The sequence below is a fragment of the Pecten maximus genome, chromosome 9 (genome assembly GCF_902652985.1).
Source record: "Pecten maximus chromosome 9, xPecMax1.1, whole genome shotgun sequence".
NCBI lineage: Eukaryota > Metazoa > Mollusca > Bivalvia > Pectinida > Pectinidae > Pecten > Pecten maximus.
Genome location: NC_047023.1, coordinates 34,927,261 through 35,049,156, shown reverse-complemented (window position 1 = coordinate 35,049,156; position 121,896 = coordinate 34,927,261). Strand labels below are relative to the sequence as shown.

The window sequence follows — 121,896 nt, the reverse complement described above, 5'->3', positions numbered from 1 at the left end:
TGTAGGATTATAGAAATACGAAACAGCTGTATGATGTCCTAACATCACTGTAGGATTCTAGAAAGACGAAACAGCTGTAAGATGTCCCTAACATCACTTTAGGGGTCTAGAAAGACGAAACAGCTGTATGCTGTCCCTAACATCACTGTAGGATTATAGAAATACGAAACAGCTGTATGCTGTCCCTAACATCACTGTAGGGTTCTAGAAATACGAAACAGCTGTATGCTGTCCCTAACATCACTGTAGGCTTCTAGAAATACGAAACAGCTGTATGCTGTCCCTAACATCACTGTAGGGTTCTAGAAAGACGAAACAGCTGTATGATGTCCTTAACATCACTGTAGGGTTCTAGAAAGACGAAACAGCTGTATGATGTCCTTAACATCACTGTAGGGTTCTAGAAGGACCAAACAACTGTTTGGTGTAGTTTAATTCATTTTGGCTCTAGTGTATGGAACTCTCAATTTGTTTTGATATGTGCTAAAAGCTATTCATCATTGATGACATCTTATTCATTTACAGGTGAATTATTTTCATTGATTATGAGAACAAATCATAGCTTGGTTACAACCGATTTCCTTTCATTTATTTATTTTTTATTTCAATACCTTTTTAATTACAATACGTTATTGATGTTTTATAATAGTTCTCGTTTAAACAGTATCCGTGACTTTTAGAAGAACGTATGAAAACTTGTACTGTATCATTTGGAGGAAATAAAAGGAACATTGGTATTCTACTTTAACACATTTTATTTCAACACAGATAAAAGAACATATAATATCACAGACCGCGCGATCATCAGCAATGTCAGTATATAATACCGACCCCTATAGGTTAACTTAGCAATACCTCGAAACAATGCCACTTGATTTGTATTTATGCACTGCTAGTATCTAAAATTAATTTGAACCAATTAGTAACTTCCAATCGTTACTTCTTTTCCGAATTTCTATAATTTTGTCCTTTTCATTGAGAATTCCTTGACGGACTATATATATAACTCTGATGTAATTTATTTAGTTTACTGTAACTTTTCCTTCTTACGCACGTTGCATGTGTCACCCACGAAATCATTTTATCTTTTCCTAGGTATTTTGTTGAACCGTTTGTAAAACCAAAATATTTGGCAAATTGTGGCAGCATAACGAGATTTTACTGTCGACCATATAGCGAAATATATATTGTTGTATACCATCAGTACAATCTGTATACCGTATAGCGCGACATTTTTTAAGATTTAACAATTGATTGGAAATGTTTTAAAAGTCTAAAAAGGCCTGGTAAAATAGATCTAAATCTCGTGTATCAATTTGTAGTCGCAAAAAATATAGATAAATAAATAAATGAAATATGTATATAAATGAGAGATACACAAGTTAGAAAAAAAGTTTATTGAGATCAAATTAATTCGGAAATCCTGATATAGACATATTTGTTAAAACATAAAGACTACTCTTTCGATAAATTTGATAACTTTACATCCTCAACTGAATGAGAGTTAATCATAATCATTTGAAGTGTTTCCAATATGTCGCCGCTATAGGGAATACGGATTGTGGTAAACATGCTTGCTGTGGAATGCTCTCTTAATATTACTTTTCTTGGACGGATAACATATAACGATTGGTAATCCGAAAATTAATATTAATATAATTTGAAAAATGTTTTTAACAAGACATTTTTACTTTTTGACGAAGTACTATATAAAATAATAATGTGATTATTTTGTTGTTGCCATTCCAAATATTCTTTGACATATAAAACAATCATTAAATGACGTATTTTGGAATATGAAATTAAGATTTTTCCTTTATCAATCCGGTTTTTTTTGTCATTTAAAGATAAACAAAAAGCACTATCCTGAAACCGTGCTACACGAAGGGCTTCTAGGTCTTAACATTGAATTGAATTATTGCACCAAAAATGGTAAGTTAACACATATCTCCATTGACATCTAATGTGTTAATAAATCTCTCGTTTGTTTAATCTTCCCCTTCCTTTAAAGAGGATAAAATTGCCAAGCTATGCTAGTTAGGTGTATTAGTTCATATTATTTCATCAATGGTGACGGGATAGCAAAACAATGTTTTTCCTTTTATGTTACGCAATGTACTTTGGATATTTAGGATTTATATTGTTAATGCGACCTAAATCAATAAACTATTTTGTTCGATATATACACATAAAAAGACAAAGGATTGAAATTAGATATCAAATAGATTGACATAAATAGGTTATTTTGGTTTTCAGTGTTAATAGAAAGAAGAGATTTCAGGTGAAAAAATTAAAACATTTTCAAAAGTTTCTTATATAACAAAAGCATTATTATTACCTTCATTTTGAGTTTCATTTGAAGATTTTTTTCAAACTTTTAAATATGACATTGAATACTTTCTCATAAAGATGAAATAAAACAACATTTAACTTAAAATGAGAAAAAATGTACAATATTGAAAAATGCCGAAAATATTGAGCACAAAACAAAACTAACATTGGAAATCTATGTAAACAACTCTTAACACCAGTCATCATTGGTACATCGTCACTCTCTCTATATAAATCACTGTACAGTATCTACATACGTATGAAATATTTACACGAGTAGACTTTAACATGTATAGTCATTAAGCTGTATTTTATAATATTCCTTTTAGTTTTTGTCTTTAAAGAATAGACATTTTCTTGGTTCTTAATAATACACTAAAATAAGATGATCCTATTTAGTAAAATATAACAATCTTGATTTAATTCACTAGAATGCATGCAAATATTTTTTAAAAACAATTTACCCAATACTTTCAAATAAAAATGGAAAAGAATAAAGATTATACATTAAACCAATTGTCACAAACAAATTACTAGATTTGATGAAATAATTAATTAGTTATCAGTTTCACCAAATGCCCTTGTTGCAATGCCAATCAAGCTTCTGTCGAAACACAGTATACTAATACAATGAGAAAACATTTCAACACGTATATACAAAATACTTAATTGATTAAAACTCCGTCGAACTAACGTAATTCCAAAACATATAATATGCAACAAATATACATATTGTCAAAAACTATCTGAGTTTTCAATTAGGAACAAGGGAACATTGCAAAAATATACTTTTAGAGGCCATTGACGAGTAACCAAAAGAGAAAAATTCTCCAGTAAACATTTAAGGCTATATAATGAATTATATGAAGACAACTTTTCTATGATGCTATCTAAGGTCAGCAGAAATAGAAAGACAATCTATTGCAGCAAAATATTATATATGAAACACTCAGGCTTGATTATAACAAGTAAAACAAATGTACGTGTATTTATAAAAGTAACCAAATAACAATACCTTTTCAGCAGATAAAACCGTCTATTTCATAACACCAAGGACAAAACATACAAATTGTGGATACCAGATTCAGTCATTTCACTTCCGCTGACTTAAACGGAAGATGGATACCTCATGAATGCACATATCTAGAACACCAAAGTTGTATTTATTACCATTTGTAATAATACATTCGAAAACATGTCCAGCGGATCAAAATAAGCTCAAAGATTTATATTAAAGGTTTACATTTTAACGTTTTGTCGAAAAGCCAAAGTTGAATAATCCAAAATGCATATTTTCTCTGTAGCGCTGAAAATACGTTCGGTGTGGGGTGTTCGTCGATGAAAGATTGCTGTATCTCTTTTTGCATTCATTGGTGAAGGATACATTTCCGGTTTTGAGCGGTTTTTCAGTGGTAACACACTTGCCTTTCACCTAGTCTGCTGGTATACATGTATTCCAGTTTACTTCCTCGTGCGCTTTTATCCGGGTCAACAATAGCGATTGATATAAGTTGATATAACTTGTTTCGAAAATGTTGTAAAACAAGTTTACATTTCTCATTTCCGATTGAATTTGAGGAAAACAAGTTAAAAGCGTTTTTGTTGCAATGTCATCGATCTGAATTCCATTACGTTCGGATGCGAAAAACTCGATACTAAATATTTAATGGACGGATCAACTTCACTACATCGATAGTGTTACTCTCCAACTAATAGATACGCTGATTTCATTTACTCCAAAAAGTATTATTATATGAGAAGAATTATTCATAATAGTGACATGGTGTCTTCATTTAGGCAATACTCCTTCGTATTTAATTTTCTTAAGAATAACAAGTTTTAAGGCTTAAATAAAATTAAAAATATTTGTATAGGAACGACGAATGGCACTTTTTTGTTAAATAGAGGGACACAAGGTCACACACTTGTTCGCTGTACGATAGCTGGTATTCTGTCTCAGTCGGAATCATCATCTTTATCAACCAAGCCAAGTTTTTGTCCAATCCACTTGCATTTGGAGATAATCTCGTCCTGCATAAGTGTGAAACACATGGACAGAATAGCCATTCCAAACATGACGTATATAGCGCCCAGGACAAGTTGAGCATGCGCTCTTGGATTGTCGAAATCCGTTCCCGGAACTACGTCACCGAAGCCGATTGTGCTGAGGGTAATGAAGCAGAAGTATGAAGATTGGAGCGTATCCCAGCCTTCCCATAGCCCAAACAACACTGCACCACCAAAGATGTAGGTTCCTATGACAACCATGGTCACTGTTAACGGAATTGTGATGCTGCTGTCGATGTCATCGTCGTCATCGTCGTCGTCGTCAGAATCGCTGTCATAATCGACCTGCTTTGGTGGCGGGCTCCTTTGCTGAACTCTCGAACTGGTATTCTTCATGTTCACTGGAACAATCTTCACGCCGTTGTCATTTTGTTCGTCAACCTTATCAAGTTTATCTTTGATACTCGGGGGTTCTGAGCGGACGTTTTGTGGGTTCCTGACTATGCGTGACTTCTCGCTCCAGTTTGGTGGCTCGCTTTCCGTCGGTTTGATCTTGACCACTTTACTGGTTTTTTCCTTCTTCCTGCACCAACCGCAGCAGAATATCTTAGCATAAATAAAACGGAACACATCCGCCAAAGCGTCGCCAATGTTAGCAAGACAAAGCAACATCAACGGTATACCGAGTACAGCGTACGCTATGCATACCAGTCTTCCCCAAAACGTCTTCGGAGCTATATGACCGTATCCTGTAAAATAAAAGGAAAAAAAGATTTAGATATGAAATATGTTGATTTAAACAAACATTACACTTGTCTCTTATTTTATTATTATTATTATTATTACAAGCTAACCGGTAATAAGTATTTATATATTAAAGTATTTAAAGGGTAAAAATTGTAGTAATCAAGACGATTCTGCCGTTGATACATTTATTATGAGGTGTTTACAAAAGGATACGATAGTAATTTAACGTGGCCCTATGGTCAGGGTCAGCTGAGGAAGTCAGGTCATACCTGCAGACCAGTCAATTAAAAAAAAAAAGATGCACTGTACATGAGAAGTACAAATATTCTTAATAGAAAAATATCGCGGATAAGTAATTAGATCGACTATGGTTGAGAAGATGAATTATTTAATATGACCTTAGCTGTAAACTGGAAAACGAAAGTAGGTCTAACCCACTAGGTGAAGCAAATACTAGCTGCTGTTTTCGCAATAACTGTTCGTTTTACTTGATATGATAGCAATGAACAATATCCATGTTACTTTCCGTTGTATTTAAGCACATTGGTGTCTCAAAAAATGAGAAAATAATCCGGTAATGTTCAAGATCTTCAGTTTTTATTATCGTCACGTTTTCCGGGTCACGTTCTAATAACATGTGAGCTTCCGGTTACGTCATCAAATTCATTTCCCGCGAATTTATTGGGAAATCTAAAGCATAACTTAAAATGAAATGAAGTGAATGAAATAAAAAAAAGTCTAAATATAAATATTGTGATCAGTATTGAGTGCAACATTAAAGTTTCATCGTAAATAATTGCTACGATTTGCTAACCTAAAGCATAAGTCATTGAAATCAACTTATTTTGAAATTCATATTTCGTTTCTATTATAATCTTAAAATTTGCATCACAAGATCGTTTAGAAGCTTTGCAGTACTGACTCTTTCAAACGCACTGATGCTTTGATTTGAGCAAAGATGGCGACCAGAAGCTGTGAGGCGGTTTGGATTGGAATTAAATTGCGTATATTTCGGCAAGTAAACATCGTACAATGTTCCCGTGTGGTCAGATCGTCTAATTGTGTGCTTATGTATTCAGAACAGTTGTTGTTTAGTCGCTACGGTCATTAACATAAAAATTCGGATTATTATATAAATACTTATTTAATTATTTATTTATTTTTGAACATTATTTTATTGTTTGGATGCAGGTGCATGTAGTACTTCAATGTTATGAATGTCATATATTGATATATATATAGGATGACAACATTATCATTTTGCTTGTTGTTGTGGAAAAAGGTATTCTTAAAGTGAACCTCAAACCTATATAACGCATATTTTAATCTTTAATTTAAAAATATCCAGAACATAACTATATATGTGCTTTAATTAATTTTGAAATACGACATCCATGGTGCTAGCTTACTAGTATATACTCGCTTATTGTTGATCATCTATGAAGATAATTATCAATCTTTCTTGACATGAATCATGCATGATTGAATTGCTTTACTTTTTACATGTATAAAGCATGTTGTAACTACTGATTTTTGAGGAAAATAGGACTGCAGGATTAGTTGGCAAATCTAAAATACGCGATAACACAAATGTTGTCACAGTATACATAAACAGTTTAAGATACTATTTCATTAAGTGACGTCACTTACGCTGACATGCGCAGGAGAGATATTTAAATTCCATTGAAATATAAGATCTATGGAGAAGCTTGGACATACATTCATATTTGAATAACCCAAATAAGATACCAGTTCAGTGTTTTAATATAAAATGTCGATAACATACTGTATATATATACAAACACAATGACTCCTTTATTAACTGAGCTTTTTCCTGATAAAAGTCTAAATTAATTTGTGGTTTTAGATATGAACACTGGTCCTGGTGATCAATATCCCAACAACCAAGGTATAATATATCTACGTTTTACCCCACGTTACAACTTATCAATTATTCGAGATATATCAGTGAAGCCTGAAACACTATGAATTATTGATTTCTGTATTTCAATACCCATGTCGTCATTTTCTCTTTTTTTTCCAATAACGAGTGACTTTGTTATAGACGCCGCCATGTTGAAATTTGTATTATATCTACTGATTCCTGAGAATGTTCTGAGCTATCTGCATACAATATGTTATCCGGATAAAGTAGACAATGGTATGAATATCATGAATATAAATTGGTATCAATGTAGGAAAGAGTGGTAATGATACATGAAGATCAATATCTAGGAAATCTACCTCCATGTTGGGCTATCTAAACCTGACATTTGTCTTAAAGCCCTAGGGCCATACATTTTCGTATTCATCTCTACCAATACACCGTTGTAGTATTACATCATATTAACGCGGTATGCCCAGTAAATATCTGTAGTTTTATTTCAATGTATAAGTCTTCGTGAAGATAGGAACTGAATGTCTCACTAAGCTTACAAACTCATCATAAGGTCGTGTCTGCAGGAAATGGTACCTCAGCCCGAAACAAATTACAGCTAAAGCAAACTATGGCAAAGGATACTTGCATGATATTTACATATACAAATATTTCTATATTGGCTCATCTATCTTCGCTCTGATTTATTGTTTTAATTGAGATGACTATGACTCAAAATGACCGTGTTCTATGTTCTTTATTCAAACTTACCAGCATGGAATTTGACCTAATACGACCGATAGGATAGTATAAGAGATACAAAGTATGTTAACGATCACTCTAACACTATGCGGAGTCAGACCAACTGATATTTGACCTTAGAGTCTAAAACTACTGTCATAGCATGATGTTTCTTATATACCAACATTAAAAAAAACTGCCATCTTTCTATCTAGGCCGAATGGAGATATCATGAACAGTTTAGCAATCCTTAGACCAAGACGATCGAGTTGCTAGCCATGACTATATATAGGTATATTGACAGTACCTGAGAATCTGTGGCGTCAACTTCTTAAACTTTCGTCAGATCACATTGTATCATACTACGCAGGTTGAAAATTTACTGATGTGGATAATACTCATGGTTAACTGTATTATTATAGATAATGTTATTGGTGTTATATTGTGTCTGTAACTCTGTTGTTCTCCGCTGATGTATTATTAATAAAGTTATGATTTCAATATTACAATATGCAAATGAGTCAGACCGAGATTGGGCCTGCGGTATATTAATGGTAAATTTATTGGTCACATTAAACAATGCATAATTCATCCAAATCTCGCTTGTTTGTTTGAAATACATTTTTCTCGGTTTTGTAATTACCAGGGATGTGGCTGGGGTATGTTTTGCCATTTCACATGATAAGAACAAACATAATTTACAAAGTATCAATGCTTGTTTCCTTCATTGTTTGCTTTAAAAAAGCTTCAAAAATAAACTGCAAAATGTCAAGTTCTAATTAATGTTAATTAATCTTAGATATATTTTGTATTTACCAAGATGTCCTATCGAGGTTGTTTACGAAACGTGATTGACTGCCCGATATGGTGCAATTACATTTACTCTAAAGGTTAAGGCAACACCTAACGTCATACGAAAGCAGATCAACGTTTTTCTACCGCGAAGCAGTGAACTTATTTGTAATATTTATTTTCCTGATCAAAGAAGCTTCCGTTTGAATATTCATCGATTCCATAAAATACCACAGATCGTGTGTAGTATGCTAAAGAATAACCATTAAAAATCAATTATATCCACGCTGATGTCACAAGTCTACTTGGTACATTTGTATGTACATGACATGTTCAATTAAATGTATGTCTTATTTTTTTCGATGAGAAAACTTTTATGGTTTCGTCCAAATATTCGCAGACATTGTGAAACGGTCCTCTGCTTTTCTCGATCTAATCTCAAAAATTAAGTAAATGGACCTTTCGAATATCAAAACCTTTTTAAAACAAAAAATGTAGCAACTTGATGATTTTTTGTTTTTGTTTATTGTTTTGTTTTACTTTTTCAGGTAATTGAATAGCGGTGTCAATTTTCCGCGCAATTATGAGACGATATAAATAGGTACATATACAGTATTAAATAGTTGGTGAAAATCGTGGGGGTTTAATTTCACGAAATTCGCGGTCATTTTATATAGCAGGAGTATGAATATCCAACGAGTATTGATATCTAGAAACAACTGTACAGAAGTATTTACCGCAGAATAGTTACATGATGTGCTTACATGAATTTAATATTCGAGAACTAGGTCCGACTGAGGCAACCGCGAATTTTTAATATATCCCAGAACTAGGTCCGACTGAAGCAACCGCGAAAATTGATATTCGAGAACTAGGCTGATTGAGGCAACCACACAATTTATCAAATATATAGTATGTCATTTCTAAAAAATCTCACTGTAATCAAGACTAACACATTTTAGGATTATAGCTCATAAAACTATTTAACGTTACAATTGTATGAAGATAAGGTTGGGTTTTGACACTCTGTAATTGTCGCTAGCCATTTGTCTGATCTACGCCTACATACCGGCTATTTTTTGTACTCAAAACAGACTTTCGTTGGTAAAGGTTATCAATTAGTTGTTTGTTTTATGGCGATAAATCGATTCGAAACAAATACAAGTCGTAAAGACAAAATGCTTTCATGATGTGGAAAAAGTAGACTATCACGCAAACAAAAGGGATAGCAGTTAAACTGATGCTTGTGATACGGATATTTTGGTTTTTAAATCTAAAAAGTTTGAAACATGTACACATCTATCATACGTTCTCATGAATGTACAACAGTAAAAATAAACATATTAGTGCCTCAATGTGTTCTCTCTTGTTTTGATTACAAATTGAGCGTACAATGTAAACAGTGTTATCAAATTAAGATCAATCATGGAAGGACACTGCCATCAGTCTAGTCGACATGGACACAAACGTCAATTAGTAAGTGTTAGAAAGTGTTAAAAAGTGCTATTGAAAGTGCCACGTCAGCAATTAAATCCACAGATGAAATCCCAAGCACAATACAAATATGACGTACATGTGTATGTATTATGATTGAATTCTGTCGATATTCATTTACTTAATGTATTTTCTGATAAACAAACAAACAAACAACTAGAGATTTTAAAATTATAAATAAGATATCATGTTGTACACGGTAAAATGTACACCGATTCATCATTAATGACTTTTATAAAGCATAAGACTTCTATGATACAACAACGATATCACATCCAAATCACACCATCGAAGAGTAAATATACGCCACACAATGAAAGCCTGGTCAAAAGGTCTTTTTATTGACCTGAAAAGCATTCAGCTATTGTAACCATTATTTGGGAGAACGGAAAGAGAAATAAGGCGTAATGGAAATGATGCAATATCTGTAATTCCAAAGTACGAACATATCGATTGATTTCTCCGTGAATTAACTCAGCTTGATGACGATGTCGATTCCATGTTATCTGTTACCACCTGATGTGAACTACACGATTAACCCAATTAATTTATATAAAAATGATTAAATTTACATGTACAATAATAGCACATATAGACGTATACCAGATGACTTAAATGTTGAAGCCATGGTAACTAGTGACGTTTGTGTCAAGGTGACTTTGATTACGTGTTATCAGACAGATACCAGGATTGATATACAATTTATTGTCATCATATAAATTAATTGATATACGATCCCTGAAGTTTGTAGTTGTCTTGTGTTCCATACTTTTTTCTGATATCATTGACTTTTCAATCTTACCTACGAACCATGTTTGCATATACACCTTCATTCCATATGTAGAGAAATGCTCTCCATGGTGACTTTACACAGTAGTAAAATGATACCCGTGGAAAAAGTCAAATTTATAAAGGAATATGTATTGGCGTTGACATTTTTACTTTCAATTTCCTATAGAAAGCCATGAAAATAGGATACCATATAAAGGTGGAGAACTTCAAGGCACATGAAAAAGCAATGCAGTTTGGAATATTTCGTAGATAGACTCTTTCTAACAGCCCACACATAGATATAACTTGGAAAATACATTTACAAAGTAAAATGATATGTAGAGGAACATAAAGCCCGATGAAAGGTCGTAGAAAGTGGATGATACCACTGAAAAGGACGAGAAGATTCCTTATGAAAGTATTGAACAAAGTGAGCAGATATTTTACTAGTGATACAAACTAAGTATGTTGAATTCAGATTCAATTCTCACAAAAATGTTGAAACTCGAAGAAAATAATCATCTCATCTGTAAAAGTGTGTTAAAACAGGAAATCATAAGATAACTAAACATATGCTATTTTAAAAGTAAAAAGTAGAAAACGTGAATATTGTAGAAACAGAAAAAATCAACAAACTGTAAGATTTGCATTAAACCATGACGAAATTGATAGAGACCGCCATTTTGATTGACTCACCAATGGTTGAGATAACAGTGACGGAGAAGAAGAAGGCTCCTGACCAAGACCATTTGTATTTGGGTCCGTCCTCCAGTCCGTACGCAGAGCAGTTACCACCGTCATAACCAATGTTTATACTGTTATCACGGTAGATTTGGAGAATCCCCTGCAGTTGAAACTTCAGTGTGGACTTGTCCGGGTTTCCTTCGTAGTCTTCTACTAATTGTTCTATCTTTGAGAGCGATTCACTTTCCATGGCGTTGTATTCCTTGTATGTGTCATAACAAATCTGTTCTTCGTTGGATTTCTCAAGGTGTTCGAAGATGAATCCTCCCGCGGCACAATAAAGGGCTACCAGACCACATAGCCCAATGTGTGAGAACATAATCTTCATTATGGTCCGGCACCATCCTCCCTTTTCTTGTTTACCCATAATGGCAGAATGTATTCAATCTAACGTTTAGTTTTCTGTTTGTAATCTTGACTTAAATTAAACAACAATTGGTTGTGGTCTCTTGTTCCCGGATAGGTTTTACATCCTGATTGTGGTAGTCTACGGCTGGAGACAGTGGAAACCCGCACCGCAATTCAATATACCTGGCTGTCACCTGCGCGTGCTATTCCCGCCACCCAGCTACGTATGTATCTACGTCTGCTGCGCCTCTCACCAGCGATTCGGTTGACATGGGGCACCCTGGAAAACATTGATCGGGCATTGGTAGTTCTATACAGGTTAATAAATTATTAAATAATACATTGGAAAACATCTCAAAATTACTATCGATTTCAGTATCTACCCTAGAACAATACCATATTTTATTATAATACGTTTGGTCTCTGAAGCATTCATCATGACGCTTTGGGATGTCATAGATATTTCAACGACCAATACTGCTGTGTTGAGCGATGTTAAAATACCTATGGAAACCACCATCCACGAATCAATAATCAAACTATCCGGAAACATAGGACGTGTCAGCACGACTCCATCGGCACAGTTTTGGTCCAGTGGATACGGTTCTGCTTTTCACGACAGTTGTAATAGAGCAGTGAAAATGAACCTCATTGTTGATTAAGTAGCAGTGTAAAGCTGTAGTAAACACGTCGTATTAAATGTATTCCCGTGTGTCTGTTGACCAATAATCCGTTTTGGACCGAGAGAATAAATACAGTCGGCATGCACTAAATAAAGACAATTCTAGGTATAGCGGGCGACCTGATCAATTGAACTACCGCTATGACATTTCATGAATTTTCTATCAGTTTTAGTTTTATTCAGGATTTAATCAACCACTCCCTCCCGTATCTTTGCAGCGTCTAACGCCACAGACAAATGCGTTGGCAAAACAAGTGAGTCCAGTGTGATAGGGGTACATTGTAGTAGTGTCTCGTTCCCTGAGCAGAATGAGTAGGATTCTCTTAGGGTCGATGTTCGTAACCTATGACGATGTTATACAGCGGAATTCGGGAGGGTTATTTGTTTGTACTATAATTAATCTGAATTTCATTTACTTAAAAATTGATATCGAATAACGCAGTTGGTATATATGTGTCTGTTAAACCTCCTCCAGAGTTAGTACATCGCTGTATGATTTTGCTCTCTCGTCTTACCGAATCTTGTTGTTGTCTTTTGCTTGTTGCTCTCTCCATTCTAATTGTGTAATTTATGTTTTCAGCTCCATGGATCCCGATGATGGACACTATATGTCTTTCCGAATTCAGTTACTGACCTCTTCACGCATCTCTCTCATCGACTCCAAATTTAATGTTTAAACAAACTGTCTTCTCGATTCAATAGTCTTTTCTTCGTTATTTCGTTTCCAGTTCAAGGACATTTTGTCTTCCTCACGTCAAATCTTGACTTACTTGCTCCATTCTAGATGATTTTCTTGTCTAATTATTTTCAGTTTTTTTTTGTCTTCTCGATTCTAGTTGATGTCTTCACTCTTCTAGACCTTAGTCTTTCATTTGATTTTTCGATCCCAGTCCTTGTTTCTACTTGTATTCTGCACACAGTTACAAAGAAAAGTACAAACAAACAAAAACAAAAACAAAAAAACAACCAAAAAATTACTACATTTTAAAAATTATCTTTGACTAGATAAAGAAAGTCGTGAAAGGAACTCTCCAAACAGACTAACAGACGGAGAAATACGTGCAGTTCCCAGAACAAAAGAAAATATATATGATCGATCTCTAAATACATGTAGATTGAATAGAGGATATCGAACGGCCAATTACCTCAAAACGATTGTCTCTGAACTAAACCAACTAATCTACCTGGCAAATCCTACGATAAATAATATTATTGATTCTAATTAAAACTATATCAATGAAATAACGGGTTAGACTTCTTTGATTGACAATACTCGCAAAAATACATATATAGATATTCTTTTTGAAGACATGTATATATGACAGTCTTTATGTTAACATCTATATATATATATATGTAATATCGATATCCTTTTTGTATGCATATATATATAACGATATTATTTTTGAAACGTATATATTTAATATATATATATATTTATATCGATGCTATTTTTGTAAGCTTATATACATGTATATATCGATATTCTTTTTGTAGACAAGCAGATATCGATATACGTTTAATAGGCCTATATCATATCGATATTTGTTTAATAGGCCTACAAAATATCATATCGATATTTGTTTAATAGACATATATCATAACGATATTTGTTTAATAGACATATATATATATCGATATTCTTTTCGAAGATGAATACCAATTATCGGTTTCTTTTTGTAAAACATTTGAAAATTTCCTTTGTTCTTGTATTTACAGTGAAATGGATTAGCTCTAGCTCACAGATTATAAATGCCAAACCCTGGCTGTTAATAGAACGTTAAACAAAATAAACTGAAATAAACCAACAAAACTTGGACTGATGCTAGGTGGTTAGCCCTAGTTCACCGACGTATGAATGCCATGATTGGACTGAATTGCGGTGATAAGCTTTAGTTCACAGATTGTGAGTGTCACGCTCGTAGTGGCTGGAAAAAATAGTTTCATTTCACAGACAATTCACAGTCATGTACTTCACCGACAGATGACGCACATTCACATACCAGTAGAAATGTCTATTGTTATAAATATTATTGTGTTTGTGTTTTATTGATTCCCTGGGTTATTTTGCAGATTTGCTAATGAATGCGTTGTCGTCGGAAAGTAAATATAGTATATTAAACAATGACAAACCTATATGGCTTTTCTGTCCTTGGTTCATCTTTTAAAGCTTTTATCAAATTCTATCGGTCGGTCAGATCAATAAACTTCCGGTCACGTGATTTAATCTGGTAACAACTAGTCGGTGTCTTCCTTTTTTGACGGTTAACAACTTCATTTTGGTTTCCAGTCACCGGAACAAAACTTGTCGAGCGCATCCGGATTCGTGTTATGCCTTGATTGAAATATATTGTATCCGATTCGACAGAATTAGCCTTTTATTGGATATAACCGAATCGATTATAAGCGGTGTCAGTGTTTGGTGTCAGAGTTTATAACATTTTATATACACATGTATATTGCTTTTGAATGGTATGTTTTGATTATGTTGTTGTTGTTTATCTGTGGCTGTTTTCGTTGTTGTTGTTTTCGTTGTTGTTGTTGCGACATTTTTGTCGTTGGTTTTATGGTATGTCATGTTTCTAAGCAACATTTTAATTCTTTCAAACGCTAACGTAGTAAAAGAAGGCAAAGCGCTCTTTGATGAAAGATATCGACCTGTTTATGGTGATCAAATACATTGTAGCTAGCTGCATTTGATTTAAGTCAATGACACAAATCATTTAATCAGTAATACAATATGAAGGCTGTTTGACACTTTCAAAAAGTTCAACAAACTATACTACAGGGGAAAACATCATGAACAAAATCCTTTATTAAAAATCTTTGTGAGATTATCATACTCACCATAGTCTTTATTAAGTGAGTTTAAGAAACAGGTATGGTTTTTTGGTAATGTATTCTGCAAGAACATTTTCATACCATTGTTAGATAGCAGAAAATAAGGCCATAAAGTTGTTAATGATTATCGAACCAACAACACAATAAATTATGAATGTAGTTTCAAACCGAAAATCGGTCCATAGTACGGTGTTTTTGAAGAAGGCAAGATGTCAAGATAATTCAATTTATGTGTAAAAAATAAATACGGATTTCATTTTACCCCTTTAAATTCAAAATTTTCATTACGTTATTTTAAAAACAACAAATCATGGTACGCGCCAATTTAGAAATGCTAAATTGGAAAACTGTTACAGTATCGTGTGAACTGTGATCCCTTTGATTAGAGATGAAAGGGACACACAGCAACCTAAACATTAAATTGATCGACGTAGCGTGCACAGCTCCTTTTATTTGTAACCTTCAAGGGAAGTTACATATAGGCTTCTCTACTCAGCGAGGTGACCGACCGGTTATATATATGTGCAACCCATCAAATGAATTTCGATTTTGTCCGTGACATATTCCAGGGGTACAGAAACGATAATATTACTTCAAAAATAAAGATATTCTGACGCTCAACAGAATAGTTGTAAAAAAAGACGTCCCCAATATCTAACTGAAATCGGTGCAATATCATATAGAAATAAGAACATGATGTGCGTAGTGGATTCATAACCCGAAAAAAATGGAATGAAAATTAATGGGATCGTGATGGTAGAAACAATATACAAAAAAAGTAAATCATGATAATAATGAAGGCAAAATGTGTTCTATTATTCCTATATTCTATTGATTTGTAACAAATTATCAGATGGCCTCCATCACGACTTTAAAACGAAGCAAGCTCCAAATTATGACGGTTCCTCTTTCGACGTAAAGAATAGATGGGGTGTTAAAAATAGTCCCTATCGAAGTTCCGAAATTTAACGTGACCTGAATTATAAGTCTGTTTCATTATCTTCCAAGGCGATAAATCGACTTAGATAACAGTCTGACGTAACAGAGTTCGAATTATAGCACTATCCACCTGTAACCCGATTGGTTCGATCTTTCCATGTGACGCGATGATGTAAGATTTGATGTGGAATAAGTGATCAAGCTGTATTAATTGAAAATGAGCTCATGCTTTCTCCGAGACGCACACTTTACCCATCAATGATGACAATGACGTTTTGCCTTACTATTTTTGGTAATAGGACAAATAAGGAATGACATCTAATGAATATTCATATATGTTAATTATATACTTCAGCTATGGAGAACTGTTGGAAGTACATATATCTATCCTTTGTATCTAGCGTTGCTTTCCTGTTACAGCGGAAATCGATACCAGTACGTATTTGACACGCCTTCCACCATTACCAATAACCAATGTCTATATTTCCAGATAGATATGTATTAGTCATCGCATGAACGATTGTTCGCTACGGTTTTTCGATTTTTTTTACGATTTGAAGGCGACTTATTATAGATTTCCCGGGTCCGGGTATGCGTCTCCAAGCAGAGCACAAACTAAAATACCGGCTTTTCCTTAGATATGATGACCGGAACAAACTGTAATCATATTGGGCTACCTCATAAAACGATTTCTGTATACTGAAACGTCGTACATATATATTTTCTAAATCTCAATTTACACTTTCTACAATTATCATCCGTGGGTCAACTCAGTCAAAAATCCTCGTATCAATGGCGTCAGTTTATAAATAGAAACCAATCAACATACGAGTCGTAACCCTTTCAGAAAAGAACTCTTCAGTTTTGAGGGAAATTTATTAAAAAGTACATGTACCAATATGGCTGCGCTCATTAAGACGTGCAGATTCTGTGATCATCATATAGTGGGTAGGAAGTCCAATACATATAGGTCTTTATGTTTTAAGCAAGTATTATCTAATACGGCAATATGTCGGGGATGTCAGAAACAGCCTAGATGTGCGTAGTAGCATGTAATTTGTGCGTCAAAAAGATAAATATAATATCAGAATTGAACAACGATTTGGCGGTGTTCACATAGGCTGAATTTCACGAAAGCCAGCTTTTCAATCACCTAGTAGTATAGGTCTGTTTCAGTTGATCGGAAGACATCTCTGTCAGACAAAAGGGTATCAAGAAAATTCTGCTGAAATGGTCGAAACCCGTTGACTATCAAATTTCTGGAACACGTTTTCGAGATCAATCGCCGCCACTGTTGTTAATAGGCAGCTTCTATAAAGCGTATGTTACCTTCAATCAGATTGGCTGAAATTTCAATAGAAAAATATGACGGAGCCTCTAATTGAAACGAGGAATTTTTCACCGAGTTGACTCAAGGGTGATACGTGTAGAGTAGTGTAGCGCAATCCACCGTGGATATCAGACGATGGATAAAATGTAGCGTTTTTGTACCTTGTATTATACTTACCTGTGAATATCTTTTATCATTGGCTCCAATAGTCACATGACAAGATATAATCCACCAATCCGTGTCAATCTTTACCAGGTGTCCTTTGCCTTCATCAAGCCATCACGAGTGGGGAAAAGCATGCAAGCAAGCACCAGGATTCCATAAACGTTTCTATCGGTCTCCAAATCTTTACTTTATGTTAACATCGTTGGTAAGTCTATGTTGGCTAATGCAGCAGATATAACAATGTCTTCAGCATTAACAAAACCATCGTGTTCCGTTCTGATATTACGGTGTTCCGTTCTGATATTACGGTGTTCCGTTCTGATATTACGGTGTTCCGTTCTGATATTACGGTGTTCCGTTCTGATATTAGGGTTTCCAGTATTTTGTGAAAATTTGTTACAAGTTCACTGAACTATATCTCCTGTACAGTCGTTGTTCACTTTGTAACTTTAAACTGTTTTTAATTACGTCACTATGTCGTTTATAAATCTGTCCAATGATCTTCGCCATTTTATCATTATCCACATGTACAGCCAGATAGATTTCCCGTTTCTCCGTTTTTCGCTTGTATTTTTTGTCCTTTTTTAAACCTCCCTCTTATCAACTTTCAATCGAAAAGAAAATAAAGTAAATAGCGAAGCTTTCTTTATTTTAATTTCGGATTTAGAATAGATTCTATTCTTTTTCGAAATCGTAAAAAGATATTTTGATGTACCTTTAACATGGTAGTACTACAGTGTATTTAGTATGTGTGCACTACGTGTACACAAAAAGTATGGACGGATGTGCGTACATTTTTGTAAAAATAAACCTACGCGTTCACATGACAACGTACATCAGTCAAATTGGACACGCTATTCTAAAAAGAGTGGAAATGTATGTGTTAACACTGACAGAGTTTTATGTCAAATATCTTGACAATATTTGTTAATTTTCCACATGTTCGTGAGAACAAAATGGGTATTGCTTTCCGATTTATATATATATATTCCTAGTGCCAATAATGGTGATTATTATTTAAACACTGAAATGCAGGAAATTTCTTTAATAGGCATGGACGAACACTTCTTTAGACTTATTTTATGTTGTTTATTTATTTATCAACTGGTTTATTTATTTGATAAGAAGCATCACAAAAACCTGACTGATACACATTTTTTCATTATTTTTTTTATCAAATTATCTAGATTTATATTTGATGTAAATGAAGTAGTGATGGTCAGGGATAAAAATGAGCAAATCTTAAACGATTTCGTGTTTGTATTTGCGTGCATTGGGTTACAAAATGTCACGCGATAGCATAGATTTATGGCGTTTTTTACAAAACATTGTTAGAGAAGTACAATACAGGTTAAATGTTATATTTGAATTAGTATCGAATAAACAAATACAAAAGGTTTTTTTTGACAATAATGGCTTTGTAATTTAAAATATTTTGACATAATTGATGACGTTATAAATGAATGACGTGTTCACTAGAAATATGAGAACAGATTGGTGAAATCCATTTCGATAGTATTTTCCACTTACTGGCACATATCTATTGATAATTTTAATAATTCTACCTTTCCTAGGAGTCTAGTTTTGTTTCTCTTTTATTTTTATCTTCCGTGAATCTTTATTCGGCTATGAAAGTTTATAACAAATGGATGTGAAACCTATTCTACCACACGACAACATGTTAAAGCTATCAACTATCACGAGACGGATTTTTTTTATGAAAATATAATAATTTATAATGAATATTAATATTGCCAGCACTTTTGTATATTTTAAGCTCCTATTCGTCATCATTTTTATCTAAGATCCCCAATTTCTGTCCAACCCATTTACATTTGGCGATAATCTCATCTTGCATGAGGGAGAAACACATGGATAGAATCGCCATCCCGAACAGGACATAGATGGCGCCAAGAACGAGCTGCGCCTGCGCTTGGGGATTGTCGAAATCCGTTCCTGGAACTACGTCACCGAAGCCGATGGTACTGAGCGTTATAAAACAGAAGTAAGCAGATTGCAGCCAATCCCAGCTCTCCCACAGCCCGAACAGGACGGCTCCGCCGAAGATATATCCAGCAATTACTACCATGGTGACAGTAAGGGGTACAGTGATCTTTTTGTCGTCGAAATCATCATCTTCATCGTCGCTGTCGTCGTCTAGCGCGGGGTCATTGCGTACAGGCACGGGTCTGTGTGGCTCGTGTTGGGTCTTGTAGGACTTAACATCCATTGGAATGATTCGCACGGGTTTGACGTCATCCGGCCGGCCGTTGGTCATTCCCTTCATGCTGTCGGGTGTTTTGGGAGGTATCTTGCTGAATTCGTGCTGCATTGGTGGTGCCTTCGGGATAACCATGTTGGTTTTGTCGCTTCGCCATGCGCCTTCTGGTTCCTTAGCAACCGGTTTGATCTGCACGACCTTGGTCTTGTCCTTGCGCCTGCAGCATCCGCAACAACAAATCTTTGCGTATATGAACCGGAAAATATCAGCTAAAACGTCTCCAATGTTGGCCAGACATAATAACATGAGTGGGATACCCAATACAGCATACGCGATACACACCAGTCGTCCCCAGAACGTCTTCGGCGCTATGTGTCCGTACCCTGAAACACAAACAAGTACCATCAGACAGTATCAAACCGTATGCAATTCTTAAACCGTTTTAGTAATTTTCTCAGAAATCCATAGGATGAATTGTTCGAAACAATATGCCATTTTTTTCGCATGGGAAAGCGACAATGTAGTCGACATTAAGACAAGACACACAAGATATTAGCAACTGTCAGTACATAATCGAAAAGTAGATCCAAGCACGAATTAAACTGGGTCCTTTAGCGGTTTCGCCCTTCTAGGACTCGTCAGTGATGCCTTTAGTGTTGATACCTAAGAGACGTCGGAATCAACTCACATGAGGTAGATAGTGATGTACAAATCTAGATGGGCAGGTGAAATAGCCTTATAATTTAATACCTATTATAATGTTTTATATATTTTAATGAGAGAAAACGACTCGTCAAATATAGATAGCATTTTGTTTCACATTAGGTGATGTAGGAGGGACTGATGGCGACGGCTGTGTTGTTAAATGGTTATAAGATAGAAACAGAAGAGATATCTTTTAGTGGCAACAGTTACATTAGTAATATTTCTCTCCGCTAGGCAGCGCTCATGAATAATATTTCCGAAGCGAAGCCAAAAGAGCCATTGGTCGTCATATAATATGTATAGTTGATTGCCTGACGAAGGAAGGAAGATAACTCTTACAACTATATGTACGAATTTTGACTGCATACTGTTTATAGGTGAACAAATGTCATATCATTGTATAAAACAGCCAGATATAATACAAAAAAATATTAATTATTTAGTATGGTTAAATGAAAAGTTAACAACTATGCAAATCAATATTTTTGAATTGATTGAGACACAGCTTCATGCATGTGTTGGTTTTTCGTTCACGATATTGCTTTTTGCCGGCATTATTAGGTTTTGGTAACGGAATGGACTGGTCGCCAATAAACAGCTGTAAATGGCACTACTCCCACGATCACGCTTTGTACATATAAAACAGGCATTATTTTAGAGACAGAATCAATTTTCGTATTACAATTGTAGTATTTAATGGAAATGGCAATGGTATTTGAAACCCATTGAAGTTCCTTTGATGCTGTTCATTCCAGAATTATTTTTAATTAAATTTTACGTATTTTTGAGAGATGATTGATTTGTAAAACTTTCAGACAATATAAATCTTGGTAAAACAGATAGTTATAAAAAATCTGCGTGCAGTGGGACTTTATCTAAAAAAACCCACTAAAAACAAATGTTTTGTGATGTTAGAGTAACGTCCCTTGGACTGTCATTAAAACTCGTGCTGGTCTGTATGTCTTCTGTACGTTTATCTTTATTTTACTACAACATGTGAAAAGTTAATATTTAGTCATCGTTGCTCTCTACAGATATTGTAATTCAACAAGCGTTCTTATTTTAACTATTTTTGTTAATTTGTTATATACCCAGGATGGCTTATTGAGTGTGTTACGCTGTCAACCTAATTAGGACCCAGCATCCACGTAAACACATTTTGTAACTGCTAAGAGATCTTGTTTTTCGGCATAGCCGTATAATATTCTTTTGGCCCCGGATATGACGCGACAGGTGGCGTTACTGGTCAAGATGAAGTATGTGATTGGTCAATGTAGCGGTAAATGCAAAATGCAGATATGCAGTTAAAAACGAAACAAAGTTAAGAATGTAAGCTGAATAAGTGGATGTATCTTTTCAAATAACACATTAATAAATTGTATTCCTGATTGAAATGCAGTCTTATTATCACCAAAAATGATTCAAACTGATCTAATTTTGTTATCCGTACTGAAACACATTAGTTCGTTGATTTATTTCACCAGCAGTTTTACATTATAACCACCAGCATTAAAACTATACCGTTTATCTTTTTTTAAAGATATTTCTTGTTTTTCTGTTGTCTTTTGTAAAAAAAGACCTCAAAGCAGATTTTTTTTTTAAATATCAAAACTAAAAACTTATGTGTTTCTTATGTATATCCTTTCCAAAATATATGTTACATATACACGTAACTTAACTGGGGCTTAAAAACTTTCCGGAAATACATCTGTTTTTGGTATGTGAATTCGTCACCAGTTATCCTTGGTTTTGACCTTTTGGTAGAGAATAGATGGAAACAATTAGATCATTTTATATGATTGTGAACAGCATTGGAGCTAAACATTTATCGGGTGACTTCAGTACCCGGTTCGCTTTGTCTCCATGTTACGTCCTTCGACAAACTCGCCTAATGGTAATTTACATACCTTTAGTCACACTCAGAATTACACAGCTCTATTGTGGTAATGAAAATTCATGTTTGAAAATCAATTCATTGGGACGTGTTTATGGATTTACTGGCCAATTAAAAACAAACTGGGCGCTTTGAAGCTTGAGTTATTGTACAGTTAGCACTTGAGCTATTATTTGTCGTTGCCATTCTCATCGTCAGTAAACATCATTATTTCAGGCGATGAAAAGAAAAAAATCCTAGAATAAATTCTTGGTGAATATTTAATCATAAAATCACACTTTTTTGACATCATAAAAGGATGGCTATTGGATAGTTTTCTGTGTAAAGGTTTTGCATAAATTACACACCGTGGTTCATCGGGTGGACATAGAATAATAACAACAATCAGGTTAATGAAATTAAGTGTCTGCCTCATGAGAACATGTACAATATCGCAATTAACTCTTTAGATTTCGATGCTTGTTTAACATTGTCACTACCCTGACGTAGAATAGTAGGCGAGTGTCGTCATAGAAACACAAGCGCTTATTCTTCGGTGGCACATGGTCTTATTTTCCATATTTCCCCCTTTTTTTGTGTAAAATGCATTCCCTTATATTTTCGTCAGTTTAAACGACTTCGAGTTAGCGTACGATCTCATTTATCTATCAAAGGTCAAAATGAGTAAAACAATGTTTTGATAAATTAAAGGTCAAGGTCAGAATGGAGTGAAACAAATGTCAAAATCACAACAAAGTGTTTAACTGTATTGATACTGCAAATATGTATCATGATCAAGATGGCATTTTACGGTATGTTGCGTTTTTCAAATGTTTTTTCCCAGAGGAATGGCCATTTTAGTATGATTATGATAATAATAATTACAATAGGAAAACAATTACAATGTACTGTTCTAGTCCTGCTTTAATGTCACTTTGAACTCGTGTTATTTTAGATCTAAATATCGCTGGGTAAGTTGAACTTTTTTCTTTCTTCTGTGTTACCTTTATAATTATCATGTAATGTTTCAGATTTTCTACTACAGATTCTGCAGTTAGGCAGAACTTCAGTTTTATTCCAGATTCTTTACCAGAGATTCCACAGTTAGGCAGAACTTCAGTTTTATTCCAGATTCTTTACCAGAGATTCCACAGTTAGGCAGAACTTCAGTTTTATTCCAGATTCTTTACCAGAGATTCTACTGATAGACAGAACTTCAGTTTAATTCCAGATTTCTTTACCAAATATTCTACAGATAGACAGAACTTCAGTTTAATTCCAGATTCTTTACCAGAGATTCTACAGATAGACAGAACTGCGGTCTAATTCCAGATTCTTTACCAGAGATTCTACAGAACTTTAATTGATTTCAAAATCTACAAAAGTATTGACAGGAGTTCACTTCAATTTCATTCAGGTTATAACATAGACCTATATATTTTTAAATAAAACACATGTTGATTGATTTTCATCCACTGTACAGTGATAATTCGTTTTATTTATGTTTTACATGGGTTTCAAAAATTGATAAAATAGTGTTGAGAATTCATAGTAATAAAAGGAAGTTTCATCCTGGTCAGTGTCTGATGTTGGGTTTGTGTCCTTATTTCCATCACTACATTATTTTCGGTAGTTTGTCCAATAATCGTATAACCATTGTCAGGGACGTATATTTCGCCTCCGTCGCCATGATGGAAGTCAATGCAGTAAACACTCCAATGTCCTCTATCATACTGTTCATTTATATTCTTCAAATTTCTCATCGTGTCAGTTATTTCATTGTGTGTTCGTGTTTCTGTGTTTCTGTCTGTCTGTCTGTCTGTCTGCCTGTCGACGTCTACAAACTACCGAATAGTAAGTCTTCAATCGCGAATAAGCGAATTTTCGTATCTCCAGAACACAGAAGAGTTACCTGTTTTGTATCTCCAGAACAGAGGAGAGTTTCACAATAACTAGACGAGGGGGAATACAAGTGATTTTGATCTTGTTTAGAATGGCGGTATGCCAAGATGACGAATTTAATATGAGGATCATATACAAGAGAAATTCGTCTGTAGTTTTATAGGCGTTTATGTCAGTGTGGTGGTAGTATTAGGGGGCGATAGTTTTGTTTGGAAGGCAGGTGTGCAATACATCCATGTAGGGTATGTGTGTATATGTAGGCTGCCCTATGTTCGTGTTTGTCTCCTTGTGATAACGCGGAACTGATGTCTATTTTATAGTACTACCTCACTGAAACAAACTTCCGGCGACACCTAGCAGGGCACACCACCTGGTCACATTATACTGACATAGTTCCCCCTAAAAAGCTGCACGTTAAGAAGAGGAAGAAAACTACCATTTGTATAGACTATGGTATGTCTTGGCCAGGGGAGAGCGCCTTAAGCCTTCCTCACAGGGGCGAACGCTCAACTAAAGGCCAGGGGACGGAACCCAAAGCCTTCCTCACAGGGGCGAACGCTCGACTAAAAGCCAAAAGCGAGGCAGTGCCAATAGAGGCATACGGAGAAAGAAAGTTGTTTAGAATTTTGTAGCCTCTTACGATCATACAATGGGGCAGCAGATACGATTCTTACGCCCTATTTACATGACTTTTCGGGTGGCGATAGATCGAGGAAGAAATGTTGTCAATGAGGATATCTGGGATGTAACTTCATTGGACAACCTACCTCTTAACAAAGCTAGTGACGCTAACGTTACCAGAGGGGACATTCGGGTCACTCAAGCACACCTTGTTTGCTTGAATTTGCCATTTGCCACATACTCACGAAGAAACATATATCAATGTTTACATTTTGAGCTTTTTACAGTTTTCCGACTTGATACATACCTAACAAACTATCGTGAATCAGAAACTGAAAGAAAATGTGTATTGATGAAAATATACGGGGAATTCCCAAAAATAATAACTGTAGCTGCCGGACCAAGTTTCTCTGAAAATTAGCCCCACAATGCAACGGCGGGTTTTACAGTCCATCCAAAATGGCGGAACGCCGCAAGCGAGGAACTGCGAAAACACAGACAGATTCTGCCAAAAAAAAGACACAAAAGTGTGTGGAATCGGCAAAACCCGAGTATTTCCTTAGAAAAGGAAATGATTCGTTGGAACTTAACGAGAGAAGAAAATTCCGGACGTCTATTGGATTGCTGGTTAACTTTTGAACATTGTCAACTTCAACGATCTAAGATTTTATCGATGTTTTGTTGTATGCATATTGCTACATTTTAAAATTAAGTATTTAAATGTAAACTATATGTTTGTTTATTTTGTTCAGTTACCTGGGTATAACGCGAATATTCTGTTAATATGTTTAAATGAAAGCATTATTAGGCAAAGTTCACGTATGCTCGATATGTAAACACCGGCCTTGCGTGTAGTTATAGCCTCGTTCTCGGCTCCGTGACAAATCTCCCTATAAATATAAATGCGGCGAGTTATTTTTATACACTAATGTCTCAAGGACTCCCCTGGTCAAGCGTCCAGGCCAGTGGTCATTTTAATGTTGGGAGAGCGTGAATGAGCATTTTGGATTGCCATTAATACACGTACAAAATGTATGCAACTAGAATTTTAGGTTGTTGGGGAGTATGTGGCTTTAATCGATATTGAGTTCTGTTGTTTATTTTTATTTATTTATTTATTTATTTATTTATTTATTGTAATTTTGACCAAGCGTGATGAGCATATGAACAATACAGAATAACAATATTGTTTTGCATTTTTCAGCTGTGACACTTCGATTTCCTTACACAGTAAGAATGTACATAAACAAGGACTTAATGACGAACCCATCTAAAACTTGATCAGCATATTTTCGACCATTTTAAGGTAGTCCCTAGCATGATGGGTTCTCTTTCAATTCAGCTGAAAGCTTTATTTATTGTGTAAAAATTCATTTGAACAGTTTCGAGAATTTTTTGTGATGTAGACGGAAGCGAAAACAACGGGAGGCAGATTACAGCAACATACATTGTTTTAACGTCGTAATAGCATTGTTAATGTTGTAATGGGATTATAAGTTTACCTGTAATATCATTGTTAATGTTTTAATGGGATTATAAGTTTACCTGTAATATCATTGTTAATGTTTTAATGGGATTATAAGTTTAGCCATTGTTTAATGTCCTGGTGGAGTACGTTATCATAGTAACAACTCGAACAGTTAACGTGGTATGTGGGCTGCCTTCAATAACGTGTAAATGGTAAATCGATGTCACAAGTCAGCGTCCCTTTTAGAACACGTGGATTTATATTATACAATCCCCAATGTTTGCCCATCATGAAAGTTAAGATAAATTGTTCTTCCTGTTGCTAATATCGATTGCTTGTAACATCGAAAAAAATCGATTTGCCGGATAAAAATATCATATTTATATGTTAATTTTTAGAATTGGTTAGGTTCTTTCTGTTGAAATAAATCACAAAATCATTATCTTAAACGATATCGAGATCATAAATCCAGTCTGCACAATAAAAAAAATGAACAGATATTTCATTATTTAAAGTTTTATCTCATTTTCATGTTAAATGGGAAAATGTTTTGAATTTTTTCCTTTACAATTGTGTTAAGCTTGCCATGCTTTTAACTTTGTTACATCTCTAATCTATCCAGGCCCGCCTTCATTACCTCAACATATGGGGCCTCGCCTGAAATAACCACGGCATGACAATTACCAATAGCGGCAAGGTAAAGGCCCGCATGGGTTTGTTTTGCTTTTTTTGTTGTTTTTTTCTCTTTGTTTTATCGATACTTCGGATACTCTTTCAGGTGTATTCACTCTGTCTTATTCAACTTCATTTTGACTGTGCATACTCTAATTCGGATCGCTTCACAATTCCATTCCGCCCAAAGTATTCATATATAGTATACTCCAGTACCCGTTCGCTCGCAAAATGACAGTCATTGAGAGCTTTGTTAACGATAAAAACAGACATTGTAATACTTCGACTTTCGATATCTTTTATCACTTCTGGGGGTACAATGGGACAAATTATATATTAACATTTACCGTGTTTTACAGCCAAGTTTATCGTCCAAATAAGAGTTACTTCGGCTTTATCTTTTTTCCATTTTCTCGCGATTTGGTTTATATCCCTATAGCCCAAAACGGGGCGTTTCTCAGCTTCCTAACACACACATGCTGACAAGAGCAGGGAACGTCGAACCACGCAGCTAGACTATCCCGACCCTTACCGGGATTTGCCTGGTTTTCAAAGTGTTACAGCATTGTAAAGATACGTTAAAAACCAGTAACCGGAAGTGTGAATGAATACCTATCATGGATTACATACCTTAATCGTTTGAACGACGGTAAATAGGGGTACCTGTAAAGTGCGAAACGAAAGCAAAACGAAACGAAACGAAACGAAATCAAACGAAACGAAACGAAACGAAATCAAACGAAATGAAAAATGAAAACATTGCAAAAATAGATAAATAGACTATTTTAGACTTTGCAAACGCCTTAGTGTCCCATACCCATCGGTGTTAAAACAACACACAGGAGTAAATTTATCGCAATAGGAAGAAAGAAGCATGGCGAATGCTAGCCCCTAAGTATGATGACATTCTTGTATCTGTATCTCTTTGAAAATAAAACAAAATTATTGAACCTAAAAAAGATTATCGCAATATTCGTTCTGTTCTTTAAATATGAAATAACCTTATTCAGAATATGTTTACTTATCTATTTAACTTTTTTTTCAGTTCGCTATTACGGACTATTATGGTCTTTCAGCGGACGAGAATAGATAGGAAATTGAGTGAATGGGAACAGTATAGAATGAAAAAGGAAAGTGGGGTGAAAGAGAGTCGCCTGTCTAATTGATGGTGTGATTATTTTTTGAAAGCGACTCCCAGATTCGAATGGGTCCTAACCTAGCACTGTTTAGTAGCAGTTATGCTTACCCTAGTGCCGCGGTGGCCGAGTGGTTAAGGTGTCCCGACACTTTAACACTAGCCCCCCACCTCTGGGTTGCGAGTTCGAAACCTACGTGAGGCAGTTGCCAGGTACTGACCGTAGGCCGGTGGTTTTTCTCCGGGTACTCCGGCTTTCCTCCACCTCCAAAACCTGGCACGTCCTTAAATGACCCTGGCTGTTAATAGGACGTTAAACAAAAACAAACCAAACCCTAGTGAAGATGAAGGGAGAAGAGAGACCCTACCCTGTGAATTTGGTTTATCGTTTTTGACGCCCTATCCTCTATGCCGGCGTTATCACACCAAAAGACCGCCGGTGAATCTTTATCTTGCAAGTTAGACATTCTCACATGGGACACCAATTTAAGTCCTATCAGACGGACTTGATGTCAGTCGTAACCGGTTAATTTAAGTACTAGTGCTTTATTTTTGTGTCCGCACTTGTAAAACTTCCTTCGATGTCTGATTCAGAATATACGATTAGTCCATTATTTATAGGCATGCAAATCGCGTAGTGTATTGTGTGTATATTAAATATGTGATTCTACCAAAAATAATCAGAAATACTGGTAAAATATCTTCTTACCGATAAATTTATAATCATAAACTATATACACTATTTCTTACCCACCTGCTAATTTTACTTTCAAAATGAATGGGCGTTACTCTTACAAGTCAACGTTGTTCAACTTGCTATCAGCGTTATTTCAAGCACGCACGTTCAGCTACAGTACGTTATTTAATGCATGTCTGACATGGGGTTTAGATGAAAAGAAAATCTCCGAGCAAAGCTGAAATAAAATATATTCCTTTTTCAACCATAGGAAATCCGCCTAACTAACCCAGTACTTAAATATTTTCTAAAACGTATCCAGAATTATTTACAGTTCATCAAAGTTACAGAAATATAGTCGTACTCTGATGCTTCCATTCTGTCTACACTCCCGACACCAGCAATACGGGAACAGCGCGTTTTTATACGAATCGCGCCTTTCAAGTCCAGCGATTTTCCCGGAACTCTAACTTTTTGCGATCAGATACACACCTCGCTTCCTACTATAAAGGATTTGCCTACAATCACCTCTGTCACGTGATTTTAGATCGAGCGTGCACCAATACACTACGCGATTTATACGCCTATAAATTGTGGACTAAGCATATCATCGAATTAGAGTAAATATTTTATATTTAAAAAACTGAGTGAATATTGCGATAAATTCATTCTTTCCTGTGTGTTGTTTTAACACCGATGAGAATGGGACAATAAGGCGTTTGCAAAGTCTAAAATTGTCTATTTATCTATTTTTTTTCAATGTTTTCATTTTTCATTTCGTTTGATTTCGTTTCGTTTCGTTTGATTTCGTTTTGTTTCGTTTCGTTTCGTTTCGTTTTACTTTCGTTTCGCACTTTACAGGTACCCGGTAAATAGCGCCTTCTCTAAATATTTGCATCGCTTCCAACTTCCATGTTTATCAAATTACATTTAAAACAGAAATGAAATAGCATATATCAACTTTTTATAGATCAGCGCCATCAAAACGGAAACCAGCTCTCAGTAAAAAGAAAAGAGGAAAGCGTTAAGTGTCACTTGGCTCAAACGACAGTAACTGGAAAAAACCTGTCGTTCCTACGTTCGATATTATCAGCATTACTCTGTGTTTTCAATGAATTTCTGGTCGACATGTTATTAGTGAGCATTTCACTGACCATCGTGGCAATTATAATAAAGATCAATTATATCATGGCAAGTATATTAATGGTAAATTACCATAATGGTAAATATCGTAATCAATTACAATAATGGTAAATATCGTAATCAATTACAATAATGGTAAATATCGTGATCATTTATACTAACAAGCCAATATCTTTGTGGTATATTATATATAATTATATGGTGGCAAAAGATTATATATTTTTTATTCAATCGTAAGTTTACCACAGTAAAAAGAAGGATTACAATTTATAATTTTATCTATAGAATGCGTTTACTTCGTTAGCGGTTCGTGCTATTTACATTAAATGGAACCATACAATAAATGACACATGAATTGTCTAATGTCTTCATGATGGGCTATGATGTACAATGTACAGATGACGGTTACACCAATCAAGTCTTACCTATAGTTGAGATGACCGTTACAGAGAAGAACAGAGCTCCCGGCCAGGACCATTTGTACGTCGGGCCGTCCGCCTTTCCGAAGTCGGCACACACACTTCCGTCATATCCGATCGCGATACTGTTGTCCCGGAAGGTCTCTAGTAAAACACGGAGCTGAATCGTCATGACGGATTTATCCGGATTCCCGTCGTTTTCGGTGATGACATTTAACATATTCGTAAGGGTTTTGTTCTCCATTGGTTCATACTCTTCCTTCGAGTCATAACATATCTGTTGTTCGTTGTTTTTTTCCAGGTGTTCAAAGATGAATCCTCCCGCGACACAGTATAAAACTACCATCCCACAAAGCCCGACATGGGAGAACAGGAATTTCATCACATTTTTGCAGCATCCTTCACGAGCCTTTAAACCCATCTTGTGGATATGTTTGCTCAAAGTGAACCACTGAAGATAAAATGTAGCCTTAAATGTTAAAATCCGGATATTTTGATCAGCTTCTGGGTCCTTTTTGAGCTACATTACTGTATCGAAGTTGGTGAACCAGGTCAATGAGTGGTCAGGTATGGTGTTGGTCCAACGTGTCCCACCTGGAATGATAGATTTTAAACCTCGTTACTTACATAGATATTGACTTAGTAAAATAAAGCTACAGTGAACAGCTATAGATCACAGGTATCCAGTTATCGACTCATTATAAAGGAAACCAAATACATCCGTAACATTTACCGCCGAACTACAAACATAAGTATTGGTCTCCAAACAAAATCTGTCGCTTTGTCGTGACAGTATTGCACTAATGAAATCAATACAGTTCTAAGTGAACCATTTACCTGTTTTTATCATATTTTAAAAGAAAAAAACGAAGTAAACTCTTAGTGCACCGCAAATTTCAAAGTTGAATTTTTTTTTTTTTTTTTGTGTGTGTGTGTGTGTTTTGTTTGTGTGTTTTATATTGCCTTGTACCACATATTAAATCGATTGTTATGTTTGTACATGTAACATACTGGTCTATGAGATATCTATCATTTATGGTCTAAGGGCATGTAATCTCGTTCCGGATATTTAGTTGTTTATTTTATTCGTTTAGACATAAGACCGGATAAGTTTACCGGCAACTGTTTTATAATTGTTTTTGAAAAGAAGGATGGCGATGCCCTAGCATGTCGTGTCGTATAAGAGTCGTGTGATCTTTCAACCATTCCCCAAACCTCGACATTACACAATATTCACATAAATATGTTCAAATGTATCTAAAACATGTGCTAAATCGCTTTTCACATCTTACGGTTTAATCTTTAGAACATTTATGGGGGAAATCCGTTAATTGTAAACAAAAAAACACATACTACTCGTTTAGCATTGTGCCCTGAAGGCCAGAGCTGTTAGGCGGACCGTATATACTAGATTGTATGTGCCGAGTAAGCCCGCCGTATGTATGCTTTCCATTAACTTCGTTTCGCAATGTTTTTCTTACGAAGGTTTAAATGATGAAGACATTCCTCTTTTATACTAATCGCCCAAAGTTTTCAAAATTAAGATTGATATTAGAAATTCATTAAGTGTACTAATAACTTAAAAAGGAATGCAAAAGTGTCGGTGACTTTAGATTTGTGTTAATGACCATATCAGTACTCGCGGAGACTTAAACCCAAATGAGTAGTCATTATATTTCTGTATGACTCCAAATCATTGACACATATTTCTCATCAGTCGTGATATTTAAAGAAATGTATCTATTTATAAAAACGATCAAAACTGAAATATACTAGTTACGCGTTTTTGTCTACTTTGTGTCGCTGAAACAACTGACATCATGCAAAGATGGTATCCATTGATGCCGGGGCTAATCAAAACTCATCTATAGTGTTATCACACCGAATTGCCATACATGAACGCTTTAGAATGACACTCCGCCCGATGATATAATAACTTACAAGAAGCTGACCAGTTACACACACCAACTGATTAAACACTGTAAGATAACTGACGTTACCCAACTGAAAGAATTCGTTTTGCCTTTTGACACATTTCAAGAACAACACCAACTGAAATGTTGACGAAAACGGTCCCCTTCAGGGGCGACATTTAATCTAGTTAAGGATAAAGCCATCATGTGGCTTCTAACGAGACATTAATCATCACCAATTGAAGAAGCAAAACATCAATAACAGTTGTTGCAATCCTACATTAGCGACTACAAACAAAATATGATTTTTTAAAACTGCTGGCCTAAGTGAGGTTGAGAAGAAACTGTTGTATATACGATAGTTTAAGAGGACAATTATTGTAAGGTTTGAGCTGTGGTTAACCAACGATTATCAATTTATTTGATAATAAAACATACACAAATAGACAAGGATACATAATGTAGTGCTGAGTGCTTTCATTAAATTGAATGCATCTATTTCTGTGGATGAATAGGGTTGTTTTTTTCACAGTGCTGAAAAATTAAAACATTATTTATCACCATCGAAATCATGAATTGTACATCATGTTGCATTTTGTTCGTTTAAATCTACTACATGAAAACGGAATCAAATGTTAACCCTGCAAAATGTAGGGATTATAAACTAGTATTGCTTCCTAGATATCTAGAATGGGACATTTAATGTCGTGGTACTGAACTCTCTGGCATTGATTTCTACAATGTGCTATTGTTTATTCCTTTGTTTCAAAATCAATGGAAACTAAACACAAACCTTACTTCAGAGCATTTCTGAGCGCAAGCGTCATAGGCTATGAATGCTGTACCACTATCATTTAAAAGGCAATTAAAGTCCAAACCAAACATTAAATTAAGTTTTAACAAAAACTGAAATGCTCTATGCTGTGATTATCGACGGTTTGTTGCTTACAAGTACCTAAAAGGACAAAAACTGATCTAATTGATCTCGATTTCAACAATAGAAGGGATCTTGTATAAATATTTCGTTATTTACAATCGATTTCAACTATAGTCAGAAGATTGAGTTAACATCTACTTGTGTCCTCAATTCCAACTATTTTTATAAACACTTTTTCATGAGTATAAAAATCAGTTTTTTTCATAATCAGCTCAAAAAATTGAATTACTGATTTTTTTCTTTTGTTTTGTTTTATCGTCAGTTCTACATAGAAACTCGTCGCATCTACTTACAACTCTATCTGTAAACTTATTGTCCATGAGAAGCAATTGAAATTTGAATCTACCCCTTTTTTTACGAGTTTGATATTTAGAAATAAATGAATACAAAACACATACTGGTATGCATTTTACCCATCGACTGCTTTCGATAAACGTTTAGATGATAAGTATGCAAGAGGAAGAAGACTAATTAATCACTGATTCGTCCTGTTTTTTAAGTTTATACAAACCCAAGTGATTTCCATATTTCCCTCGATGATGTCAGTAAACCCTGGGAAGGGTGTGTCGATCAATTTCAATCTCTCCTGTAGTTGCCGGAAGCAAAGCGCTGCCACGATATGCCAGCTTGTTTGATCATTAGGGATACTATTATATAATCATATCAAACCTTGTGTTCGGTAGCCCTGTGTGTCCAGTATCAGTTTATGATTTGCAATTCAATCTGTCCAATCCCAACATGCCTTGATTCCCGACGCCATTTCTTTGTATATGTAGATGTGTCTGTGTCGGAGTAACAACAGAGAATTCCTGTAATTTGACACCGAGAGGAATGTAAAAAAATTATATCAGGTTTCAGCTAAGTTCTGAATGATATATGTACTCCGGCTTCCTTTACGCAAGACCTATGATTTATTTTCTTGAAATGTTTTTAAAAATGTTTTGCTCATATTTTTTTTTCTTTCTTTTATTCCCTCGGAAAGGAATAATGCATTGTTTCATGAAGGTGAGGGCACATTCCTCCCGTAGTTCTAGCATATCTTCAGTTTCTAGGAAGGCGAGGGAATGTTAACAAAGTATAATTGAAAAGCCTTGTACTGTTTTGTCATCTGATACATTGAGTCATTGTCCTACAGTTAGGTTTCGATTTTTGAACCGATCGCTTGATATACAAGTATAACTTTATTTTTATTCCCTCAATTTTGAATATCACATTCCCTCAATTTTAAATATCACATTCCCTCAATTTTAAATATCACATTCCCTCAATTTTAAAAATCACATTCCCTCAATTTTAAATATCACGTTCCCTCCATTTTAAAAATCACGTTCCCTCCATTTTAAAAATCACGTTCCCTCAATTTTAAAAATCACGTTCCCTCAATTTTAAAAATCACATTCCCTCAATTTTAAATATCACAGTTCTGTTTCTAGCCAAACTGAAATAGAACCCTGAAATATCTTGTGATATACATATGATGATACATTAATATTACGAACTGTTTCCTTGACAGATGTCGACTACTGTCTGACAAAGTAACAAGGTTTGTAGATAGCTGATGTAAAGGTAACATGTAATGGTCGACATGATGCTCTCATATATCCTCTGTGGGATGTAGAGACATGTTCGATATTTATTGATATCCCTAGTGGTTGTCACCACACTTGTTCTACTTTTGAGGATATGACTTAACCTGAATTTAGCCTTCATTTGTATGGCAGGTGTCGTGACCTACATTTTTATGACAGGTGTCGTGACCTAGGTTTGTATGGAAGGTGTAGTGACCTAGGTTTGTATGGCAGGTGTAGTGACCTAGTTTTGTATGACAGGTGTAGTGACCTAGGTTTGTATGGCAGGTGTCGTGACCTAGTTTTGTATGGCAGGTGTAGTGACCTAGGTTTGTATGGCAGGTGTCGTGACCTACATTTGTGTGACAGGTGTCGTGACCTACATTTGTGTGACAGGTGTCGTGACCTACATTTGTATGGCAGGTGTCGTGACCTAGTTTTGTATGGCAGGTGTCGTGACTTAGTTTTGTGTGACAGGTGTCGTGACCTACATTTGTATAGCAGGTGTCGTGACCTACATTTGTATGGCAGGTGTCGTGACCTAAATTTGTGTGACAGGTGTCGTGACCTAGGTTTGTATGGAAGGTGTTGTCAATGAAACAGAAGACACTTGCTCTTACGGAACACCTGGTCATATCATCCTTGTACTTTTTTCATGGTATCCATGCATACCTTTATATTTTGGTCATATTTTGCTCTTGTGCTACCAAGTTTTAGTTAGAATAAAGGGTTTTATATTGGTATATTCGACTGTTTCTGTTAGAAGACACTACCATTCCATTGCCATTGTTCGTTCCTATGATCCGTTGCCATGATTCATTGCCATAATCCGTTGCCATTGTTCATTGCTATGATCCGTTGCCATGGTTCGTTGCCATAATCCGTTGCCATTGTTTGTTGCTATGATCCGTTGCCATGGTTCGTTGCCATAATCCGTTGCCATTGTTCGTTGCTATGATCCTTTGTCATGGTTCGTTGCCATAGTCCGTTGCCATTGTACGTTGCTATGATCCGTTGTCATGGTTCGTTGCTATTGTTCGTTGATATGATCCGTTGCCATGGTTCGTTGCCATAATCCGTTGCCATGGTTTGTTGCCATGATCCGCTGCCATGGTCTGTCTGCTAAGTCCTTAAGGTCCTGTTGAGCTTTTCCGATGACTTATCGGAGGCACATTTTAAGAAATCAACACGGGTTTATTGATATCATAGACAATTGTTGTTTAAAGCTGGCCTTTCGACCAACCCATAATACATAATTATATTGCTAATACACATCCTGTTTGTACCCGTGACATGTTTATGTTATGTCGAGAATACAATGACTTTAGTATACATACGCCAGACGTCAGAACCTTGTCTCTGTTCAACTTTAAAATCATGGAATAACGAGTCATTGTTATCGTTTTATTGTTGTTGTTATTGTTGTTGTTATTGTTGTTGTTATTGTTGTTGCTGTCGTTGTTGTTTTGTATTCTGTAATTTTACGTCATTGTATCTGTAGCAAGCCTAAAACACATTGTCCATTTTTATTCAGTGCTTTGCAATTTAAAAAAAATAAAATACCTGATTATATAAATCTTGAAGTTAACTTTTTATAAATTGTCAGAAACACTAATCGATAACAATATGAATGACATCAATAACATGGCGGATAGGAATTAACAACCTCACGTACGGATTATCCGACATCACCGGAAGGGTAGAGCATTGAAAGTTTGTGGCGAATTGTTTAATTGTTGCCCTTGGCGACGATAACTGTAATACAGTGATGTCATTAATTAATGCTGGAGGAACTATCCACGCCGATGTTCGATCTACATTGTAGTAACCCCTCGCTCTCAGTTTAACCAGCTTAAGACACCCTAGCCCTAACCCTAACTTTTACACTACAACCTCTTTCACATTTTAGTTTTTAATAATAACGATGATATAACTCAAACCAATATTGTTGAGCTCCAGTGAAGTCTCTCTTAACTTCTGTAGGTTACACTCGGGTGTGGCTGCAAGTGCCAATATTTAAAGGGAAGAAAAATTATCCAAACGCTGCTGGGGCTGGAGCCACCACCATCCAGCTCTCTAACGCGTGCGCCATACCAATCAGACTAAATATTACCAGCTGGTAAGCATTCTCAAAAATAAACAAATACCATTTGCCACGGAACGGCCGTCAGATTTGATTTCGGTGTAGTGTATTTATTGGTACAGTGTATTCATTGGTGCAGTGTAACTATTTGTACAGTGTATCTATTGGTACAGTGTAACTATTTGTACAGTGTAACTACATGTATTTGTACAGTGTAAATATTGTTACATTGTAACTTTTTGTACAGTGTAACTATTGGTACAATATAACTATTGTTTCACTGTATTTATTGGTACACAGTTCCTACACTGTATTTTTTGGTATACTGTATTTATAGGTACATTGCATTTTTTTAAATTTGTGGTACACTGCATGCATGCAATATTAACACCGTTATTACGTAGTGTGTCATCAAAAGGCATCTTATTTTTGGCCATATATTCGAAACGTTTCGCTCCAATGACTTTTCTCCGAAATAAACATGATTTCCTATTTCACTGAAATGTGTTTAGTATTTATTAGTGTTTTGCTACAACTATCAAGTAACGCATGTCAAATTTAATGATAAAACTATCCATCATTTCAGCAATATCACATAAACTACAATTTTCTCAAATCATAAGATAATACCGTAACAGGGAGACATAGTCAGGCGTTCCATACATTTCTCGTCCCATACAAATATGTAGAACAGTAGCTGCCAATGTACCGCTGAATTATCATTCTGATATTAAAGCATTTCTGGCGATAATGTAAGCATACCAGAGGTGGTTGTCTAATAAGGTTCCGTTATATGCAAATGGAATTGCCTGTCCAAAGATGTTCCACGAGCAAGTTACGTGTCAATGTCAAGGGACACAAGATGACACGGCCAGGGGACAATATGTATCAGCATTAATTAATGACCGGAACAAGGACGTTACACTCCAGCACTCGATTTGTGATAGGGCACGAGTACTTATGTCATCACGTGACAGTTACGATATCATAGATCAATGCTTTCTGGAAAATTGAATCTCCAATTTTACTGATCAATATCACTCTACGGTATACGCTTTCTGTGTTTATTCTACCACCGCGTTTGATGTATAACGTGCATACATTGTATATAGATTTATGTTAATGAAGCGAACTTTGCCATGCACATTGGTAAGAATATGAATTAATTAATAGTCGTTGCAATACTTATTTATTTACAGCAATTTTGAAATGAATTATTTCATGGTATCATACAGTCTTCATATGACAGAAATCCTGAGGAAATCCATGCCGTCTAAATGTTGGCGTTCGATTGGGAAACGGAATCCCGGATGTCTTTGTGAAATCTGAGTCCGCTATCCAGCACGCTCCACGATCAACCGAGATAATTAAAGTTGATGCGATAGAAAAGCCAGCAAATGTTGCTTTTATGTTATTATATTGTTATGTAAAATCTAATTGATTAATTATATATAACGTGTTTTTATTGATAAATAAAGTCTCTACAGAGAAGATTTATTTCTTTTTGCTTTATAATTCTGACAGTATGTATGTTTTGTGTTTTTTTCTTACGCACTTTCTCTCTGACACTCCATTTCACACCTCAGAATTAAACAAGAAAACGGATGTTATATGATAGCGATGGCATTGAAAACTGATACCAGAGTTTTCCTTTCTTATCAAACGATGATAAAAGCCAAGTGATTACGTCATTGTACTACCTAATAATCAATCTCTCCAGCTAGACAGGTCGTACTGTGTAAGATACATAGTTATGTTTTTGTTTATAGATATAAAACTTAATCAAACCAAACTCTATAATCTCCAATGGGTTTATCTTCGTTTAATTGCCTTCAAAACTGCTCAGTGCCGTCAACAATTCGTAAGTACAGTATGTTATGAACATCTAAAAATAAAACATGAATCAACTCTGCGCGCGCCGAGTTACATCCCCGGATGATAAACAGAAAAGTATGGGTTTGTTATCCAATGCCGGCAAGTCTCACTTTTCATTTACATATAGAGAGTGGAGCACTGCATTATAAATTCCCCGTATTCAGTGAGTAGTTTTCCGGTTGTAATTTCATTGTGATGAACTACGATACAGGCTCTAACATGATGCCATCATTAGGGTATATATTCTACAATTAACACATTTTTGTAACTTTGTCAAAATATATTATTTACGAAAACATAGAGAGGCTTCAACATCAATTTTTAACAAGACTTTCGATTCTTGTCTCAATTTTGTGATAGCAAACCATCACCAATGTGGAAGTCTCACAATATTGTCAACAAATGCTATATATTTATAAATGTTAGAAAACGTACAGCTCGGGAAAAAAACAACTATGAACCATTCATGGATATCATGTCCTTATTCAAACCTCAGAAAAAACGTTTCTCACAAATGAATAGCTTCAAATTTGGACATTTCGTAACGGAGTGCTGTATAACATCATCAGATAACTGTATACTAAGTTGTTCAATGAACAGTACTTGAAACACATATGACAATGAATTTCGCTAAGCCATATCGTAACATGGCCGGTTGGTAATGATCTATGGGTCCCATTCCAAACAAAACATATCCCGTTAACTTCGTCACGTGACTACTTGCACTGTCGAATGCTGCGATCATATTCAGGAAGTAATACCTTGGTTTTAGTCAACATTTTCTTTGACGTAAACAATGGACATTGTTCCGATTTTAATGAGATATATCTCGCCTCTGGTTTAATGAGATATACATGTATCTAGCCCCTGGTTTAATGAGATATATCTCGCCCCTGGTTACCAGAAAACAACGACTTGTATGGGATGACCAGAGAACACCTCATGGTACATTTTATTCTGTATGTTGTCTATAAAAGCTTACCTAGTCCGATTTCCATAAAATCCCAAACAACCGGGTTGTTTCAGAGTAATTGTGTTCGATCATGCTGTCTCCCTTGACAATGCCTCACTTTTGGCCTTTAGCTGAGCGTTCGCCGCTGTGAGGAAGGCTTTGGGTTCTGTCCCCTAGCCGAGACATACCAGAGTCTTTAAAAATGGTAGTTGCTGCTCCTGCTTAGCGCTCAGCATATTTGGAGTGGGACGACTGTTTCGCCCGTTGTCAGTATAATGTGACCAAGACGGGTGTGCTGCTGGGTGTCTTCGGCAGTATGCTTCAGTGAGGTAGCACTATAAATCGGCAAAAGTTCCGGCCTATCACAAGGAGACTTAACACGAACATACCGCAGCCTCCCAAAACACACATACGCACTCGCCACACGCATGCATGTCGCACGCACGGGAGGCCGTCCTTTAATGACATTAGCTGTTAATAGGACGTTAAACAAAAAAACCAAACCAAACCAAAACCTGGGTTTGGTGCAAACTACATTTAACGCAGCCAACCACCATACACACTACAAACACGGATTATCTGTTATGTAGAATTAACCATTCATGACAAAGTTTATATACTACATTAACCATTCACAACAAGGTTTATATAATACAATAACCACTCACAACAAGGTTCATATAATACATTAACCATTCACGACAAGGTTTATATAATACATTAACCACTCACGACAAGGTTTATATAATACATTAACCATTCACGGCAAGGTTTATATAATACATTAACCATTCACGAAAAGGTTTATATAATAAATTAACCATTCACGACAAGGGTTATATAATACATTAACCACTCAAGGCAAGGTTTATATAATACATTAACCATTCACGAAAAGGTTTATATAATAAATTAACCATTCACGGCAAGGGTTATATAATACATTAACCATTCACGGCAAGGTTTATATAATACATTAACCATTCACGACAAGGGTTATATAATACATTAACCACTCACGACAAGGTTTATATAATACATTAACCACCCACGACAAGGGTTATATAATACATTAACCATTCACGACAAGGTTTATATAATACATTAACCACTCACGACAAGGTTTATATAATACATTAACCACTCACGACAAGGTTTATATAATAAATTAACCATTCACGAAAAGGTTTATATAATAAATTAACCATTCACGGCAAGGGTTATATAATACATTAACCACTCAAAACAAGGGTTATATAATACATTAACCATTCACGACAAGGTTTATATAATACATTAACCATTCACGACAAGGGTTATATAATACATTAACCATTCACGGCAAGGGTTATATAATACATTAACCATTCACGACAAGGGTTATATAATACATTAACCATTCACGACAAGGTTTATATAATACATTAACCACTCACGGCAAGGTTTATATAATACATTAACCATTCACGGCAAGGTTTATATAATACATTAACCACTCACGACAAGGTTTATATAATACATTAACCACTCACGACAAGGGTTATATAATACATTAACCATTCACGACAAGGTTTATATAATACATTAACCATTCACGACAAAGTTTATATAATACATTAACCATTCACAACAAGGGTTATATAATACATTAACCATTCACGACAAGGTTTATATAATACATTAACCACTCACAACAAGGGTTATATAATACATTAACCATTCACGACAAGGTTTATATAATACATTAACCACTCACAAGGTTTATATAATACATTAACCATTCACGACAAGGTTTATATAATACATTAACCACTCACAACAAGGGTTATATAATACATTAACCACTCACGACAAGGGTTATATAATACATTAACCATTCACGACAAGGTTTATATAATACATTAACCACTCACAAGGTTTATATAATACATTAACCATTCACGACAAAGTTTATATAATACATTAACCACTCACGACAAGGGTTATATAATACATTAACCACTCACGGCAAGGTTTATATAATACATTAACCATTCACGACAAGGTTTATATAATACATTAACCACTCACAAGGTTTATATAATACATTAACCATTCATGACAAGGTTTATATAATACATTAACCACTCACGGCAAGGTTTATATAATACACTAACCATTCACGACAAGGTTTATATAATACATTCAGTGACAGAGTTTAGAACTCTATATGCAGTTCTAGAATATTACATCGTCTCGAGTAAAAATGCAAACGTTGAAACTAAAGGCCACGTGATATATCTACAAGTGTATCTAGCGTTAGCAACTAAAAATTAAAGGTATCAAAATATTGAAATAATTCTGAGACATTGATTCGAATGCCGAAGTTATGTATAAATTAACAAATTCCTAATGTGTTGTAATGTGTGGATGTAAAGCCACCATATCAGGCCCTGGATGGTACACGTGTTGGTGACTGTTGTTACTTCATAGCCTGCGACTATTGGAGAATACATCATAATTCCTTAAATGCAGGGTGTTTCTGTCCTTCGTTTGTATACCGGATTTTAGAATTTAAATTGAAGTTAACACCATATAACATTACAATGATGCTGCAGATGAAAGATACAAATGTTTCTTCTCGAAATGCATTTTCAACATGGATGCATGAGCATTCTAACACTAGCGACATTATTATGTTATCTGATGAAGTGCACTTTATGCTAGATGGACAAGTTAACAAGCTATGGGATTCTTGGGAACAGAAAAGTCAGACTTAAATGCAGGGAAACTATTTCATAGCCAGAAAGTTTGTTTTGGCAGTAATGAGTAGTTCAGAATCATTGGACCATTTGTTTTATGAAGAGGATTGCGAAACTGCAACTGTTACATCAGAGCGTTATTTGACTGTTGAAAAAGGCATTATTCCTAAATTAAAATGAAGATTAATACAGGAGAAATGTGGTTTCAACAAGATAGGCCAACTCCTCATACATCTAACAAAGTATTAACCTGACTGTCCGATACATTTGGAGACAACTTAATATCACCGCGCAGTCGCCACACTAACCGGATGTGAACATTTTAGATTTCTTCATGCGGGGTTACATTAAGGATCATGTGTATTCCACATCCCCGAAATATATTGATAACCTTAAAACAGCAATCAGAAGGGATATGAAAACGTTTCAAGCGAGACTCGCAAAAATATGACAAGAAACTTTAGAGAAATAGTATTTAGTGTTGGGACAAAAAGGTGGTCACTTGGAATCCATTCTAAATAACGTCATAATGAAGTTGGTAGTAAAATTACATTATTTTAAAAAAATATGTAAATTGGAGACTTTTTTAAAAATGTATATGAAACTTTAGTGATATTTGTGAACTAAGTGATATACAAATCAATTTGCACTGATGCCATCGTTTAAAAACTCTACTATCTATAACCTTGCGGTCCATTTTTAGCTTTATTGAGGTGTAAAGTGGGGACATGTTATCTGAACACCCTGTACGACTTCATGGCGCTGGTACTGAATCTAGAAATAGAAGTTTGGATATTTCTCCTGTTCGGACAATGATTTCCGTTTGTTCAATTTCCTTTTCGAATTCACCAAGACATTGATATTAGAGAAAAAAAATTAACAAAAAAAAAAAAAAAAAAAAAAAAAAAAAAATAATAATAATCACCATTTCAATATGTTTGAGGACCACATTTAATGTGAGACTGTGATATCATCTTTGTATGGGGACAGAATTAGTTGTTTTTATCGGATTTACAGATATTTTATAGAAAAGAAGTATGTGGGAATACTTTGAATGTTTCAGTAAATATCATGATGAATGATTGTTTTTCTTTCTACACTTCTTCATATGTTAACAAAACAAATGTCAAAACACATTCTGTAAATTACATTAACAGGACTCCAACTGTTTCATATGAAGAAGTGGGCTTAACACATCTTCCATAAAAAAAACTACCACATGTACATATAAAGGCCAATATCGATTTCACAATCGATTGCTCGGCTAAGATCTAGATATTGGAATGGATTCTTTGTAATAAACGTCACTGAAAAAACATCAGACGTACACAATCAATATCTTTATTTCAAAGTTGACAATTAGTATATGAACATGCTTGGAGGGACCTACATTGGTAAACAAAGGCAAGCTATGGTAAGAGTATTGATCAATTATGGAGCTACTGTAGCCCGCACTGTATGTAACCAGGTCGGGACATAAATAATTACTGTATTTTATCTTGTCATTTGCAATCTTAATTGTAAATAATAATAAAAAAAAATCCATGCTTTAGAAATTAAACCAACTGGTTATCTTTGCATGTAATAACAAATAAATAAATGATATTGATGTTTGACCTAGCCAATAGTTTTATTAGAAACGAAAGGTTATTTTCTATTCAAAAGCCTCATTTTCGTATTTATATTAAAATCAGATTCGTATTGAACTAGGGCCTTTCCTGTACTTAGTTTTTTTCTCATTGGTTTTTATATGTGAATCGCTCAATGTATTCTGTTATAATGTCTGGATATGGATGAATTATTATTAATGTTTAACATGTACTTCTGGTATACAGAACATGTACCTCTAGTATACAGAACATGTACCTCTTGTATACAGAACATGTACCTCTTGTATACAGAACATGTACCTCTTGTATACAGAACATGTACCTCTTGTATACAGAACATGTACCTCTTGTATACAGAACATGTACCTCTAGTATACAGAACATGTACCTCTAGTATACAGAACATGTACCTCTAGTATACAGAACATGTACCTCTTGTATACAGAACATGTACCTCTAGTATACAGAACATGTACCTCTAGTATACAGAACATGTACCTCTAGTATACAGAACATGTACCTCTAGTATACAGAACATGTACCTCTAGTATACAGAACATGCACCTCTAGTATACAGAACATGTACCTCTAGTATACAGAACATGTACCTCTAGTATACAGAACATGTACCTCTAGTATACAGAACATGTACCTCTAGTATACAGAACATGTACCTCTAGTATACAGAACATGTACCTCTAGTATAAAGAACATGTACCTCTAGTATACAGAACATGTACCTCTAGTATAGAGAACATGTACCTCTAGTATAGAGAACATGTACCTCTAGTATAGAGAACATGTTCCTCTAGTATAGAGAACATGTACCTCTAGTATACAGAACATGTACCTCTAGTATACAGAACATGTACCTCTAGTATACAGAACATGTACCTCTAGTATACAGAACATGTACCTCTAGTATACAGAACATGTACCTCTAGTATACAGAACATGTACCTCTAGTATACAGAACATGTACCTCTAGTATACAGAACATGTACCTCTAGTATACAGAACATGTACCTCTAGTATACAGAACATGTACCTCTAGTATACAGAACATGTACCTCTAGTATACAGAACATGTACCTCTAGTATACAGAACATGTACCTCTAGTATACAGAACATGTACCTCTAGTATACAGAACATGTACCTCTAGTATACAGAACATGTACCTCTAGTATACAGAACATGTACCTCTAGTATACAGAACATGTACCTCTAGTATACAGAACATGTACCTCTAGTATACAGAACATGTACCTCTAGTATACAGAACATGTACCTCTAGTATACAGAACATGTACCTCTAGTATACAGAACATGTACCTCTAGTATACAGAACATGTACCTCTAGTATACAGAACATGTACCTCTAGTATACCGAACATGTACCTCTAGTATACAGAACATGTACCTCTAGTATACAGAACATGCACCTCTAGTATACAGAACACGTACCTCTAGTATACAGAACATGCACCTCTAGTATACAGAACACGTACCTCTAGTATACAGAACATGTACCTCTAGTATACAGAACATGTACCTCTAGTATACAGAACATGTACCTCTAGTATACAGAACATGTACCTCTAGTATACAGAACATGTACCTCTAGTATACAGAACATGTACCTCTAGTATACAGAACATGTACCTCTAGTATACAGAACATGTACCTCTTGTATACCGAACATGTACCTCTAGTATACAGAACATGCACCTCTAGTATACAGAACATGTACCTCTTGTATACAGAACATGTACCTCTAGTATACAGAACATGTACCTCTAGTATACAGAACATGTACCTCTAGTATACAGAACATGTACCTCTTGTATACAGAACATGTACCTCTTGTATACAGAACATGTACCTCTAGTATACAGAACATGTACCTCTAGTATACAGAACATGTACCTCTAGTATACAGAACATGTACCTCTAGTATACAGAACATGTACCTCTTGTATACAGAACATGTACCTCTTGTATACAGAACATGTACCTCTAGTATACAGAACATGTACCTCTAGTATACAGAACATGTACCTCTAGTATACAGAACATGTACCTCTAGTATACAGAACATGTACCTCTAGTATACAGAACATGTACCTCTTGTATACAGAACATGTACCTCTAGTATACAGAACGTGTACCTCTTGTATACAGAACATTACCTCTAGTATACAGAACATGAAGATGTACCTCTAGTATACAGAACATGCACCTCTAGTATATAGAACATGTACCTCTAGTATACAAAACATGCACCTCTAGTATATAGAACATGTACCTCTAGTATACAGAACATGTACCTCTAGTATACAGAACATGTACCTCTAGTATACAGAACATGTACCTCTATTATACAGAACATGTACCTCTAGTATACAGAACATGTACCTCTAGTATACAGAACATGTACCTCTAGTATACAGAACATGTACCTGTAGTATACAAAACAACATGTACCTCTAGTACAGTATACAGAACATGTACCTCTTGTATACAGAACATGTACATCTAGTATACAGAACAGGTACCTCTAGTATACAGAACATGTACCTCTAGTATACAGAACATGTACCTCTTGTATACAGAACATGTACCTCTAGTATACAGAACATGTACCTCTAGTATACAGAACATGTACATCTAGTATACAGAACAGATACCTCTTGTATACAGAACATGTACCTCTAGTATACACTGTTTTCCTAACAAAATTGTATTTGTATATACATGTACATGCATTGTTTTTTCAGTTTATTCTATAAGAGTTTCTAGATATGGACGTTACTCTAATTCAACGCGAGTCCAGATAAATAATTGTCTCTAGATTTTCCTTAATAAAGTGATCGATTTCTATATACAAGTATACCACGACACCTGTACTTATACAAGTTAACATCTCACGTGACGGGCCCGCGTGGTCATTAGTCCACATTTGAAATTATTCCTAAGAACTCCGTCATTGATCTGCCGGGGTATACATCGATAGTTGTCGTCAAACTCGATATTGTTATGCTAACGTAATCACGTGATCGATCAGCCTTTCAGGATATATGGCCATTCGTATGTACCAAAGACAACACAAAGCTTGTCTTACTTCTACAACGTCCTGTAGATTTAATGTGAATGTCCTTTAAGTGCTTAAAACGTCGCATGCGTTCTGTATCTGCATAACGTGGAACTATGGTTAATTCCTTTCCTTAGTCCAAATATATGGCCAAAATAAAAAATATATATATAGTTGGTTTGGCGTAAGCCGCCCGACCCAGAAAAAATGCGCCTACTCAGGAAATTTTATTGTGAAAATTAAACTTGTTTTAATGACTATACCGTTGCGGATAGTTTGAAAATACGTCTCGCAAACCCAGATAAGCTTGGTCTGTGTTTCGTTTGTTTAAGACCACAGAATGAATAATGATTTACCAACAGTTTATCATGTAGACCACTGTACAATTTGCATCACTTCAAAGAGAATTTTAAGCCTCAAATAGTTATCAAAGCATAAATCGAAGATACAAATTCATATACGACTAACATTTTCTATACTTAAAGATTAACTTAAATGTTTAAATGTTAAGATGTTTTGGGAAAAAAAAACGTAGGAAGGTAGTGTATCCTAGATAAACTACGGGTACACTCCAGTATTTTGAGTTCTGGCTCCATAACATAAAAAAATGTATGAAGTTCATCTCTTTTAATTTAGTTTTCTATAAATCATCCCTGTGTATACTGTGTTTATTGACGTGGACCCTTTTCTCTTAGAAATTACGGAGCACATCTAGTATAGCGGTCCCTATTTTTTGCGCGAAATATAAGGCGTTCGATGAAAGCGTGTCTTGAGAGACCGCGTAAACGGTGGACCAAAACAAAAATAATGGCGATTTGGCAATAAAACATAAAAGTTTGAGTTGGGACGTTTTAACATAGTTTTTAACAAGGAATTGCAGTAAAATTCCTTGGTCACGGACGGGGAAAAGCCATCTAGCTCTTCAGCTGTGGTCGTTGATAAAAACAGTGAACAAATTTGGGTGTCGGAACAACAGTTGAAATTGATGAAAGTAAGTTTGGATAACGTAAATATCACAAAGGACGAAAAGTTTTTTTTTTTTTTTTTGGGGGGGGGGGGGGGGGGGGGGGGTCAAAAGGGAAACGAAAATATGTGGAAGACAGAACCAAAGACAATCTTTAGAGATCATTAAAGAAAACATTCTCTTCCGGCAGCCACTATCATGAGTGACGACAGACCCAGTGACCCAACAATAAATCATTCTGATCACTCTGTTAACCCCGATACCGGAGCCTGTACAAATACTATTGAAAGTATCTGGACGGCGTTAAAGAAATCACTCCCTGTCAGTGGAACGGTAAAACCTTTGTATGACTCCTATTTTGCTATTTCATCAGGACAAATAAGCATCTCTCCTCGACTTAATAAAAGTGTGTTTTGACATAGAAAAGACAGCGTCAGAAGTAACAGCTACTCGACCTTCAAGTCATCCTGCGCCAATTCTACCAAAACGACATGCCTTAAAAACTCTTGACCTAAACAACAGTTAGATGACTTCCAGTTGTAAAGGTAAGCTTTGTTTTCTTTTTATCGGGGATTGCACCCCGAACCCCCGCTAGGTTCCTCGTCTACCCTGCCAAGCGGTAATCCAATATGGCGTCGTGTTTACTTGCTCTATAACAACGTCTGACGTATACGTTACATGCGCAATGAGTTGCTATACTAGAAATTCGCGCAGCCAATCAAAATGACGATACAAACGGCGACGTATTTTTATACGTCATGGGCGAGCAACTTCTTAATCAATGAAAATGGTTGTTACACGCAAGTTTGAATTATAAACCATGAAAACAAAGCAGTTGAACATTTACTTCAGCCAACATGAATGAAAACTAGCACTTAGCCAAAAGGAATTCTTCAGACAAAAAAGAAAACCGGAGGGAATGTAGTAAAATATTGGTAAAACTTTAACAATATTAAATCTTAAATAAAGACGAGTCTGGCAGAACTGGAATCAAAATAAGGTTAATATTGCTAAATATTTGGAATTAAATAATTTTGCAGACAAGCTCAGAAGTATTCAAGACAAAAACAAACCCATCACATGCGAAAACAAACGGTAAGTAAATATACAGTATCGTAAAGAAAGAAAATGTCCAATAAAAAAGCAAGACATGGAAATGATGTGCCCCTTCTAATCATAATATATACCTACAGATAGAAGGAGTATCTAATGCGCAAACTCAAAAGATTTTGTAAAAAGTGAAAATATGAAAAGTTATTTATGTTTGGAGTGATCTTGATGATGCTTCGCTAAATGTTTAGCACTAATTTTCAATAATTTATAAACTTATATAGCACATCCGATTTGCTCAATGGGAATGAGATATGTAAATACATATATTAGAAAGAAGTTCTTCTTCAAAACACAATATCAAAGAAGATTGAAATCGTCAGAAAATGTACAGCGTTTTCCTTGAAGCATTATTATGTATACATGATGATATATCTCAAAGGAACAAAGGATGCTTGAAGGAATCACAAACCTTCAGAACGGAGAGGTGTTACGTGAGATGAATTAACAAGATTTATACATTGGTAACACCAAAAGAATCAAGTTTAAAATCCTGTCCGACTTTCTTATGTTAACGACCGACAAATTAAACTCGTCTTTAGTATAGCTGTTTACAAGCTAAACAACAGAAAAACACACGCATATAAACGATGGCTTACGCAATTGCTACATCAATGTTGGACTACGTACAGAGCGATTCCAGGTTAACAGACAACACTTAAGAGTCTGGTATCGATTTACTGGCCATTGTGTTACCTCACATTTAATTAGTTTCTGTCCTTGCGAGATGTATATCATTTTACTCCTCAGCACGTGGCCATGTGTGTCGAAGACATTGGAATGACGTCATACATGGTCAGTGTACCCTGAAATCGATGATAACATGGCATTCTGTCGGTTTTGAATACGTTTTTTTGTCGTTCGAAATCCATGTTAGCAAAGTGGATGGAACAAAGTCTCTTGTCCAGAAATAGTTCCTGTATAAACCATAATGGACCCATACATTTGTTTGGAACTCGATTCCATCCCGAGGGCCTGTCGGTAAAGTCTAGATTTGACGTAACAATAGTTCTAGTGTACCGCGGTTTTATAGTCTATAACGCATGTGCTGTAGTGGATTTCGACTTGGTCGATTCTGGTGACTAGATATTTCAATTGGCACAACTTCCGCTCTGCGTTTTGAGGTAATATAACATTTTTTTATTTCGACGTTTATAGAGATAAATGCAACTATTTATGTGCTTCCATGCGTGAAGAATTTTTAGGTAATTTTGTTCATAAAACAAATCGATGAATGGTCATTTCCGTTGTGGAATCCTAAAATATCGTCCTGGATATAAAATATTCACGATCACGGTACGAGACAAAAATTATATATTTGCATACCTAACACTGAGCGCGTTTTTTGTCACGTTTCAGTTGAGTTTCGTCCAATGTTGGATTCAACATCTACCATGCTCTATAAGGTATCTACTAAGACTATGGATATATGGTCAAAGGCCTCTGTATGTTTAACTGAAACTATCATCACGTGTGGTGCATGACGTCACGTCCTTTTTTTCTGAGGGCTTACAGCTTTGTTTGAAGCACATTTTAATAAAAATTGCCATTCATCGAATTCAATACTCCAAGATGTTAACGTTTTTCTTGAATGTGTGAACATAGGTGATTTCATATTTACCAATGAAATAGACTAGTGATGCTATTTTCTTTTTCAGGTTTACATGCTATTCCATTATCCTCTTTAATTACATAAACTAACCATTTAACTAACTACCATCCATTGGTTTGATAGCGTAAACAACTACACTTTTTAACCCGCTGTGGTTCTAATCAAGCAATTCTGGTTCATTGTAACATTCATCGTACCAAAGCGTCTAGACTATTCTGACCGTTTTAACCGGAAAAATGAATGCGCGCCATGTTTCAAACAAGCTACATATAACCTCTATCAATTAAATGACATCGCTTTACATCGATTTCCACTAATTGTAATGTTTTACGTCCCGGGGCGGTCCTAGCCAGGTAGGATCTAGTCGGAATAATGAAATCTATTCGGAATATTACGCAAATACCCCGTGCGAGATTTCCACCTCACCGACAACAATAATGTTTTTGTAGGAAATCACACGAACAGACCATTATATCAATATCCGAATTTCACAGGTTTCTGAACCGAACATAATACTACATGTACTATACATTTCTGTCCGTACAGGTGAACTAGGGGACAAGTAGAGCAGGGTATAAATGTACACGTGAGAAAAATACTGGGTTAGGACATACTTGTTTACGTATAAATGAACATTTTTTTCTTACTGTATAGTTATGATATCTGAAATAAAACAACTGGAATATATTTTAACATTAAATGTTGATATGTATGCATATACATACGGTAGAATATATTTCTGAACATTCACATCATGTTCTTTTTGTATTTCATTAAATTATTGGAGTTTGTAAGATTATCTAATTAGTTTAACCAAAGTACATAGAATTATCCAACGTCATGGATAAACGTCCGTAATTGTAAGAGTACGATAACGTTAAAGCGAGCCAATCTTATGTTCTATAACTTCTATAACACGTGCGTGCCACTATATCATGTACCGGTTATGTGCACTCCCTTTTTCCGGTTAAAAATAAATTAGCAAGAACAAAATATATTGTGTTTGATCAGAATAAAACATATTATGTTTGATCAGTTCTGAAGAATTCTTCGGTTTTTGCTTCACATGAAACGTGCCAAACACTTTATTTTCCTTCGGCCACAAATTCCAAGATCGAAAGGGACTGATATTGACAAAAATATGAAAGTCAAATTTCAAAGCTAGGCCCATCAGTCTTTGAATGGGAGTAATCTTCAGCCATGATTGATAAGGGGACGAGGCCATTATACAATAGGTAGGGTTAATTATTTTGCCAGACACACAAACAATCGTTATATATATATATATATCTTAACTAAAATGATCTATGGTTATTAATCCATATCGATTCAACTAAAATCTGAAATTTTCTTTGAAAATATATATTGTGATCCAATGAAGCAGATTTCAAGCATGATCCAATTCATCACCAAGGCGACCTTTGAATTGGCGCGGATTGTTATGAATCTCAATGGGCACGCGGGTGTTCTTTATGAAGGCCTACCTACACTTCCAGGTATAAGACAGGTATACTACAGGTAGGATACAGGGTAATTACAGGTAGAATACATGGTTACAACAGGTAGGATACAGGGCTATTACAGGTATGATACAGGATTATTACAGGTAGGCTACAGGGTTATTACAGGTAGGATACAGGGTTATTACAGGTAAGTTACAGGGCTATTACAGGTAAGATACAGGGCTATTACAGGTAAGATACAGGGTTATTACAGGTAGGATACGGGGTTATTACAGGTAGGATACGGGATTATTACAGGTAGGTTACAGGGTTATTACAGGTAGGATACAGGGTTATTACAGGTAGGATACAAGGTTATTACAGGTATGGTATTGTACTGTCGAACCAATACATTTAATGGAAGTGCAATGAGACGAATAGATGTAGTATCGAGGTGCTTAATGCATTCCACGTGACCTGGATTATAGCTACTTGAGTAATGCATTGGAAAATCCAGACACTTATCCATTGGGGACTTCAAGATCAGATCAGATTATTTCAATATAGATATGTAATATAACATAGTAAAAAAGTAAATAAGTTTTGATACTTAAAAGAGGCAGTTTCTTTTTTTAAATGGTGTGCTGAAACTTTGGTACATAAAACAAATAGAAAGGACTGTTTTAAAAAAAAATAAATGACGGGCGCTGATCTGTTCCCTTGTGGATAAAGAAATGTTAAAATAAATAAATCTGTTATATTGATTTTTCTTACACCTATGTATACATCAGCCTGTCACTTCGTCCCACCGTTTGGGACTCTAGCTTGGGACCTCCCTGTCAATAAAGTCAGTACCAATGTATCATATAGTCCCTTGATGCCTGTATCCTTCATTTAGTATGCAATATTAATTTCATATCATGCACATAACATTATACGACCTTGAATCACCAAACGGGAGTCAATCCGGTTCAGCGTATATGATTTCTGATTAACATAAACCGTCTCGTTAAAATCTAAAGCTATGCCCTTTCCTAAAGGAAACCCGTCTCTATTACGACATATGATAGACTTAAATGCAATCAAAGCAGAACTATTATCACTTTGTCCTTGAGCTACCCTCGATCATCCCTCTCTGCTATCTCTCACGTGACCTCTGGTACTTTCTCTGTATATTACAGCCGTATAACGATTAAGGACTCGCCTAACTGAATTAGCCAATCAGCGAGCGTTTTACCTGATTGTACTTCCTATCTTCAATGAGTTCTGGTTAATGACTGGGCCACAGAGGAATTGAGAATCTGATGACAGATTTTGTATGAATGAAATGTGCAAGTATTTGATTTTTTAAATATGTCATGTCTGTGTTTTGATTTACACGGGCAAAACGTCCAGGGTAAGTTCTCTTTTGGGTCACAGGTATTAGACTGAAATATGCCATTAAACCCGTCGAAAAGTCATTTTGCAGCCTTCACAATAGCATATACATGTAGTAAGCTGTTGCGGGAACCCTTTAAACCAGCTTATTGAACGAAAGTCAGATGTCCCTAGTTTCATTCATTAATATTCCACGAATTTCCAGATGAATTTATTACAGACTTAAAAGAAATTTGTTTTGTAAGATTTTGTCCTTAAATGTAATCGTGCTTTCCAATAGGATGTTTAAAGCGAAGGGATTTCCCTACGTTAAGGAACATTTATGAAACCAGGGCCTGATAGATTAATAAAGAGAGTTAGGTAGCTTATGTCAACACGATGACCGAAAAAATAGGTTTGTGGTCAGATTATAAGCGTCGATCATGATGACATAAAATAATAAAGTTTAAATAGATATGTTTTCTTACTATAGGCATGTTACTTGGAATGCTACAGGTTAGATGAATAAGTCGGTGAATAGGGGAAATATCTAAACTCTGTTTATTTTACAATTACGAAACAAGGTAACTGATGTTGTTCGCGCGTTTACTGTGATAGGCATCTTGTATCCGGGAAAAACCCACTGGCCGGTGATATTTTTTTTTCACGTCCGATCGGGAACAGATGTGAGAGAACTAAAGTTCCTATATGCAAACGACAATGGTGATCTGGAGTAGTTTGGGTATAACGGGGCTTGAGCTTATCAGATCATACGTGTGATAAACAAAATTCTGTCATCATGACATGAAATCGATTTGGCAGATGTAATGACATGAAATAGGTTGGTTATTGTTATATAAGATATATATAACAGTAGTTTTTGCTATAATTGATTAACTTAAATGTATAACAGAAACGACCATTTGTAACCAACTGTGGCATAGTTAAAGAGACTATAATCATAAACCGTATTCAGTAATGAGACACTACAGATACCTGTACTAATACCTGATTAGATATGAATATTTGAAGAACCACACAATAATGATACACTGTATTTGTTTATGTCTGTGCAGAAAAATACATTTGGTATGCTATCATTCGGTTGAAAATTGGAAATTTCTGTTATTCATTTCTTCCAATCTATCTTTTAATTTAATGGAGAACGTTCTAGCATTTTATGTTACCTTCAAAGGAAACAGGTGTAATTAGGTCACTGAGCATTAATACATTAACTATTTGTTCGCATAAAAACCTCTTTTCACAATACATTGGTGTATAGACCTTAGCAAATGTTAGTTTGAGTTACATAAAATGAAATATTGAATAAAAGGTAATATTTGAAATTATGGATTATTCTGTGATTATTCGACAATACATCTGGGCTATTTCCTAAAAGTACATATGTATAAACAGTTATTGAGAATATACAACTCTTACACAATAGATGTCATTTGTCAAAGCATATTTCCATATTCACCCTCCCGACTGGATCACCTTAACGGTTGACATGTATTCATTCTTTCGCTTCGAAATCGTCCATGATAATTTATATGTACAGAGGTTGATTCTAATCACCTTTAACGTCCTTACGTTTGGGAGGAGTTTTACGAGAACTATAATTGAATAATTGGTCTAATGTAAAGAGACATGTAAGCTGATCTGTATCATGTCATGCTTTCGAGTTGTTGAAAACGGACATAACGATAAGTATCGTCTTCTGACGCAGGTCCTGTTCTCTAATTGCCTTCGTACAACACAAGATATTGACACATATTGTTACCCTTGTTTTAACCTCCTACAACGCTAAAATACAGGCTCACTTATCGCCTACCGTGTAATATCAATTTTTCTATGCACTTTCAAGACGGATTTTTTACAACCACAATTCTACTTGCTATATGTGATTTGGTTTGGAAACATAACCGACGCAACACTTTACATCGTAGATTGTGTTATAATACCAAAAAAAAGAAGTTAGATACGAAAATAAGATTCTAGTCATCAGTTGGAAATGTGGTGTTTTAAGATATTGGTGGTATTAATCGGGATTTGATCTAGAGTCGAGGACGCTTATCCTTTCTGAACACGCGGTCTCATTATCTTCTTTAATTTTTTTGCTTTGTCACTTTGCAGTTTTTTGTTCTTTTGGTTAAGATATAACGACAGTTTAGCTATTACATCTGTACAATATTTCATGCATAGGAATATTTTCTCTTCTCATTTCTACATAATTTATGTTTTGGAACCCGGCAAGAATTAGTTTTTAATTGTTGACTTAAAATTCACGAATGAGTCTTAAAACTAGTCAATGAGAAAAAGCATTATGCTGTTTTACTTAACAACATCTGCTTAATAAGATGTCCCTTACATTATCATTTTACTATTTGTAACCTACATTATTAATATCATACCGTATTTCACCACTTTGATATTCGTTATATCCGGTATATTACAGAAAGCCTTTGCCCTAGTAAAGTGCTATTCCATTTGCTTGAATTGGAAGACACACTTGTTGAAGTTGGCTAACCATGGGTTACCAACATATCACAGTATTATCACAGAAATATCATAATAATTCGTATTTGTACGTCCTGGTTAGGGTTATGGTGATATATAGCGCATTGGACTTATTTTGATACTCGACAAATACCATGCATTGTCCATTTCGTTATGTTTTGTACCAACATGAGTGTTTCCTTGACCTGAACCCAAACAGAAGTATGTTATGTTAGGAATCCATGACTGAATTGACCAACAAAAACAACTGCGAAATACTTATAATGAGTCATAACTAACTCGAGGAAATTAAATCACTTCTCTTACTAGGATTTCCTGAATAATGATAAATGAGAGATTTTATATATCATTATAATTTTATATCTCAGATTTAAATTTGGCACTGTGGCCTCCTTGATCATATACGTACTAACACAAACTCATATACTTTATCATGATTTTAATTCTAAAATTACATCAAAAGGGTGTCTAAATGGAAGAATTTATTTTAAACATAACTATTATATATAATATTGCGACAAGGGTTACACTGTTGTGTACACGTAATGTTTTTATTTTTCTATAATGAGTTCTATAACTTGGGAACGTATAATAAAAATCCGATAAATGTGGAAGTATTTGATAAGGTTTATCACAACTATGCTCAACCAAGTTATGTAAGTAACACTATTTTGTGGTTATTTAGACTTTAAATCTGGAATCCATCATGTAGAGCTACTTGGTATAACTCCGTGCATATGAAAAAATGTAAGGAATCAATTTTAAAATGTTTTACAGGAAATTAGATTAGAAATTTCAAAAAGACACCATCAAATACAAAACGGTTTTTTTTACAAAAATCACTAAATTTACTGTTAGATCAGTGAACTTTGGACAACTAAGTCAAACGATTACACAGAATGTAAATGTAATGTTACTGTTTACTGTATGTCACATTGTAAACTTCATCGATGATAACGCGTCGGTTGAAAGAATAACATAATATTTTCAAAAGTACTCATCATTCCACTTCGGATGATGATTAAAACATATATGTCGTTCACTGGAATTCAATAAAAGTACCTTTCAGAATGTCACACATGCATGTGTCTATTCTGGGTGAAACCCCAAGAAAACTTGTTAAATCTGTAGTAATTCAAAACGTCACTGAGACCCATTTTAATTATCTATTGAATCCATTTCGCATATCTAGTCCTTCACGTAATACATTTGAGTGAATTGAGTAGAACTGGAAGAATATATTGTACGTACATTTGTTTTATTTCGCAGGGGCCACTTTTTCGCGGTTGTCCAAGTAGGAACTAGATCCTAGGTTTTAAATTTAACGTACACAATATTTGGCTTGATGTATAATATGGCGCTTTATGAACGACCGTCTATAACTACGTTCTATACTGTATCAATCTTCATAGATATTTATTTTATAAAGTTCAATCCCTGAATCAAATAAGTCCGGGGTTTATAACAAGCTCTGGGAAAAGAAGGCTTAATTTATGAATTTATAACTGACAAGTTTAACAAAAATGGTATAGGAAATGATTTACGATCTCAGAAAACTGGAGCATAGCTGAAAAACATTTGTTATAAAACAGCTACCTCAACTACCTTAAACTGTACTTCAAACTACTTAGGTACATAATGATAACTTGTTTATGTATAGTAACTACTTAGGTACATAATGATAACTTGTTTATATATAGTAACTACTTAGGTACATAAGGATAACTTGTTTATATATAGTAACTACTTGTTTATATAGCAACTTCTTGTTTATATAGCAACTACTTGTTTATATATAGTAACTACTTGTTTATATATAGTAACTACTTAGGTACATAAGGATAACTTGTTTATATATAGTAACTACTTGTTTATATAGCAACTACTTGTTTATATATAGTAACTACTTGTTTATATATAGTAACTACTTGTTTATATATAGTAACTACATGTTTATATATAGTAACTACTTGTTTATATATAGTAACTACTTTTTTATATATAGTAACTACTTAGGTACATAAGGATAACTTGTTTATATATAGTAACTACTTGTTTATATAGCAACTTCTTGTTTATATAGCAACTACTTGTTTATATATAGTAACTACTTGTTTATACAGCAACTACATGTTTATATAGCAACTACTTGTTTATATAGTAACTACTTGTTTATATAGTAACTACTTGTTTATATAGCAACTACTTGTTTATATAGCAACTACATGTTTATATAGCAACTACTTGTTTATATAGTAACTACTTGTTTATATATAGTAACTACTTGTTTATATAGTAACTTCTTGTTTATATATAGTAACTTCTTGTTTATATATAGTAACTACTTGTTTATATAGTAACTACTTGTTTATATAGCAACTACTTGTTTATATATAGCAACTACTTGTTTATATAGTAACTACTTGTTTATATAGTAACTTCTTGTCTATATAGCAACTACATGTTTATATAGCAACTACTTGTTTATATAGTAACTACTTGTTTATATAGTAACTTCTTGTTTATATATAGTAACTTCTTGTTTATATAGCAACAACTTGTTTATATAGTAACTTCTTGTTTATATATAGTAACTACTTGTTTATATAGTAACTACTTGTTTATATAACAACTACATGTTTATATGAAATACTACTTGTTTATATATAGTAACTACTTGTTTATATAGTAACTACTTGTTTATATAGTAACTACTTGTTTATATAGCAACTACATGTTTATATATAGCAACTACTTGTTTATATATAGTAACTACTTGTTTATATATAGTAACTTCTTGTTTATATAACAACTACTTGTTTATATATAGCAACTACATGTTTATATATAGTAACTACTTGTTTATATATAGTAACTACTTGTTTATATAGCAACTACTTGTTTAGATATCAACTTATTGTTTATATAGCAACAACTTGTTTATATAGCAACTACTTTTTTATATAGCAACAACTTATTTATATAGCAACTACTTGTTTATATAGCAACTACTTGTTTATATAGCAACTACTTGTTTATATAGCAACTACTTGTTTATACAGCAACTACTTGTTTATACAGCAACTACTTGTTTATATAGCAACTACTTGTTTATATAACAACTACTTGTTTATATTGTAACTACTTGTTTAGATATCAACTTCTTGTTTATATAGCAACAACTTGTTTATATAGCAACTACTTGTTTGTATAGCAACAACTTATTTGTATAACAACTACTTGTTTATATAGCAACTACTTGTTTATATAGCAACTACTTGTTTATATAGCAATAACTTATTTATATAGCAACTACTTGTTCATATAGCAACCACATGTATTTGTTAATATAACTTCTTGTTTACATAGTAATTATGTGTTGATATAATACATGTATCTACTTGTTTTAATAGTAATTCAGTGATTTTACTTACATATCATTCGGATGCCTAAACTGTTAACAAGTCTTTACATAACAACTGCTACTTAACATTAAAACCACTGCTTTACAATGACACACGAATTCCTCTTGAGGGGCTATCATCATCTGATATGGAATCTGCGTTATCCCCCGTGCTTGAATGGGATTACATGCATTTTTCTATTCTTTATCATGACGTTATGTAACAAGCATGTGTACCTAATATCCCGTCAGCGCTCTAGTCCCGTAGGTATTTAAATTGAAATAAGACTTAAGCATGTCAGCAAGATGATACTTCAGTTAAAGCTCTTCTTTAAACACTCGATTATATCAAGCTGCGCTTCCACAATGCAATCCACAGATATAAAATGATTTTAGTCCCAAATTCTCCACATTTCAGTTATGTTGTACCGTGTGTGTGAGCATTAAGACAAACGCTTTATTGATAGTTTTGATACAAATTCAATTTAAACCCGAAATGCAAGTGAACGAATATCATTATTTCAAGTAGTCAACGGGTAAACCAATCATAAGAAAAAACAGTTTTTGTTATAAATGATACAAAATAAGTATACAATTCAGAAGATATATCTTCTTGTGTCATATTTCTAGTGATTACAATAATTAAATAGAAAGAAGTTTTACAACCTATTAACACAAAAATGAATGTAGATTTCGACCAAGTGATGTATTCAATATCCAATACCATATTATCCCCCCCCCCCCCCCCCCCCCCACACACACACACACCGCAAAAAATAAAAATAAAAAAAATTAAAAAAATTAAAACAAAAAACAAAAAACATTCTTGATTGATCCAGCAAAAAATTCTTATCCTCCAGAATAGGTTGTCTTTTTTACAAGTGTATACCTACATTTTGTTTATATTTCCCCTCTCAGTTTCCGTTACTATTACTGTTTAATGTCGGTATCACCCTACCTCACTTGTAGCCTTTAGTTGTGCGGTCGCCTCTGCAAGGAACACTTTTGTCCCCTAGCCAAGTCTCTAAATTTGGTAGTTTCTACTCCTGATTAACACTCAACGTTTTCAGGAGTGCGATGTCTAGTTCGCCCGCTGTCAGTATAATGTGACTGGGTGAGTGAGAGTATGATTCAGTGAGGTAGCACTATCAATCGAGTTCCGCGTTATCATTTCTTACCAAAAGACAGCCCATATAATCATATTACATAATACAAGTGTGAAATAAAGCCTGATAATGAGTAGTTCTTTTACATAGCAACTGTTAATGCATTATATAATGTGGCAGTGTGAAGTTTGGTGTCTTTCCTTCGTCCTCCTCCGTTATAATTATCGTTAAGTATGGACAGTATATAGTGTTTAACTGTGAGAAGCGTCATTAATCTGAACCAGTCAGAACTTAAAAGAAAATTACATCAAGATATTATTTTGCTATTTTTTTCTTTAACGCGACCATAGTTCTATGAATTATTCGATTTATATAGAAATAGACATTGCTGCAATACTGCTTTCGCATGCATATGACAAACTAACATTTTCTGATTTTTCATCGTATAAATTGTCAATTTATAAATTGGCGATGTATATTTGTCATTGTATGAATTGTCACCGTATAAATTGTCATTGTATAAATTTTCACCGTATAAACTGTCATTGTATAAATTGACAATGTATAAATTGTCACCGTGTAAATTACCAATGCATAAATAATCACAGTATAAATTGTCAATGCATAAATTGTCACCGTATAAATTGATTGTAATTTACCAAATAATACTTTAAGATTTTTGGTGTACCGTAAATGGGTATTTCCCTTCCGTGAGCATAGCGACAGTCTTGTGTATATGTATAGATGAAATGCTCCTCAGAATTCGATTATTTTTCGTGTTGATTATAGTATTTCGTTTTATTGTGAAAAAATACCACACGTACACATGGGAGTCCGTAATGTGGAGCTTATCATACACACAAGAATATAAAATTGTTTGAAAGCAAGCAACATTATTTTGATAGTTTCTTTGAGAAAATGGTTGATCTCTTGTCCTACATCTCCGGCTTGAGACAATAAAGTCATAGTACAGGCCCTGCAGACCTTTTGAACATACAATATCGGGCGCCTCCCGGGCTGCTTAAAAAGCTTCCAGTTATGATCAAATTGGTATATGGGAATAGTTGCAAAGGTGGTACCAAAAAGCTGATAACGTCCTTATTACCAGGTGTTCAAATGAAATTTCTTTGATTGAAGCTAATAATGTAGTGTACAATAATATTACTAAATTGGAATATTACGTAAGTAAAATATAGGCTATTTAACTAATTCGATGACATGTCCATATCAATATGACATTAAAATTATTATTGCTTTAATTTCAAATCATTAGGATCAAAAGAGTTTTATGAAGATTGCTAACGATTCCGTGAATAACTTATCACCGGCTATTAATAATTAAGTTCGAACGTTTGCTGCTGAACACATTGTGACATCCTCACAACTATCACAATATCACTGTGATCATCGGCGCATAACTCTTCACTCACACTTTATACCGACAGTAGTAAATTATTAACACCACTGAGACAATTGATGTGACAATTTATATCAAACTTCATATGGTTGATGCAAAATAAACTGACGTAAAAGTTTTGTACTTACCTTCTCGGCTTCAGAAGTTGAAACTTCAAAAATCACAGGTGAAGTTTTTTTGCTGAGATATCATAAGACGATAGAAGTTCAACAACTGTTTTAACTTTTCATTCATGTACCTATGTTCAGTCAGGTGAGGTACGACTACGTACCTGTGCAGGTAGGTGTTAATGTGAACAGACAGACGACTGACTAGCCGGTCGCTTGGTCTGGTCGCCAGGGGAGCACGGACGATGGTAAGCCAGGAATCTGCCCAGCAGCAAGAAGTATTGAACTTTATCCGTATCGCACCTGAGTTTGTCATCGATCGCTTTTACCTGGCGGGTCTCAGGTGTCGCCTTGGTTTTATGCTGTACCATTAACACGAGCGGAGTGCCGCAGAGTTTGAAATCGATATTCTGTTATATATATTCATGAATTCATGACAATTTTCTGTTAGAGTAAATAATTTGCGTTTGTCAATCCATAGCTTCGATATTGTTTACCGTGTATATACCCGGTATTGTCATTATCTCTCCAGCTAAAAAAATCAATCTTAAACATCAACTGAACGCCTTACTGAGTATATCGATAATTGCAGTATTCCAGGATATTCACAGCCGAAAAATAAAGTAAGAAATACATGTTGAAGATCTGTTTAATATTGGAATGGTGATCATGTTATCGTCTGAGTGAAGATTTGTTGTTATGGTATGTTTGGGTTGCTACCTGGAGTTTTGTTTTCCGTATTGATTTCGTGTTTACGTTTTTTATGTATTATATCTCCCTGACCTTTGAAGACTTGAAGAAGAATACTGCTATCGACTCATTACCGTGTTAAATGAACTATATGAGTGTAGAGATGGTTATAGTTCGTGTTAATCAATTTCTAAAGCATTGTGTTTTCAATGTTAATGAAAAAAGATTACAGTAGTTCAATAGCAAGATCAAAGAAAAATTACTTTGGTACAGTTCAACAAGTGATAGTGCCTTACTCATGGAAGCACATTTAAAAGATAACTTCACTTAAAGAAATTACACTACCAAACCATATTGATTTTACATACATTTGTATATAATAGTAATTCGTCCCCTGCAGACAAACCTTTGCAAGGATCCAGTGTTAACCCGGATTATTACCGTTATTATAACTTCTTTGACCCATATACATATATATATATATATATATATAATGTTGAAGGTGACAGAATGTAAGTAATGTATATCAAAAACGGTAATTGACAATCTAAGACGCTATATTTTGCCAGAAACATGTAGTGTTATATATGTTTCTGATTTTGCACAGCCTGTTTCTCTGGCTCATCATGTGCCTTGGCACGTGAGAACCTAAACAGTTAATTAGGTTGTACAAAATGTTAGGCCTTGGATTGTCAATTATTATTTTTTGAGATATATATATATGTCTGCCTGTTGCTCAAATATTGCATGTACTGTATATGGTCAAATAATCGATTTCAAAGTCATGTCAACGCCCATATAGGGTAAAGCTACACTGATCTACTGTATGTATACAGTATAATGCCGAGTGGGACTCCACTAAACCGGATGATATCTAGTTAGCGGTTCCACTTAAAGAAACCTTCACACTCCATACGAAGCATAGATATTTTCTCTACTAACATATTCCGTTCATTGCTTAATGCTAGACGTTTATTATAATAGGATCCGTCAGAGGAAAACCATCAATGTTACCCTGAACAGACGTATCCACACTTTTCCTTTTGTGAGATTGAACGATCATATATGGATTGAATAGATTTTTTTTAATTTTCATTGCGGCTATGAATACCAGTAGCTAGCTACTGGTATTCATAGCCGCAATGAAAATTAAAAAAAAAAAATTCTATTCACATATTTACATAACCTTGATTTAAAAAATTTATATCGAGAAAACGAGAAATTTTATTAAAAAGAAAAATTTGTCATGTATACGACGAAACGCCAAATTATTAAAACAGCCGGGAGATCCCGCCTATGCACCATGCCATTGTTTTAATGCCGTTCCGCATTTTCCAGTCTTTTTTGTTTAATTTTGTATAAATCAAAAAGAAAGAAGTATTAAAGTAAAAATAATATTAAATACAATCATTCAATTCAAATCATATTTATTTTATGTGAACAAATTGCAACAAAAACACAATATTTTCATAATTGAAAGGCGGACTATTTTTTTGATGGCGTATTAATATGACCCGATTAATCAGGTGATTTGCACGAGAGACAATGTTTTCATACGGTTTTCATAGTGTATTCATGGTCATATCTTTGTTGTTTTCACTTGGTATGTTCATATTCTACAATGTCCAGTTTATACTACAATGTCCATTTTATACTAAAAAGTTCATTTTATACTACAATGTCCATTTTATACTACATGTACATGTTATACCACAATATCCATTTTATATTACAACGTTCGTTTCATACTACAATGTCCATTTGATACTACAACGTTCAATTATACTACTAATACAACTGTATACAAAATGTAAATAATGTTAAGGAACTGAATAACTGAATATGTGTATGTACCCTTAAGAAAAGGAAAACACACTTTCTTAAAAGTGAATACTTTAATTGCATACAATTTACTTGATATGTATTTTAGGCAGTATTTTGAATGCAAAGAAAAAATTATGACTTTGCTGAAAATTAATTACGTCATTGCACTTAACCTATGTGTCCGTCCGTCTGTCTGATTACTTGTCTGTATAATACAAATATCATTGGTGATGTTGCACAACATATGATTAAACCGTAGTATAAGTTGTAAATTACGTTGCATAAATTAAGTTACGTTGCAATGAAGTTACCTCCCATCTCTGTCAATATATGTGTGTGGTTAAACTTTCTTGTACATTAATGTACATGATACTATTTGTGTGCGGTATTTTTGCTGTGAGAAACAGCTCTCCAACCGATATAAATGTTGAATCCATGTATAAGGAAGGAAAAGCATAATTTTGCAAAAAATAAATAAATAAATAAATAAATAAAAAATTACCTTTATCTTATATACTTTACAAATGTTCTGTATTTCAGAATTCATTTTGAAAGCAAAGGAAACATACTTTCGCTGAATATGAATTATTATTTACATTAGTGTTTGTAGGTGTGTGTGTGTGTGTGTACCTAGTTCAAGTATTATTGTTAATGACGTACAACATATATTTATTTGACTTAGGTAATTATTGGTACACTGATTCAGCATTAATGTAATTGTAACACTGCTTAGAGTTATCTCCCATCTCTTTCATTGTGTGTCGGTTAATTTCAATTCAACTTTAAGCTTTTTTTGTACTGCTATTTCTAGAAAGACTATCAGCGTTCGCTATTTACGTGGGTGATAATTAAAAAAGGAATAAACAACAAACGTCTTAAGTGTAAATACTACAATATGTTTGCTTTATATGGGTTATACACGAACGTTTGTACAATAAAACTATTTGAATAGCTAGAAATCACGAAAAAAGTACTCCCGTCAGCTATGGGGGAAACACACTCGAACAATAAGATGAATTGATTAAATAAGTAGTGATTCAATGTATAAACATATACATATAACCAAGTTGTACATTGCAATTGGATATTATTTCTGCTCTTCCGCTATTTTGTTAAACTCACAAATATTTGTAATATGTTTTTTAAGTGGGGAAAAAATAGTTTTAAAAGAATGTACCCTTCTATGTTTTCTGATCATTTGCTTTTAATGTATGTTTTGGTATTGTCAACGTTTGCCTGGGGGAAGGAGGGGGATAGAAAATAGAAAGATTGAGGGGAGACCAGAGATGAAAACACAATAGAAAGATAATGAAAATATATAAATAATTTAATCATTGCAATTATTTCATGATTTTGTCTTTTAAATGTTTCGTTTCACAATATGTTCTGATTTATAGCGTATGGAATCGCGAGGTGTGTTTTATAGATTCTACCAGGACAATAAATGTAACAAGGTGCCATTCTAGAACCCCGTCTCTTTGCAGTCAATTTTTCTGTTTTAACGATTTCAACATTTTCTTGTGTCAATGTTTATTTAACAATCAATAGTTGAAAGTAGTGATTGTTTTGTGCTTAACTTACTTTATACATATCCAAAGTACGCTCCTTTGTCCTGTGACCTAGTAGTATTGTTTAAAGCTATCGATTGAAGCCTATTTGTTGATCGTTAACTGTTTGGGCGGATAATAGCTTATTCAGACTGAAAGTGGGAAATTTATGGATTTTTCAAACAGAGGAAAATACATTTTGAGAGGCAGTTTTGGAAAAATAATATCAATATTGCGATGTTATAATCTAAAGCCATTTGATAGGTGGCTGGATTGGAATATCGGGATATTAGGTTTAACTTAGCTCCCGTAACCAACATAGGAGAAAAAAAAAATAATGCTCGAACAGTTTTATAGATAGAGCCAAACGCGCATGCATACGCTTTGATATTGAAGTTATGATTATTTTTCACATCGAGGTTGAAAGTCAGATGAAATGTCATTGGAATTAATCAAATCTATTGACATTACATAGATCGTTCAAGCATGACATGATATGTTAGTTTTCGTAAAAACCATGTTTTCGTCAATATCATCACCAAAACAATTACGTTACAAATGAAAACGGCGTTGGCATCCATACTTAGTTACATCCGTTACTTAGTTATTAGATCTTTTGATGTTATCTAGTAGATATTTTTTCTTTTAATTTTCCTTTTCCCCCCTCTCATTTCCTTAGAACATTTAGTCAGGAGGGAAAACCAGGGTTGAGCTAGCGGCCCTAGCTGGGATCCCTCCTTAAATTTACATTAATCCAGTTACAAAATATAATATACTCATACTCTCTCAACATAATTACACTGTTCTTCATACTTTGGTCATGCATAGAAATCATAATGTGCAATATCTTAATCTAGTTGTAATTTAATAACTTTAACTATACCCTGTGGTCATACCATACATATTCCAATATTATATATTCTATATCAGATAGACTTCAGTTTTACAACTTGTATACTTGTATTAAAGCGACACTCACAATGGATACAGTTTCAAACATACCACACTTATCTGTTGTGAAATACCATGTATAATGTATTACATATCTTTACACTGTATAACAGTACCCATACTGTGCATACATAAATTTGTGTTATGTTATATTATGTAATCTCCTTAAAAATATAATTCCCCATTGAGTCTCGGACAAACATACATATTTATCCCTCAGATGATAATACCCTACCTGAAATCACCGAAGACTCGCGTGATTAACATTGTGAAGAACTAAGCCGTGAAATCTCATTCGATGAAGTTAAAGAAGCTATACAAAAAAGTAACTTACGGAAGGGCCACGGGTCGGTGGAATAATTAATAAGCATATTAAATATGGTGGTCGGATATTAATCACTTACATATACCTTATAAAACTATTAAACCATTGTTACAATTATTGCTAAAATTCTGAAATATGGAAAAGGGGCGTTATTATACTAATATACAAGGGGAACAACAAACCAAGATCGGACCCGATAATTACCGCCCCATTACACTTTTGCCAGTAGTGTAAAGTATTATTCACAGGCGGCTCAATTCATGGCTTTCGCAAAATTGTCCAACATTTCCAAATGAGCAACAACAGGGCTTTCGACGTCACGTCGGTTGTCAAACAGCGTCATTTATTCTTCATGAAACACTCTATGCCAATATTGAACAACATAGCAAAGTGTATGTTACTGTCCTCGACATAAAGAAAGCATTCGATACCGTGTGGCATGAGGGACTCATACAGAAGCTGAAATCAAAAGAAATTAACGGGAAAATACTTACCATCATCAAAAACACATATACAGAACTAAAAAGCACTGTACTATGTAATGGAACTAAATCTCGTTGGATCAACATGAAACATTACGCTGTGACAACCCTGCGTTCGCTGATGACATTTTTTTTTTATAACGCCTTATAAAACTTCCAGATGATTTACTGGCAAAAAAAGGTATTTCTAATTCGTTTGTATACCTACACTGTACCATAGCAATGACATTCCAGTACAAAAAGGATTTATACCCGATGTGTGCAATCTCCTGACTAGATATAACCTCATGGACCTGCTGGAACATTGTTTTCTTACCAAGACATATTCCCCATCAAAGTTATGGAAGTTATTCATAAAGCATTTGAATAAGAAACGTCGAAACGACACTGTGGCTTGACCAAATTGGCCAAGAAAGTCCTTTCTCCAGATTTAAATGTGCCCATCATCAGATCTATCCCCATGAACTTTGGCTGAACCCCAAATCATCCTCAGATCTTGCTTGTGCGCGTTTCGTGTCAGAATTACTGACTTACTCTCCACAGAATAATGAACAGAGATGTGTACATGTAGCAAATGTGAAAAAATAAGATCTGATATCATACGGCATTACGTGACGCAGTGCGATGCCACACATCATACGACATTACGTGACGGAGTGCGATGCCACACATCATACGACATTACGTGACGCAGTGCGATGCCACACATCTTGTATGAGACAAATTTATGAGAGATGTCGTAGATTTGTGCGATATAGAAACGTTTGTAGTGTTGGACAATGCTAGCGAAGGAGAGTTTGTCCAGATGTTATTTGAAAAAACCAATGACAGAATTGGAGATATCAAAACCCTACAGATGATGGCCACTCGATTCCTGAGAGCTGCATCACATGCATATCTTGCAGCTAAGGGCAGGTTTTGAAACACAGGAAAATCTTCGCGACGCGAACGCGATGACCCATGTTTTCCTTTCCTTCCCTTTTGAAAAGCATTGACTGTAAGACCTAAAAATAATTACTTTGTATTTATCTTGAATTAAAGAATGAATGAATGAATACATCTGTTTTAAAAACTATATGAATGTGATGTCGTTGAGAGATACCATTTATTGCTTTATTTTAAGTGGTATCATACAAATATTTCTTTTGTTAAAATACACCTGCAGATCAAACGTTGTTTATTTAAAAAAAGTCTTTAAGAATTTATATATACCAGCAGATTTTCATTAGTGTATGATTTGTTGATTGAATCGAGACTACATTGTGTAGACATTTAATTTCAATGTTGAATGTGGGTTTTTTTCTGTTTAAATTTAAAACTTTATGCAAATGCAATGAATTTTAAGCATACATGTTGTACACATTATGATGACAGTAAGATATGGCACACAGGATTCCAGAACAGCTAACCAGGATATGTCCAAATATACATGTATCTGATTGAAACATGCTGTCAGATTTATTAGTTGTTAGAGTACAATTAAAGTTATCATGATATTAATACTATATATGCAGCTGTTAGGGCCTATATTGTTTAATTTATCCATATAATATTAGACTTACACTTATTTATGGGAAAACAAAGGGATGTATAATTTCTGGGGAAAAGTGAAACACTGTGCGAAGTCAATACAGCAAATATGACTGATCAGAGAACAGAACAAATAATGTGATGTTCTATCAAGTTTAATGACGAACCAGATGTTGACACAGTTTATGTCTCTAGTTACAGAGATAAAGAAAAACTCAAATGATTGTTTAAAGGTAATTAGGGGAACAATATTTTGAAAAACAATCTCACCTTAAGTAACTATCCATGACAGATTAATTGAAGATGGATATATATATACATGTGTATATTGTAAAGCATTTTTATAAACAAATCATATGCATGAATGAACTTCAGTAATCGTAATAAATATTTTTGAGATCTGAAACAAATGATAATGATATCTTTACTATTTGAATGAACTTTGTGTGTTTTGTTATGGGTAATTGTATGTCTATATTTTGTGTCTAGACACATACTATTTCAACTAATACGATACAAATTTTAGGAATGTTCAGAACACACTAGGTAACTACAAATGGTAAGTAATTAATTCCACCTGGCTAACACTTGGTGTATATAATATGTCATGAATTCCACCAGACTAACACTTGGTGTATATAATATGTCATGAATTCCACCAGACTAATACTTGGTGTATATAATATGTCATGAATTCCACCAGACTAACACTTGGTGTATATAATATGTCATGAATTCCACCAGTCTAACACTTGGTGTATATTTAATATGTCATGAATTCCACCAGACTAACACTTGGTGTATATAATATGTCATGAATTCCACCAGACTAACACTTGGTGTATATAATATGCCATGAATTCCACCAGTCTAACACTTGGTGTATATAATATGCCATGAATTCCACCAGTCTAACACTTGGTGTATATAATATGTCATGAATTCCACCAGACTAACACTTGGTGTATATAATATGTCATGAATTCCACCAGACTAACACTTGGTGTATATAATATGTCATGAATTCCACCAGACTAACACTTGGTGTATATAATATGTCATGAATTCCACCAGACTAACACTTTGTGTATATAATATGTCATGAATTCCACCAGCTTAACACTTTGTGTATATAATATGTCGTGAATTCCACCAGATTAAAAGTACACTTGGTGAATATAATATGTCGTGAATTCCACCAGACTAACACTTGGTGTATATAATATGTCGTGAATTCCACCAGACTAACACTTGGTGTATATAATATGTCATGAATTCCACCAGCTTAACACTTGGTGTATATAATATGTCATGGATTCCACCAGACTAACACTTGGTGTATATAATATGTCATGAATTCCACCAGACTAACACTTGGTGTATATAATATGTCATGAATTCCACCAGACTAACACTTGGTGTATATAATATGTCATGAATTCCACCAGACTAACACTTGGTGTATATAATATGTCATGAATTCCACCAGACTAACACTTGGTGTATATAATATGTCATGAATTCCACCAGCTTAACACTTGGTGTAATATGTTACTGAACATCGATCTTTTCAACGATGATGATATTTTTCTACACCCAACAGAAATATGTTGTGTTTTTTTATCGAGAAATGTAGGCGTTTTTTTTTTTTTTTTTTTTTTTTTTAGTTACAGAGTTCTTTTCCTTCTCTATATATGTATAATGAACACCGGGGGAGTCATTTTTACCAAATTTTAATCTAGCACCCAAAAATTCCCTGTGTACACACCAGCGAAGGTCCAAATACAACTAAACTGTAACAAATTCTCAGGTCCCTGTGGATCGGAGGTCCTACATGCCATGATTAAAAAAAGCAGAAAAAATAGGTGCAGAAATTTTATCTTCACCGACGCAGGTTTTTTCACATTTGTCAAAATTACATGTTTTTATTTCTTTCAAATTCCGTATTTCAGACAACGGCCAATCAGATATCGTTCATGAGTTTTAATCAATACCTAATGTACTGACAACAAGACTGCTGAGAACAAACGGTGCTGACAATGAGATGGCTGAAAACGAACGGTACTGACAACAAGATGGCTGGAAACGAACGGTACTGACAACAAGCTCGTGACAATAGCGCAATATGTCGGACAGTTAAAACAATATAAAACGAAACAGATAGACAAAACGAATCATTGCACGAGAACTGCGGAGCGATAGCACTTCATTAAATCCATCTATCTTGTCATAAAACACCTATCACATTGTCATAAAACACCTATCACATTGTCATAAAACACCTATCACATTGTCATAAAACACCTATCACATTGTCATAAAACACCTATCACATTGTCATTTCCAGCTGGTACTACAGAATGTCCTAACAGAGAGCGTCTCGCCCAACAGGTAAACACCATCATTAGGCAGAACAAATCACGAGTCTTTTAAACCATATGAAAAATAAACTTAAATATATCATGCGTGAGAATGATATGCTATTGCATAATTACATCAACGAAGTAATGAATACATGATAAAGATGGACATGAATCAAAAACGACATTTTTATGTGAAATAATGTAGCATAAACTATGTTACATTGTAACATGGGAACCTTGAAAGACGGCTTAATGGAAAAAGATGTTTGCAAGATGATATGAACTGCACTAAGGGAGACAACCCCTATACAGTTTTGGTTTCTCAAGAACCCAGTATGAATCTCTTAGCCTGTAAAAGATCGATAAACACCACGAACCTTTATATTGCTGATTTAAAGGTTAATTCTCTGTTATCAGTTTTGGCTGATTTCACAAGTATCCCTACCACTGATAAGTTGTTAAAACTGTTAATAATTCTGATACGTCACACATCAACATCACGAGTAAACAAGAAATATCTTTAAAAAAGATAAACGTTTTAATACTGGTGGTTATAATGTAATACTGCTGGTGAAATAAATCAACGAACTTACACTGTATGCGTTTCAGCACGAATAACAAAATGATATCAGTTTAAATCATTTTTGGTAATAATAAGACTGCATTTGAATCAGTAATATGATTTTATTAATGTCTCATTTGAAAACATACATCCACTTATTTAGCTTGCATTCAATCTTAACTTTGTTTCGTTTTTAACTGCATATCTGCATTTTGCATTGACCGCTACATTGACCAATCACATACTTCATCTTGACCAGTAATGCCACCTGTCGCGTCATATCCGGGGCCAAAACAAAATTAGACGGCTATGCCGAAAAAATGATCAAGCAAAGTATCAGGTTAAAAAATAATTATTACTTTATACTATAGCATACGCGATACGTAAACTAAAATGTACTACAAATACCGTAGGAAGCTGATCTGACATTTGAGTTAGAAAATGTTTTTTTATTATTTGAAAATAAATATTGAATATGTCATCTGTTGGTATCCATATGCAAACGTGGGTTACACTACAGCGTTGTCGGAATCAGGTCATGTTTCCTGGTGACGTTATCCGTTGGGCCTCCTAGATCGATCTGCATTCCGGAACCATGTCTTTTTATCCTCAACTGTCTGTGGAGATCTGGCCATGATTATTCCTAGACATGCTAAATTAAATCTGTATGGCATAATCGAGGTAGTTACTGTTAGGATATTTATAACTGCCTGGGCCGTTGTAGTCTGCTCACACACGTCTCCGCTGATTTCTCTCCACTTGAAGGAGTCTGCGTCACGATGAGGAGGACACCGGGGTATATTGGGGTTACTTGTTTAACTTGGCCCTCTCCCATACATCAACAAGTATGTCTGTGTTCCGACGACCAGAACAAATCGGTACAAATTCCATTATATTGATAACATGCTGTTCAAAATGCATTGTAACAGTCCAATTGTCACACGGGCCTATAACTTGCACTTAAGCAGTCTTGTTTACATTTTAAGTTTGTGTTTGAAAAAATGTAATGGAATGCCACAGGTACTTGGGGTCAGGAACTAAAGTCATAATGGAATTGTCCAATTTTAATTTGTAACATCATTTCTTGTCTATTTATGCACCGATACAGCACTGGAATCGATTATAAAGCGCTTTTTAAAAAAAACACCCGTTTCTGGTTGTTATAATATAGAAACCAGAAACGGGTGTTTTTTTTTAAAAGCCCTTTATAATCGATTCCAATGTTGTATCGGTGCATAAATATACAAGAAATGATGTTACAAATTAAAACTGGACAATTCCATTATGACTTTAGTTCCTGACCCCAAGTACCTGTGATGGAATGCACTGTTACTACCCGCCAAAGCAAACTTTCCCCTATTTCGAATCATGCTATGTTCGGAGCAGAAAAAAAATCTTACTTACATCCTACCTACAGGACAGGAACGATTCTTACTTACGTCCTACCTACAGGACAGAAAAAAATCTTGCTTACGTCCTACCTACAGGACAGAAAAAAATCTTACTTACGTCCTACCTACAGGACAGGAACAATACTTACTTACATCCTACCTACAGGACAGGAACAATACTTACTTACGTCCTACCTACAGGACAGGAACAATACTTACTTACATCCTACCTACAGGATAGGAACAGTACTTACTTACATCCTACCTACAGGACAGGAACAATTCTTACTTACTTACGTCCTACCTACAGGACAGGAACAATACTTACTTACATCCTACCTACAGGACAGGAACGATTCTTACTTACGTCCTACCTACAGGACAGAAAAAAATCTTACTTACGTCCTACCTACAGGACAGGAACAATACTTACTTACGTCCTACCTACAGGACACGAACAATTCTTACTTACGTCCTACCTACAGGACAGGAACAATTCTTACTTACGTCCTACACCCTAAAGGACAGGAACAGTACTTACTTACGTCCTACCTACAGGACAGGAACAATACTTACTTACGTCCTACCTACAGGACAGGAACAATTCTTACTTACGTCCTACACCCTAAAGGACAGGAACAATACTTACTTACATCCTACCTACAGGACAGGAACAGTACTTACTTACATCCTACCTACAGGACAGGAACAATTCTTACTTACATCCTACCTACAGGACAGAAACGATTCTTACTTACGTCCTACATACAGGACAGGAACAATTCTTACTTACGTCCTACCTACAGGACAGGAACAATACTTACTTACGTCCTACACCCTAAAGGACAGGAACAATACTTACTTACATCCTACCTACAGGACAGGAACAATTCTTACTTACGTCCTACCTACAGGACAGGAACGATTCTTACTTACGTCCTACCTACAGGACAGGAACGATTCTTACTTACGTCCTACCTACAGGACAGGAACGATTCTTACTTACGTCCTACATACAGGACAGGAACAATTCTTACTTACGTCCTACCTACAGGACAGGAACAATTCTTACTTACCCCCTACCTACAGGACAGGAACGATTCTTACTTACCCCCTACTTACAGGACAGGAACAATTCTTACTTACGTCCTACACCCTAAAGGACAGGAACAGTACTTACTTACGTCCTACCTACAGGACAGGAACAATACTTACTTACGTCCTACCTACAGGACAGGAACAATTCTTACTTACGTCCTACACCCTAAAGGACAGGAACAATACTTACTTACATCCTACCTACAGGACAGGAACAGTACTTACTTACATCCTACCTACAGGACAGGAACAATTCTTACTTACATCCTACCTACAGGACAGAAACGATTCTTACTTACGTCCTACATACAGGACAGGAACAATTCTTACTTACGTCCTACCTACAGGACAGGAACAATACTTACTTACGTCCTACACCCTAAAGGACAGGAACAATACTTACTTACATCCTACCTACAGGACAGGAACAATTCTTACTTACGTCCTACCTACAGGACAGGAACGATTCTTACTTACGTCCTACCTACAGGACAGGAACGATTCTTACTTTCGTCCTACCTACAGGACAGGAACGATTCTTACTTACGTCCTACATACAGGACAGGAACAATTCTTACTTACGTCCTACCTACAGGACAGGAACAATTCTTACTTACCCCCTACCTACAGGACAGGAACGATTCTTACTTACCCCCTACTTACAGGACAGGAACGATTCTTACTTACGTCCTACACCCTAAAGGACAGAAACAAGTCTTACTTACGTCCTACCTACAGGACAGAAACAATTCTTACTTACGTTCTACATACAGGACAGAAATAATACTTACTTACATCCTTCCTACAGGACAGGAACAATACTTACTTACCCCCTACCTACAGGACAGGAACAATACTTACTTACGTCCTACCTACAGGACAGGAACAATACTTACATCCTAACTACAGGACAGAAACAATTCTTACTTACGTCCTACCTACAGGACAGGAACAATACTTACTTACGTCCTACCTACAGGACAGAAACAATTCTTACTTTCGTCCTACCTACAGGACAGGAACGATTCTTACTAACATACTACACCCTAAAGGACAGGAACAATACTCACTTACGTCCTAAACCCTAAAGGACAGGAACGATTCTTACTTACGTCCTACCTACAGGACAGGAACAATACTTACTTACGTCCTACCTACAGGACAGGAACAATACTTACTTACGTCCTACCTACAGGACAGGAGCAATACTTACTTACATCCTACCTACAGGACAGGAACAATACTTACATATGTACTTACGTCCTACCTACAGGACAGGAACAATACTTACTTACGTCCTACACCCTAAAGGACAGGAACGATTCTTACTTACGTCCTACACCCTAAAGGACAGGAACGATTCTTACTTACGTCCTACCTACAGGACAGGAACAATACTTACTTACGTCCTACCTACAGGACAGGAACAATACTTACTTACGTCCTACCTACAGGACAGGAACAATACTTACTTACGTCCTACCTACAGGACAGGAACAATACTTACTTACGTCCTACCTACAGGACAGGAACAATTGTTACTTACGTCCTACCTACAGGACAGAAACAAGTCTTACTTACGTCCTATCTACAGGACAGGAACAATTCTTACTTACATCCTACCTACAGGACAGAAACAATTCTAACTTACATCCTACCTACAGGACAGGAACAATACTTACTTACGTCCTACCTACAGGACAGGAACTATTCTTACTTACGTCCTACCTACAGGACAGGAACAATACTTACTTACGTCCTACCTACAGGACAGGAACAATACTTACTTACGTCCTACCTACAGGACAGGAGCAATTCTTACTTACGTCCTACCTACAGGACAGGAACGATTCTTACTTACGTCCTACCTACAGGACAGGAACAATACTTACTTACATCCTACCTACAGGACAGGAACACTTCTTACTTACGTCCTACCTACAGGACAGGAACAATTCTTACTTACGTCCTACCTACAGGACAGGAACGATTCTTACTTACGTCCTACCTACAGGACAGGAACAATTCTTACTTACGTCTTACCTACAGGACAGGAACGATTCTTACTTACGTCCTACCTACAGGACAGGAACGATTCTTACTTACGTCCTACACACCTACAGGACAGGAACAATACTTACTTACGTCTTACCTACAGGACAGGAACGATTCTTACTTACGTCCTACCTACAGGACAGGAACGATTCTTACTTACGTCCTACACACCTACAGGACAGGAACAATACTTACTTACGTCCTACCTACAGGACAGGAACGATTCTTACTTACGTCCTACCTACAGGACAGGAACAATTCTTACTTACGTCCTACCTACAGGACAGGAACGATTCTTACTTACTTACATCCTACCTACAGGACAGGAACGATTCTTACTTACGTCCTACACACCTACAGGATAGGAACAATACTTTCTTACGTCCTACCTAAAGGACAGGAACACTTCTTACTTACGTCCTACCTACAGGACAGAAACAATTCTTACTTACGTCTCCGAGTTACTTACATATAATTCTTCCTAGTTATACATAAATTTGTACTAAATGAAAAGTTTCATTATGTTCATGTACAACATGAAAAATGTACAGAATTAATTATGTTCATGTGCAAATAAAACTTTTGATCGGTTGATAACGTGTTTTCATAAGCTTCGTCAAATTCCATATCAACTATAACTTCCTGTGGATTTTACCACGAGGGTGTCGGTAATCAACGCTCAGTTGACAAACCAGCGCTTGAATCGTGTTATCTACGATTGGCCGACCATGCTCCGGAACATTCCATGCATTCTTTCAGGATTGTTTAATGTACATCTGTACATTATCAATTCTGTACATAGTTTCTTTTTGAAAATATTATTTGTACATAATTCATTCTGTACATATTTTCTTTTTGAAAGTGTTAAATGTGCATACTGAAACTTGTCATTTAGTACATAATTATATTTATGTATAACTAGGTGTATTATATTTACGGCCGCTATCGGCCATCGTAAATCTTGGCCTAAGTTAACCGCAAAGTTTTAAGTTTCTCTTTGGGGCGAACAACATTTCGAAATGATGGATTCCATGTCTCATTCAGCTGCTAACGCGTGTGTGCAGACGAAGGGAGGTAACCTATTCCAATAATTCGGTCACGAATGTAAACAAGCCAGTTATCAGCTGATGAGCGCATGGCTGTGCATAAGCCACAACTGTTCGCCACGATAACAAAATATACGTACAAATGTTCTTCCATGTGTTAACACCTGGATTTCTGGTCACGTGTACAAGCATTTAAATTTCTTTGTTTGGTCAAACAGGCGGAATTTTGATGAAGCAACACTGGCATAGTGAGGGCTACGTTAATTTTCACTTTATATAGAACACAGAGGAAAGGGGGTCACGTCTGTACAAGGCCAACTGATTAGGACTATCTCAGTAGTGTAAGAGAGAGGAGACTGGCGTTTTGCTTAAAGGTATGTATACTGTTTGATAAACAACTACTGCATATATATCAATTCTTAAAGTAATAGTAATAGTAAGTTATAGTAATAGGAACAGTAGTTGAAATATAATCATGTACCTGCTGTTGCATTCGTCGTTAATGTTTGTTTGTTTGCTGGGTTTATCGCCCGGCAAACAGACTGGGGCATTATGAGGCAGGGACTCCTTGTAGTAGTTGGTGACTATCTCACTGAATAACATACGGGAGCGGATTTTCACTTGAGGTTGCGTCCGTGGCAGATGCTCTAACCGACTGAGCTATCGTCATCCCTGCTCGTCATTAATGTTTAACAAAACAAAACAAAACAAACAAAACAAAACATATTCTTTTTTTTATTTGCCAAATGTTTTTCTTATTAAATATATATATATATAGTTCGCTTTAGCACGATACTCTGTATGAGGTCAAATGAAAGCAACCCAGATATATCATTGTTATATAAAGTATGTATCTCGTTAAATATGATTATACCATTTATCCAGGATAAAGTATAAACAATAAGAATATTTTAAAGGGTGTAAATGCACAAAGTTTATACTTTCACGTGTAGTCTGTCTTCAGTCGAAACTAAAACTAGGTCTACTGGTCTACCAACCTATATATCTGGAGCAATGACCGTAGGAACAGACACAAACGTTACAGCTATACCCAGACGCCAATGTTAATTATGTTAGCGCACAAGTATCTGACACAAATTCCCATCCCGCGGTCCATATGATGTGTATTATGTATTATGAGTGGGTCCATGTGGACAGCATGACTGTGACTATCTAAGTACCTATATATGATTTAAGTCCAAAAGTGTTAATTTGTCGAATCCCGTTCAATCTATAAGTTCGTACTGGTTTTGGCCGGAATATGTATGAGGCACATGACTAGTTTTCTTTGTTTTAATTACCAAATGCTCGAATGTTATTGGTTTGGTATTAGCATGCTTAGAAGTCAGTCCTACTACGTCTATAGACCATAATTAGATTAGAACTCGTAGATATATTCCTACAAGACACAAACTCTCAGCCATAACAGGTGTATCAAGATAACATGCTCATTACTCCTGTCAGAGAATGGCAATTAAAAGTACTTCAACGAATCCATGTATTTCTAACCTTTAATATTTAATTTGTTGATTTCGTACGACCAGTTTTAAAAAGGAAAACCTTTACCTTCAGTATTGTCGCTTGCCAGACTTGTCTCGCGTCTCTGGTATAGTAATAAACATGCTATCCATATATTACTACAAATTATTTGAACAAAACAAAAAAGCATACTTGTAGCTAGATCTGCACTTTTACATTTCAAGTGCATGTCTGTATGCACTAGTATTATCGTCGATGTCGTGTAGTACACACGCATTATTGCTGCCCACAAAACGATCGATCGGCACGCGATTTGATGTGTACGGTTATGTTTGCTGGAAAGGGGGCAGATCTACGCCATATGACTAGGTCGCTGTTCTAACGACAATCACTGAGGTCAAGGACACAAATTGCTTATCTCCCATTTTTAACGCGATTTCGGTGTCTCTACTCATCGCTGTAAACAGGCCAAGATCCGGTTAAGGCGCTTTAACTCTATAGGTACATTTGTAGATAACATTGAATCCCGTTCTCTTGACGAAAATAGAAAAAAAATATTATCATCTGTACTTATAACTATCCTTATGTACGAAATTAAAATAAATTACTCCGAATTGATTTTAAATGTCCCCAGTCTTATTTCGTTCGAGCTTTCTAAATCCGAACATACTTGAAACTGCAATCTAGTTTCGTTTTTTTCCGGATATCCCGAACTTCATGTGATTTACAGCCTTACGTTATGTCATTGTAGTGATCCCGATTTAATACGAAGTTACATAATTGTGTACTGTTATTCCGGATTTACAATCAAAAGGCAACGAATGTCATGTACTCAGATTTAATATGAAGTCTGTTACTCGAGAATCGTTAATATGGATAACACCATCAATGTTTGTCTCTCGACAGAAACAGAGCAGATGACTAATATGATTGGTTAATATGAAATCTGCCCTTTTAGGGCATTCACTCGTCGAGATCTGCTACATAGTTGTTTCATAAACTGTCTAGTACATGTAATAAGATTTCAGATGTAACAAATTTTGGATGAATTTCTAAATGCATTATTTTGCTTTTCCTACAGAGAAAAAAGTCATAATGACCCATAAAACGAACGACACACTGTTGTTTGACGCCATTTTCTCTGGTGACAAGGTCAAGGTCATGGAGCTGGTGGGGTTTGGTCTGGACAAGAACTCCGTGCTGCACTGTCCTGCACGCTGGGAGGGCGCCACAGTATTGGGGGCAGCTGCATGTTTAGGTAACATGTTGATATGCTTTCTTACTTCAATATTTCGATATCTAGATTACTTTTTTATGTTTAAAATCATTTTTTTTCTAAACAAATACCGTATTCGGAATCAAACAGTTCACCCGTCGTACATGTACAGTGCGGATAAGTATACACGTATATATGAAGATACCTATTGATCGATATCGATCTGTCTACTTTTATTTGGCATTTAAAGTCCTCGCATCAGCAAAGGTCATTTACAGATGGGCGTCAAAGGTCATATACAGATGGGCGTCAAAGCCAGCGGCAGGACGGAACGACAGAGCAATGAAAGGATGAGATCATGATCCCAAGTGGTGTTATATTAGCTCTCATCCTCCATTCTCCAGGGATCCATCATCCTCGATTCTCCATTGTCCCTAATCCTCGATACTCCAAGGATCCCTCATCCTCGATACTCCAGGGATGACGCGTCACTTCCGCTGTCTGTACCCTCATACTCGATACTTCAAGGATCCCTTATCTTCGATACTCCAGGGATAACGCGTCACTTCCGCTGTCTGTACCCTCATCCTCCATACTCCAGGGATGACGCGTCACTTCCGCTTTCTGTACCCTCATACTCGATACTCCAGGGATGACCCGTCACTTCCGCTCTCTGTACCCTCATCCTCGATACTCCAGGGATGACGCGTCACTTCCGCTCTCTGTACCCCCATCCTCGATACTACAGGGATGACGCGTAACTTCCGCTCTCTGTACCCTCATACTCGATACTCCCGGGATGACGCGTCACTTCCGCTCTCTGTACCCTCATCCTCCATACTCCAGGGATGACGCGTCACTTCCGCTGTCTGTATCCTCATACTCGATACTCCAGGGATGACGCGTCACTTCCGCTCTCTGTACCCTCATACTCGATACTCCTGGGATGACGCGTCACTTCCGCTTTCTGTACCCCCATCCTCGATACTACAGGGATGACGCGTAACTTCCGCTCTCTGTACCCTCATACTCGATACTCCCGGGATGACGCGTCACTTCCGCTCTCTGTACCCTCATCCTCCATACTCCAGGGATGACGCGTCACTTCCGCTGTCTGTATCCTCATCCTCGATACTCAAGGGATGACGCGTCACTTCCGCTATCTGTATCCTCATCCTCGATACTCCAGGGACGTTCACTTCCGCTCTCTGTACCCTCATCCTCGATACTCCAGGGACGTTCACTTCCGCTCTCTGTACCCTCATCCTCGATACTCAAGAGATGACGCGTCACTTCCGCTGTCTGTATCCTCATCCTCGATACTCCAGGGACGTTCACTTCCGCTCTCTGTACCCTCATCCTCGATACTCCAGGGACGTTCACTTCCGCTCTCTGTACCCTCATCCTCGATACTCAAGAGATGACGCGTCACTTCCGCTGTCTGTATCCTCATCCTCGATACTCCAGGGACGTTCACTACCGCTCTCTGTATCCTCATCCTCGATACTCAAGGGATGACACGTCACTTCCGCTGTCTGTACCCTCATCATCGATACTCAAGGGATGACACGTCACTTCCGCTGTCTGTACCCTCATCCTCGATACTCAAGGGATGACGCGTCACTTCCGCTGTCTGTACCCTCATCATCGATACTCAAGGGATAACGCGTCACTTCCGCTGTCTGTACCCTCATTCTCGATACTCCAGGGACGTTCACTTCCGCTGTCTGTATCCTCATCCTCGATACTCAAGGGATGACGCGTCACTTCCGCTGTCTGTATCCTCATCCTCGATACTTCAAGGACGTTCACTTTCGCTGCCTGCTTGAAGGTAACCCCTGGAGTATTGAGAATGAGGTATCATCATGTTTTTTTTTTTTGTGTATACAAAAATCTTTTGTAAAATTAAGATATATCTTGTCAGTTATTTGACGGAATCGACAGAACAAATCAATATCAAGTATCTAAATTATGTATAAGCTAATATACATGTTATCGTTTAGCAATACAATTTAGCTGATATTGTAGTTAAATGTGTCCCTGGTTGAAATGGGATGATTTGGGAAAAAAATATTGAGCGGTAAGCAGTCAACTGCATATGTATATACCTATTACGTTAGATACTGAAATCTTAAGTAAATTACTGCTCATACTATTGATGTCTGCTTTACTCATCATGCTATTTCGTTTGGTTTTCAGGTCATATCGAAATTGCCCAGTATTTACTAGAGGAAGGCGCGCCGGTGAATTTTACCGACCCATGCACGGGTCGGAGCGCTCTCCATTGGGCCATCATAGGCGATCAGTACCAAATGGCTAAATTATTGATAAAGAATGGCGCAGATACCAACATTGTTGACAAAGAGTCTATCACGCCGTTACTTCGTGCAACAATAGGAAGGAACTATGACTTGACGAAACTACTTCTTAAAAACGGAGCCGACGTTAACAGAAAAGATGCTCTGCAATGTTCCGCGTTGCATTACGCATGCGTCCACGGCGATCCGACCCTTGTTGACCTTGTAATAAAGGGAGGCTGTATTCTGAACAACAAAGCCGTTATTGGTAAAGGCACACCACTTGCGAGTCTTATACACCACAATGACACTGAGTCCATAACTTTACTGATTGACGCCGGATATGATCTTTCTAATGAAAATTGGCTTAAAAACCACATGAGCTTGAATTTTAATGCCAATATTATTACACAGATGTTGGTTCAAAGTCAACAAAATCCGTCAACACTCCGCACGTATTGTAGAAATGTGATAAGGAAACAGATGGGAGGGAGGAACGTACAGAAGAAAATAAACACTTTGAATATTCCACCAGTTTTAAAATCGTGCCTGTTGTTACAAAATTGACATGCTGGTGGTGCACCTGTATGTTGTATCCACTACACGCACACACGGGAATCTTTCTACTTACTGTCAGCACTGTTACCTTACACCTAGCCCGAGTTTTATCTTGCCCTGTCACCATGTCTGGTGTAGGGCCAGAGCGCACTACTATATGAAAACGTGGAATTATCCGACACCGTTTGGTGTCGCTAAGAATTTGGTGGATATACAATAAAATCGGGTGTGACATAACACCTACCTTACATATATGGATAAATGAGATATCTATTTACCCCAAAACACCCCTTTAGTCCCACTTAGGTGTTTTATTTCGTGTGTATAGACCCTTGTTGTACACTAGCCAAAATTTCATACTTGACTCGGCGCCATATTGCTAACCATGTAGGTTGCGGTCGGCCTAATTACCCTAATCAGTACGCGATGGAGCGAAAAGAAAAAAAATACAACATTTATTTTTATATATTTTACCGCTTATAATTCATAAATAATGAATTTTTAAATTGGATATAACAGGTTTTGGGAAATAATAAGCTCAGTTTTCTTATTTTAAACAATGTAAGACGAAAAACACAATAAATGATACGTGGTCTTTTCGGTCCATTGCGTTCCGATTCGGGTGGTTCGTCGTACTGTCACTTACAAAATGGCGGGTCAGCAGTACGAAATTTTGACTAGCGTAAAGCGAGGGTCTATACGGGCGGAATAAACCACCTAGATGGGACTAAATGGGTGTTCCAGGGTAATTAAATATCTCATTTATCCATATATGTAAGGTAGGTGTTATGTCACACCCGATTTTATTGTATATCCACCAAATTCTTAGCGACACCAAACGGTGTCGGATAATTCCACGTTTTCATATAGTAGTGCGCTCTGGCCCTACACCAGACATGGTGACAGGGCAAGAGAAAACTCGGGCTACCTTACACCGTAAATGCCTGTTTGCTTTGTTGTGGACCGTCGCCGAATGGTGGAAGGTTATGCGGTATGCCTCCTTACTAAAATAAGCCAATGTTTTTAAAATTGGTACTTCTTAACCTCAGGTGATGTTCATCTTTGGTTGATATTGATTAGCCTGTAGTCAGTATTACAAAGCCGAATATATAGATACTTTGACGGGGTATGACATTAGAGAGTCGTATTAACCGGGTATGACATTAGAGTGTCGTATTGACCGGGTTTGACGTTAGAGAGTCGTATTGACCGGGTATGACATTAGAGAGTCGTATTGACCGGGTATGACATTAGAGTCCCGTATTGACCGGGTATGACATTAGAGAGTCGTATTGACCGGGTATGACATTAGAGAGTCGTATTGACCGGGTATGACATTAGAGTCCCGTATTGACCGGGTATGACATTAGAGAGTCGTATTGACCGGGTATGACATTAGAGTCCCGTATTGACCGGGTATGACATTAGAGAGTCGTATTGACCGGGTATGACATTAGAGTCCCGTATTGACCGGGTATGACATTAGAGAGTCGTATTGACCGGGTATGACATTAGAGTCCCGTATTGACCGGGTATGACATTAGAGAGTCGTATTGACCGGGTATGACATTAGAGAGTCGTATTGACCGGGTATGACATTAGAGTCCCGTATTGACCGGGTATGACATTAGAGAGTCGTATTGACCGGGTATGACATTAGAGTCCCGTATTGACCGGGTATGACATTAGAGAGTCGTATTGACCGGGTATGACATTAGAGTCCCGTATTGACCGGGTACATATGTATGACATTAGAGAGTCGTATTTTCCGGGTACATATGTATGACATTAGAGTGTCGTATTGACCGGGTATGACATTAGAGAGTCGTATTGACCGGGTATGACATTAGAGAGTCGTATTGACCGGGTATGACATTAGAGAGTCGTATTGACCGGGTATGACATTAGAGAGTCGTATTAACCGGGTATGACATTAGACAGCCGTATTAACCGGGTATGACATTAGAGAGTCGTATTAACCGGGTATGACATTAGACAGCCGTATTGACCGGGTATGACATTAGAGTCCCGTATTGACCGGGTATGACATTAGAGAGTCGTATTGACCGGGTATGACATTAGAGAGTCGTATTGACCGGGTACATATGTATGACATTAGAGAGCCGTATTTTCCGGGTACATATGTATGACATTAGAGAGTCGTATTTTCCGGGTATGACATTAGAGAGTCGTATTGACCGGGTATGACATTAGAGAGTCGTATTGACCGGGTACATATGTATGACATTAGAGTGTCGTATTGACCGGGTATGACATTAGAGAGTCGTATTGACCGGGTATGACATTAGAGTGTCGTATTGACTGGGTATGACATTAGAGAGTCGTATTAACCGGGTATGACATTAGACAGCCGTATTAACCGGGTATGACATTAGAGAGTCGTATTGACCGGGTACATATGTATGACATTAGAGAGTCGTATTTTCCGGGTACATATGTATGACATTAGAGTGTCGTATTGACCGGGTATGACATTAGACAGCCGTATTGACTGGGTATGACGTTAGAGTTCCGTATTGACCGGGTATGACGTTAGAGTTCCGTATTGACCGGGTATGACATTAGAGAGTCGTATTGACCGGGTATGACATTAGAGTGTCGTATTAACCGGGTATGACATTAGAGAGTCGTATTGACTAGGTATGACGTTAGAGTTCCGTATTGACCGGGTATGACGTTAGAGTTCCGTATTGACCGGGTATGACATTAGAGAGTCGTATTAACCGGGTATGACATTAGAGTGTCGTATTGACCGGGTATGACATTAGAGAGTCGTATTGACCGGGTATGACATTAGAGTGTCGTATTGACTGGGTATGACATTAGAGAGTCGTATTTTCCGGGTACATATGTATGACATTAGAGAGTCGTATTTTCCGGGTACATATGTATGACATTAGAGTGTCGTATTGACCGGGTATGACATTAGACAGCCGTATTAACCGGGTATGACATTAGAGAGTCGTATTAACCGGGTATGACATTAGAGAGTCGTATTGACCGGGTATGACATTAGAGAGTCGTATTAACCGGGTATGACATTAGACAGCCGTATTGACCGGGTATGACATTAGAGAGTCGTATTAACCGGGTATGACATTAGAGTGTCGTATTAACCGGGTATGACATTAGAGTGTCGTATTAACCGGGTATGACATTAGAGAGTCGTATTGACCGGGTATGACATTAGAGAGTCGTATTGACCGGGTATGACATTAGAGTGTCGTATTAACCGGGTATGACATTAGAGAGTCGTATTGACCGGGTATGACATTAGAGAGTCGTATTGACCGGGTATGACATTAGAGAGTCGTATTGACCGGGTACATATGTATGACATTAGAGAGTCGTATTAACCGGGTATGACATTAGACAGCCGTATTAACCGGGTATGACATTAGAGAGTCGTATTAACCGGGTATGACATTAGACAGCCGTATTGACCGGGTATGACATTAGAGTGTCGTATTAACCGGGTATGACATTAGAGAGTCGTATTGACCGGGTATGACATTAGAGAGTCGTATTAACCGGGTATGACATTAGACAGCCGTATTAACCGGGTATGACATTAGAGAGTCGTATTAACCGGGTATGACATTAGACAGCCGTATTAACCGGGTATGACATTAGAGAGTCGTATTAACCGGGTATGACATTAGAGTGTCGTATTAACCGGGTATGACATTAGAGTGTCGTATTAACCGGGTATGACATTAGAGAGTCGTATTGACCGGGTACATATGTATGACATTAGAGTGTCGTATTGACCGGGTATGACATTAGAGAGTCGTATTGACCGGGTATGACATTAGAGTTTCGTATTGACTGGGTATGACATTAGAGAGTCGTATTGACCGGGTATGACATTAGAGTCCCGTATTGACCGGGTATGACATTAGAGTGTCGTATTAACCGGGTATGACATTAGAGAGTCGTATTAACCGGGTATGACATTAGACAGCCGTATTAACCGGGTATGACATTAGAGAGTCGTATTAACCGGGTATGACATTAGAGTGTCGTATTAACCGGGTATGACATTAGAGTGTCGTATTAACCGGGTATGACATTAGAGAGTCGTATTGACTGGGTATGACATTAGACAGCCGTATTAACCGGGTATGACATTAGACAGCCGTATTGACCGGGTATGACATTAGACAGCCGTATTGACCGGGTATGACATTAGATAGCCGTATTAACCGGGTATGACATTAGAGAGTCGTATTGACTGGGTATGGCATTAGAGAGTCGTATTGACCGGGTATGACATTAAAGAGTCGTATTGACTGGGTATGGCATTAGAGAGTCGTGTTGACCGGGTATGACATTAGACAGCCGTATTGACCGAGTATGACATTAGACAGCCGTATTAACCGGGTATGACATTAGACAGCCGTATTCACCGGGTATGACATTAGAGTGTCGTATTAACCGGGTATGACATTAGAGAGTCGTATTGACCGGGTATGACATTAGAGAGTCGTATTGACCGGGTATGACATTAGACAGCCGTATTGACCGGGTATGACATTAGAGTGTCGTATTAACCGGGTATGACATTAGACAGCCGTATTAACCGGGTATGACATTAGAGAGTCGTATTAACCGGGTATGACATTAGACAGCCGTATTAACCGGGTATGACATTAGAGAGTCGTATTAACCGGGTATGACATTAGAGTGTCGTATTAACCGGGTATGACATTAGAGTGTCGTATTAACCGGGTATGACATTAGAGAGTCGTATTGACCGGGTACATATGTATGACATTAGAGTGTCGTATTGACCGGGTATGACATTAGAGAGTCGTATTGACCGGGTATGACATTAGAGTTTCGTATTGACTGGGTATGACATTAGAGAGTCGTATTGACCGGGTATGACATTAGAGTCCCGTATTGACCGGGTATGACATTAGAGTGTCGTATTAACCGGGTATGACATTAGAGAGTCGTATTAACCGGGTATGACATTAGACAGCCGTATTAACCGGGTATGACATTAGAGAGTCGTATTAACCGGGTATGACATTAGAGTGTCGTATTAACCGGGTATGACATTAGAGTGTCGTATTAACCGGGTATGACATTAGAGAGTCGTATTGACTGGGTATGACATTAGACAGCCGTATTAACCGGGTATGACATTAGACAGCCGTATTGACCGGGTATGACATTAGAGTCCCGTATTGACCGGGTATGACATTAGAGAGTCGTATTGACCGGGTATGACATTAGAGAGTCGTATTGACCGGGTACATATGTATGACATTAGAGAGCCGTATTTTCCGGGTACATATGTATGACATTAGAGAGTCGTATTTTCCGGGTATGACATTAGAGAGTCGTATTGACCGGGTATGACATTAGAGAGTCGTATTGACCGGGTACATATGTATGACATTAGAGTGTCGTATTGACCGGGTATGACATTAGAGAGTCGTATTGACCGGGTATGACATTAGAGTGTCGTATTGACTGGGTATGACATTAGAGAGTCGTATTAACCGGGTATGACATTAGACAGCCGTATTAACCGGGTATGACATTAGAGAGTCGTATTGACCGGGTACATATGTATGACATTAGAGAGTCGTATTTTCCGGGTACATATGTATGACATTAGAGTGTCGTATTGACCGGGTATGACATTAGACAGCCGTATTGACTGGGTATGACGTTAGAGTTCCGTATTGACCGGGTATGACGTTAGAGTTCCGTATTGACCGGGTATGACATTAGAGAGTCGTATTGACCGGGTATGACATTAGAGTGTCGTATTAACCGGGTATGACATTAGAGAGTCGTATTGACTAGGTATGACGTTAGAGTTCCGTATTGACCGGGTATGACGTTAGAGTTCCGTATTGACCGGGTATGACATTAGAGAGTCGTATTAACCGGGTATGACATTAGAGTGTCGTATTGACCGGGTATGACATTAGAGAGTCGTATTGACCGGGTATGACATTAGAGTGTCGTATTGACTGGGTATGACATTAGAGAGTCGTATTGACCGGGTACATATGTATGACATTAGAGAGTCGTATTTTCCGGGTACATATGTATGACATTAGAGTGTCGTATTGACCGGGTATGACATTAGACAGCCGTATTAACCGGGTATGACATTAGAGAGTCGTATTAACCGGGTATGACATTAGAGAGTCGTATTGACCGGGTATGACATTAGAGAGTCGTATTAACCGGGTATGACATTAGACAGCCGTATTGACCGGGTATGACATTAGAGAGTCGTATTAACCGGGTATGACATTAGAGTGTCGTATTAACCGGGTATGACATTAGAGTGTCGTATTAACCGGGTATGACATTAGAGAGTCGTATTGACCGGGTATGACATTAGAGAGTCGTATTGACCGGGTATGACATTAGAGTGTCGTATTAACCGGGTATGACATTAGAGAGTCGTATTGACCGGGTATGACATTAGAGAGTCGTATTGACCGGGTATGACATTAGAGAGTCGTATTGACCGGGTACATATGTATGACATTAGAGAGTCGTATTAACCGGGTATGACATTAGACAGCCGTATTAACCGGGTATGACATTAGAGAGTCGTATTAACCGGGTATGACATTAGACAGCCGTATTGACCGGGTATGACATTAGAGTGTCGTATTAACCGGGTATGACATTAGAGAGTCGTATTGACCGGGTATGACATTAGAGAGTCGTATTAACCGGGTATGACATTAGACAGCCGTATTAACCGGGTATGACATTAGAGAGTCGTATTAACCGGGTATGACATTAGACAGCCGTATTAACCGGGTATGACATTAGAGAGTCGTATTAACCGGGTATGACATTAGAGTGTCGTATTAACCGGGTATGACATTAGAGTGTCGTATTAACCGGGTATGACATTAGAGAGTCGTATTGACCGGGTACATATGTATGACATTAGAGTGTCGTATTGACCGGGTATGACATTAGAGAGTCGTATTGACCGGGTATGACATTAGAGTTTCGTATTGACTGGGTATGACATTAGAGAGTCGTATTGACCGGGTATGACATTAGAGTCCCGTATTGACCGGGTATGACATTAGAGTGTCGTATTAACCGGGTATGACATTAGAGAGTCGTATTAACCGGGTATGACATTAGACAGCCGTATTAACCGGGTATGACATTAGAGAGTCGTATTAACCGGGTATGACATTAGAGTGTCGTATTAACCGGGTATGACATTAGAGTGTCGTATTAACCGGGTATGACATTAGAGAGTCGTATTGACTGGGTATGACATTAGACAGCCGTATTAACCGGGTATGACATTAGACAGCCGTATTGACCGGGTATGACATTAGACAGCCGTATTGACCGGGTATGACATTAGATAGCCGTATTAACCGGGTATGACATTAGAGAGTCGTATTGACTGGGTATGGCATTAGAGAGTCGTATTGACCGGGTATGACATTAAAGAGTCGTATTGACTGGGTATGGCATTAGAGAGTCGTGTTGACCGGGTTAGACAGCCGTATTGACCGAGTATGACATTAGACAGCCGTATTAACCGGGTAATGACATTAGACAGCCGTATTCACCGGGTATGACATTAGAGTGTCGTATTAACCGGGTATGACATTAGAGAGTCGTATTGACCGGGTATGACATTAGAGAGTCGTATTGACCGGGTATGACATTAGACAGCCGTATTGACCGGGTATGACATTAGAGTGTCGTATTAACCGGGTATGACATTAGACAGCCGTATTAGACCGGTAAGGACATTAGAGAGTCGTATTAACCGGGTATGACATTAGACAGCCGTATTAACCGGGTATGACATTAGAGAGTCCGTATTAACCGGGTATGACATTAGAGTGTCGTATTAACCGGGTATGACATTAGAGTGTCGTATTAACCGGGTATGACATTAGAGAGTCGTATTGACCGGGTACATATGTATGACATTAGAGTGTCGTATTGACCGGGTATGACATTAGAGAGTCGTATTGACCGGGTATGACATTAGAGTTCGATTGACTGGGTATGACATTAGAGAGTCGTATTGACCGGGTATGACATTAGAGTCCCGTATTGACCGGGTAGGACATTAGAGTGTCGTATTAACCGGTATGACATTAGAGAGTCGTATTAACCGGGTATGACATTAGACAGCCGGATTAACCGGGTATTGACATTAGAGAGTCGTATTAACCGGGTATGACATTAGAGTGTCGTATTAACCGGGTATGACAGTAGAGTGTCGTATTAACCGGTATGACATTAGAGAGTCGTATTGACTGGGGTATGACATTAGACAGCCGTATTAACCGGGTATGACATTAGACAGCCGTATTGACCGGGTATGACATTAGACAGCCGTATTGACCGGGTATGACATTAGATAGCCGTATTAACCGGGTGGACATTAGGAGAGTCGTATTGACTGGGTATGGCATTAGAGAGTCGTATTGACCGGGTATGACATTAGAGAGTCGTATTGACTGGGTATGGCATTAGAGAGTCGTGTTGACCGGTATGACTTAGACAGCCGTATTGACCGGTATGACATTAGACAGCCGTATTAACCGGGTATGACATTAGACAGCCGTATTCACCGGGTATACTTAGAGTGTCGTATTAACCGGGTATGACATTAGAGAGTCGTAGTTACCGGGTATGACATTAGAGAGTCGTATTGACCGGGTATGACATTAGACCAGCCGTATTGACCGGGTTATGACATTAGAGTGTCGTATTAACCGGGTATGACATTAGAGTGTCGTATTGACCGGGTATGACATTAGACAGCCGTATTGACCGGGTATGACATTAGAGTGTCGTATTAACCGGGTATGACATTAGAGTGTCGTATTAACCGGGTATGACATTAGACAGCCGTATTGACCGAGTATGACGTTAGAGTTCCGTATCGACTGGGTATGACTTAGAATCCTGTATTGACCGGGTTTGACGTTAATGCCATATTGACCGGGTATGTAATTTGAGTGCCATATTGACTCAATATGACAGAGTGCCAAATTGACCGGATATGACATTGGCTTGCTGTATTAATCGGATATTACGTTAGAGATCTGTATTGACCGAATATGACGTTAGAGTTCCGTATTAATGGGTATGGCATTAGAATCCCATATTAACCGGGTTTGACGTTAGAGCCATATTAACCGGGTATGACATTAGTGTTATATATTGACCTTATATGACATTAAAATGCCATAATGACCGCGTATGACATGAAAGTACCATAATGACCGCGTATGACATGAAAGTACCATAATGACCGCGTATGACATGAAAGTACCATAATGACCGGGTATGACATTAAAATGCCATATTGCCTTGAAATGACTTTTTAATATGAGTCCTATTCGTCCGAGGAGATATTCTTCACCATGGCATGTGACTCTAGCTGTGCGAAGATGTATGGTTCGAAACAAACAATCGTGAACGAACACAAAATGGATTCATCAGAATGCAAAAACATCGCCACATTTGGCAAAGACACTTCTGAAGCAAGATATTGTCCAGAATAGAAACATGATTATAATGATTCTCGAATGTATTGTGAAATTGTTCTTGGAAATTAAATGTTGACATTTTTGTTTGAACGTTAAAGAATGTTTATCATAGAATAATCATGTACAAATATCATATATACCAGTTATATTTTGTTGGGAATATTCCGTCCGATAAGACGATTAACGCTCGTGGAATTCTTTATTTCAGTCGTGAAAAGGACAATTTACATTGCCTTAACATGCAATAATGTATAGTCGAGGAAATTTCAAAGAAGACTGTGACAAGAAGCGGGGATGGGTGGCGGAAACGATTCGAGATAATCCTCTTAATCCTTCTAAAGTTCTCTAAGCCGAAATTAACTGGCGGCCATTGTTTAACCTACAACACATGGAGCTGTATTCCTACATTGACCGAATCACTGTAAAATGTAATATAGAGTCTCATGAATACAATTCGGTTTAATAATGACATATTGACAAATACAACAAAAAAATGTTGTAAACATTCAGAAATTATGCAATTGTAAACAATTTGACGATATCTACAAATGTAGGAGAAACTGGTCCCTAATATAAAATATGGAGCTCGGTCGACTAATAAGACACACAGCCAACGTGCACTCAAATTATATAACATGGTCAGCTATAGACTGGGGCGATAAACAAGCTTACACATGCTTCAACTATTTATACTATATATAGGAATGTTTACACCTGTTTCTGCCAATGTTGACGCAATATGCTAATTTTCACGTGAAGTTGGTCGCGAGGAATAGCTAATATCGCTTTACATGTTAACCGTGCCCCGATGGCACAATACGAATTTGAAACATTTTGTAGCACAATATATATCACACTACGTCTAGCTTTTGATTTATGATGACCTTAACGAGTTATAAATACTTTAGATATTGGTAATCGTCCTGCATTACGTCATAGTGCATTAAAGTGCATTTATAGTTCATAGCTGGTGTGAATTCATTACATTTAACATTTCCATTTAAGTACAAACTGTGTCAACAAACTAACTTAATGTCACATGGGTATTTTTTGGGGATGTTAATACATGTATGCCAGTGTGGTCTGAGAATCGACACGTGTACATTTAATTTTCACGACATATTTCTCGGTATTCTGGTCCCATTTCGTTGTACCAGACGAGTAGAGGCACACTTGTCCAGTAAATCTGCCACAAATACCGCGGAATAAATCATCATACTATAAGTACACTATAAAGGGGTTTTGTGGGGAGAAGACGGGGAGCGGTCACCGCGTTCTTCATTTCTAAAGGTGATAATACAATGTATAACATGTTTATCATATCAGTAGGAAATATCATAAAATCTGGGTAGTAATATTTTCTCGCGGCATTGTGCATCTTCGCTAGCCAAAGGCATCCACGAAGTGTAACGCAATCAGAAGTCTGGGCTAGCGAAGATGGGTATTGTGATGTTTAGGGAGAAAACATTACTGTATCCGTTCAACGTGTGTATACTTGCACTAAGTGCATCTTGCATATTGCTGAGCTTGCAGTAAGATCCGTCATTTTGCACAAACATGTGCACGTTCTTAATCTTCACTAACGTAAGCTGACATTTCTAGGTTTAGCGAGATGTAATATAGATTTGTAGGTTAGGGGGTTGATTATCTACAGTGTACAGCATGTACTGATTGTGACAGTGAACCCGCGATAATCCGGACGCCAGTAGTCCTGAAAACTCGTGATTCGGACGGAAATGTTTGAGAACGTATTTCCGTAACCAATTGAAACTCCGCAAATGTAACTCGCGACCAGTGGTCTTGAACGTGATATTTTGTAACTAGGGAACTATTTTTCAGCTTTTTTTCTCTACTCCTCGGTAAAACTGAGCACAGGCTATCGGAGAGAAATTAAGTAATTATGACTGATAATCCTGTCTTGGGAACGAAAAATACTTTTTCTCTTAGTTATAATACCGAAAATATCATCTGTACACTTTTCTACGGAAGGTAGATTTTATATCAATCTGATTAAAATCGTATTATCTTGATATGCCCTCCCATTCCTCTGAAGTGAGGGAAGCCAATGTGTTGCAAATTCCTCCATTTTCAAGAATTGTCTCCCTTTTATAACCCATCCCATGCCTTTAAACAGTAAAACTCCGATAGGTCGAAGTCGACGGAACCAAGCAAAATATTCGACTTAAGCGATGGTTCGACTTATCCGTGTCCGATTGTATACGGAAACAAAATATCCGAGATCATCGGCTGTATGCCGAACACGTGCTTGCTAACATGGTCGAAAATAAGCAATAAATAATAACAAAGAAATTTATTGTACATATTAACAATTATTCGTTTATCTTATAAACAATATTGTGCACGGTTACAGATTAAAACAAAATTCATGGGTAAATGATCTTTGCCATACAAACACGCGATTTACACACGGAGTCGTACACACTACAGCATAATATTCTATGAAAACGATACATACATTATCAGAATATAAATGTATATATTTTACTCACATTATTTCCCTTAAAATCCGTTTATATTGTTCTACAATTAAACAATATGAAACAGTAAACATGTATGATTATTAGGTCATTCGGTGTCGTCCTCTAGAGAACCTGGTACTGTACGTAATAAAGGTAAGTGTTTGAGGGAAACATTACTTGGTCTCGGAACAATTTGCAGTTTGGAAGCCTTTGAGCATTTAAATGACTAATAAAACAAATGAAAACAAGTTATCAGAAGTAATGATTTAATAAAAAAAAAGCTATCGTAAACTAAGACTTTACAACAACGGGAAAAAACCCGATAGTACATACATTTGTGTTTGATTACATGCAGTTCCGAGAATGTACTATTGTATATAAAATCTCAAAGTTGAACAATGCCCTTTCCTTCATCCTATTTGCAGTGGCGTAGGAAGCGACATCTAAAATCTATAAAAAGGGAAAAAAACTAACGAATTTTGATATTTATTTCGATAAATATCTGTAAATTTTCTAACCGAAAATGTTTTCTTGAAGGCAATAATAAAAACTTAATCTTTTACATCCGGAACAAATCCTCAGACCTGTGTGTCGGTCGGCTGCACTAGTCTGGTACATTATGTAAGTCAATATTTATATCTTAATACGAAATTTTGCTTAACTTCATCACATAGATTCGATAAGTTGATGATAATTTGTGAAGTTGATTGATTTCATAACGAGAACAAGACAGAAACACAACACGGATAAGAATGCGCGGTTTTAACGTGAATAGAGTATTACTAATTACCAACAGGTACGAATGTTGGAAACACCGTATAACATGAAACGGCACTGGCATCTGTTGTCGACAAAATTTAAGGTTAAAAAAATTTTGCCCTCCACTTTTTGACGACTTCATTCGCCACTGATATGTTTGTATGTTTGTTTGATTCCTATTAGATCTTATTACATAGGTTTCAGCATAGATATATCAATTGCTTATTACATGTATTAATTTACATTCTCTACGGAAATTACCTCTGTTTTGTCGCTGCTACTTTAGAAGCTTTCAACATGTCTACTGGTAATATACGTGTACGTGTATAATATACATGGTTAGTTTGTTATCGACATTTAGACTTGATAGGAATCAACGTTACAAGGGAGACAACTCAAACATATATTGTAAATCATATAAATCATATATTGGGTAGAAATATTTACAAAAAATTCGACTCATACAGTTTTTTGACACCTGTATTTATTAATGTATGTATTACTGTATCTAATACTGTATCTGTTACTGTATCCGTTACTGTATCTGTTACTGTATCTATTACTGTATATTTTACTGTATCTGTTACTGTATCTATAACTGTATATATTACTGTATCCGTTACTGTATCTATTACTGTATATATTACTGTATCCATTACTGTATTCATTACTCTATCCGTTACTGTATCTGTTACTGTATCTATTACTGTATTCATAACTGTATTTATTACTGTATCCGTTACTGTATTCATTACTCTATCCGTTACTGTATCCGTTACTGTATCTATTACTGTATATATTACTGTATCCATTACTGTATTCATTACTCTATCCGTTACTGTATCTGTTACTGTATCTATTACTGTATTCATAACTGTATTTATTACTGTATCCGTTACTGTATTCATTACTCTATCCGTTACTGTATCTGTTACTGTATCCGTTACTGTATCTATTACTGTATCCGTTACTGTTTCCGTTACTTTATCATTTATTGTATCTGTTACTGTGTCCGTTACTGTATCTATTACTGTATCCGTTACTGTGTCCGTAAATGTATCATTTACTGTATCCGTTACTGTATCTATTACTGTATCTATTACTGTATCCGTTACTGTGTCCGTTACTGTATCTATTACTGTATCTGTTACTGTATCCGTTACTGTATCTATTACTGTATCCGTTTCTGTGTCCGTTACTGTATATATTACTGTATATGTTACTGTATCATTTACTGTATCATTTACTGTATCCGTTACTGTATCTGTTACTGTATCCGTTACTGTATCCGTTACTGTGTCCGTTACTGTATCTATTACTGTGTCCGTTACTGTATCTATTTCTGTATCTATTACTGTATATGTTACTGTATCTGTTACTGTATCTTTTACTGTATCTATTACTGTATCCGTTACTGTATCTGTTACTGTATATGTTACTGTATCTATTACTGTATCCATTACTCTATCTATTACTGTATCTATTACTGTATCCGTTACTGTATCTATTACTGTATCCATTACTCTATCTATTACTGTATCTATTACTGTATCCGTTACTGTATCTATTACTGTATCTATTACTGTATCTGTTACTGTATCTATTACTGTATCCGTTACTGTATATATTACTGTATCCGTTACTGTATCTGTTACTGTATATGTTACTGTATCTGTTACTGTATCTATTACTGTATCTGTTACTGTATCTATTACTGTATCCATTACTGTATCTGTTACTGTATCTATTACTGTATCCGTTACTGTATATATTACTGTATCCGTTACTGTATCTGTTACTGTATATGTTACTGTATCTGTTACTGTATCTATTACTGTATCTGTTACTGTATCTATTACTGTATCCGTTACTGTATCTATTACTGTATCTGTTACTGTATCTTTTACTGTATACGTTACTGTGTCCGTTACTGTATCTATTACTGTATCTGTTACTGTATATATTACTGTATCCATTACTGTATCTATTAATGTATCCGTTACTGTATCCGTTGCTGTATATGTTACTGTATCTGTTACTGTATCTATTACTGTATCCGTTACTGTATCTATTAATGTATCTATTACTGTATCCGTTACTGTATCTATTACTGTATCCGTTACTGTATCTATTACTGTATCCGTTACTGTATATATTAATGTATCTATTACTGTATCCGTTACTGTATCTATTACTGTATCCGTTACTGTATATATTACTGTATCTGTTACTGTATACGTTACTGTATCCGTTACTGTATCCGTTACTGTATCCGTTACTGTATCCGTTACTGTATCTGTTACTGTATTCGTTACTGTATCAGTTACTGTATCCGTTACTGTATCCGTTACTGTATCCGTTACTGTATCCGTCACTGTATCAATTACTGTATCTATTACTGTATCTGTTACTGTATCTATTACTGTATCCGTTACTGTATCTATTACTGTATATATTACTGTATCCATTACTGTTTATATTACTGTATCCGTTACTGTATATATTACTGTATCCATTACTCTATCCGTTACTGTATCTATTACTGTATCCGTTACTGTATCCATTACTGTATCCATTACTGTATCCGTTACTGTGTCCGTTACTGTATCTATTACTGTATCCGTTACTGTGTCCGTTACTGTATCATTTACTGTATCCGTTACTGTATCCGTTACTGTATCTATTACTGTATCTATTACTGTATCCGTTACTGTGTCCGTTACTGTATCTTTTACTGTATCCGTTATTGTATCCGTTACTGTATCTATTCCTGTATCCGTTACTGTGTCCGTTACTGTATATATTACTGTATATGTTACTGTATCATTTACTGTATCATTTACTGTATCCGTTACTGTATCTGTTACTGTATCCGTTACTGTATCCATTACTGTATCCGTTACTGTATCCGTTACTGTGTCCGTTACTGTATCTATTACTGTGTCCGTTACTGTATCTATTACTGTATCAATTACTGTATTCGTTACTGTATCCGTTACTATATCAGTTACTGTATCTATTCCTGTATTCATTACTGTATCTATTACTGTATCCGTTACTGTATCCGTTACTTTATCTATTACTGTATACATTACTGTATCCGTAACTGTATCCGTTACTGTATCCGTTACTGTATCCGTTACTGTATCCGTTACTGTATCTATTTCTGTATCTATTACTGTATCTGTTACTGTATCCGTTACTGTATCTATTACTGTATCTGTTACTGTATCTTTTACTGTATACGTTACTGTGTCCGTTACTGTATCTATTACTGTATCTGTTACTGTATATATTACTGTATCCATTACTGTATCTATTAATGTATCCGTTACTGTATCCGTTGCTGTATATATTACTGTATCTATTACTGTATCCATTACTGTATCTGTTACTGTATCTATTACTGTATCCGTTACTGTATCTATTACTGTATCTATTACTGTATCCGTTACTGTATATATTAATGTATCTATTACTGTATCCGTTACTGTATCTATTAATGTATCTATTACTGTATCCGTTACTGTATCTATTAATGTATCTATTACTGTATCCGTTACTGTATCTATTACTGTATCCGTTACTGTATCTATTAATGTATCTATTACTGTATCCGTTACTGTATATATTAATGTATCTATTACTGTATCCGTTACTGTATCTATTACTGTATCCGTTACTGTATATATTACTGTATCTGTTACTGTATACGTTACTGTATCCGTTACTGTATCCGTTACTGTATCCGTTACTGTATCCGTTACTGTATCTGTTACTGTATTCGTTACTGTATCAGTTACTGTATCCGTTACTGTATCCGTTACTGTATCCGTTACTGTATCCGTTACTGTATCCGTCACTGTATCAATTACTGTATCTATTACTGTATCTGTTACTGTATCTATTACTGTATCCGTTACTGTATCTATTACTGTATATATTACTGTATCCATTACTGTTTATATTACTGTATCCGTTACTGTATGTATTACTGTATCCATTACTCTATCCGTTACTGTATCTATTACTGTATCCGTTACTGTATCCATTACTGTATCCATTACTGTATCCGTTACTGTGTCCGTTACTGTATCTATTACTGTATCCGTTACTGTGTCCGTTACTGTATCATTTACTGTATCCGTTACTGTATCTATTACTGTATCTATTACTGTATCCGTTACTGTGTCCGTTACTGTATCTTTTACTGTATCCGTTATTGTATCCGTTACTGTATATATTCCTGTATCCGTTACTGTGTCCGTTACTGTATATATTACTGTATATGTTACTGTATCATTTACTGTATCATTTACTGTATCCGTTACTGTATCTGTTACTGTATCCGTTACTGTATCCATTACTGTATCCGTTACTGTATCCGTTACTGTGTCCGTTACTGTGTCCGTTACTGTATCTATTACTGTATCAATTACTGTATTCGTTACTGTATCCGTTACTGTATCATTTACTGTATCCGTTACTGTGTCCGTTACTGTATCTATTACTGTATCCGTTACTGTATCCGTTACTGTATCATTTACTGTATCCGTTACTGTGTCCGTTAATGTATCTATTACTGTATCCGTTACTGTGTCCGTTACTGTATCTATTACTGTATCCGTTACTGTGTCCGTTACTGTATCATTTACTGTATCCGTTACTGTATCTATTACTGTATATGTTACTGTATCATTTACTGTATCATTTACTGTATCCGTTATTGTATCCGTTACTGTATATATTCCTGTATCCGTTACTGTGTCCGTTACTGTATATATTACTGTATATGTTACTGTATCATTTACTGTATCATTTACTGTATCCGTTACTGTATCTGTTACTGTATCCGTTACTGTATCCATTACTGTATCCGTTACTGTATCCGTTACTGTGTCCGTTACTGTGTCCGTTACTGTATCTATTACTGTATCAATTACTGTATTCGTTACTGTATCCGTTACTATATCAGTTACTGTATCTATTCCTGTATTCATTACTGTATCTATTACTGTATCCGTTACTGTATCCGTTACTTTATCTATTACTGTATACATTACTGTATCCGTAACTGTATCCGTTACTGTATCCGTTACTGTATCCGTTACTGTATCTATTTCTGTATCTATTACTGTATCTGTTACTGTATCCGTTACTGTATCATTTACTGTATCCGTTACTGTGTCCGTTACTGTATCTATTACTGTATCCGTTACTGTATCCGTTACTGTATCATTTACTGTATCCGTTACTGTGTCCGTTAATGTATCTATTACTGTATCCGTTACTGTGTCCGTTACTGTATCTATTACTGTATCCGTTACTGTGTCCGTTACTGTATCATTTACTGTATCCGTTACTGTATCTATTACTGTATCTATTACTGTATCCGTTACTGTGTCCGTTACTGTATCTATTACTGTATCTGTTACTGTATCCGTTACTGTATCTATTACTGTATCCGTTACTGTGTCCGTTACTGTATATATTACTGTATATGTTACTGTATCATTTACTGTATCATTTACTGTATCCGTTACTGTATCCGTTACTGTATCTGTTACTGTATCTATTACTGTATCCGTTACTGTATCTGTTACTGTATCTATTACTGTATCCGTTACTGTATCCGTTACTGTATCTATTACTGTATCCATTACTCTATCTATTACTGTATCTATTACTGTATCCATTACTCTATCTATTACTGTATCCGTTACTGTATCTGTTACTGTATCTTTTACTGTATACGTTACTGTGTCCGTTACTGTATCTATTAATGTATCTGTTACTGTATATATTACTGTATCCATTACTGTGTCCGTTACTGTATCTATTAATGTATCTGTTACTGTATATATTACTGTATCCATTACTGTATCTATTAATGTATCCGTTACTGTATCCGTTGCTGTATATATTACTGTATTTATTACTGTATCCGTTACTGTATCTATTAATGTATCTATTACTGTATCCGTTACTGTATCTATTACTGTATCTATTACTGTATCCGTTACTGTGTCCGTTACTGTATCTATTACTGTATCTGTTACTGTATCCGTTACTGTATCTATTACTGTATCCGTTACTGTGTCCGTTACTGTATATATTACTGTATATGTTACTGTATCATTTACTGTATCATTTACTGTATCCGTTACTGTATCCGTTACTGTATCTGTTACTGTATCTATTACTGTATCCGTTACTGTATCTGTTACTGTATCTATTACTGTATCCGTTACTGTATCCGTTACTGTATCTATTACTGTATCCGTTACTGTATCTGTTACTGTATCTATTACTGTATCCATTACTCTATCTATTACTGTATCTATTACTGTATCCATTACTCTATCTATTACTGTATCCGTTACTGTATCCGTTACTGTATCTATTACTGTATCCGTTACTGTATCTGTTACTGTATCTATTACTGTATCTGTTACTGTATCTTTTACTGTATACGTTACTGTGTCCGTTACTGTATCTATTAATGTATCTGTTACTGTATATATTACTGTATCCATTACTGTATCTATTAATGTATCCGTTACTGTATCCGTTGCTGTATATATTACTGTATTTATTACTGTATCCGTTACTGTATCTATTAATGTATCTATTACTGTATCCGTTACTGTATCTATTACTGTATCCGTTACTGTATCTATTACTGTATCCGTTACTGTATATATTAATGTATCTATTACTGTATCCGTTACTGTATCTATTACTGTATCCGTTACTGTATATATTACTGTATCTGTTACTGTATACGTTACTGTATCCGTTACTGTATCCGTTACTGTATCCGTTACTGTATCTGTTACTGTATCCGTTACTGTATCAGTTACTGTATCCGTTACTGTATCCGTTACTGTATCCGTTACTGTATCCGTTACTGTATCCGTCACTGTATCAATTACTGTATCTATTACTGTATCTGTTACTGTATCTATTACTGTATCCGTTACTGTATCTATTACTGTATATATTACTGTATCCATTACTGTTTATATTACTGTATCCGTTACTGTATATATTACTGTATCCATTACTCTATCCGTTACTGTATCTATTACTGTATCCGTTACTGTATCCATTACTGTATCCATTACTGTATCCGTTACTGTGTCCGTTACTGTATCTATTACTGTATCCGTTACTGTGTGCGTTACTGTATCAGTTACTGTATCCGTTACTGGATCCGTTACTGTATCTATTACTGTATCTATTACTGTATCCGTTACTGTGTCCGTTACTGTATCTTTTACTGTATCCGTTATTGTATCCGTTACTGTATCTATTCCTGTATCCGTTACTGTGTCCGTTACTGTATATATTACTGTATATGTTACTGTATCATTTACTGTATCATTTACTGTATCCGTTACTGTATCTGTTACTGTATCCGTTACTGTATCCATTACTGTATCCGTTACTGTATCCGTTACTGTGTCCGTTACTGTAACTATTACTGTGTCCGTTACTGTATCTATTACTGTATCAATTACTGTATTCGTTACTGTATCCGTTACTATATCAGTTACTGTATCTATTCCTGTATTCATTACTGTATCTATTACTGTATCCGTTACTGTATCCGTTACTTTATCTATTACTGTATACATTACTGTATCCGTAACTGTATCCGTTACTGTATCCGTTACTGTATCTATTTCTGTATCTTTTACTGTATCTGTTACTGTATCCGTTACTGTATCATTTACTGTATCCGTTACTGTGTCCGTTACTGTATCTATTACTGTATCCGTTACTGTATCCGTTACTGTATCATTTACTGTATCCGTTACTGTGTCCGTTACTGTATCTAATACTGTATCCGTTACTGTGTCCGTTACTGTATCATTTACTGTATCCGTTACTGTATCTATTACTGTATCTATTACTGTATCCGTTACTGTGTCCGTTACTGTATCTATTACTGTATCTGTTACTGTATCCGTTACTGTATCTATTACTGTATCCGTTACTGTGTCCGTTACTGTATATATTACTGTATATGTTACTGTATCATTTACTGTATCATTTACTGTATCCGTTACTGTATCTGTTACTGTATCCGTTACTGTATCCGTTACTGTGTCCGTTACTGTATCTATTACTGTGTCCGTTACTGTATCTATTTCTGTATCTATTACTGTATCTGTTGCTGTATCTGTTACTGTATCTGTTACTGTATCTATTACTGTATCCATTACTGTATCTATTACTGTATCCGTTACTGTATCCGTTACTGTATCTATTACTGTATCCGTTACTGTATCTGTTACTGTATATGTTACTGTATCTGTTACTGTATCTATTACTGTATCTGTTACTGTATCTATTACTGTATCCATTACTGTATCTGTTACTGTATCTATTACTGTATCTATTACTGTATCTATTACTGTATCCGTTACTGTATCTGTTACTGTATATGTTACTGTATCTGTTACTGTATCTATTACTGTATCTGTTACTGTATCTATTACTGTATCCATTACTGTATCTGTTACTGTATATATTACTGTATCTATTACTGTATCCGTTACTGTATCTATTACTGTATCCATTACTGTATCTGTTACTGTATCTATTACTGTATCCATTACTGTATCTGTTACTGTATCTATTACTGTAACCGTTACTGTATATATTAATGTATCTATTACTGTATCCGTTACGGTATCTATTACTGTATCCGTTACTGTATATATTACTGTATCTGTTACTGTAAACGTTACTGTATCCGTTACTGTATCCGTTACTGTATTCGTCACTGTATCAATTACTGTATCTTTTACTGTATCTGTTACTGTATCTATTACTGTATCCGTTACTGTATCTTTTACTGTATATATTACTGTATCCATTACTGTTTATATTACTGTATCCGTTACTGTATATATTACTGTATCCATTACTCTATCCGTTACTGTATATATTACTGTATCCATTACTGTATCTATAACTGTATATATTACTGTATCTGTTACTGTATCTATTACTGTATCTGTCACTGTATCCGTTACTGTATCTATTACTGTATCCGTTACTGTATCTGTTACTGTATCCGTTACTGTATCTGTTACTGTATCCGTTACTGTATCCGTTACTGTATCTGTTACTGTATCCATTACTGTATCTATTACTGTATCCGTTACTGTATCTATTACTGTATCCGTTACTGTATCTGTTACTGTATCCGTTACTGTATCCGTTACTGTATCTGTTACTGTATCTATTACTGTATCCATTACTGTATCTATTACTGTATCTGTTACTGTATCTGTTACTGTATCTGTTACTGTATCTGTTACTGTATCCATTACTGTATCTATTACTGTATCCATTACTGTATCTATTACTGTATCCGTTACTGTATCTGTTACTGTATCTGTTACTGTATCCGTTACTGTATCTGTTACTGTATCCGTTACCGTATTGTTACTGTATCTGTTACTGTATCCGTTACTGTATCCGTTACCGTATCTGTTACTGTATATGTTACTGTATCCGTTACTGTATCTGTTACTGTATCTTTTACTGTATCTGCTACTGTATCCGTTACTGTATCTGTTACTGTATCTGTTACTGTATCCGTTACTGTATCTATTACTGTATCTGTTACTGTATATATTACTGTATCCGTTACTGTATCTATTACTGTATCTGTTACTGTATCTATTACTGTATCCGTTACTGTATCTATTACTGTATATATTACTGTATCTGTTACTGTATCTATTACTGTATCTATTACTGTATCCATTACTGTATCTATTACTCTATCTGTTACTGTATCCATTACTGTATCTATAACTGTATATATTACTGTATCTGTTACTGTATCTATTACTGTATCTGTCACTGTATCCGTTACTGTATCCGTTACTGTATATATTGCTGTATCCGTTACTGTATCTGTTACTGTATCCGTTACTGTGTCTGTTACTGTATCCGTTACTGTATCCATTACTGTATCTGTTACTGTATCCATTACTGTATCTATTACTGTATCCGTTACTGTATCTATTACTGTATCCATTACTGTATCTGTTACTGTATCCGTTACTGTATCCATTACTGTATCTGTTACTGTATCCATTACTGTATCTATTACTATATCTGTTACTGTATCTATTACTGTATCCGTTACTGTATCTGTTACTGTATGCATTATTGTATATGTTACTGTATCTATTACTGTATCTATTACTGTATCCGTTACTGTATCTGTTACTGTATCTGTTACTGTATCTAAATGTATTACTGTATCTGTTACTGTATCCGTTACTGTATCTGTTACTGTATCCGTTACTGTATCTGTTACTGTATCTGTTACTGTATCTATTACTGTATCCGTTACTGTATCCGTTACTGTATCTATTACTGTATCCGTTACTGTATCTGTTACTGTATGCATTATTGTATATGTTACTGTATCTGTTACTGTATCTATTACTGTATCCGTTACTGTATCTGTTACTGTATCTAAATGTATTACTGTATCTGTTACTGTATCCGTTACTGTATCTGTTACTGTATCCGTTACTGTATCTATTACTGTATCTGTTACTGTATCCATTACTGTATCCGTTACTGTATCCGTTACTGTATCCTTTACTGCATCTATTACTGTATCCGTTACTGTATCTAAATGTATTACTGTATCTATTACTGTATATGTTACTGTATCTATTACTGTATCCGTTACTGTATATATTACTGTATCTGTTACTGTATCTAAATGTATTACTGTATCTATTACTGTATCTATTACTGTATATGTTACTGTATCTATTACTGTATCCGTTACTGTATATATTACTGTATTCGTTGTTTTAATTATTACTGTATTAGTTACTGTATCCCATTACTGTATCCTTTACTAAACTTTTATTTAAATGTTCGACAGTATAACATTTTGTGTCTTTAGAACAATGTCGGAAGTTCAGAACATGTCGGTTCGTGGAAATCAATAAATAAGGTAATAAATAAGTAAATAGATAAAAACAATAAAAAAGAAAGCGGTTTCCTTCCACAGTAGAACTCCCCCGCGGACTTCCATCCGAGCTACAGTTACCTCCCGTAGTCCACTTTTTTAGAAGAAAAAACCCAATGATGTTTGAGTTTCTTAAGCGACCACGTAATACAATAACACTATTTTAAGAGATGATTGACCTTAAAACATATTTTCTTTACCAAACTTGGAAAAAGGATTAGGCACAAGTTATTACAACTTATGAAGCACTCTCCATACAACAAATGACACCATTTATATCACTGGGAATTTATTGTTACGGTTATAAATTCTACATATAAATACAACGAAATATTTCAAAGTCACGCTGATAATTAAACACGATAAGACCTTCCGCTGGATCTGATAAAGTTGATATTATTTTGAAATTTTTGAATACATCACACTTTGTATTCACGATTTGTATTAAAATCCAGATGTTCATTGCCAAACAATGTAACAGCCCCAATGGTATATGACCAAACATTTGTATAAGACTGACATTCAAAGCAGAAGTGATATAATAAAAAAATCATGTAGTCATTTTCACAATGGTAAGACTGCGTCCCTAGGTTTTCTGTCACCACGTAATTAATTAATGTATAATGTCTATGATATTTAAAGAGACGTGGACTTAATGTTATAATCTAGGGTATTACACTGATTTAATTCAGAAGGAGAAAAAGATAAGTAGGAATTCTGTAGTAATTATTTCTGAGAGCATGTCGGCTATCTGTAGTGAGAAGTAGAATTGTTTGGTAGATTGCTATTTTGACTGTTTGGCTGTACTCGTATGGATATCGTTATCGGGTTGTTTTTTTTAAAATATAAAACGTAAAAAAAGAAGAAGAAAATATTAGCTTTTTTTTCCAAATGTTGTTACTTGGTAACTTGTTGGTTATTTGGGTTACAATGTAAACTTTATTTATTTTACAACATTTGGTAAACAAGAGATATTAATCACGCTTGTTGGCCCGGATTGAAGTGTGCGAGTGGTCTCACTGTGGGAGAAAACTGAGGAACCCGGGGGTCGGGCAGGTGACCAAAGACCTTTTCCCGTCCGATCGGGGAATCGAGCCCCGGCCGTCGAGGGGAAATGCAAGAGTGTTACCACTGTTCCATCCGACCACCGTTGTAACAATGAATTACCTCCCTTAGGCCACTAATGTTGATTTTTAGCGCACCACAGGGATATTTCATAATTGCAACATACAAATGTAGCTATATCGTAATTACGACTTAGTATTTCGTCATCATGACATAGCTATCTCGTTATTACAACAGAATTATCTCATAATTACGACATAGCTATCTCCTAAGTACGACTTTGTATTTCGTAATTACAACATAGCTATATCGTAATTACGACTTAGTATTTCGTCATCATGACATAGCTATCTCGTTATTACAACAGAATTATCTCATAATTACGACATAGCTATCTCCTAAGTACGACTTTGTATTTCGTAATTACAACATAGCTATATCATAATTACGACTTAGTATTTCGTCATCATGACATAGCTATCTCGTTATTACAACAGAATTATCTCATAATTACGACATAGCTATCTCCTAACTACGACTTAGTATTTCGTCATCATGACATAGCTATCTCGTTATTACAACAGAATAATCTCCTAATTACGACAAAGCTATATCCTAATTACGACAAAGCTATCTCCTAATTACGTCTTTGTATTTCGTAATAGCTATATATAGTTAATGCTCTGTACAAGAAGGGCGTAAGGAATGTACTTGTTGTACCCATTGCATGATCGTAAAAGGCGACTTAATTTGGAAATATTATCTTTTCTTTTAATTCTAAATAACTTCATCCTTTCTCATGCCTTCCTCGACGCTGCCTTACTTCTGGCCTTTAGCTGAGCATTTGCCCCTGTGATTCACAAAGAGAGAGAAAAAACATACCGTAGCCCCCAAGACACACACTTTCAAAGTACGCACGCATCTCACATACAGGGTGGCCGTCCTGAAATTGTATCTGATGTCTATCTCCATACATATTGATACATACATTAATATATACACCTTTAGCTTTCACATGTTCGTATCGTTTTCGTATCAACTTCTATATAACCCTTAGGAATATCTATATACGGTAAAAGAACGAGCATGCCAGATTGACGTTTTTGAGAATAATGTAAATCCAATGAAAATCTACCTGTATCTCAAATTGATATGATTTTTTCTGTGGATTTTTCATTGAAAATAAACTACATGTACACGTCACACGATCGGCGGGAATACGTAATAATATACAGCGAAACCTCTACAATCCGGACAATGGGACGTTTTGGTCGTTCGGTTGTTGATTTCCTCTTGAATATAGCGATCCATCAAATACACACCACCCACTTTTCATAACGACCCGATGACTGATGGTAGATATCAAAATTAGTAATACCACCTATTCAGATTTGTAGTAGATAGTATCGCCTTTTCGAATCGATGATATCCGTAACATCTCGGCCAAGTTCGACAAGACTCGGAATGGATAACCGAATTTAGGCGGATATGACCGAAACGTACCGATTAACGTGAAGCAGTTTCCAATTTCTACACTGAATTAAATTTAATGATAAACTCTAATCAGTTCAAGGGAAAAGGCTAAAAAAACGCAGTCTAAATACGTTATTTTGTTACATACGCTCGTATTGTAAAGGAATCATCACTATATATGAATACTTTCTTTAGGCGTGAAATTTCAACTCGCGCAATTAATCAACTTATAAAAAGTAAAATTGACACAGTCAAATTCATTTCCAGTTAGTGCTCCATAATCACAAATTCGTGCTGCTGGTATTCCTACATCATAGATGTAACTAATGATATCATTAACAGAGCTAGGTGATATCAACTGTAAAAAGTGTGATATTGTTCGTTGTTTGCTTGTCAGCGGTTTTTTTTTTTGTTTTTTTTTTTATTTTTCTTCATCGTCTACTCGTTTTGTCTGTGTCTTGCGTTCTTCTACCGGTTTCCTGATAGATAAACCCGTCAACATTTATTAGAATAAATTAATTTGCCATAAATGTACATTCTGGATATATCACCTATGGAATTTGTGATAGTGTGAATTTTGAGTACAATGTAAGCTTATTTTACAATAATTCTGAAACAAGTAACATGTATATCAATTTATATTAAGCGCGCGAGGAGTCTCCATGTAAGAGTACGCCGGAGTACCCGTACACATGGTCGTGCATCTGATCCCATACCTTCACGTCGACCGGGAAATCGAACTCCAGACCCCTGGGTGAATCTTTGAGTTTCTGATATATATCTACTGAATACATATGCATATGAACGTGTAATTAGTAACATCCCCTATCGAAGAGGAGATTAGGGATATTTAAAAAAAAAAAAAAAAAAAAATGCCTTGAGAATTAACGATAAGCAATAGACGCACCGTGAGGGACGTTGTTTAAGAATAATATCACAAATGTATAATTTAAATAGTCTTTATTATATCTGATATGAGATTTTTTAGCCAGATAAAAAAAAATACTGTCTATATTGTCTTGTCGGTGCTCACTGTTCACCATTTTTACCAGTTGTTTAGCTTTTGAAATCGGCCTTTTAAAAGAGGTTCAGCGCATAGGCATGTCTCGACTTAACAATAAGGACCTTTTCAAAATCAAAAAATAAATGTACATTGAAAAACAACAGAGGTTTTAAATATAAATCTTAAATCTATGACATATAAATATTCTTATTTTCAAAAAAAAAAAATTGTTATTTGCAATGGACATTTTAAGTATATGACCATAAATTTGCATAATCCGACTACATGTACTTGCACATCATAGAGGCATCGGAGAACCAACTTTTACAATGTCTAATTTAATTCTATGTACCACAAGACAGCTATAATTCTATTCCCAAAAAGTGGTCCTCCGATGTGCTGCTATCGAACAATTGAAAAACGCAGTTGATTGAATATTTTGAGTTTAGTATAAACTCGACAGAATGTCAGTGTTAATATAAACTTCATTCTCCAACAAGTCTAGTATATACGGTAGAGCCATCACTTAGCAGCGATGGCTCGGAGTTCGAGTCACCAAGACAGGAGGAGGAGGAGGAGGAGGAGGAGGAGGCCCATACTTTCTCACCTTGATTGGCAGCTGATACGGAGACCTGAAATTGTCTCCTCGTGGTTACAGATTTTTAACGATCTCATTTTTGTCCATTTTCTAGATAATTGAGACCTCACGTTGTATTTCCTTTATTTGACAAGTAATTTACTTTACACCTTGATAAAACTGTTCACGGTGTCATTCCTTTTCCAGCCAGGCGAATCGGTTAGCCATGTACCTACCAAACCGGTGGACAAAGAACGCCTCACGTGGCAAGATATTAATACATATAAGAACGTCTTAGTAATCAAAAAAGTTGCTTTTCGATCATGAAATAAATAAAATACGATGAAAGAAAAATGACATTGTAGATCGAGAGAAAGTTTGAACATTTCGTTTGATGCAAAACATATTGATATTGAGCTTCAGTCTAGGTGTGACCTTTTCTTAATGATCCGTAACGACGGGAAGGGACATCAAAAGACAGGTGATCAGAGGTGATTCTAATAAAGTTGTCAACACGGAGAGCCCTGAATCAGGAATGAAGATGCAAAATTTCTGATAAGATCGGACAAATCATCTCATGGTATGTTTTTACTCCCCCAGCTGCGGGAATATTATCATAATTTATGGCGTGGTATTTGGACAGTTGTTATAAAGAGTTTTATTCGAATTTAGATTTCCCGGTGATAATATCCAATTTTATATAAACATTTGGGTTTGTTCGCATAATATTAACATGTTAGATATTCAAATCTATAATTTATAGGAATATATTATTAAAACATGTGGACCGAATTTTAATTTCAAATGAAACACGTTGTTATACAAATGAATAGAATACAACACAATGCATTAGTTTAAATAAACCTGTCTGCCCACCCGTCATAGCTTTGTACAATATTAAAGAAATGCTATGCATTTTTTTCATTACATTTAAATATTCATATTGCACTTTTTGGGTAAAAAAAGAATGCAATATGATGTCTTCATATATTTTGTCCGTTCCTGTTGAATGAGAGCCGTTGAAACGCGAGGTAAATATTAAATGGGACAAGACACAGTAAATTTCAACAAGATGGTGAAAGTGACGTCACAATAAATCCACATACTTTTGTATCTAACAATATATGGTGGATTTGGAAAATGAAAAACGGATCGGTATATGCTGTCGTGGTTGTGTCCTTGGAAAAGACACTTGCCCGGTAATTGTTCTTTTCGTGGCATGCGACGGACCTCCGTATGTTGCTTATTAAGGTAACCACCAGCTACTACCCCGCCTTTAATTGACCCTGTCTGTTCACGGGGCGATAACCCCAACAAACAAATGATCTCGTTCTCCAACTTATATACCCTTTTTCATAACATTGCTTGCCTTTGTCCTTAAATGTATGTACAAATTATATTATGTTATCCAATAAGCTGTAAAACTTAAGGAATAAATTTGAATTGAATTGAATTGACTAGAAACACTAATGAAATGGAATCTTTTTTGATAGGCCTCATTTGACCGGCAATTCGTTCGAACATATCAATTGACATAGAAAAAGTAAGAAAGCCTACTGGTCGAATGGCTGTCAGTCACATTTTACACAATCCATGTAATGAGTACGTGAAGGTCAAGTTATCGAGTACAAAGCATTTTTATGTGATCGCAACATTCAAGCATTATGACGAGAGTGTCGTTGGACGACGAGCCAAGATATTTCATTCGTACATCTCCGGATTTTTCCGACAAGCTGTGTGTTTTCCTAACTAAACCGATGAGACTCGAAGATATCAGATATCTTTGTTTATTTCTTCACGCTAATAATCGTGTTTTCGTAGTGACAGGACATAATAGCGAAAATACTACTTTACAATGTACTTATCCGAGTCGAGACAAAATGCAAGGGATGTAAACAGTTAAATTTTAAAGTCATTACAAAAAATTGTTGATTTTTAGAGAAACTAAGTAGATTGTTACAGACATTTTTTTATCAAGCAGTGCTCCTTTATTCTTTAATGTTTTTTAATAATTATCACAAATATGTATTGTGTAAAATATTGTAAAATTGTATAACTGCACGCCATGTATCACTGTTATTGTGTATATATGACCTCTTGTTACACACGTTAGTGGGTCAGAGTACTATCAATAAAACCATGCGAAATAGGAAAATAGGAAATCTTGTGAAAAGACCATATGTGAAATAAAGGTAATGAAAAGCCACTGTTAAGAACCAGCACATTTCACCTACTAGTGTCGTTATAAGTCTCTCATTTCTCGGGACGAAATAACGATTATCTTCGTTCTCTTCGGGATGCGTGTAGCTACCTTTGTCGTTTTCAATCCCCTCCCTCCTCTAGTAATATTTTGTTGTTCACTTTGATAAGTACATATAATAAATTACCGGAAGTAAGCGACAAGTTAAAATACGAAACGCAGGTGAGGGGAACCCTCGGGGCTTATACAATAAGATCTGCCCATATGTATCGAATTTAAGTCCGTGCCTTGTACAAAATGGGTCGATGAGAATGAAAGAAATCATTGCGTTTTCCAGTCTTATCGGAAGATTGTCATTTACAAAAAGGTATATGGCTATAATACATTTCCGTCAGTGTTTGTCCATATACAGGTATGTATACAGGGTCATCCTAAAGTTCAGTCTTCAAAAGCAATCTGGAACAGTTTCCTTGGTAACCAAAACTATCTGGTAAGTGATACTTTTCTTTTTTGAATCGCTTGAACGATGACATGTCAAAAGTACAGAAAGAAAGAAGCATGTAATCGAGTTTATGTATATTTCTGTTTAATCTATTGACTTTTTTTGTGACTACCAGATCTGGAGGTTTCGGCATGGCGCTACAAGACCCGTGTATTAAATCCCCATAACCGGAATTACAAATAGTCTGGATGACGTATCCCCCTTTAAAATGATTTTAATGCTACCTTATATGTTTTACTAATTATTTGTAACAGAGTTGTTTCCCTTTCAGATAAATACTTTTCATAATGTTCCTGTGATACATTGTATGCGTAGCAGTAATTTGCGAGAAGTATTCTATATCCTTGAAGATAAGCATGGTAATTCAATTGCCACTACCCCTGTTTATAGAAGACGCTAATTGCTCCGGAGCACCTCGTCCTATTCCCCTTGTATATGCCATTGTTTGAATATTTTCATTTAGATTTTGTTTACACGGCACTAATGCCTTGCCATTTAATAATCGTATGCTTCGTAATGTCGGTACAAGACATCTTAAATTCATTATTTTATATTTTCTTATTTGGCAAATGTCTCTTTAACAAAATTTAGACATTTGTTTTCCTAAAAATGTTAGCGAAATCCCAATATATTAATCACAGTGGAACTCTTCCATAAAGGAGGCGAATATTACAGTAAAGTAGCCTACTCCCGATGTATCCTTTTAACAAAATTTAGATGCTTTTCTGAAAACTTCGGCGAAAATCGCACGTCACAACATCGGCCAAGCTGAGACCTACAATTCTAGAATATAGTGCTGTATCATTCATATACGATGTATATACACAGGTTTTGACAGCTTATCTTGATATTATTTATATGGAGTAGTTTTTTTTTCCCACCGAAATCACGATCAGGTAATTTCACATAAAATGAAAACTAACTCTCCAAATCAAATGTACAATTACACTGGCGTGACATTTTCATTTGCGATAATGTCAACAAACAAATTGATATTCTCACAAACCAAAATTCACTTAAAATTCAGCAACACGCACAGAAAAAATAAATTTTACGCTTCAGGCTTGAATTATTATTTAGATATTTTGAGATTTAAATTACCCCTCAACAAAGCGTGATATGGTTATTTGGTTATATTAGTAGCGACTCACTCTTAGCGATTTCATATCTCTATTTCATAGTTTAGATAATTCTAATGCGAATGTTAATATTTGAAACATTTCAATTCCTCTGTCCCCTACAGCCGGTCCGGCAGATTTTGACATTTTTTATATCAATTTTTGATAAAATCTGTTCAAAATCACTTTCTGATCCACAGCAGTTTTTAAATAGAAATGCTTTATTTTTCTCTTCGATTGCACTTTGTCAAAAACGCATATGCTCGTAACTATGGCGAATTTACATTTCAATGACTTGGGGAGAGTCTGGCTGGAGATTTTGGTAATGATTAGGGAAGTTCGCGAAATTAAATTTCTACCTACCCCCGGGCTAGCCGAGAGAAGCCTGCTTGGCTCATTAAGCCTTGGCGTCCATTTGCAAACAAATTTTATTCTACATTAAGCAAGGGATCGAGTACAGTAGGAATTTTCACTGAACAGACTTGCGGCCACAATCTTATTATTAACTTTCATTAAGTTCATTCAGAAATTATCCATCTATCAAATGGTTCATTTCCCTCTTCTCGTCTCTCCGTCCACTTGTGCCTTATGTCTGGATAAAGTTTCGATGGACTTTTCATTTATTTAGCAAGTCCTTACACGACGACTGCGGTGAACCATGATATCGACTAATATAATTATTATATGTCTTCGATCGGCTGTCTTTTACCGCCTACAGAAATAATTAATCACAATATTCTACAATCTGATCTACTTTTTTACTTTACAACATGTTCTATAGTGTATTTAATAGGAAATTTTCAGTACGGCCTTCTGGTTTGAAGCTGAGTTTGATGATAAATTTGAACAAGATCTACGTTTGAATACATCGCCAAATAAGTCTCTTAAAAATGAGATATAATTCAAATCCGAATTTTCTTAATTTATTCTTTTCAATCTGAAACTGACCGAATTGATTTTAATTAACCATGTTCTTGTGTTACTTGTAGGAAACCTATTGTGCGATGTTATATACATGTAGATGTATATAGTTGTTTGTTTAGTGGTTCCTGATGTGAGAAAGGCATGTGTTTTGTTAAATGTACAATGATAATAGCGTATTACAACATATCGCTATATTTCAAGAGTAACTTGAATAAGGATGTTTTGGGATGACTGATTTAATAAGTTGATATTGTCTATATGGCAGATCATGGACGAAAGCCTCGCTCCGTGTTCTTATTAAACATATCGAAATTAAGAAACAGCATCACTTATTGTTCAGAGAAGTAAATGTACGGTAATGCGTGCTCAATCGGGAAAAGGGTGATAGGAAGTTCAGCCTAAAAATTACATTCTGCATAGTGTATTTTGAAATAGTTTTATTCATTTTGAAGAAATATACGTATTTAAAAATTTACATGTACCATTCGCAAAAAAAAGTCAAAAGCAAAATAAACAAAAATGTGGGAAAACAGGATAGATATTTGAGGTCTAATCACTGCTGGTTATATGCTTATTATGTCATAATAATAATCCACAACCGGATACCCTGACAACACAGCAGTGCTCTCTCCCTAAGTTACAAATGCAAATTACATTTGACTACTTTTAAATTTCTACAGCTGCCCTCTTCATGTGATTTCGTGACCATTGCAATGTATCATATTGTGTTTCTGGATTAACTATCCAATGACGTTTCAGCATATTGTTTTTTTCTGAATTAGTATTATCCAATGACGTTTCAGCATATTGTTTTTTTCTGAATTAGTATTATCCAATGACGTTTCAGTAAATTGTGTTTTCTGATTTACTGTGCTTCAATGACTTTGCAGTGTGTTGTGACTGGTATAACACATAAAGTGTAACAATGTCACGGGAAAGGAAAATCAAAGCTCTCATTAGTGAGGGCAGCACATACATTTTTTATTTGAAATACTTTTCATTTATCTTGTCGTTGAAAACAATAGTTTTTGGTTCAGAAACATTAGTATTAAACCTATTCTCACCTTGACCTATAAATGATGATTACTCCGTTATGTCATAGAGGGCGCCTGTGTTCACCTCACTTGTCAATTAAATTTTGTTTCATGGGCTAGAACATGATAAACAAACTAACAAACAGAAAATGATAAAACGAAAAGATTAATAAAAAAAAATAAAGAGATAATAATATCGCCTCTGTGGCCATAGTTTCCACGATAAAACAAACCTAGCCCTACTAGAAGTGACAGAGAAGGCCGAGGATTACCGGATGGCTCGGGGTAGCTGTGCAAAATCAGCAGAGCTGAAAAGGATTCTAATGTGCAAATCTTTCATTAAACATCGAAATATTGAAGGTGACAATGTGATAAAGGGCCTACACCCAGAACAGATATCGCAATTATGGCGCCTTCACGCCCTCACGACCTGTCATAATCCGCCTTCTCTTGTTTTGTCAAGACAAGTAATTCAATTTCTCAACGAATGGCGACCTAACAGTGTATATAATTATGGGATCGCAGAGAAAAGCGAAACGAAATCAGCCCTATTTCATTTCGCTAATGAAGATAAAGAAAACATTAGACAATTACTAATGTGATAGTGTAATTCGATAAAAGGTATTAGAATTAACTTTGACAGTGGAACTGCAGCGACCGGAAGTTGTGAGAAATACAAAACTGATCAAATTTAGAACAGGAGTAATCATTAATTCAACCGTAGAACGGGAGAATTCACAAGTTTCTTTGCCACCTTTTTACTTCCTGTTAAAGTGCAATTAGATTTATTTCTTTGGCTATTCTCAGTATCTGTTCATATTTTAATGAGTTGGACTTCTTGGTATGGATAAGTAATGAACGAGATTCTGGAATCTGTTCATGGAGTCTTTACTGTTTCCCGGCGGAGAGACCAGAAACAGGCGCATGAACAGATCCCAGAATCTAGTTCATCACTTACCCATAAATAGAATATCAACTCATTAAATACGAGCAGATTCTAGAATCTAGTTCATTACTTATCCATAAATAGAATATCAACTCATTAAATACGAGCAGATTCTGGAATCTAGTTCATTACTTACCCATAAATAGAAGGTCAACTCAATAAATATGAACAGATTCCAGAATTTGTTCACTACTTACTAATACAATAGAAGGTCAACTAATTAAATATGATCAGATTCCATAATCTAGTTCATTACTTACCCAAGGGAAGATTTTAGCTCTGATTTTTTAATTTTATAAGTCACTGGCATACGATTTCAAAGGTGGGATCAATGCCTATGATTTAACATTAGGTCTGGCCCCCACTTCCAACGATTTCTTTTATTTTTTTCCACCATATTCAGATACATGAAAATAAACCATAATTGCATCAATGAATAATCATTATATCAACCGATAGGTCGTAGTGGACCTCCTTGCATAATACCAAGTTGAGTGAAGGGGGTACCCTATATAACAAAATGATTAATACTTTTCACAGGCTAATGTAAATTTGAAAATCAAGTATTACAGTTAACAGTGTATAAATTAACTGTTAATTTGATATCAAATATGTCATACTTACATACATAAGGTAGACAAAGTGATAAAATTAATTAGAAAACATGCAAAATGTTCACATTTAAAATGTATCCGATATTGTCACCTTGAATTAGTATAGCCGTAACCTCAGTTTATATTTTATAACATATTTGGTATCAAAATAACAGTTAATTTATACACTGTAAACGGTTATGATTGATTTTCACATTTATATTAGTCTGTGAAAATTATTAACCATTTTGTTATGGTACCACCTTCACTTAAACTGGTGTTATACAAGGAGGTCCACTACGACTATCAGAAGTAATAATGGCTAATCATTTTATGTGGTCATGGTTCATTTTCATACCTCTAAAAATTGTGAAAAACGAAAGAAATTTAAGTCGGGGCAAAATATTGACCCCACCTTTGTAATTACATAAAGTACCAAACTTTACGAGAATGACAAAACGTTTACAAATTCTTTGATTTCAACATATTTCCAATAAAAGATTAACACAAGCTATAACAACTTATCGACGCCTTCTCCCGATATGCATAAAATTACATATGGTTTACAAGTGACACAATGAAAGCATACATGTTTCTATAATAATACAGTATGTGTACTATGATAATCTGTTACTGGATTTAATAAACGTTTGTACATATCTAAAGACATTTAAATTCATGTCCACGCTAAGATGCGAGTTTCAAAACACAATTGTTTCCAATTTGAAATCGACATTTAAAAAGTGAAAAAGTTTAGATAATGATATCATGTTCATTTATTAAAAACCGAAACTGTATAAAGTAGTCAAAAACGTTTTCACTAGTGTTACTATAAGTTGATGACGAATTACTGACAAGGTTTGCCCTAAATCGATCCATTGACGAGGATATGAATTAATTTGAATGCACCGCATCATTTATATCATTCCAATTGTGAAGAGTAGAAAAGCAGATCTGGTAAGAGAGAGAGTTTACATTGAGGAATCCAGTAGTTATTATTGTTTTACAGAGCTTAGTGACTATGTGGTTAAGGAAGTCGGGATTTTTTTTTATTTAAACATATTTTATTGTATCATAAATACACAAAGGGATCGGGCACACGTTTTCCAACTTATATAAAGCCCTTTCCCAAAAACAGTATACAACACAAATATTTACACAAGATGACATTAGAATTTTAATAAAGTGATTTTATTTTTTGAAATGTGAGTTTAAGAAGAGTAGAGATGGGTGATAATTAGTGGGAAATGGAGGGAGAGAATGTAGAAGTCTCCTTCATTTACAATTTATTTTACAATTATTTAAGAATAATTAGGAAAGTTTTAAAGTATTGTTTTTAGACAGAGTGAGTGATCTTACTCGACTCAGCTGACATTTGTTAACATTGCGCTTATTCCATACTTTCAGCTGTTCAATGTTCATCATATCTCATGCCATGTTTTGCTTTCACCGATGTCTTTCCTTTCCTTCTGATATATCCGTTTCGCAATTGCCATATGAATCGAGAAAGATCAAAGACGCTGTCCTAAGTTATATATACAAATATATTATTGAAGGGAAATATTTGATTAAAGGAGCTGATAGGAAGGGAATAATAGAGGGAGGGGAATAGTGTAGAGGGAGATACAGAAATCAAAATCGGTTTGTATTACGAATATATTGCTGAGTGTTCAGACATATTCTTTCGTTTTCTTCCTTTGTTAAATCAGGAAGTCGGGAGTTAATTTGTTGTGTATGTTATATAGCAGTTGAAGTTTTCTAGGTTTCCTGTAGCTAGACAGAGATTCTAAGTCTGTTTCATGATAAAAATCACCAATATGGTCATATGATGGAAGGCCCGTAATGATACGGATAGCTTGCATGTTACACGAGATTACCATAAAACGTTTAACACGTCCTTGTGGATTTACCAACATGCGGCTAACATGAAATGTTTAAAACTTTTTAATAGTCATATTACCTGATTAATCATTGTTTTAGGGTTGTGGGTATGGGGCAAAAGATTTTTATCGTTTCAGCTCTTGATATAGTATACTTAGACATAGATAAGGCGTTCAAAAACATTAAATACGGTAGAATCATATTTGTGTTGTGATAAAGTGCAACGCTCAACGTAACTTTATAGTCCTCATTACATCAACATCGGCTGCCATTTTTTTTTAATTATCATAATTATATCTAATTCTATTTAGCATCACGCTATTTTTCCGCGATAAGAATAATATATGAAGAATGGGCATTGTTTATACTAAAATCATACAAACACAACATTAATCATGTATGGTTACTCGGCAATTATCCGGGTACTTTGTCATTCATCCGGGCTACTGCACATCATTTCCCGTCATGCTCATAGTTTTGCATCGTGAACAGTCGTATAAATAATTCGAATGCTATGCTCGATGTCGCCTGGTGTTCCACTAGATACGATCAACATTCACAGTTATTTATTGTTGGGTGTAATAATTCATACTGTTCAGCCAAGACGGGTCTTTGGGGAGACATTTGTACGATATGACCGAGAGGTTCGGTGATGAGCTCTCTGTACATAACGACAACACGCAGTTTTGTATTTTTTTCAATATTTTATGGTGAGTTCTCATTTAACGAGACTAATCAAATGAATGGATATATTTGTGTGGCATACATTGTGTTTATATATCAGATGAATTTAGGAGCTTCAAGAACGCGCCAGACCTTAACGAAAAGAGAGTTCCTTCAGTGTACATTGTACATCAGAACAATACTCAAAGACATACAATACAGCGCCACTATCATATATTAT

At 35.6% G+C, this 121,896-nt stretch overlaps 2 protein-coding genes across 3 annotated transcripts; one reads left to right on the top strand and one right to left on the bottom strand.

The window, feature by feature from the left end:
* Positions 1-737: 737 nt before the first annotated feature.
* Positions 738-62,699, bottom strand: LOC117334340 (TWiK family of potassium channels protein 7-like). Of its 2 annotated transcripts, XR_004534128.1 has the most exons (4): positions 62,474-62,699; positions 30,650-31,237; positions 17,821-20,412; positions 11,873-12,131 (listed from the first exon to the last, which is right to left on the bottom strand). XR_004534128.1 is itself a non-coding variant. In XM_033893895.1 (3 exons), the coding sequence occupies exons 2-3, from the start codon at positions 11,868-11,870 to the stop codon at positions 4,288-4,290; spliced, it is 1,215 nt and encodes a 404-aa protein (XP_033749786.1). In that variant the 5' UTR covers positions 11,871-12,131; positions 17,821-19,578; the 3' UTR covers positions 738-4,287. The 2 variants fall into 2 exon arrangements, 1 of the variants encoding a protein (XP_033749786.1); XM_033893895.1 differs by lacking the exons at positions 30,650-31,237; positions 62,474-62,699 and adding an exon at positions 738-5,087 and having other exon boundaries at positions 11,456-12,131; positions 17,821-19,578.
* Positions 62,700-78,270: 15,571 nt separating this feature from the next.
* On the top strand, positions 78,271-83,910 carry LOC117335192 (putative ankyrin repeat protein RF_0381). Its single transcript, XM_033895175.1, has 3 exons — positions 78,271-78,690; positions 80,877-81,053; positions 83,211-83,910. Exons 2-3 carry the CDS (start codon positions 80,891-80,893, stop codon positions 83,873-83,875), a joined length of 828 nt encoding a protein of 275 aa, XP_033751066.1. The 5' UTR covers positions 78,271-78,690; positions 80,877-80,890; the 3' UTR covers positions 83,876-83,910.
* The last annotated feature ends 37,986 nt before the right edge of the window (positions 83,911-121,896 follow it).

Coding starts and splice junctions, on each gene's coding strand:
- LOC117334340 (XM_033893895.1), bottom strand. CDS start 11,870: ATGGGTAAACAAGAAAAGGGAGGATGGTGCCGGACCATAATGAAGATT. Junction 5,088..11,455: donor CACTGTTATCTCAACCATTG/GTGAGTCAATCA, acceptor TTTATTTTACAG/GATACGGTCATATAGCTCCG.
- LOC117335192 (XM_033895175.1), top strand. CDS start 80,891: ATGACCCATAAAACGAACGACACACTGTTGTTTGACGCCATTTTCTCT. Junction 81,054..83,210: donor GGGGGCAGCTGCATGTTTAG/GTAACATGTTGA, acceptor TTTGGTTTTCAG/GTCATATCGAAATTGCCCAG.